Below are 144,179 nucleotides of genomic sequence, written 5' to 3' on the forward strand. Positions count from 1 at the left end.
AAGATCGCCCCCAGCGCCAAATTCACGCCGGGGAAGGGCCAAAAAAGCGCCGGGGGTGCCTTGGGGGGCCGAACGAGTAGAGATGCTCTAACTGGACTCTACTGCTAGACTAAACTACTAAATCTAGCATGGCACGACACAGCTGTATACACATGTAATAGGACTACAACTCAGACTTGCACCAAGCTGTCACCACGCCTTGGCACGCATCCAAGTTAACCATGACACGTGCACCTTGCTAACACTGATTGAACTTAAGATTATCCTAAGAATCTCTCCCTAATCTTGAAACATTTGATTTTCCATGCTTCTCCCATATAGGCTCATTGACGATTCATCCTTTGTCGACTCATTCGCTCGCACCATAACAAGTTAAATTGTTGGCTTGGTTGTTCGCCACAATCTCCCCTCCAATTTTGACTCGACGAATTTACGAACCACCTCAAATATACCTTAGACTACCTAGCCTCGCTAGTAACATGTGGAATACACCATCCGGTGGACTTCACCATCCACCCTAGCAAGATACATGCCGACTCCTTATGGATCACACCACCATGTGCACTACACCATGCACTCCAGCCTCATGTAGAGACATGGCCTCATTGAAGAGACTCACCTTCACTAGTTTACCGCCCCCACATACTTGAACTTGATCCTCTCGTCGAGACACATACATGACCTGGACTTCATCTTCAACGCCTCCTTACAGAGACGAGCAATTGGACATGACGACGACGACCAAACGTGCAAACTAGCACGCACTTGACTCCTCTGTCTTTCCCGGAACACGATCTTGATAAGCTCCTGCACCGCACCTCGGCACCACCGCATCCATCAACGATCACCTTCTACCACCTTGCCGACAACAACCTGTCGTCTTCCTCCATGTTGCTCTGTCGAACGGTGATTGCCCGAGCCTCCTTGCCGCTGCATCACACAACGACTCCATCGCCCGCTCTTCCTCGTCACGGCACCACCCAGCGACCATATCACCCGCCCCGATGCGCTAGTCGGGTCGCCACCCCGGGGCAAGTGCAACTTCAAATCGACCTAGCTCTAATACCAATTGTTCAAAATTCGTCCTCAGAATCAATCACATCAAATCACGATGAACGCACACGCACAAAAAACTGATAGCCGAGGATATGTCTCGTACCCTTAATTTTCCTCTTTACTGATTTTCTGTTTTCTCTCACGGTGTTACTTGATACAATCTCACGACCAGGGCTGACATATATACACGCCCAGACGCTAAGCTTTCCTAGCCGGACACAACGCCAACTCCTAACCGGACTCTACTGCTAGACTAAACTACTCAATGTAGCATGACACGACACAGCCGTATACACATGTAATAGTACTACAACTCAGACTTGCACCAAGCTGTCACCACGCCTTGGCATGCATCCGAGTTAACCACGACACAAGCAACTTGCTAACACTGATTGAACTCACGATTATCCTAACAGACATAATAGACTGCCCAACGCACGAGAGCACACGGACCAATACCCGTTTTCGGTCCGCTTTCGACCTATTGCAGCCCCAAATTTCGGTGGCGCTTGCATCGAAACGGACAGCGCACGGACAGGCGGAACGCGCAACCTTGTCCTTCCCTGGACCGCCCGTCAGGGACACGCACGCCCACTTTCCCTCCATTTCGCCCAAAACCCTCCCGCGCCCTTCCTCCCCTCCCTCCACCATGGTTGGCGGCCCAACGAATCCCCGTGCCCTAGCCACGGTCGCGCGCCCCGCGGTGAAGAAGAAGCCTGCCAAGAAGCCGCGGTCGGAGCTCACGCCGGCAGAGGTCGCGAAGCTCGACGTCGAATCGGCCAAGAGGAGGAACTGGCAGATGAAGGTGGCGGAGAAGAAGGCCGCTGCCGACTACACTGCCGAGGCGGCCGCGCTGCGTGCCACACCGCACCAGGCCTACGTCGAGGACAACGAGTCCATAGTCGCCAAGGCGCACGCCCTCCTCATGCTAGGGTTGTGCCGACTCCCGCCGGTCAATCTCTTAGTGGTTGCCATGACCACGGCCAGCACAGGCTCGTCGGCCGTACGTCCTCCACAGCACCGGTCCCTGAGCTCGTCTGTCACACCAGAGAAGCGAGGGTATCGTGCGGCGCCGCTGCATAGCCATGGGCTCACACGGTTCTCTACGTCGCCGAACTGCAGCGTGGTCGCTCCGGCCACACCCACGGGCATCATCGATCAATGTCACGTTGGAGTACAGTGGCGTGGTCGGCCTCCGACGGGATGCAAAGGAAGCAGCACCGGTCGATCCCTTTGGCCAATATGGCCGGCGCCAATAGGTTGTTCAACGAAATTCCACTGCCGACGCCGACGATTGACGACCCTCACTACACGACATTCATGGAGAATGTCATCTTCGAGGGCCATGGTGAGGCCTTCCACGTCGACGGCCAAGGCCAAGCTTTCGATCCCGACGTGACCCGAAGCCAGGACGGCCGCGGTCACTATGATGATACTCAATTCGCCGGGCATGATGAATTTGAGTACGACCATGGCAACTCATGGCATGAAGATGATGACCTGTATTGTGATGATGAGGAAGAAGAGGTCGACATTTCAGCGGAGCCATTGGTGTTTATCGATGAGCTCACCCAAAGGGCCGAAGCACAAAAAAAGAGGCAAAGCATTCGCACGGGACCATACACTCAAGAAGAGGACACTTTGATTTGCGAGAGTTGGATGAAGATAGGCTAAGATCCCATGAAAGGTGTCGAGCACAAAGGATCCATCTTTTGGACTAGAGTTCACAAGAACTTTCACGAGCGAAGGAAGTTTGCCCCCTACCAATTTGCGAGCACCCGCGGCATCAATTTAATCCAAAAGATATGGGGGTTCATTCAACAAGAGTGCAACATGTATTGTGCTGCGCTTGAGAGCGTTGAAGCCTGTCTGTGAGTGGCCTAGGCATTGGTTACTTGGTATGAACTTCTCGTTTTTTCATCTTTTGTGTCATTTCATGTTGGCATGCCATTTATGTTTGATGCATCTTGTGTCCTTCCATGTTACAATTACGGCCGCATCTTTGTTTGTGTAGGCATTCCAATCTTTGGAAGTCTTCAAGGCCCGACACAAGTACAAGCCATTTACTCGCACGCATTGTTGGTCGCTTATCAAAGATTGCCTCAAGTTTAAAGACCAATATGCCGCTCGTAATTAAGAAGAAAGGAGAGAAGGAGACCGTAGCTGATGAAGGAGACTTGCTCAAGAGGCCGAGGGGCCGACGAGAAGTGTGATGCGTCGTCCATAGCCTTGCAAGAAACTTTGGAAAACATGACGAGTCGAAAAGAAGTGAAGGAGGAGCAAATGAAGATATACCTATATCTTCAAACGAAGAAGCTTGACATGGAGGAGGCCGTGAAGAGGAGGAATCTTGACATCGAGGAGGCCGCTCAACTCATGAAACTCGAGATCGAGGCCACCAATGCCGCGACCAAAGCAAAAGAGGTGCACTCGTGAACATGAGCGTCGACAAGAAAAACATGTCATCGGAGAGGAAGGCTTGGTTCGCCAACCGGCAGAAGGAGATGTTTGCCCGCGATGGCTTGAACTAGGTGAGACCTCGTCCGTGGACTATGGTCGTTCATTTCGAAGGCTGGCTGGTGTGGTGGCTGCTGGCTTTGTTACTGTCCCTAAAAACTTGTTCATTTTAAAGACTGGCTCGTGTGCAGGCCGCTAACTTTGTTGCCAGCATAAAAAATATGTCCATTTTGAAGGCTAGCTAGTGTGTCGGTCACTGAATTTGTTGCCGGCGTGAATATGCTCTCCCTCATCTTTCCGTGGCCGAGCGGCAAATATGTGTAGACTTTGGCACCTTTCAACGGGACCAGTCTTTTCTTCTCGATTATAAACTGACGAGTAAGTACGTAATATGGACGACCGACTCCCTCACCCACCCGCCCGCGACGTCGTCGTCTCGTCTCTCTCCCGTCCGTCCGGCTTGGCGGCCTGCCTGCTGCTCTTCCGTCCGTCCGTGCGTGCTGGGATCGGTCGGCCAGGTACGTACGCGATTGACTCCCCGCAACTCAAAAATCAAGATAGGAACATTTCGTGTTTTAGGGCCCGTTGGAAAATCTCTTTGATTTGCCACTTTTGCCGAAGTCCAAATTAAATATCCATTTTGCCACCAGCAAGTAATTCTGTTCAGCACCGGTCCAGATGCTGCGGTGAAAACCTTCAAACTGATTGCTTGTAGAATACTTCATGCATGGTTATCAATGTTTATTGCCACATGAAAACCTTCAAACAGAATAATACTAGATGATACCCCGAGTGTTGCTACAGGAATTTTGTAGCAATGCGGACATATCGTAGGATAATTCATACTCGCTAACAGCGTAACGAATACCAAAGGACAGATCAGTGATTACCCTATAGATAGGATAACATATTAGGGATTTGGTATGCCACACTTGCAAGTAGAAACTAACCAAATAGTACTCCCTCTGTCCCGAAAAACATGTCGCGGGCGTAGTACACTGGCAATTTTGCAAAAAAAAAAAACCTCGCGGTTTCAAAAGCGTTTCAAATAAGTCCCTCCGCTCCGTCTTCATCCTCCGCCTGTCGCCTGCGCGTCGCCAGGGGCCGGCGCCGCCCAGCTGCGTGATTTGCCAGGGGCCGGCGAGCCCAGCTGAGCTCCTCTGCCGTCGCCAAGTACATGCTCTCGCCGCCATCGGCAGTTACCTCCTCCACCGCCACAGCCTAGACCTGCGCCGCCGCGGTCCCCTTCCGCTGCGATTACCTGCGGGCGTCGCCGGAATCTCCACTGGATCTCTTCCCGGGAGTACCCCTTCATTTCAGGTTAAGAAGATGGGAAAGCGCCTTTCTACATACCCAGTACAACACTTTGATGCGGGCCATGTGGCACTTACTCACAAACCCGACAATACCGCAAAAAGGTTCTCTCATATAGTGTTGGTGCTGCACGTAGCGCCAGCGGTGGGGAATATTGAGAAGGTATGTGCTCAAACTTGGTCTAGCATGTCACCATGGACTACCGTAACACAAACCAATAGGATATCACCCCGATCAAACCCCTATTGAGTTGTGTCAAAGGTATAGATGCACGAGCACTACAGATCGGCTCATCTCCGAAAACAAGGTGAAGGAGTATCGAAAGAGCACACCCTTATGCATGTGGCCCAAATATATGTATGAAAGGTTGGTGTGATGTCTACATACCCAACACAACACTTTGATGTGACACTGGCCTCACAAACAGGACTGTACAACAAACGGATCTTGTCGTGCCAGAAAGTATATATTGGGTGTAAAATAGCACTCTCACCGTTCGAAAATACTTGTCATTTAAACGATGTATCTAGCACTGAACTACATTTAGATACATCTGTTTGAGCAACAAGTATTTTCGTACGGTGAGAGTATGAGTGGATGCGATGGATATGCTAAAACAGTACTCCTTCTGTCCCATAATATAAGAACGTTCCCGCGACGCTCCCTCCCGCGACCACCATCTGTTTGAGCAGCACTTCAACCTTTTTCCCCTCTCCCTCCCACGACGCTCCCGCGGGCGTCCGGGGGGCAACCCTAGCCTGCGCCGCCGCCGGTCCCCCCCTCCCCCTCTCCCCCTTCCCTCGCCGCCGCCGGAGGGCGCGAGCGGGCGAAGTCCGCTTGTCGCTGGCGGTGGCGGGGCCTTCTCGTCTCCGCCCGTGGGTGTTTCGGTGCGGGCCGGACTCCTCCGGCCGGATGCGGCGCTCGGCGCTGGGTGCGGCAGCTCGGCGGCGCGCCGGCGTAGGCCGGCGACGGCGCGTGACGGCGATGCGACGGGCGGCGCGGTGGCGGTGCGGGCTCGAGGTTGGTGGCGGCGGCTGCGTCTGTACGGCTCGTCTAGATCTGCCTCTGGCGCCGCGGGTCGTGGGCGACCTGGGCCGCGGTCGGCCCTCCTTTCCATGGCTCGGGGGCGGGGAGGCGGCGCGGCAGCGGGTGGATATGTGCGCCGCGGCCAGGCCAGGCCCTTGCGGCTGGTCGTCGACGCACGGCGCGGGAGACTTCCCTGGTGGCCATCGTTGGACGCGGTGGCAGGCTCTGTTCCCTCCTCTCCGGTGACGGGCTTCTGCCGTGGCCGTGCTCGGGACCGGGCCTATGGCAGGGTGGGGCGAAACGGTCGTTTCGGGGGGGAAGCCAGTTGGAGGGACGGGAGCTCCGCCGAGCTGCCCGTCGCCGGCACTGTGTTGTCGCCGGTCGTGGCTGCGGGCCACCCCTCCCCCTTCCCCCTTCCCCATCTCTATCTGTTATCGGTTCCGGCATTGTTCGGTGGGTTTGCTAGCGGTCTCGGATGTGGTTGTGGTGCAGATTGCTCAAAGCTTCGACCTTTGGTGTTCTCGGGGCGGTCTGGATGCATGGCGGCGGCTCTGGCGGTGGGAGGCGTGTTGGTCGTGGGCGGACCGCACGCCTCGGGTGCAGGCGGGCAGCCATGGTCGCTTGGGCGGCTTGGATGCGGGTGGTTGGCGGAGTGAGGTTGCGACGGAGGGGTAGGAGCACCGGGGTTCATCACTCGCCCAGTCCCAGTACTGGCCGACGGAGGCGGCGTCCGTGGATGTCGTTCTCCTTCTTGCAGGCTCCGTCGTGGTGCTCCCATGGTCTTCGTGTCGCTCCGGGTGAAAACCTGATCTTCGGGATCAGACGGTGACGGCTTCCGCAGTCGTTTCCCTCTTGAGGGCATCGTCTTGGAGTCCTCGCTCCGGCCTTGTCCGTCTCAATGCCCCTCGGTGGATTGCTCGTCTTCATGGTGGTCTTCGGCTTATCATTAGGGTGCTTAGTCTTCGTTGGGGTGGTGTTTTCGGTGCTTGGCTTGGGTGTGCGTTGAGTGTGGTGCTGGCGTGCGTTTGTATCTTCTTCTCGTTGTTGTGGTGATGGTGCTTTATCTATAAAGCGGGGGAAAACCCTTTTTCTCATAATATAAGAACGTTTTTGGCACTAGTGTAATGCCAAAAACGCGGAAGGAGTATGTGTGATGTGCAAGCAAAGCACAAGTTCAGTGTATAGTGGGGTAGCTCTATTTATGATTTCCGTTAAGATTGATGATAATTTAGCATGCCTCTTTATATATGCATCATTTTTTCTTTGTTTCACTGATTCACTCTGATATACTCTGCTTCAGTTCTGAAACTCTCAATCTTAATAGTGTGACGATCCATTCGTTCCAGGTTAAAGACGCACAACCTTACAGCCGCACAGATCTTGAGCCAAGGATAGAGGCGATTAATCTAACCAAATCTCAAGACTCAGCTTTGCTGTCAAAGCCGATAATGCACATCATCAGTGACTTTTTTTCGAAAAGGGGCGCTTTATTACTTAAAAGGTTTAAGCATTACACCCGGCCTCTGCATAACTAAAATGCACACAGCCAACAAAGTCGTCATGACAAGCCAAAATAAAAGAAGAAGGCGAAATACAAAGATTAATATTTGTATGACACCTAAACGGTAGGAGGCCCAATCCTAAGATCATGCTGCCACCCATGTTGGGTAAAAGTATCCCTCGCCGCAACCTCCAATCGTGTACACACCTCCGTAAACAGGTCTCGATTCTCCACTCGCTGTAGAGAGGACCATAAACAAAGTGTCCCGGTACATCTGTAGATAACCTGCATAAGGGAAGTATTTTTATCATTAAAAACCTTATCATTTCTACATAGCCAAAGTGACCAAATCACGGCAAGCGCTCCCACCCTGAGAAGAATTCTAAACTTGTGATCAATCCCATGTAACCAGTTGCCAAATATATTAGCAACACTACACGGAGGATACAAACCAGAAGCTATCTGGATGACTGACCATATAGAATGAGCCAATTTACAATGAAAGAACAAATGTTTTATTGTCTCATCATGCGGACAAAATACACATTGCGTACTTCCATGCCAATTCCTCTTAATAAGGTTATCTTTAGTAAGAATGACTCCGCGACGAAGATACCACGCAAAGATTTTATTCTTAAGAGGTATCTTCATCTTCCAGATCTTCTTATTATTATCAACTGGCACATCTGACTGGATCAGACCTCTATACATAGACTCCACTGAGAACTGCCCATTCCCATGTAGGTTCCAACGAAAGATATCGGACCCTTGTGACAACTATACCGTGGTTAACTGTTGGAGCAGTATGTTTCACGATTGGAGTCTAGGTCCAATTAAATCCCTTCTGAACGTCACATTTGGCGGAAATGATTCCAAAACCTTGGCAATAGTATCGCCCTTGTGACGCACAATATTGTACAAAGCTGGATATTGTTCCCAGAGAGTAGCACTACCTAGCCACTTATCCTCCCAGAATCTAATTTCCGAGCCATCCTTAATTGAGAAGGAACCATAGCGGAAGAAATATTTCTTCGTTGCCATTAGTCCGGCCCAAAAATTAGAGTCCCCAGGCTTCCAGTATACTTGGGATACCGCCTTAGAACCCACATATTTTCTCCTTAGAAGGGTTTGCCATACACCATCTTCCGTCAACAACTTAAACAACCATTTGCCGAGGAGGGCCCTGTTCTTAACCTCAAGGTCATGAATGCCCAACCCGCCTTGGTCCTTGGGACGGCAAACCGCACTCCACTTAGCCAGTCGATATTTTTTTCTCTCGCTATCTCCTTGCCAAAAGAATCTCGATCGGAAGTAATCCAACCTATGTAATACTCCTTTCGGCAATTGGAAGAAGGAAATCATATATAGTACCATGTTACTTAGTACTGAATTTATGAGGACCAACCTTTCACCCAGAGATAGCAATTTACCTTTCCAACTACTAAGTCTTTTTTGTAGTCTCTCCTCGATGTGTTTCCATTCAGCATTTGTGAGTCTCCGATAATGTATCGGTATCCCCAAATAAGTGATCAGAAACTGGCCCAATCCGCATCCGAATAGCTCAGCATACAGATTGGCCTCGTCTTGAGCCTCACCAAAGGAAAATAGTTCACTTTTATGGAAATTGATCTTAAGCCTTGAGAGTTGCTCGAATGCTGATAAAATTAATTTTAGATTTCTTGCTTTCTCGAGGTCATGATCCATAAAGAGAATCGTATCATCGGCATATTGGAGGATAGATAGGCCACCATCCACTAGATGATTCACTACCCCATCAATTTTGCCATCAACCTTGGCACGCTCAATCATGACCGTTAACATATTAGCCACTATATTGAATAGCATGGGCGATATTGAGTCACCTTGTCGCAATCCTTTCTTCGTTTGGAAATAGTTGCCAACGTCATCATTGACTTTAATGGCAACACTACCTACAGAAACGAAACTATGGATCATAGCGCGCCACTCAGCAGTTCTTTCGAAGCTCTTCTTCTCACGACTGGAGCTCCTACTCCATTTCCACTTGATTAGCTCCTCTACCCACACCGAAGAATAACTTGGTCCTTCATGGCCTTAACATACAGCAGCTGACTGTCACGGCTCGCGATCTGCATTTGGCTGAGAAATTTAAGACAACTCAACTACTATTAAACTGGTCCTCTAAGCCTTGGTTCTGTAAATGAAATATCATACCATCGATCTCTCGCCCAAGCATTGCCAACTCATCGAATTTGCTTATGAGGTGGAGTTCAGTTAAGTCCATTGGTTAGTCATGTAATATGTCCTCTGTTTTCAGATATGTTTCTCTTCCCAGTTTGTTTTTTGTGCTTGGCTATATCGTCCTTGACTCGTCAGTTGTCATCATCTTTAAGATAACAACTCTAAGCTAAACCATGGATTCTTGGTTGAACTCCATGTACGTGCTTACTGATTGTGTTCTATGTTCCTTCCATGCGTTATTATTTCCAGCCAGCAGCAAGGAGAAAACTGCTATCACCAATGAAACACAAACTCAGAATATGCATACTACCCCTCCAAAATCCGAATTACTGATGACCAATGTGCTTACTGATTTGGTCTATTGTTCAAATCATTATAAATTTCTTCCATAACTTAACTAGAAGATAAATATGCTGACGTGGGCTGCGAATGTGCTGCTTCTCTCTATCTTACTGTCTGTACTTTTCTCTGCTTTGACTGTTCAAGTCGTTATAATCATTTTTCCCATAACTCCAGTATTAGAACAGTCAGCATGACAAGACCAAGACATGGACTAGCTTTTCTTGTACACCATACAATGGGAGTGGTCGGTAACTGGCCAATGGCTAGCATGTCAAATCCTGATGATTTTTTTTCTGAAACTATCCTTTAGATTTGTCTTGCAGATTGCTGAGCCCTGAGAGCCAGTTCTCACCGAATCATTTATTGCCAAAGAGAAGGTTGGGAAGGTCCCAACCCTGAGAATTACACAAATCCAAAAAAACAAAACAAAACAAGTGACAGGTTTTCTCTTGATGTCCTGGTGAGCATAAAATAGATCTACAGTATGGGTGGGCTAAAACCAAATATTAGAATGAATACTCTATATGTTCAGGTAGTACATAATGTTTATCTTTTGTCCGAGAGATCCAGTGTTCCTCCAAAGGAGTTCCCACCGGTTGCGTCCAATATCGATAAAGGCTTTTGCCCCGCTTATTTCCAAAACAAAGACACTGTTTCATCATGGTACCCTGCCTTCCAGATTATTATCAAACAGATACTGATTGGTGAGGCGTTGCAATCCACCCAACTCTTATGGGATGAAGCCTGACAAATTGTTTGCTTGAAGGTCTAGGTGTTGTAACAGCCCAAGATTACCAAAAGAACTTGGAACTTGACCAACGAAATTGTTGAATGACAAATCTAACCACTCTAGCCCAGAAATATTGCCTAGTGAAGCAGGGAGATGGCCTTCAAAATTATTTTCGTACAATGTGAGTTCTTCAAGATTCAGGAGGGTATCACCAAAGTTAGATGGCAGTGTCTTCCCAAGCATATTGGAACCTATGAATAAAAGTTGGAGAGAAGACTGATTGTATTTGTATAGGGTTTCCGGGATTTCACTTGATAGCCTATTTGAAGCAAGGATTAACGTACGAAGATTTCGGAGTTTTCCCAACTCATCAGGAATAGTTCCGGTGAGCTTATTATCAACAAGCGAGATGTATTCAAGGTGACTGATGTGTTCTTAGGCTTGGTGGGATTTCTCCGGTCAGATCATTGAAGGCAAGATTTAACCACACTAGATTGGATGGGAGGTCTATAGCGTTGGGAACTTCTCCTATTAGTAAGTTGCTAGACAGGGATAGGTACCATAGACTGGAGCAGTTTCTAAGAGTATCCGGAATGATCCCTCACAGTGAGTTGTACCGCAAGTCAAGGACCTCCAATCTTTGGAGACGGTTGAGAGTGTTGGAAGTCTACTACACGCACACCAGCAGAGGGTCAACGGCCTTTGTCGTGGAATTGTCACGGCAGATGTCCTAGTGTGAGGACTTAGTCGCGAGGCCAACGCATCTATGTGGTAGCTTGAGAGGGGTTGAGCAGAATTGAGAGACGCAGCACAAGACAAGGATTTAGACAGCTTCGGGCCCCGGGAAACATCATCCGGTAATAACCCTACATGTTGTTTGTGGCTAGATCTCATTATGCTCCTCATGAGAGAATCGCCGCATAAGTTGGATCCCCCCTTGTGTCTAGCCCTAGATATTGTTTCTTGTTGCTTGTCCCCTCTTGGGGTGCCCTGCCCCTCCTTATATAAGTTGAAGGGGCGGGTTACATGACTAGTCGTAGTAGGATTACGATTACTCAATTACAAGTGGAGTCCTAGTCTTGCTTCCTTTGTAAGGGAATATTCCTTACGCTTTCCTCTTAAGCCGGCCCACCATAACATGAGCCGGCCTTCTGGGCCTTGGGCCTAATCTTCTATCTGACCCGCCGTCGGGGTCATCCGTGAGTCGTCAGGCTCATGAGTCGTTTGACCAGTGAGCCGCCAGACCCGTGAGTCGCCAGTCCTCTGGCGGGTCATCAGTGAAGCGCCAAGTTCGGCCGGGTCATACCGCGGGGTATATCCCCGACATTAGCCCCCAGTTTAATTTGGATTTATCCATGTTAAACTGATCCTGTAAAACAAACACAAGAACAAATTTGATAGATTGTGTTCCGGGTTAAAAATTCTTGTAAGCCGGCACCTGATCATCCTTAATTCCTTGTGCTCCGGGTTAAATATTCTCCTGAGCCGGGACCTGATTATCCTTAAGTCCAATTGTCATTTCCTTCATCTAGAAAATCCGGGTCAATAAGCTAGCTTCATACTCAATTTGCTGATGTTGGTTTCTCATAGATAAATATTGTGAAGAATAATCCACTTGAGTCGGCTTCCAAGGCGCCAGCTTAATAAACATATTGGACTCAAGATTCATCTGGTGATCCGCCAGTTTAAAGATGTAGAGGCTGGCGAGCAAAATTGCCGGCTTGTAAATATTGATAACACCGGGTCATAACTGTTGCTGATGCCGGGTTAATCTTATGATGACACCGGGTCATAAACTTTGCAGATTTCTTCGATAATAATATAATACCTGATTTGCTCAAACTGATAATTTGAAGTTATTCCTCCCTTATATGCATATCATCTGTAGCCCCCAAGTGTCGGGTTGTCATGCTTGCAGCAACCTGGGACTTGTAATTGCCTTATGCTCATAAAAATTTCAACCAGTGTAGCCCCCAAGTGCCGGGTCATTATGCAATAATGAGCAGGGACTTTGTAAATATGATCATGTAAACTTGAGCAACAACGTGTAGCCCCCAAGGGCCGGCTCAATAAGATATTACTAAGCTGGGACTTTGTATATGATTCATTGATAATACCATCAAATGATGTAATCTCCACCATGGGGCTTGAACCCACATCCACAAGGTTAAGAGCTTTGTACTCTACCAACTGAATAATGGATTAAGGCTTGTGTACCCTGAATTTCTGACAGGAGCAATTGGTAGCCCCCAAGGGCCGGCTCATTTAAAATGTGATGAGTCGGGTCTTCAATAAGTTGAGCAAAAAATGACTTTGCATTAGCCCCCAAGTGCCATGGTGCATGCTGGCAGTGACATGGGACTTGTATATTCGATGTAATCTCAATTTGAACAATGTAACCCCCAAGTGCCGGGTCGTAAGCCTGCAGCGACTCGGGACTATTTCCTCCATTGTAAAATAAATCATGCCCATTGATAAAAATAATAGCCGTTGCGCTAAAGCGACTTTGAAAACCTCAATCATAACACTGGTTATTGATAATCACAATAGAAATCCAGCCATGTTGGCTATTCAAGATTTGAATAATATAATCCGGTATGAAAACCTCAATCATTCAATATCATCATGAAAATCCAGCCAGTTTTGGCTATTAAAGATTTGAATACCTCATCGGTTGACAAGTAAATCCGGAGTTTAAATACCGGGCGGCTCTTGGCCGATGACGACTTAATGTGCATTCATTGTAAGCCGGAATTTTTGTAACCCGGTGGCCTATAGCCCTTGAGAAAATCAATAATTGATAACCCTTTTGAGACACCAATTTCAGTGATGAGCTTGGACTGAAGCATTTATATAAGTCATAGTTCTGCAAATCCTGAACAGAGTTTAAACAACATAAGCCCTGGCGACTTAACGTCAAGAGCCAGGGCGGGTAACCACCCAAATGTAGTCTTACCCTGCACACAAGTAGGTCACAAGAACCCTTGGCGGTTTGCCGCAGGGTGGGTCATAATACCTCACATATAGCCACTGTGATATTGAATTTGTACTGCCGGTTTACATGACCTGTACAGCAAGGGTGATAACCCAATCCTTAGAAGCCAATGCTTCCACATAGATGATGATTGTCATAGGCTGGCGTCTTATAGTCAAAAGTCAAGCCGGGTTAAGCATAAAACACTTATATACATTTGGGATATAATCCAAAAAAGGTCTCAAGTCAAACCCAAAAGTGTTCGCAAAAAAGACTTAAAAAATTTAAGGCTTCTGATTCGTATACGATCAGAAAACCGTTCCAAAGGGGTTGAGCTAAGATTCGAATACGATCATATAGCCCCCAGTGGCTTTGGCGTTGCCGATCAAGAGGGTACCGACAGCTTTGTTCTCTTTGGTTCGAATACGACCTATGTTTGAACAGGAAGCCCCCAAATGACATTGAGAGTTGTTTAACGATGCTGATTCGAATACGATCCACGTCGGACCCAAAAGAGGTTAAGCTATGATTCGGATACCATCAAGAAGCCCCCTAGTGAGTTTGGCAGTGTGCAGATCAAAAGGGTTTCGACAGCTATGTTCTCTTTGGTTCGAATACGACCTATGTTTGAACAGGAAGCCCCCAAGTGACCATATATTAGCATTGCACCGATCAGGAGGGTACCGACAGCTATGCTCGATGAGCAGGAAGCCCCCAAGTGACCATAATAAGATAAGCCGTAAGGCAGGATACCTATGTTTGAACCGCGCATCATGGCAGCAAGTTCTTTTTGGAAACCTTTAATTTTTCTTAGAACTCGAACTTGCGAGAGATTAATTTTTGAAGCGGAAATTTTAAACCGGATATTGAGAGTTTCAAAGCTTTGTAAGAGATAAATTTACCTTGAACAGGATTTTAATCCGGAATTCTTCTTTTTAAGCCGGACATCTTTCTGACGGTCTTTAAAATTTCATTGATAGAGCAGTAATCTACGGGGCCGGGTTATTTTTCTCTCCAACGACCCGGAGTTCTTGAATGCATTGAAACCGGCCAACTCTGTCGAGTCATACCATTGTAGCCCCCGAGTCTCAAGACGACTCGAGGTGTTGGCTTGAGATTCTCCATATTTGACCATAGCAGAAGGTGTATATCATTGGCGTTGATAACGCGATGTGAATCCACAGAAGGTTGAGGTGACTGCGGCGGGTTTATAAATGATCCCGTATGAGCCGTGCCAGCAACTCGGCCAATGGTTCCTTCCAACTGGCTATTTGAAGTTTAACCAAACTGTAGTGGCGGCGACTTGTGCGCCTGCCCATTGAGCCATCCAGTGCAGACGGCGGCTGATAATACATGATAATTTGCCTCCAATTTGTTGGAAGAAAACCGGGCTTCCCAAACAGTGACTTGCTCATACTCAATAAACAGCAAATGCAGACAGGTGCGGCCCGGTGTGTTGATGTAGACCAGGTCGCGAGAGACGGACGGTATAGACGATCGCAACATCTGAGGCGGCACAGACAGATGAACCGGCCGTGGCGTTGTAAGCAGGTGCGGATGGGCAAGTTGTCCTCCTTGTTATAAGCTGGCGTGGTCGCGAGAGATGGCCACGGCATTGTAAACCGGTGCGGGAGTCTGTTGAGTAACCATGGCCACCTACGCCCAAAGATGTTGGCATGCCTCCATCTCCATGGTATAATATGTCATAAATAATTGCCCTGCATAAACAATATTGCAGACCAAGGCAAAGACAAACTTGTTCTTTGATAAAAAACAACATGTGCTAATAAAACAAATTCGGATGGATATGACCTGATTTATTTGGGCGACGGATGATCCGTTTATCGCGACAGAGGTGGCTCAGGCAGACCAGCGACTTAATATAACCCCGGCGGCTCAAAGCGGCAAGAGCGGCTCAACGCGGCTCCGGCGGGTTGACGTAGATTAAGCTGCACGGGCGGCGACTTGCGCACACCTGTTCCATCAGTAAGCGGGCGCAGGCGCCGGTGGGTGATGGTGCTGACGTACACTTCATAGGAACAACATGGCACCACCTTTACTGCACATAAAAATATACAGACCAAAGTAATTGTTCTTTGATGAAAACAATATGTTTAATAAAATAGACTTGGATGGATGTCACCTGATGATCTGGACAGTAGATGATCTGTGCGTCATGTCCATTCTACAGATGATCCATACGCAGACTGAAAAGGTCCGGAGGAGTACGAATACTAGTGACGATGGACTAGTATAGCCTCACGTCATTTGGAATGGCAACCTGTGGTAGCACTTTTCACGTGATATGCTTCGGAAAGTCCATGGTTGTTGGGGGACGCGCCGCTAGTGGATGTTTCCTGTGTGCGAGTACATGGCTGTTATTCTGTCTCTCTCTTTTCCTCTTTCTTTCCAACGATGGACAAGGCAGCTGCCCCTTCTTTTTTATGCTTGTTCCTCTGGTGACTTGACGTGGCATTACGCCGTGGCATAACAGCCTCACTAAGTCGGGCTATTGCCCCTGCAACTTCCTTGTTGCTCCGTTTGTTGCAGCAGCGGTGGATTCAGACGACTTGGTAAGACCGACTTAAAGCGGCGTTTTAAAAACAGGCCAGCGGACGCAAACTTTGGAAGGCATCAGCGTCTTGGCGGATCCGGGGTGCTCGAAGGCCGCAGAAAACCGGAGGACTTGGGCGCGCAGAGGCTTGTAGAAAGAATAACCCGCCACGGAGGATGGCGCGAGCGGATCCGGTGGCTTGGCGGAGGTGTTTAACCATATCAGAGGCAGCGATTTGGTTGTGGAGTAGGGCAAGTTGCGCGGATAGGGCGCGCAGTGGTGCGAGCCGGCAGAGGGCGCACCAGCAATCGGCCGCGCGACGAGCCGGCAGGAGACACGGCAACAACCGGCAGCGCGGCAGGAGACGGAGTTGGGCGGCAGCTGACTTCGTGGAAACTGGTATGTGTACGCGACGGCAGCTGACTCCATGGTTGATCAGGGTGAATTACGGCAGTGGCCACTTGGCATGTGTCCGCGACGGCAGCTGACTCCACGGTTGATCAGGATGAATTACGGCAGTGGCCACTTGGCATGTGTCCGCGACGGCAGCTGACTCCACGGTTGATCAGGGTGAATTACGGCAGTGACCACTTGGCATGTGTCCACGACGGCGGCTCTGGGCGCGGTGAAGCAGGACCGGCTTGGTTGTTTGAGGACCGTCGGTCAGCTGTGGCAAGAGACGGCAACAAACTTTGAGACGTCGGCTCGGGCCCGGCCCGACAGAAACCGGTGAAGCGTGGCTGGCTCGACGGCGGGTCTCAACAGAGACAGGCCACGACGGCTCAACTGAGGCCTGGCCGGTCTGAAAGCGGCTGGTCAGAGCGATGGCTCGCTTGGCATCCGTGTGGCCATTTGATTCTTTGGTTGATCTTTTGACTAGTACTAGAATTGCTATCTGTCAATCCGGATTGGATCCTTCATCACGTGATCCCATTTTTTTTATTCTTCCTTAACTTCACGTGGGAGTGGATGCCAAGTCTCCTCTAGCGTTGTCTTATCCTAACGCAGCGTGGCCAAATTTCATGTTTTGACCCTTTTCTGAAACAAAATCAAGATCTGACCCCAGTCTGATAAAAATTCGAAATCTGACCCTTTTGCTACCGCCAAACCCTCAGGCGGTAGGGTTGCACAGCCTACCGCCGCAGGTTCCGGCGGTAGGCGTGCCTGACGGCTGTCAATCCGTTAACGGCAGCTGACATACCTACCGCCAACGACCACGGCGGTAGCCCACACAAACCTACCGCCGAATTCCCTGGCGGTTGGTTGGCACTAAACTTAACTACTTTGATTTTGTCTTCAATTTATTTTCACCATAAGACATAACATAAGAAACATAACATAGACATAAGAAACATAACATAAGCACAATTTTATAGACATAACATAGTTTGATCACATCCACAAAATTTTGCCATTACGGACTAAGAAACAAGTACCAAATAACATAGTTTTATCACATAACATAGTACGAAGGCAACATAAGAAGTTTAACAAGTTCAACGGTCATCGACCACATAAAAGGTTTCATCCATAGGTAGAAATCAAACATGACGATCATCAGCAGCCACACACATATATAGTTTAGATGATATCGATGACGATCATCATCTTCAAGCCTTGACGGGTGGTCTTCCTGATAGTAATAAGGAAGGCCTGTCCAACATGAAGATTCTTGTCGACGAGGAAGCTCTTCCACCCATGTGTGCTTAAATTTGTGCGGCCGTCGTGTCCACGCTGTACGCGCAAGTAGTGACGGGGCCCGTTGCGATAAGGCGTATTCCAGCATAGCCTTCTTCATCAGCCTCGATGCCACAACTCTCAGATAGGCTCTTTGGCAATTTCTGAATAAGAAAAACATATCAATTAATAAGTATGGATTATCTAAACTATTAACAATTACTTGGATTCTACACTAAAAACATACCATCTCATGTCGATCGATCATGGTAGTTGTCAGACGGGTCACGAATGGCGCCCCAATCAACTCAGCACGTGGCAGAAAGTTGTCCCATAGGTTGCACACCTCTTGTTCGCTCAGCCTCACTCTTTGAGCACAGATGGCTTCCTCAAGTGGGTCTTCATCTTCATAGTCCTCATCAAGTGGTGGTGGTGACGCCATGTTCCTTATATAAGCATTGATTGGATAAAGTTAATTAAACATGAATATTTGTTCTAATGCAAGCAAAACAAATATCTACAATATTCACACAATAAATCATCACATATGGTCACTACTAGGGAAAAGCCTATACACAGAATCTTACCAGTAGCGCTGTACAAAATCAAGCGCTACTGCTACTTAGTAGCAGCGCGCTTAAATAAACAGCGCTACTGCTATGACTTTAGCAGTAGCGCGTACTAGCGAAAAGCGCAGCTGCTATGTTTGAACTGGGCGCACATGGCTAGCCCAAGATAGCAGCAGCACGTATACAGGCCAGCGCTACTACTAATATCCATAGCTGTAGCGCGCTTACGTGTAAGGCGCTGCTGCTAACGGAAATAAAATAAAGTGAAAAACAAGTAAAAACAGAATGGAATAGCAGTAGCACGTTTTTTCGAAACGCGCTGTAGCTATCTTAGCTATAGCGCGTTTCGGAAAAACGCGCTACTGCTAGTTTGACTCAAATCCCGGCAGCCCGGGCTCAAAATTTCGCTAAGTCCTTTCCCCCTCTCTCTACTCCCGGCCCCCTGTCCCCCAACTGCTCCATCGCCGCCGTCGCCCTGCCGCCTTCGACCACATCGCCACCGCCCGAGGCCGCCTTCGACCACACCGCCGCCGCCCGCCACCTTCGACCACACCGCCGCCGCCCGAGGCCATCGTCGACCTCACCGTCGCCTCCCTCGAGCTCACCACCGCCGCCCTCGACCTCACAGCCGCCGCCCGAGCCAGAGCCTGCCCTTGCCGCCGACCGTAAGGCTCTGCCTCTACTGTCCCCTACCCTCCTCTCTCTCTCTGCTAGGGCAATTTCATATATATGTTGATACTGTGTTGATGTTCATATGAACCCTAGGTGTTCATATGAACCCTAGATTTTTTTAGGGCAGTAGGCATTTTATAGCATTTAGGAAAAATGATTAGCAATTTTTTTACGACCTGAATTTGTTCCAAATTTCATTCAAATGAAATTTGAATTATTTCGACTATGGACCTGAATATTTTTAGCTAAATACTTTTAGCTTTAGATAAAAAACATAAGTATTTAGCTATAAATAAAAAACAGTAGCTATGGCATTTAGCTATAAACAAAAAACAGAATTGTTTTTTCTTTTCAAAAACTTGGTCAAAACTATATGTGACTTGTGCTGGAATGATGCTGAGTGGCCTATGTTTTGCCGGAATGTTGATTCATTTCTGTTTCGGCAAATTTCAGGTTCTCGATTTGTCCACTTTTTAGCAAAGGTCATGCCGAAATTTTCCGTGAATTTCGGCATGACTTGTGCTATAAACTAGGACATATCGAGTGCCCGGGATTTGCCGCACCAGGAAGGAGTCAACATTCCTGCAAAACAATAGGCCTTTTTTATGTCATTATTCATTTTATTAGGTCTAGAATTAATTGACTAGATTTAACCATAGGAAACATGGCTAGCAACGATGAAGGGCAGGGTTCTGGTGATTGCTACGACGCCTACCGGGCGCCAGACGAATTTTTTAGCCTCACCGACGATCAACCGATGTTATTGTTGGGCCCACCTGTGGCATCGGGTACTGAGACCGACACGCAGACCGGTGCTGAGACTGAGACCGGCGCTCAGACTCAGACCGGCATCGAGACCGGCGCCGAGACTGAGACCGGCGCTGCCTCGGGGAGCGGAGCCGGTGTAGAACCGAAAGCAAAGAGGCAACGGGTTCCTAACAAACTCAAGACTACTAGAGTGGTGGTCACGGAGGTGGACGACGGCAAATTTGAGCCAACGGCGCCCGAGGAAGCGCGTTGATGCTACGACATTCAAATAGGCTGCATCGTACGGACAACCGCCACCATCAACGATGAGAAACTACAGAAGATAGAAAATATGAGGAGCTCCCTCCTAAAGAAGTTTCACCAGATATTCTTGTTCCCGGGCCGGAATGAGAAGGATTATAAAGATCCAGATGAGGACCCGGCAATGAAGAAGATAAACAAACACGCCATGACCAAGTTTAGCGACGCGTTGGCCGCCTGGAAAAATCGAGTGAAAGCAAGGATCATCGATAAGAAGGAACCCTACTCCGAGATTGTGAAGGATAATTCGACAATCACGGAAGAGCGGTTTCAAATATTCAAGGAGGCTTGCGAGGCCGAAGATGCCAAAAAAAGTCTAAGTACATGAAGGGGCTTCAAGAGAGGAACTTTGGGAGCCACCACCTCGGAAGCCGTGGTTACGGCGGAAAGAGGTCCAAATGGGCCAAGGAGGACGCGGAAGCAGCGAGTCTGGGCATCCCAGACCCCTTGGCGGAGTTCACCGTCCCGTAGGAGCATGACGTCCTCAGGGCCCGGCACCGTTGGGACCCAGTGAACAAGGTTTACGAGACAACACTGGTCACTAAGGAGTTCATGAGACTGCTGGTAATTTTAGTTTCTAATCAATTCGACTGCACACGTTAGTCATATTTGTAAACGATCGTTGTGCCTTTTGCAGAGAGAGCAGCACAGGATTGCGGCCAAAAGCGACTCGCCGTCCGAGGCATTGGCGAGGCCCAAGTGGGACACTCCATTCAACCGGGCGTTGAACATATTGAAATGACAACCGGTGGATACTCGACCGTCGTATGGACGCGTGCACGGTGTCGGAGACGGCGCCACGTGGAAGTTGTACTACCGTGAGACCACGGAGGAGAGAAAGGAAAGACGGAGGTTAAATGAAGAAAACATCGACAAGAGGGTTGAGATTGCGGTTGAGAAAAGATCAACTGAGACAGTCGCAACAGCGGTAGCTGCCGCAAAACAGGTGGCTGTAGATATTTCTACTACCTTGGTTCTGGCCGTTTTCAATTGGAGCAGGCAAAATCTAGAAAAAGATGCAGCGGACTTTCCCCTTGCTGACTTCTTGGCGGGGAGTAGCTCGACTAGCATTGCACCAGCACCTGCAGCTGCACCTGCTCCCGCACCGGCTCCCGCACCAGACGTGCTAGGCGGCGCTTCGTCTTTGGCTGAACTCGACGCCCTCACGGTATCTGTCACACTGGCCCCCTTCAATATAAATGTATAATCTCCCTTTTCGTTGCCTTTCGGATGTCTCACGTCGCAGACTTTTCTTTGCAGGCCGATGAAACCCCGTGCACCATATTATACACCATCGGCGACCAGAAGGTGGACGTGGGGAAGGCGACGATAATGGAGCCGAAGGAACCATTGTTCCACAGCCGGCCGATCCCCCCGAACGTCTTCAAGGTTTCCGTGGCCAGTGTCAAACCGGGCCACGAGAATTTACCTCCTCCAGTACTACTGGGGGATGACGACGAGACACCGCGGCGGCTTGGTGATTGTTGCAATGCTGGGTGGGTCCTGTTGTGGCCAAAGAGTCTGCTTCGTCTGGAGGCGACCGAGAGCACACCAACGAGCACGCAGCCTCAGCAAGGTATGAACATCAACACCCCACCTACCAAATTAGCGTCGGGTGTCGGGTTGGGTGATAGCGGTCGGGGTAAGGAGGAGGCTCCATTAGTCGCTGATGACGTCGCCATGGATGAGGATGAGGACGACGATGGCACTGCTGAACAGTATGTCTATACTGGCGCCTCCTCAGGGTTTGAGCGTAATCAGTCGGTGCCTGAATTGCCGTCTCAACATATTATGGACGACCTTCCGGTAGTAAAGAAGTTTAGGAAGAGAGCGAGGAAAGGCAAAAAAGCTGTTTCTATGATCCAGCCGCCTCAGCAGCCTCGGCTTCAGGACCGTATAGATATCCCCGATGCGGATAAATGGCATATCCCCAGTCAACAAATCCTACCTGCAACAGCGCTACAGGCTAGATTCGGCGATCTAAAGAGACTTCATGACGATGTGCTGCGGGTAGAGAAAGACCTCATCTCCTCGAAAGATCCAGGATACCCACTCTACGTGGTTAACGTTCCGCGGCAAATGTCGTACGTCGACAGCTTCCCCGCAGATAAGTTCTTCCTCCGATTCGATTACATATTCGACATGTTTCACGTGAAGAAGCTGGATTTTACATTTGTCCGCCTTTATGCCTTGCACATGAACGGGGTTGAGCAGATACCTCATATCTGTGTCGCTGACCCGTACTACATGCACGAGAGCTTCTTGGGAGTTTGCGCAAATCACCGTGAATACGCAAGGGATTACATCGTCAGTTTCATGCTCACCAATAAGGACAAGGGGGCGATTCTCGTGCCTTATCATCCCGTGTAAGTCATCTGCGCTGCTATCCTTCCTTCGATTTCACAAAAAGGATGTGTTGGGGAACGTAGTAATTTCAAAAAAATTCCTACGCACACGCAAGATCATGGTGATGCATAGCAACGAGAGAGGAGAGTGTTGTCTACGTACCCACGCAGACCGACTGCGGAAGCGTTGACGCAACGTAGAGGAAGTAGTCGTACGTCTTCCCGATCCGACCGATCCAAGCACCGTTACTCCGGCACCTCCGAGTTCTTAGCACACGTACAGCTCGATGACGATCCCCGGGCTCCGATCCAGCAAAGCGTCGGGGAGGAGTTCCGTCAGCACGACGGCGTGGTGACGATCTTGATGTTCTATCGTCGCAGGGCTTCGCCTAAGCACCGCTACAATATGATCGAGGTGGAATATGGTGGCAGGGGGCACCGCACACGGCTAAGGAACGATCTCAAGGATCAACTTGTGTGTCTGGAGGTGCCCCCCTTCCCCCGTATATAAAGGAGCCAAGGGGGAGGGTGCGGCCGGCCAGGAGGAGGGCGCAGGAGAAGTCCTACTCCTACCGGGAGTAGGACTCCCCCCCCCAATCCTAGTTGGAATAGGATTCCTTGAGGGGGGAAAGAGAGAGAGGGGGCCGGCCACCTCTCCTTGTCCTAATAGGACTAGGGGAGGGGGGAGGCGCGCGGCCCACCTTGGGCTGCCCCTTTCTCCTTTCCACTAAAGCCCACTAAGGCCCATATAGCTCCCCGGGGGTTCCGGTAACCTCCCGGTACTCCGGTAAAATCCCGATTTCACCCGGAACACTTCCGATATCCAAACATAGGCTTCCAATATATCAATCTTTATGTCTAGACCATTTCGAGACTCCTCGTCATGTCCATGATCACATCCGGGACTCCGAACTAACTTCGGTACATCAAAATGCATAAACTCATAATAACTGTCGTCGTAACGTTAAGCGTGCGGACCCTATGGTTCGAGAAAAATGTAGACATGACCGAGACACATCTCCGGTTAATAACCAATAGCGGGACCTGGATGCCCATATTGGCTCCTACAAATTCTACGAAGATCTTTATCGGTCAGACCGCATAACAACATATGCTGTTCCCTTTGTCATCGGTATGTTACTTGCCCGAGATTCGATCGTTAGTATCCAATACCTAGTTCAATCTCGTTACCGGCAAGTCTCTTTACTCGTTCTGTAATACATCATCCCGCAACTAACTCATTAGTTGCAATGCTTGCAAGGCTTATGTGATATGCATTACCGAGAGGGCCCAGAGATACCTCTCCGACAACCGGAGTGACAAATCTTAATCTCGAAATACGCCAACCCAACATCTACCTTTGGAGACACCTGTAGAGCTCCTTTATAATCACCCAGTTACGTTGTGACGTTTGGTAGCACACAAAGTGTTCCTCCGGTAAACGGGAGTTGCATAATCTCATAGTCATAGGAACATGTATAAGTCATGAAGAAAGCAATAGCAACATACTAAACGATCGGGTGCTAAGCTAGTGGAATGGGTCATGTCAATCAGATCATTCAACTAATGATGTGATCCCGTTAATCAAATGACAACTCTTTGTCCATGGTTACGAAACATAACCATCTTTGATTAACGAGCTAGTCAAGTAGAGGCATACTAGTGACACTTTGTTTGTCTATGTATTCACACATGTATTATGTTTCTGGTTAATACAATTCTAGCATGAATAATAAACATTTATCATGATATAAGGAAATAAATAATAACTTTATTATTGCCTCTAGGGCATATTTCCTTCAGTCTCCCACTTGCACTAGAGTCAATAATCTAGATTACACAGTAATGATTCTAACACCCATGGAGCCTTGGTGCTGATCATGTTTTGCTCGTGGAAGAGGCTTAGTCAACGGGTCTGCAACATTCAGATCCGTATGTATCTTGCAAATCTCTATGTCTCCCACCTGGACTAGATCTCGGATGGAATTGAAGCGTCTCTTGATGTGTTTGGTTCTCTTGTGAAATCTGGATTCCTTTGCCAAGGCAATTGCACCAGTATTGTCACAAAAGATTTTCATTGGACCCGATGCACTAGGTATGACACCTAGATCGGATATGAACTCCTTCATCCAAACTCCTTCATTTGCTGCTTCCAAAGCAGCTATGTACTCTGCTTCACATGTAGACCCCGCTACGACGCTTTGTTTAGAACTGCACCAACTAACAGCTCCACCGTTTAATGTAAACACGTATCCGGTTTGCGATTTAGAATCGTCCGGATCAGTGTCAAAGCTTGCATCAACGTAACCTTTTACGGTGAGCTCTTTGTCACCTCCATATACGAGAAACATATCCTTAGTCCTTTTCAGGTATTTCAGGATGTTCTTGACCGCTGTCCAGTGATCCACTCCTGGATTACTTTGGTACCTCCCTGCTAAACTTATAGCAAGGCACACATCAGGTCTGGTACACAACATTGCATACATGATAGAGCCTATGGCTGAAGCATAGGGAACATCTTTCATTTTCCCTCTATCTTCTGCAGTGGTCGGGCATTGAGTCTGACTCAACTTCACACCTTGTAACACAGGCAAGAACCCTTTCTTTGCTTGATCCATTTTGAACTTCTTCAAAATCTTGTCAAGGTATGTGCTTTGTGAAAGTCCAATTAAGCGCCTTGATCTATCTCTATAGATCTTTATGCCTAATATGTAAGCAGCTTCACCGAGGTATTTCATTGAAAAACTCTTATTCAAGTATCCCTTTATGCTATCCAGAAATTCTATATCATTTCCAATCAGTAATATGTCATCCACATATAATATCAGAAATGCTACAGAGCTCCCACTCACTTTCTTGTAAATACAGGCTTCTCCGAAAGTCTGTATAAAACCAAATGCTTTGATCACACTATCAAAACGTTTATTCCAACTCCGAGAGGCTTGCACCAGTCCATAAATGGATCGCTGGAGCTTGCACACTTTGTTAGCTCCCTTTGGATCGACAAAACCTTCCGGTTGCATCATATACAACTCTTCTTCCAAAAATCCATTCAGGAATGCAGTTTTGACATCCATCTGCCAAATTTCATAATCATAAAATGCGGCAATTGCTAACATGATTCGGACAGACTTAAGCATAGCTACGGGTGAGAAGGTCTCATCGTAGTCAACCCCTTGACCTTGTCGAAAACCTTTTGCGACAAGTCGAGCTTTTGTAGACTGTAACATTACCATCAGCGTCAGTCTTCTTCTTGAAGATCCATTTATTCTCAATTGCTTGCCGATCATCGGGCAAGTCAACCAAAGTCCATACTTTGTTCTCATACATGGATCCCATCTCAGATTTCATGGCTTCAAGCCATTTTGCGGAATCTGGGCTCACCATCGCTTCTTCATAGTTCGTAGGTTCATCATGATCTAGCAGCATGATTTCCAGAACAGGATTACCGTACCACTCTGGTGCGGATCTCGCTCTGGTTGATCTACGAGGTTCAGTAGTATCTTGTCCTGAAGTTTCATGATCATCATCATTAGCTTCCTCACTAATTGGTATAGGTGTCGCAGAAACAGTTTTCTGTGATGCACTACTTTCCAATAAGGGAGCAGGTACAGTTACCTCATCAAGTTCTACTTTCCTCCCACTCACTTCTTTCGAGAGAAACTCCTTCTCTAGAAAGGATCCATTCTTAGCAATGAATGTCTTGCCTTCGGATCTGTGATAGAAGGTGTACCCAACAGTCTCCTTTGGGTATCCTATGAAGACATATTTCTCCGATTTGGGTTCGAGCTTATCAGGTTGAAGCTTTTTCACAGAAGCATCGCAGCCCCAAACTTTAAGAAACAACAACTTTGGTTTCTTGCCAAACCATAGTTCATAAGGCATCGTCTCAACGGATTTTGATGGTGCCCTATTTAACGTGAATGCGGCCGTCTCTAAAGCATAACCCCAAAACGATAGCGGTAAATCAGTAAGAGACATCATAGATCGCATCATATCAAGTAAAGTACGATTACGACGTTCGGACACACCATTACGCTGTGGTGTTCCGGGTGGCGTGAGTTACGAAACTATTCCACAATTTTTCAAATGTACACCAAACTCGTAACTCAAATATTCTCCTCCACGATCAGATCGTAGAAACTTTATTTTCTTGTTACGTTGATTTTCAACTTCACTATGAAATTCTTTGAACTTTTCAAATGTTTCAGACTTATGTTTCATTAAGTAGATATACCCATATCTGCTTAAGTCATCTGTGAAGGTGAGAAAATAACGATATCCGCCACGAGCCTCAATATTCATTGGACCACATACATCGGTATGTATGATTTCCAACAGATCTGTTGCTCTCTCCATAGTACCGGAGAACGGCGTTTTAGTCATCTTGCCCATGAGGCACGGTTCGCAAGTACCAAGTGATTCATAATCAAGTGGTTCCAAAAGTCCATCAGTATTGAGTTTCTTCATGCGCTTTATACCGATATGACCTAAACGGCAGTGCCACAAATAAGTTGCACTATCATTATCAACTCTGCATCTTTTGGCTTCAAAATTATGAATATGTGTGTTACTACTATCGAGATTCATCAAAAATAGACCACTCTTCAAAGGTGCATGACCATAAAAGATATTACTCATATAAATAGAACAACCATTATTCTCTGATTTAAATGAATAACCGTCTCGCATCAAACAAGATCCAGATATAATGTTCATGCTCAACGCTGGCACCAAATAACAATTATTTAGGTCTAATATTAATCCCGAAGGTAGATGTAGAGGTAGCGTGCCGACCACGATCACATTGACTTTGGAACCGTTTCCCACGCGCATCGTCACCTCGTCCTTCGCTAGTGTTCGCTTAATCCGTAGTCCCTGTTTCGAGTTGCAAATATTAGCAACAGAACCAGTATCAAATACCCAGGTGCTACTGCGAGCTCTAATAAGGTACACATCAATAACATATATATCACATATACCTTTGTTCACCTTGCCATCCTTCTTATCCGCCAAATACTTGGGGCAGTTCCGCTGCAAGTGACCAGTCTGCTTGCAGTAGAAGCACTCAGTTTCAGGCTTAGGTCCAGACTTGGGTTTCTTCTCTTGAGCAGCAACTTGCTTGCTGTTCTTCTTGAAATTCCCCTTCTTCTTCCCTTTGCCCTTTTTCTTGAAACTAGTGGTCTTGTTAACCATCAACACTTGATGCTCCTTCTTGATTTCTACCTCCGCAGCTTTCAGCATTGCGAAGAGCTCGGGAATAGTCTTGTTCATCCCTTGAATATTATAGTTCATCACAAAGCTCTTGTAGCTTGGTGGCAGTGATTGGAGAATTTTGTCAATGACGCAATCATCTGGAAGATTAACTCCCATCTGAATCAAGTGATTATTATACCCAGACATTTTGAGTATATGCTCACTGACAGAACTGTTCTCCTCCATCTTGTAGCTATAGAACTTATTGGAGACTTCATATCTCTCAATCCGGGCATTTGCTTGAAATATTAACTTCAACTCGTGGAACATCTCATATGCTCCATGACGTTCAAAACGTCGTTGAAGTCCCGATTCTAAGCCGTAAAGCATGGCACACTGAACTATCGACTAGTCATCAGCTTTGCTCTGCCAGACGTTCATAACATCTGGTGTTGCTCCAGCAGCAGGCCTGGCACCCAGCGGTGCTTCCAGGACGTAATTCTTCTGAGGAGCAATGAGGATAGTCCTCAAGTTACGGACCCAGTCCGTGTAATTGCTACCATCATCTTTCAACTTTGCTTTCTCAAGGAACGCATTAAAATTCAACGGAACAATAGCACGAGCCATCTATCAACATAAACAAGCAAGATACTATCAGGTACTAAGTTCATGATAAGTTTAAGTTCAATTAATCAAATTACTTAAGAACTCCCACTTAGATAGACATCCCTCTAATCCTCTAAGTGATCACGTGATCCAAATCAACTAAACCATAACTGATCATCACGTGAGATGGAGTAGTTTTCAATGGTGAACATCGTTATGTTCATCATATCTACTATATGATTCACGCTCGACCTTTCGGTCTCCGTGTTCCGAGGCCATATCTGCATATGCTAGGCTCGTCAAGTTTAACCTGAGTATTCTGCGTGTGCAAAAACTGGCTTGCACCCGTTGTAGATGGACGTAGAGCTTATCACACCCGATCATCACGTGGTGTCTGGGCACGACGAACTTTGGCAACGGTGCATACTCAGGGAGAACACTTCTTGATAATTTAGTGAGAGATCATCTTATAATGCTACCGTCAATCAAAGCAAGATAAGATGCATAAAAAGATAAACATCACATGCAATCAATATTAGTGATATGATATGGCCATCATCATCTTGTGCTTGTGTTCTCCATCTCCGAAGCACCGTCATGATCACCATCGTCACCGGCGCGACACCTTGATCTCCATCGTAGCATCGTTGTCGTCTCGCCAATCTTATGCTTCCATGACTATCGCTACCGCTTAGTGATAAAGTAAAGCATTACATCGCGATTGCATTGCATACAATAAAGCGACAACCATATGGCTCCTGCCAGTTGCCGATAACTCGGTTACAAAACATGATCATCTCATACAATAAAACTTAGCATCATGTCTTGACCATATCACATCACAACATGACCTGCAAAAACAAGTTAGACGTCCTCTACTTTGTTGTTGCAAGTTTTACGTGGCTGCTACGGGCTTAAGTAAGAACCAATCTCACCTACGCATCAAAATCACAACGATAGTTTGTCAAATAGACTCCGTTTTAACCTTCGCAAGGACCGGGCGTAGCCACACTCGGTTCAACTAAAGTTGGAGAGACAGTCGTCGCCCGCAAGCCACCTATGTGCAAAGCACGTCGGGGGAACCGGTCTCGCGTAAGCGTACACGTAATGTTGGTCCGGCTCGTCTCGTCCAACAATACCGCCGAACCAAAATATGACATGCTGGTAGGCAGTATGACTTATATGGCCCACAACTCACTTGTGTTCTACTCGTGCATATAACATCAAACCATAAAACCTAGGCTCGGATGCCACTGTTGGGGAACGTAGTAATTTCAAAAAATTTCCTACGCACACGCAAGATCATGGTGATGCATAGCAACGAGAGGGGAGAGTGTTGTCTATGTACCCACGCAGATCGACTGCGGAAGCGTTGACGCAACGTAGAGGAAGTAGTCGTACGTCTTCCCAATCCGACCGATCCAAGCACCGTTACTCTGGCACCTCCGAGTTCTTAGCACACATACAGCTCGATGACGATCCCGGGGCTCCGATCCAGCAATGCGTCGGGGAGGAGTTCCGTTAGCACGACGGCATGGTGACGATCTTGATGTTCTATCATCGCAGGGCTTCGCCTAAGCACCGCTACAATATGATCGAGGTGGAATATGGTGGCAGGGGGCACCGCACACGGCTAAGGAACGATCTCAAGGATCAACTTGTGTGTCTAGAGGTGCCCCCTGCCCCCGTATATAAAGGAGCCAAGGGGGAGGGTGCGGCCGGCCAGGAGGAGGGCGCAGGAGGAGTCCTACTCCTACCGGGAGTAGGACTCCCCCCCCCCAATCCTAGTTGGAATAGGATTCCTTGAGGGGGGAAAGAGAGAGAGGGGGCCGGCCACCTCTCCTTGTCCTAATAGGACTAGGGGAGGGGGAAGGCGCGCGGCCCACCTTGGGCTGCCCCTTTCTCCTTTCCACTAAAGCCCACTAAGGCCCATATAGCTCCCCGGGGGTTCCGGTAACCTCCCGGTACTCCGGTAAAATCCCGATTTCACCCAGAACACTTCCGATATCCAAACATAGGCTTCCAATATATCAATCTCTATGTCTAGACCATTTCGAGACTCCTCGTCATGTCCATGATCACATCCGGGACTCCGAACTAACTTCGGTACATCAAAATGCATAAACTCATAATAACTGTCATCGTAACGATAAGCGTGCGGACCCTACGGTTCGAGAACAATGTAGACATGACCGAGACACATCTCCGGTTAATAACCAATAGCGGGACCTGGATGCCCATATTGGCTCCTACATATTCTACGAAGATCTTTATCGGTCAGACCGCATAACAACATAAGTTGTTCCCTTTGTCATCGGTATGTTACTTGCCCGAGATTCGATCATCGGTATCCAATACCTAGTTCAATCTCGTTACCGGCAAGTCTCTTTACTCGTTCTGTAATACATCATCCCGCAACTAACTCATTAGTTGCAATGCTTGCAAGGCTTATGTGATCTGCATTACCGAGAGGGCCCAGAGATACCTCTCCGACAATCGGAGTGACAAATCCTAATCTCGAAATACGCCAACCCAACATCTACCTTTGGAGACACCTGTAGAGCTCCTTTATAATCACCCAGTTATGTTGTGAGGTTTGGTAGCACACAAAGTGTTCCTCCGGTAAACGGGAGTTGCATAATCTCATAGTCATAGGAACATGTATAAGTCATGAAGAAAGCAATAGCAACATACTAAACGATCGGGTGCTAAGATAATGGAATGGGTCATGTCAATCAGATCATTCAACTAATGATGTGACCTCGTTAATCAAATAACAACACTTTGTTCATGGTTAGGAAACATAACCATCTTTGATTAACGAGCTAGTCAAGTAGAGGCATACTAGTGACACTAAGTTTGTCTATGTATTCACACATGTATTATGTTTCCGGTTAATACAATTCTAGCATGAATAATAAACATTTATCATGATATAAGGAAATAAATAATAACTTTATTATTGCCTCTAGGGCATATTTCCTTCAGGATGTTCTCGATGGTGCTATGTTTTACTACCAAGCAAGGGGTGCAGAGGTAAGGGACAAGAAGAGAAGGGGCGGCAGGGTCGCCTTCTGCCATAAGACCGACTTCTGGTGCATCCAGCAACCGAAAAATTCTCTTAATGATGGATTCTATGTCCTACACCACATGCTGGAGTACAGACGGGATCACCAGAACCTTCGCATGGCACCTTCTTCCGGCGATGCCCATATTCTGCAATGGGCAAAGGACATAGGAGATATCGAGGATCATCGACTTCGAGCTGAGTGCTATAACATCCAGCGGGAACTTGCCCAAATCATCATGAAGGAGGTCATCGGAAAAACAGGGATGTTCTACGGAGAAGGACAAATGTCGCGGGAAGACGTCGGAACATAGATATCCTCTCAGCGTCTCGACCTAAAGCCTTTCACTAGGCTCGGGGACTATCTCCCTGACTTGGATGGATGGAACGACATGTTGGAGTGATTGTCGATATATGACAATGTGTCCGTTTAGTCCATACTTTCTGTATGACAAAACATTGAGTTATGCACAGTGAAACTTTATTTGTGATGTAATTAAACCGTCCTCCTCCTCGACTAGCGAAAATCACTCTAGTTAGGCCATTTTGGGGTACGATGAACTTTGTTATTTATGCTTATGATATGTTGTTTTTATTTTTGCCAAGTCTGTCTCTTTCTGTTGCTCAACTATATATGTTGCATATCATCGACTCATGTGATGATGCAGGTGCATAGATCATAGATGGCGAAGAAGTGCTATGCCAGGAGTATATATATATATATATATATATATATATATATATATATATATATATATATATATATATATATATACGACAAGTGGCCGGAGTGTCAGGCCCTTCCGGTTTTTGAGCGACAGGCAGTAGTTAGTTTAGAGGTTCACGCTAATGCGAAAGAGGGATACGAACTCATGTTCTCAAAGTGATAGCTCTTCTCGCGTATATCATTTTTTAGATGGATGACGATGTATTTGCATATCATTCGAGACGTGTATCGCTATTTTCAAGATGATGACGAGAGACCACTTTGTGTTGGATGATGATTATGATGATGACATGATTTGATGAGACTAATTGTATGTATATGCTATGATTACATTTGTACGTGTATGATATGCTAAACATTATTGTATAAAGCCTATTCAAATACAAAACAAATACAAAACAAATATGAAGGAAAAAAATAATAAATAAACTAGTAGTAGCGAGGGGGAAATTTAGCAGTAGCGCCGCATTGTCAGTAGCGCGTCCCAGAAAACAGCGCTGGAGATAATATCAGCAGCGCCCTTTCCCAAAGAGTGCTACAGCTATTCATGTATAGCAGTAGCGTGGGACAACTGGCGCTACTGCTATACGTTAGCTGTAGCGCCTTATTAGTAGCGCCGGTGCCCGCGCTACTGAGAGGCCCAAAACCCTCGCTGCTGCTAGGCTTTTCCCTAGTAGCGGGTGGTGGTGGTGGCTATAAGAAAGACTAAACCTAGGGTTGGTTCTAGGGTTCATCTAGTTTCTAGGATTCATCTAGGCTCTAGGGTTCATCTAGGTTGTAGGGTTCATCTAGGTTCTAGGGTTCTAGCGTTCATCTAGGTTCTAGGGTTTATCATATGAACTAGATAGGGTTCCTCGTATTGCTATAAGAAAGACTAAACCTAGGGTTCATCAACTAGGTTTATCACATTGCAATCATCTAGGTTTAGGGTTCATCATAACAACTAGATAGGGTCCTCATATGGCTACAAGAAAGCGGAATGATTGACTCAAAGTAATTGGGGGATTGGAGGAGCTTACCTTCCTCTTTCCGTAGCCATCTCGGTACGCAAAATCCGTGAATCAACGAAAAAGATCGGAGTGGGGAAGTGGAGGAGATGAGAAAATGGGCGAGAGGAAGAAGAAGGCGGCTGGGTGGGTGGGGATTAGGGGTTGTGGTGGGGTGGGCGCGGGCGGCTGGCTTTATAAATGCCCAAACCTTACCGCCATAGTATGCGGCGGTAGCCTGCCACGACCTACCGCCATCCGGCCCGGCGGTAGGATGCCTCCCCCCACGCCAATCTTTTGTGACCAAAAAATCGAGCAATGCAGCGGTAGGGTTGCGCTGCCTACCGCCAAGGACCTTGGCGGTAGGGTGCTACCACCGAGCCCCCTGGCGGTAAGCTGCGCAACCCTACCGCTGCATAGCTGGATTTTTTGGTCACAGTAGATCTGCGTGGGGGGGAGGCACCCTACCGCCGGGAAGGATGGCGGTAGGTCGTGGCAGGCTACCGCCACATACTATGGCGGTAGAGTGCCTTTGTGTGCAATTTTTTGCACCTAGTAACTTCTTTTGGCTTCAATTTTTGGCATACAACATTTAAACAGCATATGTATGACATATAAAGCAAACAATGTATGATATATGATGCACGCACCACAGAACTATAAATAAGGTAGGTTCGATACACCACAAATCTAAAAATAAGGTAGGTTCGGTACATAGCAAGTTAACGAAACAGTTTCACGAGCAAATTCATATGGTTCACGAAGCAAATATGCAAGTTTTTAGTTCAACGACACGGCAGCAACTTCAGTTCTTCCTTCCCCTCTTCGACGTTCGGTCCTCGTTATCCTTGGATCGCTTCTCGGCCGCCGTCTTCTTGTGGGCTATAGGACGTGCTTTCTGAAAGGGGGATGGACTCTTCCAGTCCTTCTTCGGCACATTCCTCTTCTCACGCTGGGTTGGCTGAGTTGGTGGAGGTCCATCGTCATCGTCATACTCCTCCTCCTCCTCCTCCTCATCCTCATTGTGCTCTTCCTCTTCGTCATCATGTTCTTCTCCTGCGCCCTCTTCTTCCTCTTCCTCTACATCATCATCATCGTCGTCGCTCTCCTCCTCGTCATCTTGAACCGCCCTAGACGACGAGGGTGCATGGCTTGATGAAGCGAGGCTACGTGTCGGTGCAGGAGGAAAAACATCCTCGGTGTTTGTAGCGCACCCAAGCAGGCCCACAAGCCGGCGTGCTTTGTTGACGTATTTCTGCAATGATAACAGAAGAATATGTTAACTTCTCGAATGTCCAATGATAACAAAAATGAACTCCGTATTACCTTCACCGTTTCCCTCAACTTGTTCTCGCTAGCTCGAGTCCCAGGGACACCACTAAGCGCATCAGAGGCATGAAAAATGCTTTTGTTCAGCTCTGAAGACTGCAAAGTAATAAAATGAGTCAATAGCACGAAAAGCTAATTTCATCCAACCGTCGGTTCTAAAGAGGTAAAAACAACGTACCACTCTGTTCATGAGGGGTCCGTACTCCCTAAACCCCCCTTGAAGCTGTCTTATGCTCTCGTTGTAGGTTTCATTATCCGAGTCGTCATCGAATAGGTCTTCGGCATCTGCTGTCGTCCAGTGGGGCCTCAGACGCAGTCGATGCTTGATGCCATCATCGTACCACAGCATGTGATCCTCGTACTCGTCCCAGTCAATCACTCTCCTCTCCGTGTCTTTGCGTCCTTTCCACTCGTTCCATTCCTTCACGTATCTCGCATGTTCGGCTTCCCAATCCGTGATTAATTGATTGTTCTTCCTACTCATCCTGCAATGCGTAAGAAAGATTGTAAAACACCCTTCTTTGATGAATGTAAAACATCAAAACAAGAACTTAGAATCAATGAGGACGGCTTGTGGTACTCACTTGTGTAGGTCGTAGCCACCGGTATCGTTGCCGGCTGGTGGTGTGTGTTGCGCCTTACCAAATTGTGCGGCAACGCGCTGTGGCAAGTGGTACTCCACGGCATAGACAGAAATCATGGGCACGATGCACCGGAAGAGCAGCCGGTCCTGCTTGCACATGTTGTTCAGCTCGAACCCCCACTGTCGATCATCACTATACGGCCGCCAAGTAACCTATAACCAAACAATGGTAAGCTCAAGTGAAAATGGTCTCGAAACAATGGTAAGCTCAAGTGAAAATGTAGTTCTTATACCTGGAAAGGCGTGAGAGCATCAAGCTCGTTGCTGAAGACCTTGTACAAGGCCTTCGATTCGCCCGTGTAAACACGCACCACGTCCCAAGCGTATGCGACGGTCGGGTTCCGATCATCTTCGTCATCTCCTCCATAGTCCGTCCATGCACGCGAGCGCATCTTCTCTGGACGGCCCACCGGGATTCGCTCCCACATCCAAATGGAGAGGCCCCACACACATCCACACATATCGGACGAGACTTCCGCTCTCTGGGTCGCGTCGTCAAGCTACCAACCAAGTATAGATGATAAGATGTCAAAATATAAAGCAACACACGTCTGATATTTGAAATAAAGTGATATTCACTTACCGAACGGTATAGGTAGGCAAGTCCGGCGGCCCCCCGGCTGTACCCCGCATCCCAGTCCTTCAGGAAGTCGAGATACATCCATAGGGCAGAGTTCCTGGAGCAGTCCGGAAACACTACCTCCGTTAGAATGTACCACAAGTAGGCCCTGGCGTACTGCTCCACCACCGGGGTCTCGGCATCTTCCGGGCACTTCCTCCGGTGCTCGAGGAGCCATGGCAGCGGTATGCCAGAAGTCCGGTTGCTCTTAGCGGGGGGGGGGGGGGGGCAGTCGCCGATGAGGCTGACAACCCTCTCGGGCAAGTTCGCCCTCTCCACTCTTCCTGTGAGAGGACGACCCTCCAGCGGTAGTGCCGTAATCATCGCCCAATCCTCGAGGGTCACGGTCATCTCGCCGCATGGAAGATGAAAGATGTGCGTCTCTGGCCGCCACCGGTCGATCAAAGCCGTGAGAGCTGAGTGAACGAGCGTCGGCGGCTTACGCTTGAACTGCAGGACGAAACCCAATAGTCGGGCTCTCCTGAAGAACGGTGCGTACCGATCGTCGTACTCCTTGTTAACCGTCGTCTTGTGAGCCCTCATCCGCAGTGGCGGCAGCATCTATGAAAATCAATAACCAAAGCATAATTAGCATGGACATAATAGTTAGCAACTTGTTTTCATCAATTCGAAAGATTTGGTTTAAAATGCTAATTACCACTCCATTCTCAATGAAACGGGCACGGTGATGCTTGTCGAACCTAGGGTCAAGCATTGTGTACTTTGTGCCGATGTCGTCCGCAAGAGGTGGCCTCCTAAAAGAATTGCATAAGCACATCAAAAGATTTTTCAACATGAACTAGAGTTCAACATTAACTACGAAACACATCGATGCATAACAAAAATTGAACATATGAGTTCAATCTTTGAATAATCATATATCAAGATTATTATGAACTAAATACAATACATATATCAAAAACTAAATAAAATACTTTTATGAAGATGCAATCACCATTGTTTCAATGCATCATAACACATATACTACATATAACAAATACTTGCATCTTGAGGATTCATATACTACATATAACAAATACTTGCAATCACCATGTTAAAAAAATGAACTAGGCTTCATCTTGAGGATTCATATACTACATATAACTAATATATCAAATATTTGCATCATCCAATACTTGCATCATAGCATCCAATACTTGCATCATAGCATAGGAACATGCATCATCCATCATATAAAAAAACCATTCAAATCAATTATGAACTAGGATTCATCTTAACACAACCATAGCATAGGAACACGCATCATCCATCATACAGTTCAAATCTAACACAATATAGCATCTAGAATCAACCTAAATGAATCCTAGGGTTAATTTTTTTTTCAAATAGGAGTGATTTCAAACGAATAATGCGACGAATCGGAAGGTGTTTGATTAAAACTAGTTGGAGGGATTGGAAGAGCTTACTTTTCTTTCTTCGGGGCCATCTCAATCTGCAAAATCCGTCAAGAAACGAGGAAGATCGGAGGGGGGAGTGGAGGGGATGAGAGAGGCGACTATGAGCAAAACTGCTCTGTTCTTCGTGGTGGGGGCGGCTGGGTGGGGGTGAACGAGGTGGGGGCGGCCGGCCCGCGGTTTATATATGCCCACACCCTACCGCCGGAGTCTCCGCGGTAGGTTCAGACAACCTACCGTCAGGCAGGGCGGCGGTAGGGTGTGACGGAGGGGGAACGGCGGCAGTTATCGTTGCTGACGTGGAAAAGTTTGCTACCGCCGCAGGGCTCGGCGGTAGGCTATACGATCCTACCGCCGGGCCTCTCGGCGGTAGGAAAAAGGGTCAAATACAGAAAAAATTTCAGACTGGGGTCAGATCTCGATTTGGTTTCCCAAAAGGGTCAAAGCACGAAATTTTGCCATGCAGCATACGGCGGCTCAGGGCGAGGTTGGCGTTGCAGAATCATCCGAGTTCGTGTTTACGCCTGGGTCCTTCTCCAGGTCGTGGCTGATTTGAACAAACCTGTTCGAGTCGTGTTGAGTTTTGACGTTTGCGTTTTGGCAGCGCGCGTGTGGATCCGAACGCCAGCGTTGCTTCCCGATGAATAATAGTACTACTCGATTGATTCTTGACGGGAGTAGTTGGCTTGTCTTTGATCTCCTCCTGGAGTAAACAGTACCTTCTATTGATGGCCTCTAGACTTGCAGGGTATCCAAACGGTCTTGGTGATGACTAGTTTACGCAAAGGAAAATCAATCTGTTTCAGGTCGATGGCTCTTGTTGACTTGGCGACTTGGGACAGCAAACATCTCGCAACCTCGATTTTCTTGAACCTTAAATCTCACAAGCTATGAATCAGAACCGATGAACTCGAAGCTGATGTAGATCCTCTCCAACCGGTTCTTCCTCATCTGGAAAATTATGAACTCCTCGATCCCTGGAAAAATCCATCTAAGAACTCAACACCACCATGCGCGAGCCCCACGGTGGGCGCCAACTGTCGTGGAATTCTCACGGCAGATGTCCTAGTGTGAGGACTTAGTCGCGAGGCCAACACATCTATGTGGTAGCTTGAGAGGGGTTGAGCGGAATTGAGAGACGCAACACAAGACAAGGATTTAGACAGCTTCGGGCCCCGGGAAACATCATCCGATAATAACCCTACATGTTGTTTGTGGCTAGATCTCATTATGCTCCTCATGAGAGAGTCGCCACATAAGCCGGATCCCCCTTGTGTCTAGCCCTAGATATTGTTTCTTGTTGCTTGTCCCCTCTTGGGGTGCCCTGCCCCTCCTTATATAAGTTGAAGGGGCGGGTTACATGACTAGTCGTAGTAGGATTACGATTACTCAATTACAAGTGGAGTCCTAGTCTTGCTTCCTTTGTAAGGGAATATTCCTTACGCTTTCCTCTTAAGCCGGCCCACCATAACATGAGCCGGCCTTCTGGGCCTTGGGCCTAGTCTTCTATCTGACCCGCCGTCGGGGTCATCCGTGAGTCGTCAGGCTCATGAGTCGTCTGACCAGTGAGCCGCCAGACCCGTGAGTCGCCAGTCCTCCGACGGGTCATCGGTGGAGTGCCAAGTCCGCCCGGGTCATACTTCCGGCCGGGTCATACCGCGGGGTATATCCCCGACAGCCTTGACCTGTTCTCTCCGTCAGTTCAGTAGGGGCGTGCACATCGTGGGCACGCCCACCTCGCATGCACGACATGCTCGGCCACGGCCATTGTACACGTTCTCTCCCTCGCCCCCTTGTACCTCTGCATGTATAAATACCCCTGCGATATGTGAATACAAGGGAGCGATGAGTTCAGTCATTCAACTTGGTACCTGAGTAGTTCCGATCCCAACCCCACGCTTCCGCCATGAATCGCCTGCTCCGCCGCTCCCGCTCAGCTGACCTCGACGCGGCGACCAACCTCCCTCCTTTAGCTCCTCTTGCTGCCGTCCCACCCGCCCATGCAGCTCCCGGCGCGGGCCTCCATCCTCGGGCTCCGGCGCCCGCTCCGGTGCGCCTCGGCAATGTTGCACCCGCTGCGCCTGCGGCCTTTCTGGCAGCACCTCCTGTGGCTCCCCTTCACCACGGCGCCGGCCGTGAGCTCATCCCCTGCCTCGACATCGCGGGTGCGCCGGCGCCGGCGCAGGTGCCAGCCGACGGTCTCCCTCCCACAATCACTCACTTCCTGCGGTTCAAGCTCGACCTCGCCGCGGGTAACTACTCCAAATGGCGCCACCTCTTCTATTGTATTCTCTGCAAGTACAATGCGCAGCAGCATGTAGATGAAGGCCGGAACCCAGCCCACGAGGATGCAGTGTGGTGCAACGACGATATAACCATCATCTTGTGGATATCCTCCACGATTTCTGATGAGTTATACGACATCGTGGTGTCCCCTCCGAACATTCCCACGGCGCACCAAATCTGGCACACCCTCCGGCTGTTCTTCCTCGACAACCAGGCCGGTCGAGCGATTCATCTCTCGGTTGAGTTCCGCAGCACGGTGCAGGGGGACCTGCCTGTGGCCGAGTATGCCCACCGTCTATAGACGCTGGCGGCCGCGCTCGCCGACGTCGAGGAGCCCGTCACCAACCGCACCTTGACGCTCCAGTTCATCCACGGCCTCAGTCGTCGGTTCCACATGCTCGCGACGGTCCTGCCGTTGCAGGTGCCGTTCCCCAACTTCGCACAGGCCCGGTCGCGCCTCCTCCTTGAGGAGATCACACAGAACGAGCGCACTCGGGCTGACGGGCGCTCAGACGGCGCCACCTCGCTCACCATCGGCAACACCTCCGGCGGCTCCTCCGGGGGCGCCCGTGGCGACCGCAATGTCTCCGGCAACTAGGTGGACAAGGGGAAGGCCCCCGCCGAGGCCTCCTCCGGCGGCGATCGTAGTCGTGGCCGTGGGCGCGGGCACCCCGGCGCTGGTAGCAGCTCCACGGCTACGGCAGGGCGCGACTCTCCTCAGCAGCCGTTGGGAGCCCATCCATGGATGGGGTACTTTGCCCCGTACGGGAGCCCCTTCCCACCTCCTCACCAGCCGCGCGCGCCTTGGACCGCGCCCAACTCCGCCGGCGTGCTAGGGCCACGTCCTGGCCAGCAGCATCAGGTCTACAACGCCGACGCCTCGAGCTCCTCCAACCCCGCCCCATGGGACAACTACGCCGCCCTCCATGCTGCACTCAACAACATCGCGCACCAGCAGCAGCACGGCTCCGGTGAGTGGTTCCTCGACACTGGCGCAACTTCCCACGTCACCGGTGAGACGGGTAATCTCTCCCAACTGTCTTCTGCACTTGCTTGTTCTTCCAATAGCATTGTCATCGGTGACGGTTCCCGGATTCCTGTAGTTTCCGTCGGCTCCACCCGCCTAGGCTCTTTCTCCCTCAACGATGTTCTTGTCTCCCCGACGATCATTAAGAATATTATTTCCGTCCGTCGTTTTACTCGCGACAATTCTTGTACAATTGAGTTCAACCCATTCCGTTTTGTTGTGAAGGACCTCAAAACCCGGCGCATCCTAATGACGTCAAGTAGCCATGGAGATTTATATCCGTTCTTCAGCTCCAATGTAGTCCAGCAGATCCTCTCCGCCGATGGCAGCTTGTGGCATCAACGCCTTGGGCATCTTAGCAGTAGTTCCCTTTCAGTCTTAGCTAAAACTTTTCTTCAATCACCATGTAATAGCGACAGTTTGAATTCCCATATTTGTGAGTCCTGTCAATTAGGCAAGCAATCAAGATTACCTTTTTCATCCTCTCGCTCGTGTACTACTGCTCCCTTCGATTTGATACACTGCGACCTCTGGACCTCCCCCGTTTCCAGCGTATCCGGTTACCAATTTTACCTTGTCATACTTGATGACTTCTCTCATTTTTCATGGACTTTCCCACTACGAACTAAATCTGACACGTCCATTACCTTACTCCGTTTCTTTGCATACGTAGTCACACAATTCAATGTACCCATCAAATGCATACAGTGCGACAACGGTGGCGAGTTCCTCACCACCCCGCTCCATGACTTCCTCTCCTGCCGCGGTTCCTCTCTCCGCCTCTCTTGCCCATATACTTCACCCCAAAACGGAAAAGCTGAACGGATGATCCGCACAACAAATGACGTGCTCCGCACCCTCCTTCTACATGCCCATCTTCCTCCCACTTTTTGGGTGAAGGCCCTTCACACGGCTACCCATCTCCTCAACCGGCGACCATCCTCCGCCATCCGCAACGACACACCCTTCTTTCGACTCTATGGCCAATATCCCACGTACGATCATCTACGGGTTTTCGGGTGTCTTTGTTTCCCCAACATCTACCCCACCACCGAGCATAAACTGTCGCCGCGTGCCGTTTGGTGTGTGTTCATTGGGTATCCCCTCGAGCATAAGGGGTACCGTTGTCTCGATATCAACACCCGCAAGGTCATCATCTCGCGTCATGTTGCTTTTGACGAGACCGTTTTTCCATTCGTCACCACATCCCAGCCTCGTTCCCCGGATCACGTGGCCGCACAAAATCCCAACGAACACATCCTCCCCGAGCGGCGCACTTCCGTACCACGTAACGGCCCCGCACAGGATCCTCCTGGGATCCCGCTGCACCCCCCACCCAACCGCGTCGCTCACGCACCCCACCTGCCCCCCCGCGGGATCAGCGCCCACCAGCCCGCCCACCAGCCCGCCCAACACCCCGCGCTCCCCAGCCAGCGCCATGCCCCCCGCGGGATCAGCGCCCACCAGCCCGCCCTCCACCCCGACGAATCAGCCCGCCACTCCCGCCTCCAGCAGCGCTGACCCCACACCTCCTGCCGCAGCTCCCCTGCGTGCCGCCTCGGCCAGTTCGCCAGCGCCACCTGTCCCAAAACTCCCGCCCAGGGCTGTTCCAACCAATCCGCCTGCTAACCTGCATGGTATGCGCACCCGTGCTAAATCGGGGTTTCTTCTTCCCAAAAATCAGCTCAGCCTGCATGCCTCTGCGTCATCCGCCATTAGTCCTATCCCCTCTTCCTACCGAGTGGCTTTGAAAGATCCCAACTGGCACCGTGCTATGCTGGAGGAGTTTAACGCGCTTTTGCAGAATAACACTTGGAATTTGGTTGCTCGTCCTGCAGGTTCTAACGTGGTTACAGGGAAGTTGATATACCGGCATAAATTTCATCCAGACGGCTCCCTGGCTCGCTATAAAGCTTGTTGGGTGCTGCGAGGGTTCACGCAGCAAGCCGGAATCGACTACGGCGAGACTTTCAGTCCCGTGGTCAAACCGGCGACGATCCGCACCGTGCTCAGCATCGCCGCCGGGCGTTCTTGGGCGATCCACCAGCTCGACGTCAAGAACGCCTTCTTGCACGGGCACCTCGCCGAGACGGTCTACGCGCAGCAACCCTCCGGCTTCGTCGACACCGCCAACCCCTCCTGTGTGTGCCGCTTGAACCGCTCGTTGTACGGGCTGAAACAAGCGCCGCGGGCATGGTTCTCCCGGTTCACCACGTACCTGCTCCAGCTCGGGTTTGTGGCATTTCGGTCCGACTCTTCTCTGTTTATCCTCTGTCGTGGCACACAGCTAGCTTACCTATTGGTGTATGTCGATGACATTATCCTCACCGCGAGCGCCACTTCTCTACTACAGTCCATCATCTCCTTCTTGGGGAACGTAATAATTTCAAAAAAATTCCTACGCACACGCAAGATCATGGTGATGCATAGCAATGAGAGGGGAGAGTGTTGTCCACGTACCCTCGTAGACCTAAAGCGGAAGCGTTAGCACAACGCGGTTGATGTAGTCGTACGTCTTCACGATGCGACCGATCAAGTACCGAACGCACGGCACCTCCGAGTTCAGCACACGTTCAGCCCAATGACGTCCCTCGAACTCCGATCCAGCCAAGTGTTGAGGGAGAGTTTCGTCAGCACGACGGCGTGGTGACGATGTTGATGTTCTACTGACGCAGGGCTTCGCCTAAGCACCGCTACAGTATTATCGAGGTGGACTATGGTGGAGGGGGGCACCGCACACGGCTAAAAGATCATCTTGATCAATTGTTGTGTCTTTGGGGTGCCCCCCTGCCCCCGTATATAAAGGAGCAAGGGAGGAGGAGGCCGGCCCTAGGAGGGGGCGCGCCAAGTGTGGAGTCCTACTAGGACTCCCTAGTCCTAGTAGGATTCCACCTCCCATATGGAATAGGAAAAGAGGAAGGGCAAAGGAGAAGGAAGGAAGGGGGCGCCCCCCTTCCCTAGTCCAATTCGGACCAGATCAAGGGGAGGGGTGCGGCCACCCTTGAGGCCCTTTTCCTTCTTTCCCGTATGGCCCAATAAGGCCCAATACATATTCCCGTAACTCTCCGGTACTCCGAAAAATACCCGAATCACTTGGAACCTTTCCGATGTCCGAATATAGTCGTCCAACATATCGATCTTTACGTCTCGACCATTTCGAGACTCGTCGTCATGTCCCCGATCTCATCCGGGACTCCGAACTCCTTCGGTACATCAAAACTCATAAACTCATAATATAACTGTCATCGAAACTTTAAGCCTGCGGACCCTACGGGTTCGAGAACTATGTAGACATGACCGAGACACGTCTTCGGTCAATAACCAATAGCGGAACCTGGATGCTCATATTGGCTCCTACATATTCTACGAAGATCTTTATCGATCAGACCGCATAACAACATACATTGTTCCCTTTGTCATCGGTATGTTACTTGCCCGAGATTCGATCGTCGGTATCCAATACCTAGTTCAATCTCGTCACCGGCAAGTCTCTTTACTCGTTCCGTAATACATCATCTCACAACTAACACATTAGTTGCAATGCTTGCAAGGCTTATGTGATGTGCATTACCGAGAGGGCCCAGAGATACCTCTCCAACAATCGGAGTGACAAATCCTAATCTCGAAATACGCCAACCCAACATGTACCTTTGGAGACACCTGTAGAGCTCCTTTATAATCACCCAGTTACGTTGTGACGTTTGGTAGCACACAAAGTGTTCCTCCGGCAAACGGGAGTTGCATAATCTCATAGTCATAGGAACATGTATAAGTCATGAAGAAAGCAATAGCAACATACTAAACGATCGGGTGCTAAGCTAACGGAATGGGTCAAGTCAATCACATCATTCTCCTAATGATGTGATCCCATTAATCAAATAACAACTCTTTGTCCATGGTTAGGAAACATAACCATCTTTGATCAACGAGCTAGTCAAGTAGAGGCATACTAGTGACACTCTGTTTGTCTATGTATTCACACATGTATTATGTTTCCGGTTAATACAATTCTAGCATGAATAATAAACATTTATCATGATATAAGGAAATAAATAATAACTTTATTATTGCCTCTAGGGCATATTTCCTTCAGTCTCCCACTTGCACTAGAGTCAATAATCTAGTTCACATCACCATGTGATTTAACACCAATAGTTCACATCTTTATGTGATTGGTTCACATCTCCATGTGACTAACACCCAAAGGGTTTACTAGATTCAATAATCTAGTTCACATCGCTATGTGATTAACACCCAAAGAGTGATCATGTTTTGCTTGTGAGAGAAATTTAGTCAACGGGTCTGGCAAATTCAGATCCGTACGTATTTTGCAAAATTCTATGTCTACAATGCTCTGCACGGAGCTACTCTAGCTAATTGCTCCCACTTTCAATATGTATCCAGATTGAGACTTAGAATCATCTGGATTAGTGTCAAAACTTGTATCGACGTAACCCTTTTTTGACGAACCTTTTGTCACCTCCATAATCGAGAAACATATCCTTATTCCACTAAGGATAATTTTGACCGTTGTCCAGTGATCTACTCCTAGATCACTATTGTACTCCCTTGTCAAAATCAGTGTAGGGTATACAATAGGTCTGGTACATAGCATGGCATACTTTATAGAACCTATGGCTGAGGCATAGGGAATGACTTTCATTCTCTTTCTATCTTCTGCCATGGTCGGGCTTTGAGTCTTACTCAATTTCACACCTTGTAACACAGGCAAGAACTCTTTCTTTAACTGTTCCAGTTTGAACTTACTTCAAAATCTTGTCAAGGTATGTACTCATTGAAAAAACTTATCAAGCATCTTGATCTATCTCTATAGATCTTGATGCTCAATATGTAAGCAGCTTCACCGAGGTCTTTCTTTGAAAAAACTCCTTTCAAACACTCCTTTGTGCTTTACAGAATAATTCTACATTATTTCTGATCAACAATATGTCATACATATTCTTATCAGAAATGTTGTATTGCTCCCACTCACTTTTTGTAAATTCAGGCTTCACCGCAAGTCTGTATAAAACTATATGCTTTGATCAACTCATCAAAGCGTATATTCCAACTCCGAGATGCTTGCACCAGTCCATAGATGGATCGCTGGAGCTTTACATATTTTGTTAGCACCTTTAGGATTGACAAAACCTTCTGGTTGCATCATATACAACTCTTCTTCAAGAAATCCATTAAGGATTGCAGTTTTGTTATCCATTTGCCAGATTTCATAAAATGCGGCAATTGCTAACATGATTCGGACAGATTTTAAGCATCGATACGAGTGAGAAAATCTCATCCTAGTCAACACCTTGAAATTGTCGAAAACCTTTTGCGACAATTCTAGCTTTGTAGATAGTAACACTACTATTAGCGTCCGTCTTCCTCTTGAAGATCCATTTAATCTCAATGGCTCGCCGATCATTGGGCAAGTCAATCAAAGTCCATACTTTCTTCTCATACATGGATCTCATCTCAGATTTCATGGCTTCAAGCCATTTTGCGGAATCTGGCCTCATCATCGCTTCCTCATAGTTCGTAGGTTCGTCAAGTAACATGACCTCCAGAACAGGATTACCATACCACTCTGGTGCAGATCTCACTCTTGTTTACCTACGAGGTTCGGTAGTAACTTGATCTCATCAAGTTCTACTTTCCTCCCACTCACTTCTTTCGAGAGAAACTCTTTCTCTAGAAAGGATCCATTCTTGGCAACGAATGTCTTGCATTCGGATCTGTCATAGAAGGTGCACCCAATATTTTAGGTATCCTATGAAGACGCACTTCTCTGATTTGGGTTCAAGCTTATCATGTTGAAACTTTTCACATAAGCATCGTAACCCAAACTTTAAGAAATGACAACTTTGGTTTCTTGCTAAACCACAGTTCATACGGTGTCGTCTCAAACGAATTTAGATGGTGCCCTTTTTACGTGAATGCAGCTGTCCCTAATGCATAACCCCAAAACTATAGTGGTAAATCGGTAAGAAACATCATATATCGCACAATATCTAATAAAGTACGGTTACGCCGTTCGGTCACACCATTACACTGTGGTGTTCCAGGTGGCGTGAGTAGTGAAACTATTTCACATTATTTTAACCGAAGGCCAGACTCGTAACTCAAATATTTTACCTCTGCGATCATATCGTAGAAACTTTTATTTTCTTATTACGATGATTCTCCACTTCACTCTGAAATTCTTTGAACTTTTCAAATGTTTCAGACTTGTGTTTCATCAAGTAGATATACCCATATCTGCTCAAATCATCTGTGAAGGTCAGAAAATAACGATACTTGCCGCGAGCCTTAACACTCATCGGACCGCATACATCAGTATGTATTATTTCCAATAAGTCCGTTGCTCGCTCCATTGTTCAGGAGAACGGGGTCTTAGTCATCTTTCCCATGAGGCATGGTTCGCAAGTATCAAGTGATTCCAAAAGTCCATCAGCATGGAGTTTCTTCATGCGCTTTACACCAATATTACCTAAACGGTAGTGCCACAAATAAGTTGCACTATCATTATTAACTTTGCATCTTTTGGTTTCAATATTATGAATATGTGTATCACTATGATCGAGATCCAACGAACCATTTTCATTGGGTGTGTAACCATATAAGGTTTTATTCATGTAAACAGAACAACAATTTGTTCTCTTACTTAAATGAATAACCGTATTGCAATAAACATGATCAAATCATATTTATGCTCAACGCAAACACCAAATAAAATTTATTTAGGTTCAACACTAATCCCGAAAGTATAGGGAGTGTGCGATGATGATCATATCAATCTTGGAACTACTTCCAACACACATCGTCACCTCACCCTTAACTAGTCTCTGTTCATTCTGCAACTCCCGATTCAAGCTACTAATCTTAGCAACTGAACTAGTACCAAATACTGAGGGGTTGCTATGAACACTAGTAAAGTACACATCAATAACATGTATATCAAATATACCTTTGTTTACTTTGGCATCCTTTCTTATCCGCCAAATACTTGGGTAGTTCCGCTTCCAGTGACTAGTCCCTTTGCAGTAGAAGCACTTAGTCTCAGGCTTAGGACCAGACTTGAGCTTCTTCACTTGAGCAGCAACTTGCTTGCCGTTCTTCTTGAAGTTCCTCTTCTTCCTTTTGCCCTTTTCTTGAAACTAGTGGTCTCGTCAACCATCAACACTTGATGTTTTTCTTGATTTCTACCTTCGTCGATTTCAGCATCACGAAGAGCTTGGGAATTGTTTTCGTTATCCCTTGCATATTATAGTTCATCACGAAGTATTACTAACTTGGTGATGGTGACTCACTACACCATGACAAAAATTAAGGGGTCACCTTATCTGCTGGGAAAACCAGCCAGTGGAGGCAAAAGAACTGCCGGGAATGCCTTTTGCCGGCATATACAAACTGCCCTTGAAAGTCCTGTCGGGAAATACCATTCCCGGCAGTTACAAGGAACATCAGCGGTTCCACTGACCTACATTGCTAAAACTTTTGCCGGCAATTAGAACTATTCCTGGCACATAGATTTTTCCTGGCAGATTGACAATACACGACGGTTAGAACAATTCCCAACAGTGAATGTGCCCTTAATTAAGTACACTGCCAACGCACAAATTACCTATGAATTCAACCTGTCATTTCACTCCACTAGATTTTGTACCATAATATAGAATACAATGTAAACACGGAACAACACACATGTCATGTAACTAAAGTTGCATCATAATATATATCTCAAAAATACATCATGTCTGCATACATATGTATAAATTTGTAGGTTCGCGAGTCTAGTACTGCATCACAGCATACATACAGGTTCACAAGTCCAGTACTACATCACAGCCAAAAGGACAACAAACCAACATGTATACATATATACATTTCTAGGTTCATGTCTCCAGTATAATATCACTAAATATAACATCTAGTTTCAGTTAGAAACTGATTCCATCCTAGAGTGCTACTTCATGAGAAGATATTAAAATCCAAAACCGAGTTAGATTCTACAAATAGGTCCTTTTAGCTCGCAAAACACACATCTAAAAACTTGTGGGTGCAAGAGCAGACCTGAAAAAAGAAGCAAACCAATTACGACATCTCACAAGTATTTAATAAAAGCACAACCTACTCACTAGACTCCATCGCTTCAACCAGATAAAAGATTGCAGAACAAATACCAGGTTATAAGGCCTAGTTATCTCAAATGTGGCTTTTACATTAACATGCATTTAATTGTTTGAGATATAAGGCCTAGTTATCTCAAATGTAATTGCTTAATATTTATTTACAGGAATGAAAACACATACACCCATTACTAAAAGATGGTCCACTTAGATGCACTAATGTAAAGGAATGAGCATTACGCAATGGAGATGGAGAAAAGTGACACAGATTACCTTCTGTGCATCTGAGAAAATGGAAAATGTGGCGAGAAAGTGGATTCTACGCAGGCAAAGCAATGCAAGAAAACTCTGCACTACAGAAGATCTCAAACCATGCCACAGAACTACTCAAATGATTCCTCTATTGTCTATGCACTGATTTACCAAATAAAGAAGCTTTGCATTGTTCACGGTCCAAACCATAGTTCACGCAAATGCTATGATACGAATGCTCAACCTAGATGATAATAGAATTTTAATAAAACAACAGAGTTGAAGCAATTAGCTAAGCTCCGCGAAATCTTAGCTAATAGATTTGTCTGCATGCAGTAATAGAAATTTAAGAACAACAGAGTTGAAGCGATTAGCTAAGCTCTCGCTGAAGATTTTGTCACATGGATGGAACTCTCAAGTTCAGTTTGACTTGTGATATATATACTGGTGAAATTTCAACATCCCAAGAGACAAAAGGAAGGTTCAGGTCACAGTACAGTATGCAAGGTTAACTTTTCCACATGGCATTCATTCTCATACCTACAAAGGGTAGTGGTTTATATATAAACTTAACAGAAAAGGTTAAAAGTTTGAAACACTTGCTCATATATCATATCTCCAAGAAGGTCAAAAAAGCATCCAACATGTAGCAAAATTACCAATTAGCCATGGCATGTTTACATATGGAAATATTTTCGTCCCGCACATAATACATATAAACTACATATTCTCTGAATATCAAATAAATATATTGAAAATCCCCAGTGACGGCAACAAGACTAATAAATGTACAACAACACTAGTAGAATTTTAAAGACACACCCTTTAAGGACTTATTCTTTAAAGCAATACAGTGGGAAAAAAGAACCTTTACTCTGCAGTAATTTAAGAAACAATATCTTTTATATCTAAATAGCTAGCCCCCACTAACATATTTCTCTCAACATGCAAGCATGCCACATCATCAACCAACATGCATGGCAACAGGCCCACCACAACATGCATTCATGCACATGAAAATGTCCACCTCAACATGCAAGCATATATTAGATATTTTACAATACATTAATCAAACACAATAAAGCATATGAATTTGCAATTTTAGTTTTCGTAGTATTACTATTCAAGTTCCATAGAAATCACATATCATCGAAATGTATTGCAAATATTCCCGCAACAACGTGCGGGGTATCGTCTAGTTTAACAACATAGCTTATAGATGTTGCAGAAAGCAACACATCCTAATTTAAGTTTCCAAACTATTCTTAAAGACCAAAACAGGAAAGAGTAGAAACTAGCCACTCTGAAATAAAAATTACCAAGGAGCAATGGAGCATACAGAACGCAGAAGCTTTCTGACCCAAAAGGATTTGCCAGGAGCATGAGCAAAACATGCGCTAACTACCTGGGGTGTTCCATACTGACAAACAACATAAAGTTTCGGTATGTTACACATCAAAGCATGAAGTTCCATTTTTTTTGCATCTTGTATATGGAACTATAAATGAACGACTGCCAGCATCGTTGTTACTTTCAGTTTGGCATTTTTCAACCATTTTTTAGAGAGAGAAAGTACTATAATATGTATTGATTAGAGCACCAATAGATGTATGTCTTAATCCTAACGAGGTGCCAAGATACTAGATAGTATCTACTCATTAAAGAGCCAATAAAAATTAAGAACAAAGATGATAGTTTTACTCAACAAACTCACTATTTTCCTTTCATAGCGAGCCAAGGAAGCACTCTCTTGATGGTGAACCCCGATCACATCCGCTTCTGCTCCCTGCAAGCACAAGTTTCTTTCCATTCCTTTTTGCACCACATCCCAACCATAATTCACGATGCATCTGGACAACTTTGGACCCATCAAGGTTTTCTCTACAAAGATCATAGTGCTAAGTATAAGTTTGTTAGGAGAAAAGGTGAATTTATGGCACATAGTATTCTGGTTAATTTGTTCACCCGCAGGTAAATTTTAGGAGAAAAGGCTAGCTATGCAATGAAAGAAGCAAGACTTCTCAGTATCTCACAAACACGCCAGGGCACAAAATGTGTTATTAAGTATAACTAAAGAACAACATTTGAGAGCAAAATCTTTATGCTAGCTGACTCAAACTCAATTGATACGATGTCATCTAGCCACATCGGCATTTGCCAGTAGCTGCTTCTAGTCAGAGCAAATTACTTGAGCGATCCATTATTGCACAACCAAGAAAAGTAGACCCACAAAAGCACATGTTCTGTCACTTCTATTGGCTCCCTGTATATGCAGAATTGCAAACAAAATATCTGAAGAACAACTAGAATGATTATTTGTTTTAAGGCAATGACGCCAGAATAAAAAGGGCTTTTTGCACTGCAGAAATTGTAAACAGGACATTTAATTTGATTGATTAAGATATGGCTGCGGTGGGGATTTGGTTTTAAAGGGAATGGGAGGCTAAAACAGAGCATATTTAGTATATAGTTATAATGCAGATAAACTCCCACAATAAACTTTATCTGGACCATACATACAGTTACTATTCGCAAGAAGCAGAACAGAGGAACGAAAAGGAGTAAAGGGATCCAGCAGCGTACAGAGTACAGATGCCATGGTGTAGTGTTTTTCAAGTGCTCAAGTATGCTTACCCAATGTCCATACTCCAATGATACTTGGCTCCCAGATGCCATGCTCCCCAACAGCAAGCAACCAATCAACACAACACCTCAACAGCAGCACAAGGAGAAGCAACTCAACAATCCTGGTGGTGTCCTACGACGACGAGGCAGGCAGGTGGGCGGTGGATGCAGGTTGCGAGGACGGGGTGGCTGGATCTGACTCATGTAGGAGGAGGAGGGCACGCCACGACGGCTCGTCGGAGACGAGTGGTCGTCGCTGGCTGTGGAGGGAAAGGGGCGTCGCCGGCTGGGGAGAGGCCGGAGCTCATGGAGGCAGGCACAGTGGGAGGGAGGAGAGGTGGGGAGCGACGGGTAGAGAAGGTAGGGCAGCGACCAGGCGCTCTCCCTCCAGATCCAGATCGGAGGAGAGGAGGAGCGACGAGAGAGACGGGGCGGCGCGGTACTGGACGAAGGGGATGGGGGCGACAGCACTGGGCGGTCGCGTGGGTGGGGGATCCAAGGCGACGGCACTGGGCGGCGGTGGTGCGCGGCGATGGGGATCGATGTTGACTTGGTGAGTGCGGCGCTGAGGGAAGAGGTGGGGACTGGATGTGGGGAAACAAATCAGGGCTGCGTCCGGCCGTGCGCTTCCAGTGACTTCTATCTTTTCGCTTCTCCGCGGCTGCCTCGCGCGCTTTTTTGGTCCGAATTTTTTATTCCCCACCACCGTGCATACCGGCAGTGCATCCGCCCTCGTTTACTTTTCAGGGCAGATGGACTGACCCTAAAGACGCCGGCAGATGGACTGACCCTTGTGAGTTCATTATTGGCGGCACATAGCACGCCCTATAAATTTTTTCCCGGCAGCTAAAGCTTTGCCGGCAGTATAGGTGACCCAAATTCTTAACTTTTCCCGACAGTTGATTGCCCTTAAAGTTTTTTGTGGTGTAGTGACTGGAGAATTCTGTCAATCACTATCTTATCTGGAAGATTAACTCCCACTTGATTCAAGCGATTGTAGTACCCAGACAATCTGAGCACATGCTCACTGCTTGAGCTATTCTCCTCAATCTTTTAGCTATAGAACTTGTTGGAGACTTCATATCTCTCAACTCGGGTATTTGCTTGAAATATTAACTTCAACTCCTGGAACATCTCATATGGTCCATGACGTTCAAAACGTCTTTGAAGTCCCGAATCTCAGCCGTTAAGCATGGTGAACTAAACTATCAAGTAGTCATCATACTGAGCTTTTGTCAAAACGTTCATAACGTCTGCATCTGCTCCTTTAATAGTTCTGTCACCTAGCGGTGCATCAAGGACATAATTCTTCCGTGCAGCAATGAGGATAATCCTCAGATCACGGATACAATCCGCATCATTGCTACTAACATCTTTCAACATAGTTTTTCTCTAGGAACATATCAAAATAAACATAGGGAAGCAACAACGCGAGCTATTGATCTACAACATAGATATGATAATACTACCAGGACTAAGTTCATGATAAATTTAACTTCAATTTAATCATATTACTTAAGAACTCCCACTTAGATAGACATCCCTCTAATCCTCTAAGTGATCACGTGATCCATATCAACTAAACCATGTCCGATCATCACGTGAGAGGGAGTAGTTTCAATGGTGAACATCACTATGTTGATCCTATCTACTATATGATTCACGCTCGACCTTTCGGTCTCCGTGTTCCGAGGCCATATCTGTTATATGCTAGGCTCGTCAAGTTTAACCTGAGTATTCCGCGTGTGCAACTGTTTTGCACCCGTTGTATTTGAACGTAGAGCCTATCACACCCGATCATCACGTGTTGTCTCAGCACGAAGAACTTTCGCAACGGTGCATACTCAGGGAGAACACTTGTACCTTGATAATTTAGTGAGAGATCATCTTATAATGCTACCGTCAATCAAAGTAGGATAAGATGCATAAAAGATAAACATCACATGCAATCAATATATGTGACATGATATGGCCATGATCATCTTGCGCCTTTGATCATCATCTCCAAAGTACCGTCATGATCTCTATCGTCACCGGCATGACACCATGATCTCCATCATCTTGATCTATATCAATGTGTCGTCACATGGTCGTCTCGCCAACTATTGCTCTTGCAACTATTGCTATGCATAGCAATAAAGTAAAGCAATTATTTGGCACTTACATCTTATGCAATAAAGAGACAACCATAAGGCTTATGTCAGTTGCCGATAACTTCAACAAAACATGATCATCTTATACAACAACTTATATCTCATCACGTCTTGACCATATCACATCACAACATGCCCTGCAAAAACATGTTAGACGTCTTCTACTTTGTTGTTGCAAGTTTTACGTGGCTGCTACAGGCTTAGCAAGAACCGTTCTTACCTACGCATCAAAACCACAACGATAGTTTGTCAAGTTGATGCTGTTTTAACCTTCGGAAGGACCGGGCGTAGCCACACTCGGTTCAACTAAAGTTGGAGAAACAGACACCCGCCAGCCACCTGTGTGCAAAGCATGTCGGTAGAACCAGTCTCGCGTAAGCGTACGCGTAATGTCGGCCCGGGCCGCTTCATCCAACAATACCGCCGAACCAAAGTATGACATGCTGGTAAGCAGTATGACTTATATCGCCCACAAATCACTTGTGTTCTACTCGTGCATATAACATCAACGCATAAAACCAGGCTCGGATGCCACTGTTGGGGAACGTAATAATTTCAAAAAAATTCCTACGCACACGCAAGATCATGGTGATGCATAGCAACGAGAGGGGAGAGTGTTGTCCATGTACCCTCGTAGACCGAAAGCGGAAGCGTTAGCACAACGCGGTTGATGTAGTCGTACGTCTTCACGATGCGACCGATCAAGTACCGAACGCACAGAACCTCCGAGTTCAGCACACGTTCAGCCCGATGACGTCCCTCGAACTCCGATCCAGCCGAGTGTTGAGGGAGAGTTTCGTCAGCACGACGACGTGGTGATGATGTTGATGTTCTACCGACGCAGGGCTTCGCCTAAGCACCGCTACAGTATTATCGAGGTGGACTATGGTGGAGGGGGGGCACCGCACACGGCTAAAAGATCAACTTGATCAATTGTTGTGTCTTTGGGGTGCCCCCCTGCCCCCGTATATAAAGGAGCAAGGGAGGAGGAGGCCGGCCTTAGGAGGGGGCGCGCCAAGTGTGGAGTCCTACTAGGACTCCCTAGTCCTAGTAGGATTCCACCTCCCATATGGAATAGGAAAAGAGGAAGGGCAAAGGAGAAGGAAGGAAGGGGGCGCCCCCCTTCCCTAGTCCAATTCGGACCAGATCAAGGGGAGGGGTGCGGCCACCCTTGAGGCCCTTTTCCTTCTTTCCCGTATGGCCCAATAAGGCCCAATACGTATTCCCGTAACTCTCCGGTACTCCGAAAAATACCCGAATCACTCGAAACCTTTCCGATATCCGAATGTAGTCGTCCAATATATCGATCTTTACGTCTCGACCATTTCGAGACTCGTCGTCATGTCCCCGATCTCATCCAGGACTCCGAACTCCTTCGGTACATCAAAACTCATAAACTCATAATATAGCTGTCATCGAAACTTTAAGCGTGCGGACCCTACGGGTTCGAGAACTATGTAGACATGACCGAGACACGTCTTCGGTCAATAACCAATAGCGGAACCTGGATGCTCATATTGGCTCCTACATATTCTATGAAGATCTTTATCGATCAGACCGCATAACAACATACGTTGTTCCCTTTGTCATCGGTATATTACTTGCCCGAGATTCGATCGTCGGTATCCAATACCTAGTTCAATCTCGTCACCGGCAAGTCTCTTTACTCGTTCCGTAATACATCATCTCACAACTAACACATTAGTTGCAATGCTTGCAAGGCTTATGTGATGTGCATTACCGAGAGGGCCCAGAGATACCTCTCCGACAATCGGAGTGACAAATCCTAATCTCGAAATACGCCAACCCAACATGTACCTTTGGAGACACCTGTAGAGCTCCTTTATAATCACCCAGTTACGTTGTGATGTTTGGTAGCACACAAAGTGTTCCTCCGGCAAACGGGAGTTGCATAATCTCATAGTCATAGGAACATGTATAAGTCATGAAGAAAGCAATAGCAACATACTAAACGATCGGGTGCTAAGCTAACGGAATGGGTCAAGTCAATCACATCATTCTCCTAATGATGTGATCCCATTAATCAAATAACAACTCTTTGTCCATGGTTAGGAAACATAACCATCTTTGATCAACGAGCTAGTCAAGTAGAGGCATACTAGTGACACTCTGTTTGTCTATGTATTCACACATGTATTATGTTTCCGGTTAATACATTTCTAGGATGAATAATAAACATTTATCATGATATAAGGAAATAAATAATAACTTTATTATTGCCTCTAGGGCATATTTCCTTCACTCCTCGCTCCACCAGGAGTTCGCCATGTCCGACCTCGGGCCACTGCATCATTTTCTTGGCATTAATGTCACCTCCACCACCACTGGCCTCTTTTTGTCACAGGAACAGTATGCCTTGGAGATACTCGATAGAGCAGGGATGCTAAACTGCAAACCCATACCCACTCCAGTGGACACACATGCAAAACTTCCACCAGATGCCGGCCCACTATTCCATGATCCTTCGCTGTATAGAAGTCTCGCCGGTGCACTACAGTACATCACTCTCACACGCCCTGACCTCTCCTACGGAGTTCAGCAGTGTTGTCTCTTCATGCACGCTCCACGCGACTCGCACTTTCAGCTACTCAAACGCATCCTGCGCTACCTCCGTGGCACCACACATCTCGGTCTACAGTTCCACCGGTCTGCCTCCACCGAGCTCGTCGCGGACTCCGACGCCGACTGGGCAGGGTGCCCTGACACACGCCGCTCCACTTCGGGGTATTGCATGTTCCTCCGCGGCAACCTTGTGTCGTGGTCATCGAAGCGGCAACACACCATCTCACGTTCTAGCGCGGAGGCCGAGTACCGCGCCGTCGCACATGCCGTCGCCGAAGCCGTCTGGTTGCGACAACTCCTTGGCGAGCTTCATCAACCACTGGCGCGTGCCACTGTTGTCTATTGCGACAACGTGAGTGCGATGTACATGTCCACTAACCCTGTCCAGCACCAGCGTACGAAACACGTGGAGATCGACTTGCACTTCGTCCGGGAGCATGTGTCGCTCGGCGAGGTGCGCGTCCTCCATGTCCCCACGAGCTCTCAGTTCGCCGACGTCTTCACCAAAGGGCTGCCGACGACCATCTTCCTCGACTTCTGGTCCAACCTCAACGTTTGGGAGCCCCACGTTTCGGCTACGGGGGGCTGTTGGAAGTCTACTACACGCACAACAGCAGAGGGCCAACGGCCTTGACCTGTTCTCTCCGTCAGTTCAGCAGGGGCGTGCACATCGTGGGCACGCCCACCTCGCATGCACGACATGCTTGGCCACGGCCATTGTACACGTTCTCTCCCTCGCCCCCTTGTACCTCTGCATGTATAAATACCCCTGTGATATGTGAATACAAGGGAGCGATGAGTTCAGTCATTCAACTGAGAGGAGGTATCTCGCCGGTGAAGCCATTACTGGACAGGTCCAGTATCCTAAGGAACGTTAGATTCCCGAGGGACGGTGAAATCGGGCCCGACAATACTAGGTTGGCAAGGTTCAGCTCGGTGGGTCGCCCCAGGTGCTTCGGGTCAATGCAGACGATGCCCTCCGACTTGCAAACGGGGACGGTGCAGACGACGCCCTCTCAATTGCAAACGGGGATGCCGGTGTGCCAAGATCTCAAAGCTTGACTCGAGTCGTTGGTGATAGCCCGCTTGAAATCTAGTAGCGAGATCACGTCCGTGCTATTATCATGGACTGTCGTCATTGAAGAGGAACAGTGGATGCTGCCGACTCCACAAGAAACGAGCAGCAATGACAGTAACGTAAGGATATGGCCGAGCCTCGCCGGTTGACTGGCACATGTAAGAAGGCCTCCCTGATCTGCACGTGTTAAGAGTAAATGATCAGCAAGGACAGTAGCCATTAGAGGATGCCGCCGACTTCAAAAGTGGTGTGAGGAAAGAGTTTGCTGGCAGCAATGACAAAACCGACGGCAAGGCAAAAAATGGATGTTTGGAACTAAAACCACGACCCTTATTTTGGATCGGAAGAAGTACTGTACTCACTAGTAATGAGATCAATGAAAGATGGTAGCACGGATTATATTCAATCGGTTCCGATGGCGATCGCATAACAAGATAGAAGTCTAGGGAGCCTGTCCTTCACATTGTCATACCGGTTGTGACTTTGAGCATGTACTTTTATTTTTATTTTTCACTCCATTTACGAGCTGTAATACTTTATGACTCTATGGTACTTTGAATATTTTTAATAAGATGGTTGCATGCATTGTCATGATGCAGAAGCCGGAGGCACGCCTTCATTTTAAAAAAAACTAGTAATGAGGAGAACAGAATACGTATGGCACCGTTGCTCGGCCGGATCGCACGAAACGGCGGCCTGCTTCCTTCCATGGTTTTGCTGACGGCCGGGTGGTGAGGTGTGCCCGTATGAGTTGGAACGCTGGATGCTCATCTGGCTGAGGCCCCAGGTATTTAAAAACCCTCTTACAGCGTCATCACGTCCACACACTTGCGTCTGAATTTTCTGCAATTTTTCTGACGGCCTTATCTGAAGCCTGCCCACCACGGGAGCAAAGACCTCAAGTCCGCCAACCTTGTCAGTGACTGTTCCAGTCGTGAATAAATCTCTACTCCTAATGTCTGAGTTGATGAATAGCATCCACGGTTTATTTCGTCCCACCAATTTCGTCCGTTTTATTTCACTGTTTTTTTTCCGTCTCCCTTCCCACCACACCGTTTCCCATGCAGGCACCCAAAAAAACCCCACCCCCGCACAAAAAACGCTCCTCTCGATCCCATCTCCGATCTTCCTGCCGCCGACTCTTCGTAGCCACCGCCCAGGTACGAACTCGTTCATTGCCGACGCCGCCGTCCGAGGGGAGACGCCGCCGCCGTATCTCCAGGGTAGGGCGGCTTGAATCCCTGTCGCCGGGATTGCACCCGCCGAACTCCGGGCCATGGCGATATCCAGCAGGCCATGGCGGCGATCAGCGCCGGGACAGGACCAGGAGGCCGCTGGCGTCTCCCTGATCCGTGACCCCGACGCCATGGAGCTGCTCGTCAAGGTCCGACCCCTTCCCTTCCCGTCCCTAGCGTCAAGGTCTTCGATTCCCTTCCCTGATGCGATTTGATTTGATTCCATTCCTCTTCCTCACGCACGCACGCAGGCACGCGCGGGTCCAGCAGCAGGAAGGGCAGAAAGGAGGACCGAGGTCGTCGGTGCGCGTAAGGGACGTAGCTGCCCGGACCTACTTCGCCCTCGATGAAGAGGAGACTGCGGGCCAGAGCTCTTGGTCTCCCAGGGCCGCCGAGCGCAAGGAGCTATTGCCATGGCACCTCCTCGCTCGCCCTCGGTGCGGCAGCGTGTATATGGAATTGTGCCCTGGTGGGGGCTCCGAGGGAGGAAACCGACGAGCACAAGGCACTACTGCCATAGCGTCCGGAGGGAGGCATGACGCCCAGGGCTACAGGGAATCCGCCGACGACATATGTGGCTTCTCCTACGCCTGATGTTGCTGTCCTTGCAGCGGCGGCAACGGATCTGAGTCCCACCCGTTGGGATCGAACGACAGATGGCGTGAGGCAGCCGGATGCGAGTCCCACTCCCAATCCGAGGGCTCGATCTTCTCGATTCCTGGCTGCGGCGGGTGTGGAACTCCGAAGTGACGGTGAACTCGCCGGCGTCGCACTGCCCTCACAGAAGCGCCATCAGGTCTGCAAGCTCTGGTCGCTCGTCTTGATATCATCCATGTAATCATATCTCACTTCATTGTGCAATCTTGTTTCTGATTCCTGGAGCTTGGACATCCGAAATTCTTTGTTTTGGAAGCATATTTTTTCAGATTGTTTCATCTTAGTTTACTGACAACGAAATTGTTAACCCTTCTTAATCTTTGGTTGGACCAACTAATTCACAAGCTTTTAGGTCAGATTTTTCACGAGTACTCACTTAGGCTATAGTTTTTCCTTTTCTTTTCTTTAACTCCCAGAAAAACAACAGTGTGCATTGCATCATATTAACCACTTGATATTACAGTGATCAATATATAGGAATTTGAACGCAAGAAACAACTAATAAGGTTGCTGAAAGGGTTAGGATTTGTACTTAAGGTTTTTTTCTTGCTTAGCAGTTCAGTCTATTGAATTAAATAGTTGCCTATCTCTTCTATTATAATTGGATTTTTGCAAAGATCTTTTCAGACGAAGAGATCACGGGCTTATTGGCTTAAGCAAATGATCAAATCCTTGGGCACTGATAAAAATTACTGATGTGTGTGTGTGCGGTGGCAGCTGGCATGTGAGTTTGCACCGACACATCTAAACACATTTTTATTAACTATTACTCTCGAAATAGGCTTTCGCGCCGCTTTATAAATAAAGCAACGGTCCATACAATCCAAGTTCAACCGCACTCAACATACAACGGCTGGGGCCATAGCACAATCAAGCCCAAGAAAGCATAAAAGAAATAGAAAGAAAAGCCACCTAGTGGCGTCCGCATAACGGCACTACGAGGAGGATAGTCGACGCGCCGAAGCCAGAAGCGCATCCATCATCAATCCAAGTCGGTCACGATCACGCTGCCTCGAGAGCGGGTGCCAGTGCTGCAGGAAAGCAAGGAATTTGAAGAGGGGGTCAGACGCCTTCCCGGGGAAAACCTTCTCTATCACCATCTTATTCCTAGTTATTAATTATTACTGATCGGGGCAATACTGTTTTCTTAACAACTCGTTTGTTGTGCATGCACACTAAATATGTTTGACACAACTGATGTTAAATCGTTAGAGTATTCACGCTCCCGTTGCGACGCACGGGTGATTACCATATGAGTGTGATACAGTAGATTTCAAATTTTGTGCAGTTGCATCAGCTACGACTTGTAAGGTATAAACTTTGGGACTGTATAGAGAAAAAAAAGTGTTTTTCCGGCACCACACACTCAAATCATTATATTGCTAATGCAAGTGAACAATCAGCATTTCTTATTGAGCCATGCTAATGTTTCTCTTTGTTTAATTGCGTACTCCTTTTGTTTACTTCTTCAGAAAGCACTTCGCTCTGTTGCACACAATAGTTATTTCTGCACCAATTTGTCTGAAGATATAAAGTTTGAACCAGCCATTAGCTTACATTTGGCCAGTTCATCTTTCAGGAGAATATGCATCTTACTTAGTTCGAGGTGAAATTTTGTTTGTCACGTCAGGAATAAAAAAATATATGGTGCCTCCGTATCTTTATATAAAGTCCTTACTATATATGTTGCTCCCTTCCATTGAATTGGATGTAACATTGTGTACACTTAATGTCGAGACTAATGTCTATCGCCAATTTCAGTATAGTCGAAACATATTGATGGCACTAAAAATGTTTCTGCTTTTGCAGGTCTGACCTGACTCTTCTCTGTACTTATGTAATTGGTTTATTTCTTGATAGGGTGGTACTCTCTGAATTTCTTGATGAGCGTTCCCGTTGCTGCACCGCATTGTGGCCGAGTCCTCTTCTTGGCCATGCCAGTGACATGAGCATGATGGTGTATACCGGCTTCCCAGACATGTGTCTGTCGAGGCCGCACCGGGTATAGCTACTCTCCCTCTTTAACCAACAGCAAGAACATTCTGTTTATGATGCGTATATGAAATCAATCAATGTTGCAACTCACACAGGTTTGTGGAGGTGATGGCACGAGTACTTACCAGGATGCTTGGAGATGCGTTGGCATATGTCCAGGTAATGAAATTGTTGGGAGTGATTGCTCAGCACATATCTGGCTAGACTAAATAATTCAGATGGATTGAAATTTTTTGTTGGTAACGAGTTACACACATCTGTAATGCAGAACAACCTGGTCCATGCATGGGGTCTGACTTGAATATTTCAGGAGATGACTAGATGTAAATTTGACTTTCAGATTATACATCTGTGAATTGCGCAGAATCATATAGAGCAGATGGGCATCGTTGACACGTAGTGCATGAGTGCATGACACATTGCGCAATTAAGATGCTCTTAGGCCAGCTAAGTAACATAAGACAACTTTTGTATGAAGATCGACTGTTCGGTTTCATTCTGACAGTTTAGAAGCTTTTGTTTGGCGTTTCTCTCAGCCGAATAATAGAGAAAAGGAGACTTACGCAGGGTATACTTTCGCTCTCTAACAATAATTAAATTTTGTACTACCTAGAAAACTCGTTAGATGTTTTTACTGCTTGATCTCACATCATATTTACGTGCTAAGAAATAAGTTGTAACTGAAACATTTTTTTTTACAATCTGTAACATGAGTAATTTATTTGACATACATATATATATATATATATCGGAAAAGCTAAATTCCTGCCGGCAGGAATGTACGATTCGGGCCTCGTCCGATTAGCATTTGCGATTCATCCAGGCGCGCTCCACTCCGCGAGAAAAAGACACAGCGGCCAGGACGGGATTCGAACCCCCAACCTCCTGCATGTGCACCACCACAGTAACCAACTCACCTAGACTTTGTTGTTGTCAAATTTGCCCAGACTGTGAATGTGTAGCGTAGTGGCTCTTTGTTCAAGATTAAATGTGAACGACCTGCTAACTTGATGGCGAATTTAGTGAGAAGAATTCGGATACTATGGAATTGACTACCGTGAATTTTCTCTCTGGATTGGATCTGTCATTTATTTGGGTGCTAGATCTATTGGCACACCCTGGTTACATTTTTAGTCCAAAAAAAAATGACGCTGAATATGGGATTTGAACACACACCAAGCAGCTAATGTGAAACACACACTAACCACCTCAGCTAGACTATTTGTTGTGCAAAATAATGCACATCATACTTTTTGGCCATTCTCTGTTGATTCCTTTTTCTTTTTTCTTTGAGGAGTTGATCAAATATCCCGATAATTTTTCTGTGAATAGAATGATAACTCACACATTTAAAGACCCGATAACTTATTTACCCCTGTCCTGATAACTTTGGCGGCCGAAGGGGAGGGGGGAGTTGACGAGCTTTTATGTGAATAGCATGGTACTCACACATCGCAGACCTGATAACTTATGCACCCTATCCTGGTAACTTTGGCAGTAAGGAGGGGGGGGGGGGGGGGGGGTTGATGAAATATCCCCTCGATAGCTTTTGTGTCAATAGCATGGTAACTCACACATCGTAGTCCTGTTAGCTTATGTACAAATATCGTGGTAGCTTTTTTGATCCAAAAAAACTAGTGTAAACATACCTTCGATAACTTTTTTGTATGAATAGCATGGTAACTCCACATCGTAGACCTGATAGTTTATGTACAAATATCGTGGTAGCTTTTTTAACCCAAAAAAACTAATGTAAACATACCTTCGATAACTTTTTGTATGAATAGCATGGTAACTCACATATCGCAGACCTGATAACTTATGTACCCTATCCTTGTAACTTTGGCAACGAGGTGGGGGGTGGGGGGAGTTGATGAAGTATCCCCTCGATAGCTTTTGTGTCAATAGCATGGTAACTCACACATCGTAGCCTGATAATTTATGTACCCCGGTCCTAATAACTTTGGCGATGGGGGTGGTGGGGCCGGGGGGGGGGGGGGGTTGATAAAACATCACCTCGATAACTTTTGTGTGAATAACATGGTAACTCACACATCCCGGACCTGATAACTTATGTACCTGGCCCTGATAAAAATTCATAGAGGAGCCCCTCTATACATTCACACGTATAGTACATCATCATTTATGCAGTGGAAATTTTTTGAGGAAAATACATTTCTTTTTGTCATCTGACAATGGTGAGAAAGAGTTTTAAAAGATTTTGTTTTCAAGTATTGAACAATATTTGTAGGTTGGTGTAATGGTTGTTGGTATTGGCATTTGGTGTGTCCTTGCTACCCGACGCAGGTTTGAATCCCATATAGGACACTTTTTTTCTTCTCAATTTGTGTTTTTTATTATTTTCAAACTAATCGATCGGGGGAGAAAGGGGGAACCGGGAGCCATTGAAGTGGATCGCGCAGATCCGTCGCTAAAATCCTGCCATACGTTGATAAATTACGTACTGCATGCGTGATAACTTACGTAGTTCAGCGTGGTAACTTTTGACCTGAAAAAAAAAGTTGTCGAAACATACCAACATGGGATCTAGTTTCGAATCTCTCGTCGCGACGATTTTTTTATGTGAAAACAATTTTCGAATCCGCCCGACGGTTTAACCTACAAATCATTTTGAGGTTTGTTTTTTGAAGGAATATTTGCTGACATCATCAAATTTGTTGGTATATGCATGCATGTTCAAAAATGAGGTGCTCAGTGGCGCCTCATGCTGGGTCGCATGCATACCTCAGCCTCACTTTCCTCTTGCATTCACCAGATCAAAGCTAGTACGGGTCGTTCGCATCTCTTCTTAAAATCAGTACGTCTGGTAGTTAGTCGCGTCCTCTATATATACAATATATATATATATATATATATATATATATATATATTGTATACGCGGAATATATTACAAGATCCATCATATAACTGAAACAGCATCAAGGCTCTTTGAAGTCATAATATCCAGCTTCACCTTCAAATGTCGATGTTCTACCATAAATGTGAAATATATTTCAAGGCCCATAATAAAACTGAAAGATCATCAAGGGTTTTACAGGTCATGGTGGCCGGGTTTTGCTGGCGTTGTGGTCCATGCATACCAATTCTTTGACTCAGTGCCACCGTGCAGTGATGTAAGAAAAGGGTGTGTCGTTTGTCGACTGTGGGCAACGGAGTGATGTAGATGTACTGTAGAGTACATATTCAAGGTACAGAGTGAACTATCTTAGTTCTTTCTTGTGCTATATGCCAATCTCAGATTTTATGCTAGTTCTATTTTAGCTCAACGTTGGTGTTAGCAGTAAAAAACACTTGCAAATGTATGTGTCTTGAATACATAAATTTATGTTCTAGAAGATAAATGCAGAGAATGGTCACAATAATTTAATTTGATGTTTAGTACAACATCTGTATTCAGGATAAGAGTTTGATGCCTTGCTTTTTATAATTCAAATCATTTGTATTTGTTTTCTAATATTTAGACATAATGGTTTGCAGGGAACAGTGAGGTGACTTTAGATAGCTGTAGTGAGCTGATGGAGCCTTTGACCTGAAGTTATATTAGTATAGATTACATGATTTGTTGATGAGGATAAGAAAGAGGAGCTGATGGCAAACCAACCGAGGAAGGTCATCGAAGGTTGAGGTTGGGCGCGATGCCACATTAGAAGTTATTTAGGCTATGGGTGAGTTAGGGGCCATGGAGTGAGCCGATAGGAGGGTCGAGTATGGTGCATACATGTCAACGTTGGTAGTCAGAACTTGATGCTGAGTACGGATGGGAATGATGGGGTGAGGATGGGCATGCTTTAGTCCAGCAATTTGTCATTGCCAAATGATTGAATCCCGGTGATGTCATTGCTGGATATGCAAGGTCTCACTGGGCAAGGTATTCGAAGTTCTTAAGTGCTTAGGAACCTCGCTGTATTTTCGTATTGACGTGATTAGCAAGTGTATTTACCGAAGCATAGATGTAATGCAGGTTATGTGTAGCATAGAATCTGAGGTGGCTGCAATCTAGTCAGTTCTGGCATTGGAGAGTTAAGAGTGAATCAGACTTAATCAGATGGCATCAACGCCGTGTTAATCATTGGAAGGTCCGCCGAGCGTTTGGGAAGAGAAGCATGGTGCCAATACGTACTTTTGGTTCTTAACCCAGATGATCTCATTTAAAGTTCTTGGCGTTTGTTATAATCATTCTTGATGAGCTGCACAATGCTTCATGTATTGCACTACTAATGCCGTTTATTTGGTGGTCAAACTCTTGTTCCACTCGTATATAGATGCTATGCAAATAATTTGTTTTGTTTACTAAAATCTGAATATAAGTGAATCTATCTTAAATTAGTACAATGATTATAATTTGTCTTATGTTAACACGATGATTATAATTTTGAAGTGTGGGTGTGACAGGGTTGAGGGATTGTGAGTCGGATGTGCCATTAATGGCAGTATGCTTGGATTGGGGAGTGGAGATAGTAAGGAAAAAGTAGTACTCATGATATATGTTTGACATGATTAGTGTATTATGCATCGTTGCAACGCACGGACAAGGAGCACGTGAAAGTAGATGTTTTGCTGAAATGCATGGTTGGTGGAGAAACATATTTAGAGGAAAGCGAGAGATTCACAAGAACTATTTGTCACAACATAGTGCTAAGCATGTGATGTGCACATTGCATATAATTATTTTTTGATATATGTTCCCATAGATAAGTTTGTTGTTCCATAGCAATGGAAGGGCATTCAGCCAGATTTAGCTTTCTTGGATTAGGAATAGATCAAGAAGGTGACATGGTCGGGGTTTTTTTGTACCATTCTAGACAACAAAACAGTTGACAAGGTGATGGATTGAGAGGATGAATGATGTATAGACTGAGAAGGTGATGTATGATAATTTCAGAGGAAAAGAGCAGTTATAGGAGTGTGTGGTGTTTGTAAGAGAGAGAATATGCCTGCATTTGTGTTGTGATTGAACATTGCGTGTAATGGGGGGGAGGGGGGACATGATCTTTGTTTACTAATTTATTTGTTGGCCCGTGACAACGCACGGGCAGTCTACTAGTACTCCAGTAGGATCGATCCAGCTCTTCTGTATATATACTTCTCAGCCAGAATTGGACAGAGATATATCCAGCATTCGTATGGTTTTTCTTTGTGACGGCCGTGCTTCCAGGATGTCGTGGGCGAGGTTCAGGGACGGTTTGAGGTTCTTCCAATAGTGCTTGACATACGGGTGCAATGCTGCAATTCAGGGACTGTCCAAATCGTTAGAAAAGTATGCATACAACTACAGCATGACAAGACCAAAACGTGGACCGGCTTAATTTGCTTGTAGACCATACAATGGGAGTGATCAGTAACTGGCCAGTTGCCAGCATGACAAATCTTGATGATTTTTGTTGGAATTCCGCCCACGGGTCGATCACATTAAATCACACGGTGAACAAGCGCACGATTTTTTTGACCAAAGACACTAGTAGAAAACAGGGCTATGGTCCAGGCCGGCTCAGCCCATTAGTCCCGGTTCAGTCTAGAACCGGGACCAATGTGGGCATTGGTCCCGGTTCGTGAGCCCAGGGGGCCGGCCGGGCCACGTGGGCCATTGGTCCCGGTTCGTCTGGACCTTTTGGTCCCGGTTGGTGGGACGAACCGGGACCAATGGGCCTCGCTCCTGGCCCACCACCATTGGTCCCGGTTGGTGGCTTGAACCGGGACCAAAGGCTCCCTTTAGTCCCGGTTCATGCCACCAACCGGGACCAATGAGGTGCCTATATATACCCCCTCGCGCAAGAGCAGAGCACAGTGCTCTGTTTTTTCTGGCCGAGGGGGAGAGGGCTTTGTGGTGCTCTAGCTCACCTCCTATGCACATGAGGTGTTCGATGGAATGCCCGAGCCACACTACTTAAGCTTTCTCCTCTCGAAGCTCGACCTCCAAGCTCCATTTTCCTCGAGATTTGTCTAGATTTAGCGGTCCGTCACGCCCCGTCCCCGTCTTCACCGCCGTCGATCACCCGCGCCGATCTCATCACCGACACCACCGTGGTGAGCCTCTTGTTCTTATCTTCTTTCTGAAAGAAAAAATATTCTTACTTGTATGTTTAGATAGATACTTGTATCATTTTCTTACATTTATTATTGCATCTTATATAGTGCGATGGTTTTGGTATCCGCCCCCGTCGGCCCTCGTCCTGTCTATGATTCGGATTTGGTATGTATATTATCTTTATAACTATTGGTTCATTTATTGTTTATGAAAATTATGCCGACCAACGTGACATAGATTTTATTTATCTAGGATGTATGTGAATCGGAAATGCCAACCGACCCTATTGTCGAGAGGTTAAATTTAGTTGAAGAAGAAAACAATTTGTTGAAGGAAAAAATAAAAAAAATTGAGGAGGAGAAGATGATATTGGAGTTGCATGTTGCGGATGTCGTCGATGATCACAAGATCAAGATGGATGCAATGCGCTTGAAGATTAGAAAGATTAGAAAATATGCCATTCATACCGAGGCTTGGTATCATTATGCCGTTGGATCAATTGTTACCTTGGTTGCGATTATGATCGCATTTGTTTTCGCATTGAAATGTTTTACATAGTTTCAATGTATGGTTTAATTAATTAGATGCTCTGGAGAGCTATATGTTGTTAGATGAGAACTATGTATGCACTTTGGTTTTAATGTGATGATGAACTTCTATTAATTTGGACACTTAATTATATATAATGCACGCAGATGAACCGGCAATGGATGTACGGTGACAGGCACACCCGCGAGGACATTAAGGGCGAGCATGAGTTTCTCGATGCGGCTGAGGCAAACAAGCAGAATGGTTTTATGTGTTGTCCATGAAGGAAATATGCCCTAGAGGCAATAATAAAGTTATTATTTATTTCCTTATAATCATGATAAATGTTTATTATTCATGCTAGAATTGTATTAACCAGAAACATAATACATGTGTGAATACATAGACAAACAAAGTGTCACTAGTATGCCTCTACTTGACTAGCTCGTTAATCAAAGATGGTTATGTTTCCTGACCATGAACAATGAGTTGTTATTTGATTAACGAGGTCACATCATTAGTTGAATGATCTGATTGACATGACCCATTCCATTAGCTTAGCACCTGATCGTTTAGTATGTTGCTATTGCTTTCTTCATGACTTATACATGTTCCTATGACTATGAGATTATGCAACTCCCGTTTACCGGAGGAACACTTTGGGTGCTACCAAACGTCACAACGTAACTGGGTGATTATAAAGGAGCATTACAGGTGTCTCCAAAGGTAGATGTTGGGTTGGCGTATTTCGAGATTAGGATTTGTCACTCCGATTGTCGGAGAGGTATCTTTGGGCCCTCTCGATAATGCACATCACATAAGCCTTGCAAGCATTACAACTAATGAGTTAGTTGCGAGATGATGTATTACGGAACGAGTAAAGAGACTTGCCGGTAACGAGATTGAACTAGGTATTGGATACCGACGATCGAATCTCGGGCAAGTAACATACCGATGACAAAGGGAACAACGTATGTTGTTATGCGGTCTGACTGATAAAGATCTTCGTAGAATATGTAGGAGCCAATATGGGCATCCAGGTCCCGCTATTGGTTATTGACCGGAGACGTGTCTCGGTCATGTCTACATTGTTCTCGAACCCGTAGGGTCCGCACGCTTAAGGTTACGATGACAGTTATATTATGAGTTTATGCATTTTGATGTACCGAATGTTGTTCGGAGTCCCGGATGTGATCATGGACATGACGAGGAGTCTCGAAATGGTCGAGACATAAAGATTGATATATTGGAAGCCTATGTTTGGATATCGGAAGTGTTCCGGGTGAAATCGGGATTTTACCGGAATACCGGGAGGGTTACCGGAACCCCCCGGGAGCTATATGGGCCATAGTGGGCCTTAGTGGAAAATAGAAGGGGCTGCCCTAGATGGGCTGCGCGCCTCCCCCTTCCCCTAGTCCTATTAGGACTAGGAGAGGTGGCCGGCCCCCTCCTCCTCTTTTCCCCCTCCGCGAATCCTATTCCGACTAGTATTGGGGGGGGGGGGGGGGGGAATCCTACTCCCAGAGGGAGTAGGACTCTCCTGCGCCCTCCTCCTTGGCCGGCCAGCCTCCCCCCTCTACTCCTTTATATACGGAGGCAGGGGGCACCTCTAGACACAAGTTGATCCACGTAATCTATTCCTTAGCCGTGTGCGGTGCCCCCTGCCACCATATTCCTCGATAATACTGTAGCAGAGTTTAGGCGAAGCCCTGCTGCTGTAGTACATCAAGATCGCCACCACGCCGTCGTGCTGACGGAACTCTTCCCCGACACTTTGCTGGATCGGAGTCCGGGGATCGTCATCGAGCTGAACGTGTGCTCGAACTCGGAGGTGCCGTAGTTTCGGTGCTTGATCGGTTGGATCGTGAAGATGTACGACTACTTCCTCTACGTCGTGTCATCGCTTCCGCAGTCGGTCTGCGTTGGGTACGTATACAACACTCTCCCCCTCGTTGCTATGCATCACATGATCTTGCGTGTGCGTAGGAAATTTTTTGAAATTACTACGAAACCCAACAGTGGCATCCGAGCCTAGGTTATTTATGTTGATGTTATATGCACGAGTAGAACACAAGTGAGTTGTGGATGATACAAGTCATACTGCCTACCAGCATGTCATACTTTGGTTCGGCGGTATTGTTGGACGAGACGACCCGGACCAACCTTACGCGTACGCTTACGCGAGACCGGTTCCCTCGACGTGCTTTGCACATAGATGGCTTGCGGGCGACTGTCTCTCCAACTTTAGTTGAACCAAGTATGGCTACGCCCGGTCCTTGCGAAGGTTAAAACGGAGTCTATTTGACAAACTATCGTTGTGGTTTTGATGCGTAGGTGAGATTGGTTCTTACTTAAGCCCGTAGCAGCCACGTAAAACATGCAACGACAAAGTAGAGGACGTCTAACTTGTTTTTGCAGGGCATGTTGTGATGTGATATGGTCAAGGCATGATGCTGAATTCTATTGTATGAGATAATCATGTTTTGTAACCGAGTTATCGGCAACTGGCAGGAGCCATATGGTTGTCGCTTTATTGTATGCAATGCAATCGCGATGTAATGCTTTACTTTATTACTAAACGGTAGTGATAGTCGTGGAAGCATAAGATTGGCGAGACGACAACGATGCTACGATGGAGATCAAGGTGTCGCGCCGGCGACAATGGTGATCATGGCGGTGCTTCGGAGATGGAGATCACAAGCACAAGATGATGATGGCCATATCATATCACTTATATTGATTGCATGTGATGTTTATCTTTTTATGCATCTTATCTTGCTTTGATTGACGGTAGCATTATAAGATGATCTCTCACTAAATTATCAAGAAGTGTTCTCCCTAAGTATGCACCGTTGCCAAAGTTCGTCGTGCCCAGACACCACGTGATGATCGGGTGTGATAAGCTCTACGTCCATGTACAACGGGTGCAAGCCAGTTTTGCACACGCAGAATACTCAGGTTAAACTTGACGAGCCTAGCATATGCAGATATGGCCTCGGAACACGAAGACCGAAAGGTCGAGCGTGAATCATATAGTAGATATGATCAACATAAACGATGTTCACCATTGAAAACTACTCCATCTCACGTGATGATCGGTTATGGTTTAGTTGATTTGGATCACGTATTCACTTAGAAGATTAGAAGGATGTCTATCTAAGTGGGAGTTCTTAAGTAATATGATTAATTGAACTTAAATTTATCATGAACTTAGTACCTGATAGTATCTTGCTTGTTTATGTTGATTGTAGATAGATGGCTCGTGCTGTTGTTCCATTGAATTTTAATACGTTCCTTGAGAAAGCAAAGTTGAAAGATGATGGTAGCAATTACACGGACTGGGCCCGTAACTTGAGGATTATCCTCATTGCTGCATAGAAGAATTACGTCCTGGAAGCACCGCTGGGTGCCAGGCCTGCTGCGGGAGCAACACCAGATGTTATGAACGTCTGGCAGAGCAAAGCTGATGACTACTCGATAGTTCAGTGTGCCATGCTTTACGGCTTAGAATCGGGACTTCAACGACGTTTTGAACGTCATGGAGCATATGAGATGTTCCAGGAGTTGAAGTTAATATTTCAAGCAAATGCCCGAATTGAGAGATATGAAGTCTCCAATAAGTTCTATAGCTGCAAGATGGAGGAGAACAGTTCTGTTAGTGAGCATATACTCAAAATGTCTGGGTATAATAATCACTTGATTCAATTGGGAGTTAATCTTCCGGATGATTGCGTCATTGACAGAATTCTCCAATCACTGCCACCGAGCTACAAGAGCTTCGTGATGAACCATAATATGCAAGGGATGAACAAGACTATTCCCGAGCTCTTCGCAATGCTGAAAGCTGCGGAAGTAGAAATCAAGAAGGAGCATCAAGTGTTGATGGTTAACAAGACCACTAGTTTCAAGAAAAAGGGCAAAGGGAAGAAGAAGGGGAACTTCAAAAAGAACGGCAAGCAAGTTGCTACTCAAGAGAAGAAACCCAAGTCTGGACCTAAGCCTGAAACTGAGTGCTTCTACTGCAAGCAGACTGGTCACTGGAAGCGGAACTGCCCCAAGTATTTGGCGGATAAGAAGGATGGCAAGGTGAACAAAGGTATATGTGATATACATGTTATTGATGTGTACCTTACTAGAGCTCGCAGTAGCACCTGGGTATTTGATACTGGTTCTGTTGCTAATATTTGCAACTCGAAACAGGGACTACGGAATAAGCGGGCACTGGCAAAGGACGAGGTGACGATGCGCGTGGGAAACGGTTCCAAAGTCGATGTGATCGCGGTCGGCACGCTACCTCTACATCTACCTTTGGGATTAATATTAGACCTAAATAATTGTTATTTGGTGCCAGCGTTGAGCATGAACATTATATCTGGATCTTGTTTAATGCGAGACGGTTATTCATTTAAATCAGAGAATAATGGTTGTTCTATTTATATGAGTAATATCTTTTATGGTCATGCACCCTTGAAGAGCGGTCTATTCTTATTGAATCTCGATAGTAGTAATACACATATTAATAATGTTGAAGCCAAAAGATGCAGAGTTGATAATGAAAGTGCAACTTGTTTGTGGCACTGTCGGTTAGGTCATATCGGTATAAAGCGCATGAAGAAACTCCATACTGATGGACTTTTGGTACTTGCGAACCGTGCCTCATGGGCAAGATGACTAAAACACCGTTCTCCGGTACTATGGAGAGAGCAACAGATTTGTTGGAAATCATACATACCGATGTATGTGGTCCGATGAATATTGAGGCTCGTGGCGGATATCGTTATTTTCTCACCTTCACAGATGATTTAAGCAGATATGGGTATATCTACTTAATGAAACATAAATCTGAAACATTTGAAAAGTTCAAATAATTTCAGAGTGAAGTTGAAAATCATCGTAACAAGAAAATAAAGTTTCTACGATCTGATCGTGGAGGAGAATATTTGAGTTACGAGTTTGGTGTACATTTGAAAAACTGTGGAATAGTTTCGCAACTCACGCCACCCAGAACACCACAGCGTAATGGTGTGTCCGAACGTCGTAATCGTACTTTACTAGATATGGTGCGATCTATCATGTCTCTTACTGATTTACCGCTATCATTTTGGGGTTATGCTTTAGAGACGGCCGCATTCACGTTAAATAGGGCACCATCAAAATCCGTTGAGACGACGCCTTATGAACTGTGGTTTGGCAAGAAACCAAAGTTGTCGTTTCTTAAAGTTTGGGGCTGCGATGCTTATGTGAAAAAGCTTCAACCTGATAAGCTCGAACCCAAATCGGAGAAATGTGTCTTCATAGGATACCCAAAGGAGACTGTTGGGTACACCTTCTATCACAGATCCGAAGGCAAAACATTCATTGCTAAGAATGGATCCTTTCTAGAGAAGGAGTTTCTCTCGAAAGAAGTGAGTGGGAGGAAAGTAGAACTTGATGAGGTAACTGTACCTGCTACCTTACTGGAAAGTAGTACATCACAGAAAACTGTTTCAGTGACACCTACACCAGTTAGTGAGGAAGCCAATGATAATGATCATGAAACTTCAGATCAAGATACTACTGAACCTCGTAGATCAACCAGAGTAAGATCCGCACCAGAGTGGTACGGTAATCCTATTCTGCAAGTCATGCTACTAGATCATGATGAACCTACGAACTATGAAGAAGCGATGGTGAGCCCAGATTCCGCAAGGTGGCTTGAAGCCATGAAATCTGAGATGGGATCCATGTATGAGTACAAAGTATGGACTTTGGTTGACTTGCCCGATGATCGCCAAGCAATTGAAAATAAATGGATCTTTAAGAAGAAGACTGACGCTGATGGTCATGTTACTGTCTACAAAGCTTGACTTGTCGCAAAAGGTTTTCGGCAAGTTCAAGGGGTTGACTACGATGAGACCTTCTCACCCGTAGCGATGCTTAAGTCCGTCCGAATCATGTTAGCGATTGCCGCATTTTATGATTATGAAATTTGGCAGATGGATGTCAAAACTGCATTCCTGAATGGATTTCTGGAAGAAGAGTTATATATGATGCAACCGGAAGGTTTTGTCGATCCAAAGGGAGCTAACAAAGTGTGCAAGCTCCAGCGATCCATTTATGGACTGGTGCAAGCCTCTCGGAGTTGGAATAAACGTTTTGATAGTGTGATCAAAGCATTTGGTTTTATACAGACTTTCGGAGAAGCCTGTATTTACAAGAAAGTGAGTGGGAGCTCTGTAGCATTTTTGATATTATATGTGGATGACATATTGCTGATTGGAAATGATATAGAATTTCTGGATAGCATAAAGGGATACTTGAATAAAAGTTTTTCAATGAAAGACCTCGGTGAAGCTGCTTACATATTAGGCATTAAGATCTATAGAGATAGATCAAGACGCTTAGTTGGACTTTCACAAAGCACATACCTTGACAAAATTTTGAAGAAGTTCAAAATGGATCAAGCAAAGAAAGGGTTCTTGCCTGTGTTACAAGGTGTGAAGCTGAGTAAGACTCAATGCCCGACCACTTCAGAAGGTAGAGAGAATATGAAAGATGTTCCCTATGCATCAGCCATAGGATCTATCATGTATGCAATGCTGTGTACCAGACCTGATGTGTGCCTTGCTATAAGTTTAGCAGGGAGGTACCAAAGTAATCCAGGAGTGGATCACTAGACAGCGGTCAAGAACATCCTGAAATACCTGAAAAGGACTAAGGATATGTTTCTCGTATATGGAGGTGACAAAGAGCTCACCGTAAAAGGTTACGTTGATGCAAGCTTTTACACTGATCCGGACGATTCTAAATCGCAAACCAGATACGTGTTTACATTAAACGGTGGAGCTATCAGTTGGTGCAGTTCTAAACAAAGCGTCGTAGCGGGATCTACATGTGAAGCGGAGTACATAGCTGCTTCGGAAGCAGCGAACGAAGGAGTCTGGATGAAGGAGTTCATATCCGATCTAGGTGTTATACCTAATGCATCGGGTCCAATGAAAATCTTTTGTGACAATACTGGTGCAATTGCCTTGGCAAAGGAATCCAGATTTCACAAAAGGACCAAACACATCAAGAGACGCTTCAACTCCATCCGGGATCTAGTCCAGGTGGGAGACATAGAGATATGCAAGATACATACGGATCTGAATGTTGCAGACCCGTTGACTAAGCCTCTTCCACGAGCAAAACATGATCAACACCAAGGCTCCATGGGTGTTAGATTCATTACAGTGTAATCTAGATTATTGACTCTAGTGCAAGTGGGAGACTGAAGGAAATATGCCCTAGAGGCAATAATAGAGTTATTATTTATTTCCTTATAATCATGATAAATGTTTATTATTCATGCTAGAATTGTATTAACTGGAAACATAATACAATATGTGAATACATAGACAAACAAAGTGTCACTAGTATGCCTCTACTTGACTAGCTCGTTAATCAAAGATGGTTATGTTTCCTGACCATGAACAATGAGTTGTTATTTGATTAACGAGGTCACATCATTAGTTGAATGATCTGATTGACATGACCCATTCCATTAGCTTAGCACCCGATCATTTAGTATGTTGCTATTGCTTTGTTCATGACTTATACATGTTCCTATGACTATGAGATTATGCAACTCCCGTTTACCGGAGGAACACTTTGGGTGCTACCAAACGTCACAACATAACTGGGTGATTATAAAGGAGCATTACAGGTGTCTCCAAAGGTAGATGTTGTGTTGGCGTATTTCAAGATTAGGATTTGTCACTCCGATTGTCGGAGAGGTATCTCTGGGCCCTCTCGGTAATGCACATCACATAAGCCTTGCAAGCATTACAACTAATGAGTTAGTTGCGAGATGATGTATTACGGAACGAGTAAAGAGACTTGCCGGTAACGAGATTGAACTAGGTATTGGATACCGACGATCGAATCTCGGGCAAGTAACATACCGATGACAAAGGGAACAACGTATGTTGTTATGCGGTCTGACCGATAAAGATCTTCGTAGAATATGTAGGAGCCAATATGGGCATCTAGGTCCCGCTATTGGTTATTGACCGGAGATGTGTCTCGGTCATGTCTACATTGTTCTCGAACCCGTAGGGTCCGCACGCTTAAGGTTACGATGACAGTTATATTATGAGTTTAGGCATTTTGATGTACCGAATGTTTTTCGGTGTCCCGGATGTGATCATGGACATGACGAGGAGACTCGAAATGGTCGATACATAAAGATTGATATATTGGAAGCCTATGTTTGGATATCGGAAGTGTTCCGGGTGAAATCGGGATTTTACCGGAATACCGGGAGGGTTACCGGAACCCCCCGGGAGCTATATGGGCCATAGTGGGCCTTAGTGGAAAAGAGAAGGGGCTGCCCTAGATGGGCTGCACGCCTCCCCCTTCCCCTAGTCCTATTAGGACTAGGAGAGGTGGCCGGCCCCCTCCTCCTCTTTTCCCCCTCCGCGAATCCTATTCCGACTAGGATTGGGGGGGGGAATCCTACTCCCAGAGGGAGTAGGACTCTCCTGCGCCCTCCTCCTTGGCCGGCCAGCCTCCCCCCTCTACTCCTTTATATACGGAGGCAGGGGGCACCTCTAGATACAAGTTGATCCACGTGATCTATTCCTTAGCCGTGTGCGGTGCCCCCTGCCACCATATTCCTCGATAATACTGTAGCGGAGTTTAGGCGAAGCCCTGCTGCTGTAGTACATCAAGATCGTCACCACGCCGTCGTGCTGACGGAACTCTTCCCCGACACTTTGCTGGATCGGAGTCCGGGGATCGTCATCGAGCTGAACGTGTGCTCGAACTCGGAGGTGCCGTAGTTTCGGTGCTTGATCGGTTGGATCGTGAAGACGTACGACTACTTCCTCTACGTCGTGTCATCGCTTCCGCAATCGGTCTGCGTTGGGTACGTAGACAACACTCTCCCCCTCGTTGCTATGCATCACATGATCTTGCGTGTGCGTAGGAAATTTTTTGAAATTACTATGAAACCCAACAGTCCATGCACTGAATGTGGGAATACGAGGTCTTACTCTAACCGGAAAATCCTTCACTCCCACCTGCTTTACAAGGGTTTCATGCCACACTATAATGTTTGGACGAGGCACGGAGAAATAGGGGTTATGATGGAAGACGGCGAAGAAGAAGAGTACGATGACAACTATGTGCCCCCTGAATACGGTGATGCTGCAACGGGGGGAGCTGGTGAAGATCAAGAGGAACCAGACGATGTGCCCAATGATGCTGCCACGGGTGAAGCTGCTGAAGATCAAGAGGAACCAGACGATGTGCCCGATGATGATGATCTCCGCCGGGTCATTGTCGATGCAAGGACGCAATGCATTAGTCAAAAGGAGAAGCTCAAGTTCGATCGCTTGTTAGAGGATCACAAAAAAGGGTTATACCCCAATTGCGAAGATGGCAACACAAAGCTCGGTACAGTACTGGAATTGCTGCAGTGGAAGGCAGAGAATGCTGTGGCTGACAAAGGATTTGAGAAGCTACTGAAAATATTGAAGAAGAAGCTTCCAAAGGATAACGAATTGCCCGACAGTACATACGCAGCAAAGAAGGTCGTATGCCCTCTAGGATTGGAGGCGAAGAAGATACATGCATGCCCTAATGACTGCATCCTCTACCGCGGTGCATACAAGGATCTGAATGCATGCCCGGTATGCGGTGCGTTGCGGTATAAGATCAGACGAGATGACCCTGGTGATGTTGACGGCGAGCCCCTCAGGAAGAGGGTTCCTGCGAAGGTGATGTGGTATGCTCCTATAATACCACGGTTGAAACGTCTGTTCAGAAACGAAGAGCATGCCAAGTTGATGCGATGGCACAGTGAGAACCGAAAGAAAGATGGGAAGTTGAGAGCACCCGCTGACGGGTCGCAGTGGAGAAAAATCGAGAGAAAGTACTGGAGTGAGTTTGCAAAGGACCCAAGGAATGTATGGTTTGCTTTAAGCGCGGATGGCATTAATCCTTTCGGGGAGCAGAGCAGCAATCACAGCACCTGGCCGTGACTCTATGTATGTATAACCTTCCTCCTTGGATGTGCATGAAGCGGAAGTTCATTATGATGCCAGTTCTCATCCAAGGCCCTAAGCAACCCGGCAACGAAATTGATGTGTACCTAAGGCCATTAGTTGAAGAACTTTTACAGCTGTGGAATGGAAACGGTGTACTTACGTGGGATGAGCACAGACAGGAGGAATTTAACCTTAAGGCGTTGCTGTTCGTGACCATTAACGATTGGCCCGCTCTCAGTAACCTTTCAGGACAGACAAACAAAGGATACCATGCATGCACGCACTGTTTAGATGACACTGAAAGTATATACCTGGACAAATGCAGGAAGAATGTGTACCTGGGCCATCGTCGATTTCATCCGACCAACCATCAATGTCGAAAGAAAGGCAAGCATTTCAAAGGCGAGGCAGATCACCGGAAGAAGCCCGCCATGCGCACCGGTGATCACGTGCTTGCTATGGTCAATGATTTACACTACGTAATCTTTGGAAAGGGTCCCGGTGGACTAGCTGTTCCGAATAACGCTGAGGGACACACACCCATGTGGAAGAAGAAATCTATATTTTGGGACCTACCCTACTAGAAAGACCTAGAGGTCCGCTCCTCAATCGACGTGATGCACGTGACGAAGAACCTTTGCGTGAACCTGCTAGGCTTCTTGGGCGTGTATGGGAAGACAAAAGATACACCTGAGGCACGAGAGGACCTGCAACGTTTGCACGAAAAAGACGGCATGCCTCCGAAGCAGTATAAAGGTCCTGCCAGCTACGCTCTTATGAAAGAAGAGAAAGAAATCTTCTTTGAATGCCTGCTCAGTATGAAGGTCAGGACTGGCTTCTCATCGAATATAAAGGGAATAATAAATATGCCAGAGAAAAAGTTTCAGAACCTAAAGTCTGATGACTGCCACGTGATTATGACGCAACTGCTTCCGGTTGCATTGAGGGGGCTTCTACCGGAAAACGTCCGATTAGCCATTGTGAAGCTATGTGCATTCCTCAATGCAATCTCTCAGAAGGTGATCGATCCAGAAATCGTACCAAGGCTAAGGAGTGATGTGGCGCAATGTCTTGTCAGTTTCGAGCTGGTGTTCCCACCATCCTTCTTCAATATCATGACGCACGTCCTAGTTCATCTAGTCGACGAGATTGTCATCCTGGGGCCTGTATTTCTACACAATATGTTCCCCTTTGAGAGGTTCATGGGAGTCCTAAAGAAATATGTCTGTAACCGCGCTAGGCCAGAAGGAAGCATCTCCATGGGCCATCAAACAGAGGATGTTATCGGGTTTTGTGTTGACTTCATTCCTGGCCTTAACAAGATAGGTCTCCCTAAATCGCGGTATGAGGGGAGACTGACTGGAAAAGGCACTCTTGGAAGAGACTCAATAATATGCAGGGACGGATATTCTTGGTCTCAAGCACACTACACAGTTCTACAGAACTCTACCTTGGTGACCCCGTATGTCGATGAACACAAGAACAGTCTGCGCTCCAAACACCCGGAGCAGTGCGACGACTGGATTACATGTGAACACATCAGGACTTTCAGCAGTTGGTTGGAAACACATCTCAGAGGTGACAACACTGTTTGTGATGAGTTGTACTTGTTGTCAAGGGGACCATCTTTGACTGTATTGACTTACAAAGGATACGAGATAAATGGGAATACATTTTACACGATCGCCCAAGATCAAAAGAGCACCAACCAAAACAGCGGTGTCCGCTTTGATGCAGCAACCGAGAGCGGAAAGGACACATATTATGGTTACATAGTGGACATATGGGAACTTGACTACGGACCTGATTTTAAGGTCCCTTTGTTTAAGTGCAAATGGGTCAATCTGTTAGGCGGCGGGGTACAGGTAGACCCACAGTACGGAATGACAACAGTGGATCTGAAAAATCATGGGTACACTGACGAACCGTTCGTCCTAGCCAATGATGTGGCACAGGTTATCTATGTGAAGGACATGTCTACCAAACCGAGAAAAAGAAAAGATAAGGAAGCGAATACATCATACGATGAGCCAAAGCGACACATAGTTCTTTCAGGAAAAAGGGACATCCTGGGAGTGGACGGCAAGACAGACATGTCTGAAGATTATGAAAAGTTTCATGAAATTCCTCCCTTCTATGTCAAGGCTGACCCAAGCATCCTGATAAACAATGAAGATTATCCATGGTTACGGCGCAATAAGCAAATGACATAAGCGAAGAAAAAGTGAAGACTTTCTCCCGCAACTATTATGATGATACCATGCCAAATTTGTAACAGACGAACATGCTACCATTGTCCGCTTTGTACATGCACATGCTATGTGGGTGAAATTATGATACCATCCCAACTTTCAACTTTTTCAGAGTTCATTTGAAATGCTTTCATGTCTTATGGTTCGAAACTTTGATACTTCGAAAGTGATTGTCCATTTTGTACACGAAGTGCATCAAGTTTTTGTCGTAACCCTCTCTACTTTTTGGAACATGCTATGTGGGTGAAATGATGATACCATGCCAACCTTCAACCTTTTCGGAGTTCATTTTGAAATGCTTTCCAATTTCAGAGTCATTTAGCTCAAAGAATGAATTAATAGCAAACAGAATGAACTACAAAACTTTTATGAAAATAAAAACAATCAATTAAAATATTATGTTATGATCAACTAAAATAAAACTATACTATTCTTCAATAGCAAAAAGAATATAATTTTTGTGACCTAAAATCAAACTATAAGTATTTAATTGTAAGTATAAATAAAAAATAAATAGCAAAGAAGAAAAAAAAAATCTATTTTTATAGTAAAGTTATTCATAAACTAGTGATTAACACAAATTTTTAAAAATTCAAATTTAAACTATTCAAAATTTAAAACTAATGGAACTAATAGAAAGTTTATAATTTTTGTGACCTAAAATCAAAAAGAAATCACTAAAAAACTATAAGTATTTAGTTGTAAGTATAAATAAAAAATAAATAGAAAAAAAAATCTATTTTTATAGTAAAGTTATTCATAAACTAGTGATTCACACAAATTTTTAAAAATTCAAATTTAAACTATTCAAAATTTAAAACTAATGGCACTAACAGAAAGTTTATAATTTTTGTGACCTAAAAGCAAAAAGAAATCACTAAAAAACTGTAAGTATTTAGTTGTAAGTAGAAATAAAAAAAATAAAAAACCAAAAAAATGTAGAAATAAAAAAGAAAAAACCAAAAAAATGCCTCCTACTGGGCCTCCACGGCCTGAATACGACTAGAAACCCTACATGGGCCAGGATTCAGGCCCGCAGAAGGCCCAATAGGCCCACAGGCAGTAGCAAGTTTAGGCCCGAAAGCCTGCATTAGAGAGGAGCTCGAATGGGGAGGCACACCAGCGCTTATAAACCAGTGTCGGCGCCCTTCAGCTAGCAATGTGGGACTAAACTTTTGGGCGCGGGGCAGCACAAGGTCTTTGGTCCCGGTTGGTGGCACCAACCGGAACTAAAGGGGGCACTGGTCACGGTTCGTGGCACCAACCGTGACTATTGCCCCCCTTTAGTCCCGGTTGGTGCCACCAACCGGGACCAAAGGCCGCCGCTTCCCGCCCTTTGGGCTGCTGAAAATTGGCCTTTGGTCCCGGTTGGTGGCACCAACCGGGACTAAAGGGGGGCATTGGTCCCGGTTTGTGCCATGAACCGGGACCAAAGCCTTTTCTATATAAGCAAAGACTTAGCGTTTTTTCAGATTTCATCGCCAGTTCCCCGCCCCGACGACGCCGCCAGGCTGCCCGAGCTAGCCCCGACGACGCTGTCAGGCTGCCCGTGCTCGCCGTCGCCGTCGCCCCGCGTCCCTGCCCCGTGCTCGCCGTCGCTGTCGCCCCGCGCCCCTGCCCCGTGCTCGCCGTCGCCCTGCCCCTGCCCCGTCCCGCCCCGTGCGCCGGCGCCCTCGCCGCCCCCGCCGTCGCCTCGAGCTCCCCTGCTACGGGCTCGCCGTCGCCGCCCCGTGCTCGCCGTCACCCTGCCCCTGCCCCGTCCCGCCCCCGCGCGCCGGCGCCCTCGCCTGCCCCCGCGCTGTGAGCCGCCGCCCGGCTCTGTTTTTTTTATTTTTATTACTTTAATTTTTTTGTTCATATGTGATGTATATGTGTATGTGGCTATAATGTATATGTGTATGTGAACAATGCAAAAGATTGTTTTTTAGAAAAATTAGGATTTTTTTCTGTTCATAGATTTTTTTGGTGATATTAATTATTGTAAATATGCAAATGTTTGTATATTCATATGAACAATGAATTAGGCAATACTACTTCTTGTATTTTTAAGAAGGAAGAAGAAGAAAAAGAATGAGAGGAAAAAGGAAATAAGAAGAGGAAGAAAGGAGAAGAAGAGGGGAGAGGAAGAAGAGGAGAAATAAATAAGAAGAAGAAAAAAGAAGAAAAAGAAGAGGAGAAGAAGAAAGGAATAGAGGAGAAGAAGAAAAAATAGAAAAAAAATTCTATTTTTTCTTCTTCTCCTCTATTCTTTTCTTCTTCTCCTCTTTTTTTTCTTCTTTTTTTTCTTCTTCTTCTTCCTTCTTCCTTCTTCCTCTTTTCTTCCTTTTCCTTATTTTCCTTTCTCGAGGGATAAGAAGAAAAAGAAGAGGAGAAGAAGAAAGAAAGGAATAGAGGAGAAAGAAGAAACTTCGACACGAGGGGGGGTACCGATACCCCCTCCCCGGTAACATTATTTTCCCATGTATATGTATGTCGCGTTGTTGTCGATAAAACGAGGGTGTCGAGGGTCGGGAACTAGGGTAGAGGGTCGAGGGTCGTTAAGGGGTCAAGGGTCGAGGGTTTCAGGGTCGAGGGTTCGAGGGATCGAGGGTTTCAGTGTCAAAGTATTGAAGAAATCCATGCCTTCATCATTAGCCAGAAGTAACCAGGGCATGTTGGTACGAAGTTCTACAAAGTTGTTCTGGAATGGAGTCCCGGATAGAATAATCCGCCTTTTGGTACGAATTCAGCAAAGGCCTTCCAAATAGCGATATTCAGAAGGCTCTTGCTGAACTTTGTACCAAAAAGCGAATTATCCTATCTGGGACTCCGTTCCAGAACAACTTTGAAGAGCTTCTTACCATCATGCACATGTTACTTTCGCCTAATGATGAAGACATGGTTTTGTTGAATCCTTTGACACTAGGCAACCTCCCGACCCCTCGGCGATCCTCTCGAACATGAGAGGAAGAAGAGGGTCGTCTAGGGGTCGAGGGTTCCAGGGTCGTCGAGGGTTCGAGGGGTCAAGGATCGCCGAGGGGTCGAGAGAGGTTTCCTAGTGTCAAAGTATTGAAAAAAATCCATGCCTTCATCATTAGCCGGAAGTAACCAGGGCATGTTGGTACGAAGTTCTGCAAAGTTGTTCTGGAATGGAGTCCCGGATAGAATAATCCGCCTTTTGGTACGAATTCAGCAAAGGCCTTCCAAATAGCGATATTCGGAAGGCTCTTGCTGAACTTTGTACCAAAAAGCGAATTATCCTATCTGGGACTCTGTTCCAGAACAACTTTGAAGAGCTTCGTACCATCATGCACATGTTACTTTCGCCTAATGATGAAGACATGGTTTTGTTGAATCCTTTGACACTAGGAAACCTCCCGACCCCTCGGAGATCCTCTCGAACATGAGAGGAAGAAGAGGGTCGTCTAGGGGTCGAGGGTTCGAGGGTTCTTCTCCTCTATTCTTTCTTCTCCTCTTTTTTTTCTTCTTCTTCCTCTTTTTTTTATCGGGAACGAGGGTCGTCGAGGGACATAGATGTAGTGTCATCGTTGTCGATATATACCCCCTCCCGATAGCTTACTATGATTAGGTAGCTAGTTCTACGTTCGGCACTAATATATCCATCTGTCATGTTTGAATAATAATTGCCATGTTGTAAATATTTGTAGAAACTATGGACACCGCCCTAGACGAAGCAACAAAAGAAGCGTTGTTGAGGGACATAATCGCACAAGGAAGTGATGCCATCTTGTTGTTTCTCAACGAAACTGATGGTCTAGAAGGAGAGGGTGAACAAGCTGGCTACGGTGACCTAATGCCGGTGCAAGAAGAAGAACATGAGGACGGCTCCGGTGACCCAATGCCGGTGCAAGGAGACCGTGATGACGGCTCCGGTGACCGAACCGAGTCCGGCCAGGTATATACATTTGTTAAGCCTATGCTGACTAGCTGATTGATGCATTCATTGTTTTGGTATGTACACATATTAATTAAGTCTTTGTTCTTTTTTCTAGCCCTCCGGATCAAGCACAACTTCGGTAAAGAGACGAGGCCCGAAGAAAAAGTTGAGCTCGGATGAAAAGTTTGAGATCATAGCAATCGCGCCCGATGGCCAACCTATTGAACCCCTCCGGACAAAGAGCGCATTTGTTGCTCAGTGCGGGGTTCTAGTTAGGGACAAGATCCCGATAAGCATCCAGCAATGGTTTAAGCCGGCTACAGAAGACCCTGAGGTCTCTTATGTCAATGATATGCAGAAAAATGATCTTTGGACTGAGCTGAAGTCAAATTTCACCCTACCGCCTGAGGATAATCCAGAGAACCCAGTTAAAGAGAAATTAATCAAGTCTTTTGCTCTGAAGAGGATGGCAGAACTATTCAGGAGGTGGAAGAAAGAGCTGAATAAGTTTGTCGAAAATAATGAGACACCAGAATTCAAGGGCAGATATGAGAAGATCAGAGATCACTGGCCCGCATTTGTGGCCCACAAGACATCGGAAAAGAGTCAGAAGATGTCGGCGACAAACAAGCAAAATGCTGTGAAGAAGAAGCTTCACCATCGCACGGGGTCAGGTGGCTACCTCGTAGCCCGGCCTAAGTGGTCCAAGACTGAGAATGATCTGGTTCATAAAGGGATCGAACCAGAGACAATTAACTGGCCAGACCATTGCCGGACTTGGTTCTTCGGGGCTGGCGGAACCCTGGACCCTGTAACAGGGAAGTGCATTTGGACGAACGATCAAATGGACATACCAGTCAGTAAGCTTAAGCAGTATATCGAAGCAGCGCAGGAAGAGACGTTCCTTCCAGACAGAGAGAACGACGAGATCACAATGGCCCTCGGGAATCCTGAGCACCCTGGACGGACACGAGGCACGCCAGGCTCCATTCCGTGGAAGGTTGGGTTTCCGGACACAGGCGGTTACAAATCCCATGAGAGGAGGAAAAAAGTGCAGCTGACCCAAATGCAGGCGCTGCAAGCAAGGGTAGACGCGATAGAGGAACGAGAAGCAAATCACAGCAAACGTACTGTCGAAGCCTCCCCTGAAGCTACCCCGCCATCTCAGCGCAGAAGCAGCGTGGCTTCCACCGAGCTGCTTCAGCCGGAGCATTCCTTGATGGCTCCTGCGATCTATCCCGTGGATGCTATAACGGATTCTCAAAATTGCCACCTTATGACGCAATGGATGAATTTGAAGGTCAAGGCGGCTGTTGGCTCTGTTTATCCTACTGAACCCGGCGCAACTTTTCACTGCCTGCCGATTCCAGAAGGATATGCTAGGGTGATGGTGGATGAGATAACGGAGGGATTTGAGGACCTCCAGCTTGACCACCCTACCGGTGAAGGGGAGACTCGGCTGGGGTCTGCTCTGAAGACTCCATGCCTATGGCGGAAGGAGCTCATCAACCTTCCGAACTGGACGCCACCGCCTCCTCCTCCTCCGGTGAGTCAGGGCACTCCGCCTCCACCGCCTCCTCCTCCGGCGAGTGACGATCAGGGCCCTCGGCCGGCTCCTTCTCCGGCGCGTGGCGGCACTCCGCCTCCTTCTCTGCCTGCGCCGACGCGCCCGAGCAGCCAGCCTCCTCCTTCTCCGCCTCGTCAGCAAGGGCGGAAGAGACCTGCCGCCGCTCCAGCTGCTCCGGCGCGTCGTAGTCCTTCTCCTCCGCCTCTTAAGAAAGTAAAGAAGACAACCGCTACGTCTGCTCTGTCGGCGTCTAGCAGTACAACCAGAGGCGGGAGGACATACAGATTCGGTCCTTCTCTGAAGACTCCAGAGAAGATACCATATGAGAGGACCCTGGAGGAGAACGCCGAGATCGCGCGAGAAGAAGTGAGGAACTTCTTTGAAGGGGTGAAAGCAAAGAAACATCCACCTCCGGAGGAGAAGGTAGATCGGGTGAAAGTGAAGCGCACTCTGGCTGCCCTGACAAAACCACCAAAGTCTGATCCGCCGAAAGGAAATTATGACCGCATTATTGGAAAGGAATTTGCCGAAGCGGAGCGGTCGGGAAGTACTGTCAGTGATCAAAGGCTGAAAGAACGACGAGCTGGGAAACAAATTGCCCAGCTCGGCGAACAAGAGAAGCAATCATGCCCCCCGCTCAAGGTGCCTAGCCACAACGTCGCTAATGATCCGAGGATGGTGCCCGGTTATAGCAATCTTGCAGATTACCTGCCCGACGAAGTACATTATGAACCCATGGACGTGCAGATACAAAGATACGAGTACGGGAAGCCTCTCGTCAAAGATGAAAGATCTCTATCAACGATGATGCGAAGATTGCATGATTGGTACTTGAAAATCTGCAGAGACTCTGGGGGGAGGAGTACTTTGTATGTGAAAGTTAAAAAGGAGCATGACCTCGTTGGAATTGATCTGTTGCCTGTTCCATTTGAGGAGTTCTATCAGTTTTTCAATCAATTGGCCCTCGATAAAACAACGGTTGCCTGCTACTGTCTGTAAGTAGTACTACTTCTGTCATTAAGTTTCTCTATATAGCTTAGCTCTTTCATTGCATGTATTTATAATCATCCTCACTATATTATGCAGATTGAAGATCGCCGAATTGAAGAAAAGACAAGTCGGTGATATTGGGTTCATTAACACATATCTCATAGATGCAACTCAGGTTAAACTTCATGCCGCAGCTACCGAGGCCAACTTGCTACGATCGTTCGTAATAAATCAAAACAAAGATATAATACTCTTTCCTTACAACTTCAGGTGAGTGTTACTATCTTGTGCGTATTCAGTTTCCCTTATATATTAGTCAAGGTTATAGTAATGTAATTCATGAGTTATGCATGCGTGTGCAGTTTCCACTATATTCTCCTAGAGATTAAGCTTGAGCAGGGACTAGTAACCATCTTAGACTCAAAACGAAAAGATCCCCAGGACTATGCAGACATGACTCAAATACTCCAGAAGTAAGTTAAATCGATCATTATCCACCATATCAGCAACTTTGTTCATTTCCTGATATCAAGTAATTGTTTTCTTTGTCTGGCAGGGTTTGGAGAAAATTCACCAAAACAGTTCCGGGACTGCCGAAGGAGCTGGAATTTAGACACCCGAAAGTAAGTACTATAGTAGCATGTTCCGCGCATCTCCTAGTGATTCAAGCGCTAGTTTCATCAATACCATTTAGCATTCTTGCTTATCAGTTTGATTGACCTCTATTTCTTGTAAAGTGGTTGTGGCAGGAACAAGGGAATGATTTCTGTGGATACTACATCTGCGAGTCCATCCGCCACACGACCTGTGAGCGGGGCGGGTACTCTAACGAACAATATGAAGTACGTAAATAACAACATTCACAATTTTATTTTATTACCATCATTTGTGTTGAGTTTCATTCATTCATATATATATGTATTGACCCCCTTCTTCAAATTAGATGTTTCGGAAGCGGGATGAACTCCTAGCACCAGCTCGCATGCGAGCAATTCAAGAGGAATTGGCGGCATCCTTTCTTGACCACGTGATCCCTGAAGACGGAGAATTCTATGTGGACCCTGAGTCCGTATGATTATATTTGTAAGAGATAATTATTGTATATATGTAGCCGATAGTGTCAGATAGATATACGAGAACTTGTTGTTCGACCAATCTCTCAGAGAAGGAGAGGTGGTCGATATCACTTCTCTCTGTATGCATATATGTTCATGACGATCTTCTGTTTCCTTCGTTTGCTTACTAGCTAGCCAGCGTGTCTAGTCCTCTCTATACGTATGTATAGTACGTAGCGTCGACCAAGCACGGACATAAGAGAGGACACTTCTCTCTATTAATTATAGCTAGCTAACACAATATATGAAACACCTAAATTAACCCCCCAAAACCCCCAAACCCCCCCCCCCTTTCAAAAAAAAAACAAAAACCCCAGCCACAGAAATGCTGACGCGTGGATGCCTATTGGTCTCGGTTGGTGCCACCAACCGGGACCAAAGGGTCTCCTGACTGGGCTCTGCGCACTGCCCACGTGGAGGCCCATCAGTCCCGGTTCTGGATTGAACCAGGACTAAAGGGTCGGGGCATTAGTACCAACACTTTAGTCCCGGTTCAGGAACCGGGACTAAAGGCCCTTTAGAACCGGGACTATAGGCCCTTTTTCTACCAGTGAAGGCACGTGTCATGCCTCTTCCTTCTCGTTTACTTTCTTTTTTCAACTTTTTTTCATGTTGTTACAATCTTTTCACAACCTCACGTGTATATAATGCCTAAGCTTGCGCCTAGCACACCGACCTGAACACCAAGCCTAAACCTACGCGGACTCAAACTGGACCTATTGGTGTATGGCTCCTTATATTCCAATCAATCACACGTGAGCTAACTAGACTCCTACGACTTGGACTACTACTTCACGTGTACATAGCCAATAGCCAAGTACTAATCCTAGCCGGACCAGCTAACACCATGACGTGCAAAGACATGTAGTAGTACTTAAAGACATGTAGTAGTACTTAACTATACCACTTTACAAACATAATAATCAAGATTATTTCTAACATTAGGTATCAGAGCGATGTGCACAATGTTCAGCATGATCTCAACGGATCATTTATTGCCAAAGAGAAGGTTGGGAAGGTCACAACCCCGAGAATAACACATGGCCAAAAAACAAAACAAAACAAAATAGTAATGATAGGTTTGCTCTTGACATCTTCTTGGTGAGCATAAAATAGGCCAGGCAATTAAATATGAGTGCTCTAATCAAATATTACGTATTTTGTTTCTTTTCTCCGAGAGATAGATAGTAGGACATGAGTGCAGCTGATCCTTGGTTCCTCCAAAGAAGTCTCCACCCCACCGTTTGCTTCCAAGTGAGGGGGGACACTTATTTCCAACAAATACTCCGTTTCATGGCACTCCACGTTGCATACTATTATCAGACAGATCCAGACGGGTAAGATTTTTTAAGCCACCCAGCTCTTTTGGGATGAAGCCCGATAAATTGTTATGCTGAAGGCTTAGGTGTTGTAACAGTCCAAGATTACCAAAGGAACTTGGAACTTGACCAACGAAATTGTTGAATGACAAGTATAACCACTCTAGCCCTGAAATATTGCCTAGCGACGCTGGGAGATGACCTGCGAAACTGTTATCGTCCAATCCGAGGACTCCAAGATTCAGGAGGGTGTCACCGAAGTTAGATGGCAGTGTTTTCCCAAGCATATTGGAACTTAAGGTTAAATATTGGAGAGAAGACTGATTGTATTTGTACAGGGTTTCTGGGATTCCACTTGATAGCCTATTTTTAGGAAGGAGTAAATAAGAAAGATTTGGGAGTTTTCCCAACTCATCAGGAATGGTTCCGGTGAGCTTATTACCACGAAGCTAGATGTATTCAAGCTGACTGATGTTTTTTAGGCTTGGTGAGATTTCTCCGGTCAGATCATTGAAGGCAAGATTTAACCACACTAGATTGGATAGGAGGTCTATAGCGTTGGGAACTTCTCCTATTAGTAAGTTGCTAGACAGGGATATGTACCATAGACTGGAGCAGTTTGTAAGAGTATCCGGAATGATCCCTCGCAGTAAGTTGTTTCCCAAGTAAAGGTACTCCAATCTTTGGAGATGGTTGAAAGGAGGTAACTCGCCAGTGAAGCCATTTCCGGACAGGTCCAATTCCCTAAGGGATATTAGGTTCCCGAGGGACGGTGAAATCACTACTAGAAATCCCCATATTTCCGACGGTGAAATCTAATAGCCGACGGACTGTCAGGTATTACAGTAATAGCCGACGGTAGTTATAATGGCCGACGGTTAATGTCACCCCACGAGTATTACCACTAATACCCGATGGTATACTAGAATGCCCGACGGTAAAAATTCACCCCTCGGATATCCAACTTAATGACCGACGGTTCATCGTAAAGCCCGATGGTTTTTCCTACACTCACGGGGATTACATGTAATACCCGACGGGTTTCCCTACACCCACGGGGATTACATGTAATGCCCGACGGTTTTTGGTACACCCTCGGGGATTACATGTAATGCCCGATGGTTTTTGCGATACCCACGGGGATTACATGTAATGCCTGACGGTGAAATTTAATAGCCGAAGGTGAAAACTGAAAACAAAACTCTCACCTACGAGAGGAAATGACAGACGGTAGATATGTGCCTCTTGGTTATTTGAGAAAATACCCGACGGTGTATAGTGATAACCGGCGGTTGACATTCCCTCTTTATGATATGTTTCAATGGACAACATCGATGAATGTAGAATGACCGATGTTATATTCGAGATAATTTAGTAGAAGATTCCAAGAACTATAACATCTAACATTGCTATTGTAAGCGAGTGCATTATGTTCTTTTTCACAATTAATATATAGGATGCTTAAAAAATTTGGTATAGGACAATACAAATATGATGTTTAAAAAATTGCACTTACAAAAAGTACTAGTTTGCTAATTTCTTAGTCATGTACTTCTGTAACTTGCTTTATACATATCTTTAGTTTTTTTTAATAAATGCAACTTCATTGTGTAGAAGGACCCCGACCTTCATGTATATTATTAAATGCAAATATGTCTGTGAAGTATTAATTACATCTTGAATTATAAAGAGAATGAGTGTTGTATTCTAAAATTGAGAAAGTGGAATGCTATGCATACGATCCTATATATACACGTACATATGATCCTTTTTGTCCGAAGCAGTGTGACCATTCTTTTTCCTCCTAACCAAGAAAGTAAAAGGGAGGCATCACTCTTTCTACAAAGAGTCTGCCACATGGAGCCACAGAGGCCTTACCATTTCAAAGTGTTGCCGTCCCTGCATCGGTGAGGCTATGTTCATACAATATGAACCCGTTCATATTTTTCATCACCATTTTAGGTCCTTAGCAAACAACTACGGATGGTCATGAAGTACTAGTACTATCGTGATTTATAACAAGCCCGACTTTCGTATTTCAAAACTAAAAAAGAGTCATTATATACATATGATTCTTGGGTGACGAGGTGATCCGTCATTCTTTTCTTCGGCGGGTGGTGTGGTCGACAGAGCGTTGGTGCCTAGCTCAGAGATGTTCTGCTATCTTTTCAGTTTTGTCATGTCGATCCTTACATGGCTTGTACTTTGATCTTTATGATATAAACGAGGCACGTATTACCATGCAAAAGAAAAAAACGGTGCACGGTGGAACCAAATACAACACACCAATGGATCATCCAAGGTATTATGACCATTTTTCGCAAAAAAAATGTATTATGATCATACCAAAAATCCTGTATGTGGCATGTCAAAATAAAAAAGAATCGTGTATGTGCCAAACGAACTGTGGGAAATCTAAGAATACAAATAGGATTTAAAAAAACAAATGGCCCAAAAAATAAAAGTTAAAAATATAAAAGTTATTGTACTCCTATATGATTTCATACGTACTAATAATTAATTAATGACGCGTGCGCCAAAAAATAAGTGCACCGCATGGTTCGCACCGAACCAAGACCAAACTGGGTCTGGCTAGCTGAGCGTGCTATACCAGGTCGACATCAGACGCCTTGTGAAATATAGCTCCTCTCCCTCAACAAAAAAAAAAGACATATAGCTCCTCAGAAATTATCTATACTAGACGCCGTTGACCAGCCCCACCGCTTACATCCCCTCTGTCCTGCCGCTCACATTCACCTCTCTCTCAACGCCGGTCGCCGCCTAGATGTGTCACCTCTCACCTGACTTGCCTCCGTCCTCCTCCACTTTCGTCTCAGATTTGACCCCAAAGTCAAGCGGCAGGCAGCCGCAGCAGGTTCCCGTGTCGCCATGAGCTGGATGGGGAAGCGGGGGTTGGGTGGGGAGAGCCCGCACTGGCGGAGAAGACGAACGAGGACTGGCGGCCCCGGAGCTACCTCCACTACCTCGCCGCCGCATCCAGTCCGACCCTGCCTCCTGCAAGCATGGCGACTTCTTCGACACTGTCTGGGCGGGCCACGAGCTAACCACGCCCAATCTCTTCAGGTCAGTACAGTACAGTACAGTACAGTAGGCAATTTGGGATTTTTTTTTGAAACTGAAATTGAGGAAATTTTGACACAATTGAGTGTGGAGACCGAGTTGTTTGGTTAATTAGTTAATCAGCACGTACACCAGAGACAATTTGTTGCAACATTGACACGATTATGTGATGTAGAGATAATAAGATATGCTCATGTTTTATTGCTACTCGAACCCTGATATGTACTGTGGTTTTCGTGGGATAATATAATTGAGTCCGTTCAATCCGTTGAGGAGGCCTCGTGGTTATCTTTTTTTTTTCACGTTTCTCGCGTAGTGGTTAGTGCCCACCTCGCAGCCGTGGACTCCTGTTACCGAATTATTTGGCGATCTGGTGCTGATTTCTTGGCGCGGCCACCAAAAAATTATCGCGCGCCGGCGCACCACGCACCAAATCAGGTCCTAAACTAACCGCCATAGTCTCCTGGTCCTCTTTGAAAACAAACACATCCGCATTCACCAAACCAATCTAGCTCGAGGGGTGCCCGGCGTCCCTCTGCTTCCACTCCGACGGGTGGTCAGGAGTTCCTCTGCTTCCTCTGCGATGGCCGATCAATCGGCACGCAGCGATCACAGTGGGGCGCCACGGTATCATTCTCTTCTCCCGCCCCATTCCCCTCTCTCCTCGTCTCTGTCACACCCCCTTGAGTTCTTTTCTTCTTTTCTGTCTTGCGTGACTGTGCTGATTGTCCATTATTTGTACATTGCAATTTCTTTTCTGCACGATCCATCAGTATTGGTTTGTTGGCGGTTCATATTTTTAGTTTGGCAAGTTTTCTTGTTGTACGAGTTGATCTTGTTTTCTTTCTAAACCATGTTAGCCGGGAACTAATTATGTAAGAAACGGAGAGAATATTTGTAGAACCTTAAATCTAGGATTCAGCTGGTATGCTCGCAAAAAGGTTATGTTTTATGTGTTTACTACAGTAGCAACTTATGCCCAACTAGTATGTGCTTCTGATGGCCATGAATAACCTGAACAGTTCCCTCAGTTTCTGGTTCAGAAAGTTGAAATAGGTATTAATAAACTTGCACATTAGTTAGCTTATTTGGATAGAACTCCTAATGACCATCTTGTTAGTTATGGCCAATGTAGGCCAAATGTAGAATTGTTTGATTGATGTTCTCATTGTTACTATATAATTAGTATATATCACACTTTACTTTCATGATTAAATCCAATGCTTATACTATACCTCCTACTTCCATTCTACATTTTTGTAGCAATGTAGATGTCGACCGTAGTTGGATGTACAAAGAGAGACGAGGGAAGTTGATCAGTGATGCTTGGCAACGTGGAGTAGATAATTTTCTAGATCATGCATTCTCATTGCCCGATGGTGCTGTAGATGGAAAATCCCATTGTCCTTGCAGCAAGTGCTTTTGCGGTCATAAGTACACAAGGGATGTCATGACCACACACTTGTGCAGCAATGGGTTCATGTTAGGATATGAGAGATGGACTAGCCACGGGGAGTCTGATGCACCTGAAAATGTAGAGCATGATAACGCGGGGGATGGAGATAGAATGAATGACATGCTAGTTGATGCAATTGTTGCTGAAGGAGTTTCTAAAGGTGATGAGCCAACAAAAGCTGCCAAAAAATTCTATGAAATGTTGATGGTGTTGGAAATATGCCCTAGAGGCAATAATAAAAGCATTATTATTATATTTCCTTATTCATGATAATTGTTTTTATTCATGCTATAATTGTGTTATCCGGAAATCGTAATACATGTGTGAATAACAGACACCAACATGTCCCTAGTAAGCCTCTAGTTGACTAGCTCGTTGATCAACAGATAGTCATGGTTTCCTGACTATGGACATTGGATGTCATTGATAACGAGATCACATCATTAGGAGAATGATGTGATGGACAAGACCCAATCCTAAACATAGCACAAGATCGTATAGTTCGTTTGCTAGAGTTTTTCCAATGTCAAGTATCTTTTCCTTAGACCATGAGATCGTGTAACTCCCGGATACCGTAGGAGTGCTTTGGGTATACCAAACGTCACAACGTAACTGGGTGACTATAAAGGTAGACTACGGGTATCTCCGAAAGTGTCTGTTGGGTTGACATGGATCAAGACTGGGATTTGTCACTCCATATCACGGAGAGGTATCACTGGGCCCACTCGGTAATGCATCATCATAATGAGCTCAAAGTGACCAAGTGTCTGGTCACGGGATCATGCATTACGGTACGAGTAAAGTGACGTGCCGATAACGAGATTGAACGAGGTATTGGGATACCGACGATCGAATCTCAGGCAAGTAACATATCAATTGACAAAGGGAATTGCATGCGGGGTTGATTGAATCCTCGACATCGTGGTTCATCCGATGAGATCATCGTGGAGCATGTGGGAGCCAACATGGGTATCCAGATCCCGCTGTTGGTTATTGACCGGAGAGTCGTCTCCGTCATGTCTGCTTGTCTCCCGAACCCGTAGGGTCTACACACTTAAGGTTCGGTGACGCTAGGGTTGTGAAGATATGTATATGCAGTAACCCGAATGTTGTTCGGAGTCCCGGATGAGATCCCGGACGTCACGAGGAGTTCCGGAATGGTCCGGAGGTAAAGAATTATATATAGGAAGTGCTGTTTCGGCCATCGGGACAAGTTTCGGGGTCACCGGTATTGTACCGGGACCACCGGAAGGGTCCCGGGGGTCCACCGGGTGGGGCCACCTATCCCGGGGGGCCCCATGGGCTGAAGTGGGAGGGAACCTAGCCCAAAGTGGGCTGGGGCGCCACTCCCCTAGGGCCCATGTGGCTAGGGTTGAGGGGAAACCCTAAAGGGAGCGCCCCCTTGCTTGGGGGGCAAGCCCCCCCCCCACCCTTGGCCGCCGCCCCCCTTAGGAGATTCCATCTCCTAGGGCCGGCGCCCCCCCTAGCACCCCTATATATAGTGGGGGAGAGGAGGGACTTCACACACCAGCCCCTGGCGCCTCCCTCTCTCCCCGTTACGTCTCTCTCTCGTAGTATAGGCGAAGCCCTGCTACTGTGACGCCCTGCATCCACCACCACGCCGTCGTGCTGCTGGATCTTCATCAACCTCTCCTTTCCCCTTGCTAGATCAAGAAGGAGGAGACGTCTCCCGTCCCGTACATGTGTTGAACGCGGAGGCGCCGTCCGTTCGGCGCTTGGTCATCGGTGATTTGGATCACGTCGTGTTCTACTACATCATCACCGTTCTTTGAATGCTTCCGCACGCGATCTACAAAGGTATGTAGATGCATCCGATGACTCATTGCTAGATGAACTCCTAGATGGATCTTGGTGAAACGAGTAGGAAATTTTTTGTTTTCTGCAACGTTCCCCAAAAGTGGCATCATGAGCTAGGTCTATGCGTAGTTCTTCTTGCACGAGTAGAACACAATTTGTTGTGGGCGTAGATTAGTCAACTTCCTTGCCGCTACTAGTCTTTTCTTGCTTCAGCGGCATTGTGGGATGAAGCGGCCCGGACCAACCTTACACGTACGCTTACGTGAGACCGGTTCCACCGACTAACATGCACTAGTTGCATAAGGTGGCTGGCGGGTGTCTGTCTCTCCCACTTTAGTTGGAGCGGATTCGATGAACAGGGTCCTTATGAAGGGTAAATTGAAGTTGACAAATCACGTTGTGGCTTTAACGTAGGTAAGAAGTCGTTCTTGCTAGAACCCTAAATTCAGCCACGTAAAACTTGCAACATCAATTAGAGGACGTGTAACTTGTTTTTTGCAGCAAGTGGTTTGTGATATGATATGGCCAAAGTTGTGATGAATGATGAATGATCTATATGTGATGTATGAGATGTTCATGCTATTGTAATAGAAATCACGACTTGCATGTCGATGAGTATGACAACCGGCAGGAGCCATAGGAGTTGTCTTTATTCTTTTATATGACCTGCGTGTCATTGAGAAACGCCATGTAAATTACTTTACTTTATTGCTAAACGCGTTAGCCATAGTAGTAGAAGTAATAGTTGGCGAGCAACTTCATGGAGACACGATGATGGAGATCATGGTGTCAAGCCGGTGACAAGATGATCATGGAACCCCAAGATGGAGATCAAAGGAGCTATGTGATATTGGCCATATCATGTCACGTTTATTATTTGATTGCATGTGATGTTTATCATGTTTTGCATCTTGTTTACTTAGAATGACGGTAGTAAATAAGATGATCCCTCATAATAATTTCAAGAAGTGTTCCCCCTAACTGTGCACCGTTGCGACAGTTCGCTGTTTCAAAACACCACGTGATGATCGGGTGTTTTATTCAGACGTTCACATACAACGGGTGTAAGACAGATTTACACATGCAAACACTTAGGTTGACTTGACGAGCCTAGCATGTACAGACATGGCCTCGGAACACAGAAGACCGAAAGGTCGAGCATGAGTCGTATAGAAGATACGATCAACATGAAGATGTTCACCGATGTTGACTAGTCCGTCTCACGTGATGATCGGACACGGCCTAGTTAACTCGGATCATGTAATACTTAGATGACTAGAGGGATGTCTAATCTAAGTGGGAGTTCATTAATAATTTGATTAGATGAACTTAATTATCATGAACTTAGTCTAAAATATTTTACAATATGTCTTGTAGATCAAATGGCCCACGTAGTCCTCAACTTCAGCGCGTTCCTAGAGAAAACCAAGCTGAAAGACGATGGCAGCAACTATACGGACTGGGTCCGGAACCTGAGGATCATCCTCATAGCTGCCAAGAAAGATTATGTCCTACAAGCACCGCTAGGTGAAGCTCCCGTCCCACAGAACCAAGACGTTATGAACGCTTGGCAGACACGTGTTGACGACTACTCCCTCGTTCAGTGCGGCATGCTTTACAGCTTAGAGCCGGGGCTCCAAAAGCGTTTTGGGAGACATGGAGCATATGAGATGTTCGAAGAGCTGAAAATGGTTTTTCAAGCTCATGCCCGGATCGAGAGATATGAAGTCTCCGATAAGTTCTTCAGCTGTAAGATGGAGGAAAATAGTTCTGTCAGTGAGCACATACTCACTATGTCTGGGTTACATAACCGCTTGTCTCAGCTGGGAGTTAATCTCCCGGATGATGCGGTCATTGACAGAATCCTCCAGTCGCTTCCACCAAGCTACAAGAGCTTTGTGATGAACTTCAACATGCAGGGGATGCAAAAGACCATTCCTGAGTTGTTCTCAATGCTGAAATAGGCGGAGGTAGAAGTCAAGAAGGAACATCAAGTGTTGATGGTCAATAAAACCACTAAGTTCAAGAAAGGCAAGGGTAAAAATAACTTCAAGAAGGACGGCAAGGAGGTTGCCGCGCCCGGCAAGCAAGCTGCCGGGAAGAAGCCAAAGAATGGACCCAAGCCCGAGACTGAGTGCTTTTATTGCAAGGGAAGCGGTCACTGGAAGCGGAACTGCCCTAAATACTTAGCAGACAAGAAGGCCGGCAAAACAAAAGGTATAAGTGATATACATGTAATTGATGTGTACCTTACTGGTGTCCGTAATAGCTCCTGGGTATTTGATACCGGTGCAGTTGCTCACATTTGTAACTCAAAGCAGGGGCTGCGAAAGAAGCGGAAACTGGTAAAGGACGAGGTGACGATGCGCGTCGGGAATGGTTCCAAGGTCAATGTGATCGCCGTCGGCACGCTACCTCTATATCTACCTTCAGGATTAGTTTTAAACCTTAATAATTGTTTTTTAGTGCCAGCTTTGAGCATGAACATTGTATCGGGATCTCGTTTAATTCGAGATGGCTACTCATTTAAATCCGAGAATAATGGTTGTTCTATTTATATGAGAGATATGTTTTATGGTCATGCTCCTATGGTGAATGGTTTATTCTTTATGAATCTCGAACGTAATACTACACATGTTCATAATGTGAGTACCAAAAGATGTAAGGTTGATAATGATAGTCCCACATACTTGTGGCACTGCCGCCTTGGTCACATAGTTGTCAAACGCATGAAGAAGCTCCATGTAGATGGACTTTTAGAGTCTCTTGATTATGAATTATTTGACACGTGCGAACCATGCCTCATGGGTAAGATGACCAAGACTCCGTTCTCAGGAACAATTGAGCGAGCAACCAACTTATTGGAAATCATACATACTGATGTGTGCGGTCCAATGAGTGTTGAGGCTCGCGGTGGCTATCGTTATGTTCTCACGCTCACTGATGATTTAAGTAGATATGGGTATATCTACTTAATGAAACACAAGTCTGAAACCTTTGAAAAGTTCAAGGAATTTCAGAGTGAGGTTGAAAATCAACGTGACAGGAAAATCAAGTTTCTACGATCAGATCGTGGAGGAGAATACTTGAGTCACGAATTTGGCACACACTTAAGAAAATGTGGAATAGTTTCACAACTCACGCCGCCTGGAACACCTCAGCGTAACGGTGTGTCCGAACGTCGTAATCGCACTCTATTAGATATGGTGCGATCTATGATGTCTCTTACCGATTTACCGCTATCTTTTTGGGGCTATGCTTTAGAGACTGCCGCATTCACTTTAAACAGGGCTCCGTCGAAATCCGTTGAGACGACACCGTATGAATTATGGTTTGGGAAGAAGCCTAAGCTGTCGTTTCTAAAAGTTTGGGGATGCGATGCTTATGTCAAGAAACTTCAACCTGAAATGCTCGAACCCAAGTCAGAAAAATGCGTCTTCATAGGATACCCAAAAGAAACTATTGGGTACACCTTCTACCTCAGATCCGAAGGCAAGATCTTTGTTGCCAAGAATGGGTCCTTTCTAGAGAAAGAGTTTCTCTCGAAAGAAGTAAGTGGGAGGAAAGTAGAGCTTGATGAAGTATTACCTCTTGAACCGGAAAATGGCACAACTCAAGAAAATGTTCCTGAGGTGCCTGCACCGACTAGAGAGGAAGTTAATGATAATGATCAAGATACTTCTGATCAAGCTCCTACTGAAATTCGAAGGTCCACAAGGACACGTTCCGCACCAGAGTGGTATGGCAACCCTGTCTTGGAAATCATGTTGTTAGACAACGGTGAACCTTCGAACTATGAAGAAGCGATGGCGGCCCTGGATTCCGACAAATGGCTAGAAGCCATGAAATCCGAGATAGGATCCATGTATGAAAATGAAGTATGGACTTTGACTGACTTGCCCGTTGAACGGCGAGCCATAGAAAATAAATGGATCTTTAAGAAGAAGACAGACGCGGATGGTAATGTGACCATTTATAAAGCTCGACTTGTCGCTAAGGGTTATCGACAAGTTCAAGGGGTTGACTACAATGAGACTTTCTCACCGGTAGCGAAGCTAAAGTCCGTCCGAATCATGTTAGCAAGTGCCGCATTCTACGATTATGAGATATGGCAAATGGACGTCAAAACGGCATTCCTTAATGGTTTCCTTAAGGAAGAATTGTATATGATGCAGCTGGAAGGTTTTGTCGATCCTAAGAATGCTGACAAGGTGTGCAAGCTCCAACGCTCGATTTATGGGCTGGTGCAAGCATCTCGGAGTTGGAACATTCACTTTGATGAGATGATCAAAGCGTTTGGGTTTACGCAGACTTATGGAGAAGCCTGCGTTTACAAGAAAGTGAGTGGGAGCTCTGTAGCATTTCTCATATTATATGCGGATGACATACTATTGATGGGAAATGATATAGAACTCTTGGACAGCATCAAGGCCTACTTGAATAAGAGTTTTTCAATGAAGGACCTTGGAGAAGCTGCTTATATATTAGGCATCAAAATCTATAGAGATAGATCGAGACGCCTCATAGGTCTTTCACAAAGCACATACCTTTATAAGATATTGAAGAAGTTCAATATGGATCAATCTAAGAAGGGGTTCTTGCCTGTGTTACAAGGTATGAAATTGAGCTCAGCTCAATGTCCGACCACGGCAGAAGATATAGAAGAGATGAGCGTCATCCCCTATGCATCAGCCATAGGTTCTATTATGTATGCCATGCTGTGTACCAGACCTGATGTAAACCTTGCCGTAAGTTTGGTAGGAAGGTACCAAAGTAATCCCGGCAAGGAACACTGGACAGCGATCAAGAATATCCTGAAGTACCTGAAAAAGACTAAGGAAATGTTTCTCGTTTATGGAGGTGATGAAGAGCTCGTCGTAAAGGGTTACGTCGACGCTAGCTTCGACAAAGATCTGGATGACTCTAAGTCACAAACCGGATACGTGTATATTTTGAATGGTGGGGCAGTAAGCTGGTGCAGTTGCAAGCAAAGCGTCGTGGCGGGATCTACATGTGAAGCGGAGTACATGGCAGCCTCGGAGGCAGCACATGAAGCAATATGGGTGAAGGAGTTCATCACCGACCTAGGAGTCATACCCAATGCGTCGGGGCCAATCAAACTTTTCTGTGACAACACTGGAGCTATTGCACTTGCCAAGGAGCCCAGGTTTCACAAGAAGACAAGGCACATCAAGCGCCGCTTCAACTCCATTCGTGAAAATGTTCAAGATGGAGACATAGATATTTGTAAAGTACATACGGACCTGAATGTAGCAGATCCGTTGACTAAACCTCTCCCGAGAGCAAAACATGATCAACACCAGAATTCCATGGGTGTTCGATTCGTCACAATGTACCTAGATTATTGACTCTAGTGCAAGTGGGAGACTGTTGGAAATATGCCCTAGAGGCAATAATAAAAGCATTATTATTACATTTCCTTATTCATGATAATTGTCTTTATTCATGCTATAATTGTGTTATCCGGAAATCGTAATACATGTGTGAATAACAGACACCAACATGTCCCTAGTAAGCCTCTAGTTGACTAGCTCGTTGATCAACAGATAGTCATGGTTTCCTGACTATGGACATTGGATGTCATTGATAACGAGATCACATCATTAGGAGAATGATGTGATGGACAAGACCCAATCCTAAACATAGCACAAGATCGTATAGTTCGTTTGCTAGAGTTTTTCCAATGTCAAGTATCTTTTCCTTAGACCATGAGATCGTGTAACTCCCGGATACCGTAGGAGTGCTTTGGGTATACCAAACGTCACAACGTAACTGGGTGACTATAAAGGTAGACTACGGGTATCTCCGAAAGTGTCTGTTGGGTTGACATGGATCAAGACTGGGATTTGTCACTCCATATCACGGAGAGGTATCACTGGGCCCACTCGGTAATGCATCATCATAATGAGCTCAAAGTGACCAAGTGTCTGGTCACGGGATCATGCATTACGGTACGAGTAAAGTGACGTGCCGATAACGAGATTGAACGAGGTATTGGGATACCGACGATCGAATCTCAGGCAAGTAACATATCAATTGACAAAGGGAATTGCATGCGGGGTTGATTGAATCCTCGACATCGTGGTTCATCCGATGAGATCATCGTGGAGCATGTGGGAGCCAACATGGGTATCCAGATCCCGCTGTTGGTTATTGACCGGAGAGTCGTCTCGGTCATGTCTGCTTGTCTCCCGAACCCGTAGGGTCTACACACTTAAGGTTCGGTGACACTAGGGTTGTGAAGATATGTATATGCAGTAACCCGAATGTTGTTCGGAGTCCCGGATGAGATCCCGGACGTCACGAGGAGTTCCGGAATGGTCCGGAGGTAAAGAATTATATATAGGGAGTGCTGTTTCGGCCATCGGGACAAGTTTCGGGGTCACCGGTATTGTACCGGGACCACCGGAAGGGTCCCGGGGGTCCACAGGGTGGGGCCACCTATCCCGGGGGGCCCCATGGGCTGAAGTGGGAGGGAACCTAGCCCAAAGTGGGCTGGGGCGCCACTCCCCTAGGGCCCATGCGGCTAGGGTTGAGGGGAAACCCTAAAGGGGGCACCCCCTTGCTTGGGGGGCAAGCCCCCCCACCCTTGGCCGCCGCCCCCCCTAGGAGATTCCATCTCCTAGGGCCGGCGCCCCCCTAGCACCCCTATATATAGTGGGGGAGAGGAGGGACTTCATACACCAGCCCCTGGCGCCTCCCTCTCTCCCCGTTACGTCTCTCTCTCGTAGTATAGGCGAAGCCCTGCTACTGTGACGCCCTGCATCCACCACCACGCCGTCGTGTTGCTGGATCTTCATCAACCTCTCCTTTCCCCTTGCTGGATCAAGAAGGAGGAGACGTCTCCCGTCCCGTACGTGTGTTGAACGCGGAGGTGCCGTCCGTTCGGCGCTTGGTCATCGGTGATTTGGATCACCTCGTGTTCGACTACATCATCACCGTTCTTTGAACGCTTCCGCACGCGATCTACAAAGGTATGTAGATGCATCCGATGACTCGTTGCTAGATGAACTCCTAGATGGATCTTGGTGAAACGAGTAGGAAAATTTTTGTTTTCTGCAACGTTCCCCAACAGATGGAAGCCGACAAACGTTTGCATGAGAAGACCACACAATCACGTCTATCCATTGTAGGAAGGCTAATGACTATTAAAACACAACATAATCTGTCAGAAGCTTGTTACAATGAGATGATGACTCTTATACATGACATTGTTGGGGACGGTGTTGCAAAAGATCTCCCAGCAAACTTCCATAAGTCCAAGAAGCTTGTGCATAGTCTAGCAATGCCTTACGTCAAAATTCATGCATGCCCCAATAATTGTATGCTTTATCATAAAGAGGATGAAAATAAAGAAAAATGCACTATCTACAAAGAACCTAGATATGAGGAAACAACCGCAGGAAATAAATCTACGAAGATACCAAGAAAAGCTCTGCGCTATCTCCCAATTACTCCTAGGCTACAACGGTTGTACATGTCACAAAGCACTGCCAAGCACATGGACTATCACGCAAGGCCTCATAATAGTGATGAAGTAATGGTTCACCCTTCTCATGGTGAAGCTTGGAAGGAATTTAATAAGGAATTTAAAAAATTTGCTGAGGAAGTAAGGAATATAAGGCTATGTCTAGCGACTGACGGCTTCACACCTTTTGGTATTAAAGCAGCCTCCTACTCATGTTGGCCAGTATTTGTTGTGCCTTATAATCTTCCACGAGAAATGTGCATGAAGCAGAGTAACCTGATCCTTGCACTAGTTATTCCCGGTCCAGATCATCCAGGAAAGAACCTAAACGTTTTCATGCAGCCTCTAGTTGACGAACTTGATGATTTGTGGAGAAATGGTGTAGAAACTTATGATAGTTATCGAAAGCAAAATTTCACCTTAAAGGCAGGTTTGCTTTGGACTATTCATGACTTTCCAGCTTATGGATTAGTAGCATGCTGGAGCACTCATGGGAAGCTTGCTTGCCCTATATGTGGATCTGACATAAAGACATTCTCATTGAAGAACGGGAGAAAGCCATGCTGGTTTGACTGCCATAGGAGATTCCTTCCCACTGACCATGCATTTCGTAGGAGTGTGAAATGTTTTCGCAAGAAAAAAACAGTTTTAGATCCTCCACCAAAGCGCTTGTCCGGAGAAGAGGTGTATGAAGAACTCCATAGTCTTGTCCATGATGAAACTGGCAAGAGTAAATTTGAGGGGTTTAGGAAGGAGCACAATTGGATAGCTATAAGTGGTTTGTGGCAGCTAGAGTATTTTCGGAAGTTGCTGCTTCGCCATAACATTGATGTAATGCACAATGAGAAAAATGTATCTGAGGCTTTACTAAACACATGCCTTGATATTCCTGAGAAAACTAAGGATAACAACAAAGCACGCCTTGATGTTGCTTTGTATTGTGATCGACCAAAGCTACACCTGAACAAGAATTCAAGGGGTGTGTGGAAGAAACCTAGAGCGAAATATTGTGTCAGCAAGGAAGATAGAATGACCATCCTTAAGTGGTTTAAAGAAGTGAAGTGTTCTGATGGGTTTTCTGCTAATTTGAGTAAAACTGTCAACTTGAGTAAAAACAAATTCATTGGGCTGAAAAGCCATGACCACCACATCATCATGGAGCGCCTCCTGCCAGTTGCCCTATGAGGCTTCATCCCAGAACCTGAATGGAAGGTCATAGCAGAGTTAAGTTTTTTTTATCGGCAATTGTGTGCCAAAGAAATTGCTCCAAAACGGATGCGTGAACTTGAGGAGGAGGTTCCTGTTCTATTATGCAAGCTTGAGAAAATGCTCCCACCAGGCTTCTTCAATGTAATGCAACACCTGATAGTGCATCTTCCATATGAGGCAAGGGTTGGCGGCCCTGTGGCATATCGTTGGATGTATGTTTTTGAGAGGTATGTTAGACTATATAACATTGATCTGTACATTGTGTTTTGATATATTTATGTCATTTATTGCTGAAACTTCTAATATTTTGTTATAGGGCAATGCACTATCTTCGTTTAAAAGTGCGAAACAAGGCAAGAGTGGAGGGTTCAATCGTTGAAGCTTGTATTGTGCAGGAGATCACGAGTTGTGTTTCTCTTTACTTTAGTGATCATGTTCGCACTATATGGAAGAAGAATCCTCGATATAATAATGGAGGAACACGCGTGCAGAATGATGGTTGCACCTTAGATGTGTTTCAGCATGTAGGAAACCTACATGGGAGGCCTATTGCCCGAGAACTATCGCGTGAAGAGTTGAATGCCGCAAGGCTGTACATTTTGACTAACTGCTCTGCTGTTGATAGATTTCGTGAGTAAGTGATGAATAATTTGTAATTTTAGAATTGAAGTGTGCAAGATGTTTATAATCATACGCGGATTTGCAGAACATTTGAAGATGAAAAATATGCAAGTCATCCAAACTTGACATCGGAGGGCCTTGATGAAATGATGGCATCCGAATTTGTGGAATGGTTCGAGATTGCTGTAAGCACATTTTAATTAGCATTATATCCTCTCCATTCAACTACTACTATGTTTCATAATCCGAGTTTTTCTTTTCATTTCATTGTAGTGCAAAGAAGATCCCAATTCTGATGAGGACTTGTGGAATTTAGCTAATGGATGTAGCTCTAGAGCCTATTCCTATAGCTCCTATGATGTGAATGGCTTTCGCTTTAGATCAGAGATATTTGAGAAAAAACGTAGAAGGTTGAAAACGGTGAACACAGGGGTTTGTTTGACATCCTTCATCTCAGAGACTGAACAACTTGACTACTATGGTGTCATTGAGGAAATTATCAAAGTATCCTTCACAGCTGGTAGAAAAATTGAGATTGTACTCTTCAAATATCGTTGGTTTGACCCCATCAAGGGTGTGAAGCCAAATGCAGAATTAGGTTTGGTGGAGATAAAGTGGTCTTCAAGGCTAAGTAATTTTGAACCATTTGCCATGGCTCACCAAGCTATACAAGCTTATTACTTGCATTACGCATCCTCCAGGAGAGATCTTCGTGATTGGAGGGTTGTTTACACTATTTAGCCAAGTACCAACTTGAGTAACTTTGATGACTGCGCAAATGACCCATCTACTACAGATGAATATTTCCAGGAAGGTGGTCAGCTAGGTAGTTTTTCTGTAGATGGTGTCAAATTTGTTGATGAATCTACTGAGCCAAGAAAGGAGTCAGATGATGTGTAGCTTGATCCCTCTGAAATTTATGTAATAGAAAATCAAGGCAATAATTATGAGGGAGAAGAATCTTCAGAAGATGAATTGGACGAGAGTACTGATGAGGAAGAAGAAGATTTACCTGAAGAGGAAGGACAAGAAGAGACATATGAGACCGAAGATGAGGATGGTGCAATAGAGCATGACTCTGAATATGACGATGATGATTACTGAACATTTATAGCTTTTGCACTTGTCATTTTCTGTCTTGGTACCAATAAATATTATATAGTGGCACAACTAGTGAATAATATAGTATGTTTACTATTGGTAGTAATACATATTACATAGTGATTTAATGACACAACTATTGAACAATATATTATGGTTGATAGTATTTGTAGTTTAGTTGTTACATAATGTTTTCTGTTGTTTTCTTCTTCTACTGTCATGCCTTTGGCAATCATCTACTAATTATTTTTTTATGTAGCTAATAAGAATGTATTTGTCACTATGTAAATAGGATGACCCGCTTGCATCATAGGCGTGTCTCAATGGCTAGGTCGAACAAGTCTTCTTCTAGTGCCTCCGTAGGAAACAATGGATCAACTCAGCCAACTGCACAGGCTAAAAAGCCTAGAACACCAAGAACTAGGACTTTAGCCGGTCTCAGACTAGAGGAAATTGACCGACCGCTTATAGTTCCCGTTGGCATGTAAGTATTAAATATTTCAATTTCTTTACTTGTAGCAATGTTCATGTGCTAACTACATTTGATCTTTATTTATAACAGGGCATGGGAAAGGCACCCATACAGCGCTCGTGATCCATCAACGGTGCTAGGTGCCTTAGTGCGCCAGATGTATCCACCGCCAATTGGTCCAAAAAATGATCAGAAACCGGTATTGTGTTGGGAGGACTACAAGTGGTCCCCTGGTCCAGAAGTAAGAACAGCAGCTTCCAAAATAGTGGAAGAATTTTGGGTAAGTATCTGCACACACACACACACATTGTTTTGGGTAAGTATATACATTGTTTCTATAAATGCTTTGAGAATTTTGAATCAGTTTTTCTAGTACTTAGAATTCTGAAACAGAGGTGAACATATTATATTTAGACATAAGAAGTCTAAAACTGGTGGATGGGTGGTAGTTAAAATTCTTTATTTTGGTCACAACCAAGACAGAACTACTTGGTTTATCTATGAAGTGTTGGAAGCTTTGATGATTATGCATATACTCACTTCCACAAATGCACTAGTAACTAACAAAAAATATTTTGGGATGGTTTTTGGCAGTGGCATTTCAAGTGTGACCCATCGGAGCAAGAGAAGGCAGATGGTGTTTTGGAGGAGAACTTAACTAGGAAAGTGAAGCAGATGCTACATGAGGAAAAGGCCGCAGCCATCAAAAGATTAAAGAAGAAGGGACAATTGCCTACAGAACTAACAAAAGAGGATGAGGATGGTAACCGCTGGCCAACTAAGGAAGCTTTAATTTCTACAAAGAGAGTTGACTTTGGTACAGATGTTGGTTGGCGTCTACTATGTGAGCACTGGAGTAGTACTGAATTTAGAGGGTTATCTTTAACCAACAAGAGGAACAGACTTGCTAATGGGGACACGGTCTTCCATTGCAGTGGTGCTAGAAATGTTGTCGCCACACGTCAATTTCTGGTACAATTTTCGTCAAACATCTTTCTGCTTACTGTTTAATAAGGAAGTTTCATTTACATTGGATGATGTGTCACACTCTTGAAATGCAGAAACTCAAAACCGGGAAAGACCCTGGAATTTCTGGTGCTTGGCTTCACACGCACAAATTGCATCGAGGGACTGATGAAGAGAAGATATGCAGTCAAAGAACTGCTGATCATTGGGTCAGTAAAATATTGCAACTTTGTTCATTATAATCATCATGAGAACTATGTGCATAACACTGCAGTTTACCATTAAATTTGATAAGGCAATGAAAAATGCCCATAGAGAAAATTGGGAAGAGGAGCACCCGGATTTAGATGGACAAATCATCTACGAAGCAGCAGGCAGAGTGCCACATGGTAGGCTAGGAATTGCTAATGAGTTGTTTAGCAAAGCAGAGAAGGCGAAGTTTAAGTCTAAAAGGGCGATGGCCTCACAGCCGGTGCAGTCTGCTAAGGAGGAGCGTCTAGAAAGAGAAAACAAACATCATAGGTGCAAGTCAGGTGCAGGATTTTTGGTCATGGAAAGTAGCAGAAGATGTAGATCCTTCATATATTTCAATTACAGATTTAGAAAAGAAATGCATGGTTAACTATATTGGCGCATTCCTCTAAAGGATTATATCACCCAAGAGAAATGACTGATGCTTCATGTAAATACTTGATGGTTGAGAGAACAAGTTTATCTGCACATCTATGAGAAAAAATGCAGTGAAGACCACACTTGATAGCCTGCAGTTGTCATGCTTGTTTCTCTATACATATGCCTTGCTTGCTTGTTTCTCTATACATATGCCTTGTTTGCTTGCATATCTTAATTTGCTATCATTTCTTATGTGCAAAACTAGATAAACTGAACCATGTTAATTCAAAAATCATTAGTAGGAAAAATATGATAGTATGAACAATAATTTATTTGTACTTCATGTATAATTTATTCAGGTCGCAGGGAACAAATTAGTAGACATGAAAGAATTTAGGCTAACCATCCGGAATATTTTTCTTACGGATACTCTTCCTTTATCTAAGCATTGTGGAACCATGTTCGGTAAAGCCTCTGTACATATGCATTTCAATTTATAATACATATACATGCAAATATTTATTTCACCTTGGGGCACATGCTGCTAGTTTATGCTTTTTGTACATGCCATTCTTTATTAGTTTACTATATGCCCAAACTAGCCAATAGTGTTCTGTTAGTTTACTCGTTCGGCTTTGTCATGTGACTGCGAAATGTAAACACTATTGATAGTGGGGTCGCAGATAGATATGCATAGTACTTGGAAAATGTGTATGGAATATATGTTCCTGCTGATTCATGTTTCCTCTGAAAGTTTCATGTGAAGGATCGAAAGGTGAATAGGCATCATATTGTTGGATAATCATACTATTATATAGCATCTAGAAGATAACCTGTCAATTAGAACAGTTAAGTTTGATCCCTGTAGGTCACTTAAATTTCAGCTACATTATACTAACAACTAGTCTTGTCATTACTTAGGGAATAGGAAGCAGGACTGGAGACAGTACGAGTCATGGAAATGATGATGAGGATGACTACTATGGCAATGGGGGATATGATAACTATGGCGAGGGTGATCTGTATGGTGATGAGCACTATGATCACTATGGCGATGGGGAATATGATGACTATGGAGATGAGGATGACTATGGCTATGGCGGTGGCGATGGCGATGATGATGATTGGCTATAAAAGTCTAATGATCTTCAAGTCATGCCAAAATGTAGTTATGTTAGATATTTGAAACACTTTATTATCTTATGGACAAATTTGCCTTAGTGGACAATTTATCTTATGCAAAATGTGGCCTATCTCAATTACTATTTTTTTCTGCATTCGACATTTGATAATTATGGTTAATGCAATTTGGATGCAACTCAATACCTTGTGCTTGTGTATGAGACGCATTTGTTGGAATGCCAATATTATGAATGATTGCTATGGAATGAAACACCCCTTGGTGAAAGAAATATATGAGGGGTGAGTAATGACCTATGGTGGAAAATATGTCTCGGTTATACAGAATGCCAATGGGGACTTCAGACAGTTGGTGAATTTATAAAATGACGGTGTTTGCTCACCCTCAACTAACAGGTTTTGTGGCGGTGTTCGCTCACCCTCGGCTAACAGGTTTCCTGAAAGGTCGTATACACTGTCGACCATCTAATGAGCTGACGGTTTGGTTCTCCTCATGGTCATAACTAAGTCCAGCGGGACAAATGTACCATCGACTATTTTGAAAACCGACAGGAAGCAATAACCGTCGGAGAGTAAATGCCCGACGAGGAACCGTTGGCTATAAATGTCGTCGGGCTAAGATGAGCTAGCAGTCACAATAACATGCCCGACGGCTCACCGTCGGCTTACTACCGTAGGTGACAATATTACCCGACTATACCGTCGACCATTACTGTAATGGCCGACGAAGCAAGGCCGACGGGAGATGGCTGACGGTGTACCGTCGGTTTTAGTAATAGTTGACGGTGATAAAAAATATCCGACGGTAATTGGACCCTCGGTTATAATGAAATATCTAGTAGTGAATCGGGCCCGACAACGCTAGGTCATGAAGATTCAGTCTGGTGAGTCGCCCCGGGTGCTTCGGGTCGCTGCAGTCGACGCCCTTCCATCTGCAAAGCAGGGCGCTGACATGCCAAGATGTCAAGGCTTGCTTGGAGTCGTTGGTGATGGCCCTCTTGAAATCTAGCAGCGACATCATGTCCGTGCTATTATCATGGACTGTCGTCGTCGAGGAGGAGCGGACACTGCCAACTCCACAAGAAACGAGCAGCAATGACAATAACTTAAGGATGGTGGTGAGTCTCGCCGGTTGACTGCTACACATAAGGCCTCCCGTACCTGCAAGTGTGAAGAATTAATAAAACATTAGAACCCATGCATGTAAAAAAAGAGTTTGCTGGTAGCCGCTACGGCAATCATAGCACAGACCACAGAGGTTCGATTTTGTGAAATGCTTGATCGCAAACAGGAAACTGTCGGCAAGACGAAAGCTGGATGTTTGGACACCTTTGGTTGGCCGGATCGGACGAAACGGCAGCCATTCTTGCATGGTTTTGCTGCCGGGTTGTGAGATCAGGTGTGTGTGCCACTGCCAGGTATGGGTTGGAACGCTGGACTGGATGCTCAGCTGGTTGATGAGGCCCCGGCCGGGGTTTAAAAAGACCAACTCTTCCGGACTTGATTAGCCTTATTATTATGTGAAGCCTGGCCACCACCGGAGGGGAGGGAAGACCTCATGCAAGTCCGTCAACCTCAAGACCTCAAGTCCGTCCACCACCGGTCAAGTAAATACGTAGTAGAAGCTAGTACTTGGCGCTCGCGACGCGAGCCAGCCAGTCTCCGCACGGAGCGCTCCAAGGCAGGGTACGACATGAGGGAGGGAGGGGGCCTCACCACGTGGGCTGACTGGCTAGGGGAGGAATTAAAATCTGCTGCATGCGCATGCAGCAACCACAATACGGTTCCCACGGACGCCGCCGCCGGCTACTAAATCCTCACTTTCGGCTGCTCGGCAGGACTCGTGGCGTGTGATGCGGATACATGCGGAGGTTGGGAGAAGGTGCTCCCGCGGCGCGATGTGCAACGCCAGGCGTCCCAAGCCCTTGCTTTGGCTCCCCGTCCCATCCCCGCTTGGCTTCATGGTCGATGTTGCAGATGTCTCTTTCCTAGACACCGTGCAGCGGATTGTCGAGATCCTTTTAGATGTTATCGGTGTCTTGAGAACGGTCATCGAGCGCGTGAGTGCGCAATGCCCGGCGTCCCCTCGGCTCCTTGAGAAGAGCTATTGTGTCGCCATTGCCCCGTCTCCCGTCGAGCACCAACAAGCTCCATCTCCATACAAGGTCCAGAAAGAAGCCCCGCCCCTCTCGAAGACATTTTGTCGTGATTCTTGGCCATCAACCGTTTCTGCTCCTGCTGCCTCAATGGCCCCGGCGGATATCTCGATGCGGCCCAATTTGGAGAGGCAGGCAGAGATGCTGCGCTCTGAGCTCCTTGGTATGGCTTCCTTTCAGCTTGAGAAAACGGTCCAGCCTCTACGTGATGTCGTTTCCTCTATGAAAGGTTGGATGTTGCGGATGGAGAGCTTCATGGAGCTAGTTGAGGCTGCACTGGGCGGGCTCTCCCTGACGCCGCCTGTGTTGCAGACTGCTCATGTGTTGCGCCCTTTGGTTGTGCCCGATGGCAGCTTCGACGCTGAGAAGGGAGACGAGCTTCATAGACGTTTCTCCCCTCGTGCTAGGGCCAGCTCACCGCCATTAGCCTCTGAGGGACTTGACAATGATGTGGTTGTGACTCCGGTGTTACAAATCATGCCCGAGCTTCGGGAGTTGTGTGCGGGCTCGGTTTTGCCTTTGTGCGTCGAGCAACTGCAAGTAGACCCTCCCGAGATCTCGAGTGTGGCTTTGCCACCAACATCACCCCTGGAGTCGAGCCAGATAGTTGATGCTGAGGAGAGTAGTGATTTGGACGGTGCGGTCTCTTGCTCGCCCAAATCCATTAGGCGTCACCCGTTAGTCATCGAGCGCGGAGTTTCAGATGTTGCTGCCCTTCCCTCATATGCGACCAGCGAGGAGGTGATGCCTGTGAGTGGCGTGGCCATTGAGCCAAGTGTGTTGGCACCTACTTCAACTCCAAATCCAAATGCTCTCTTCGCGAAGGAACTTTGTGACTTGCTCGCTAGCGTGGAGGTTGCTAGACCTGGTTTGGGCAGGTCAATTGCTTGCCTCCTGACGGGAACGCCAATAAGGGGCAAACTAAAAAAGATGGGCAAAGGCAAGAGTGGCGTCATAGGAAAGACGTCTATGGTTGCTTGATGGATGATCTTCGGTCTCTCGGCTTGGGAGGTGCATGATGTGTTGCGTCATGGTGTTCGTGTTGAGATTCAGTTGGCGTAGTAGTAGTGGGTTTGTGGATGTTGTGCATTCAGAGAGTTTGGCAAGGGCCGACTATGCGATTGAGGGATTTCTTGCTATGTGAGTAGTTAGTCCGTGCTCTATTTGTGTAAGTTTTTGCCCGATTTTCCTTAAATTAACTGGGCAATTCTCTTCTTCTTAATTAATCGATGAGGCAAAACGCTTGCCTCCGTTTCAAAAAACAATACGGTTCCCTAAAGAAGTGTTTGTTTCGAGGGGAAACTCAGATGAACAGCAGCAGACATTTGTGGTCTTCGATCTCCTCCAAAAATGCACGACTGCAAAAGAAATGTGAAACAATGCTGAAAGTGGGCGCTCTCTTTCCCCGCAAAAACAAAAAAAGAAAATAAAGTGGGAGCTCTCTGTTTCACAAGCAACCAAGCAAAGCAGATACAATGCAATGGTCTCTGTTTCAGCTAAGCGGATATAAGGATCAACAGACTGCTCTGAGATTCAGTCATTCTGTATTTCTGTTGTCATTGACATGGCACATGAACAGAAATCAACAACCACCTAGCGAACAAACACCAGAACTCAAATCAGCTCCTCGGCTCAGTCCCAAACCAGCTCAGCAGAGAGATGCTCTGCTTTCACTAGTCATCTAGAAAGGCGATTCTGAAGCCAAACAGAAAAAGAACGGCAACGAAGAAAACAACGCGCCCCCACGTTGCTCACGCAGGGGCGACTCGGGCGACGTAACCCTAGCCCGCCGCCGGACCTCTCCCCCACCTCTCCTGTCCCTCGTCGCCACCAGAGGTGGCCGCCGGCTCGCCGCTTGGCCGCCGGTGAAGGTGGCGGCGAGGATCTGGCCGCCCCGTTCTTCCTCGGGGGGCTTTGAATCCGTGGCGGCGGCCTCGGCTGGTGGGTCGACGCCGGGTCTGCGGTGACCGGTGCTCGTGGTGCTGGCCGTTCTTCCTCTGCTGCGGGGGCGGCAAGGCGGCGGCAGGTGGCGGCTGTGGTGCGGGCGTCTCGGCGGCGCCCGATCCAGATCTGAAGGCCTCCGTCTACTTCAACCAGGGCTGCCTCCGATGGTCCTGCTTTGGGCGGCCTTTATCGCCGGAGTTGTACCTGTTTGGCGGCTGGAGGTGGAAGGTGGCTCCGGAGAAATCCGAGGCCAGCAGTGCTGGCCACGACGGCGGCGACGCCCGAGAGCGCCGTACCCTTTTTGTAGGCGCCGTCCAGGTTGCCTCCTTCCCCTCCTCCTTCCACCCAGCTCGTATGCCGGGCGAAAGCCCAAATCCTTGCCGGATCGAGCGACAGCGGCGCTCCGGGCGTCGTCACCCTCTTGGGGGTGTTGTTCGTGGTGAGCTTGGGGTGGATGTGATGCTTTGGTTGCTTGGCGGCGGTTGGTGGCGTGGTCGGAGTTCGTCTGGTGGCCGTGCGTTGGCGCTCTGCCGCCTATGTGCTCTGCCTCGGAGTCCTTATTCCACGGTGCTTGGTCTTCAGCAGCCCTGCCGGACTTGGCGGAGCGGTGCTTCATCTCACACATTGATGGCGGAGGTTATCGGCGGCATGCTGCTGTGGACGGTCGGCGTCCGATGCGCGGGATGGACTCGCGCAGGAGGAGGTAGCTGTCTGGCGTCATGGTGACTTCGATGGCTGATTGGCTAGACAAGGTAGATGCCTCAATATGATCTGAAGACGGACCTGTGGAAGATGGCGGCGACGACACACGAGTGCGCCTGACCGGATTGTGCCCCAGACCCGGTATGTGGCTCGGCTGGGGCTTCCGGCTTTTGATGTTAGGCTTAGGTGAGTGGTCTGAGTGGCCCAGCTATCACTTCATCGTATGGATAAGAGTAGCGGCATATGTTGCCAAGATGGTGGATTTAGGCATATTGTTGTAATACTTTGTAAGGTCCTCGAGAATAATCAATAAAGTGGCCGTATGCATCTCGCAGATGCAGAGGCCGGGGGTCATCCTCCTTTTCTAAAAAAAAATGTTAGCAGACACCTAGACATTTCAAAAAACAAAAAATGTAACAATAGACAAACTTCAATGGTTACCTGCTGATCCAAATATGCACGAGCTTGCAAAGGATCCGAACAGAAAAATGTGAGGGCAGCTTCATACGAAAGTAAAGCAATGCTGAATATAGGCGGTCTCTGTTTTCACAAACAAACAAGCAAAAGCAGAGGACCCTCCAGGATCAACAGACTGCTCGATTTTCGGTCATTCTGATGACAATGACATGGCACATGGCCAAATATCAGAACCACCTGGTGCTCCCAAAGTCTATAAATCAAACGAACACCAACACCTCAAGTCAGTTCCTAATCTCCTGCTTCCTTCTACAACCCCATTACCTTCCTCTTCCGCGAGTTCCTTCTCAAGCCTAGTTTGATCTACCCTATAACATGTGAACTGATACACTTGTTTGTAATAAGATATCTGAAGAGGCAAGAGGTAGGTAGCACGTTGTCATCATCACCAGTGATAAATTTTGGTGCACTGTTCCGACATTTCTAGTGTGCTTGAGGGATCCTATATCACACAGGATTTTCAGAACGTGAAGTGCAGAAAGTCGCTCGACACCCTAATAAACCTGGACGGCATAAACATCGTCAGCTGTGTCGCTGAAGTCATCCGCTTCATAGACGCCATCTTCATCGTTGTTACTTTCGTCATCAATGTCATCAGTTGTGTTGCTGAAGTCACCGGCTTCACAACCACCATGTTCATCGTTATCACTTTTCCCATCAACGTCATCACTAGTGCCATCAATATCATCAGGTGTGTCACTGAAGTCATCAGCGTCATGGACACCATCTTCACCGTATTTACTTTCGTCATCAACGTCATCAGTTGTGTTGCTGAAGTCATCAGCCTCACAACCACCATGTTCATCGTCATCACTTTTGCCATGAACGGAGTGAATTGCAAAAAATATCGACACTTCAAGCAATAAGCACTAATTTTTTTTCATAACTTTTGCAAAAAACACTGGTTGCTCATTTGGACCGTTTTAAGTACGTTTATGACATGGGGGTCCTGCTTTTGCTGACGTGGCGTAACGGTTCTCAGGCGACGCCGTTAGACAGACGGTTTTACACCAACACCCTTTTTGGAAAAATGAAAAAGCAATCGGCTCCTTGGCCCGGAAATAAAAGCAATCGGGTCCTTTTCCTGTCTCATCTCTCTCTCTGCCCATGAGCTCTATCCCGCCGCGCTATGGACGCCAAGGTCGAGCCGCCGTGTTCTTCGCCCGGATCCAGCGAACCAAGTCGTTGGCGAAGCCCTCCACATCGGATTTGGACCCAAGTGCCTCGCCGCGCCAAGTCCTTGCAGCGGCCGTGCCTCACGCCGGAGCTCTGCTTCCACCTGCACCACTGCTGCGTCCACTGCGTCGACCCCATGCCCGACCTCTGCATCGCGCGTGTTGACCCTGGTCCTCGCTTCGATCTGGAGGTAGCAGCCAACCGCATCCATCGACCCCTGCTGCTCGAGTTCGAGCACGCATCCTGCCAGCACAGGGCGGGGGCGGCGGAGCCCGATGTGGCCATGTGGGGCACGACACTGGGCGGCGACAAAGCTCGGCGGACGTGAGCAGCGGCGGCGGCGGCGGACGCGAGCAGCAGCAGCCGCACCGGACTCGCGTGGGCACAAGCTGCCGCGCCGGCTGCGAGTAGCAGTAGTCACGCCGACCGCTCGTGGTGGCGAGCAGCGGCACCGGCCACGAGCAGCAGCAGCCGCGCCGGCCGCACGTGGGCGCAAGCAGCGGCGCCGGCGGCCAGGCGGTGAAGCTCCAGGTGAGCTGTTCGGAATGGGGCATGGCGGAGCTCGTGGCCCGACTGGCGCAAGGGGGCTGCTGCTGGCTTGCACGCTGGCGAGCTCGAGCTCCATTGGCTGGCGCAGGGGAGGCCCAGCTGACATAGTCAACGGTGGGAGAGGAGATGGAAACTTACCGTTGGCTCTTTTCTAAAAAAGGGAGGGAGCTTTGGGTAAATGTATATATATCTTTAACGACGTCTAGTGTGAACAATTACACCACGTCATCATTTATGGGACCCCCATATCATAAACATACTTAAAACAGTCCAAACAAGCAATCGGTGTTTTTTGCAAAAAATTATGAAAAAAATAGTGTTTTTTGACATAATTCCGTAAATTTGTGGTTCCTGCAAACCTTGCCTGAAGTGTCAATGTTTTTTGCAATTCACTCCCATCACGTCATCACAGTTGCTATCAATGTCATCACGCATGTCACTGAAGTCATCAGCGTCACGGACGCCATCTTCATTGTTGTTACTTTCGTCATCAACGTCATCAGTTGTGTTGCTGAAGTCATCAGGCTCACAGCCACCATGTTCATCGTCATCACTTTTTCCATCAACGTCATCACCGTTGCCATCAATGTCATCAGATGTGTCACTGAAGTTATCAGTGTCATGGATGCGATCTTCATTGTCGTCATAGTTACTGTCAACATGATCAGATGTGTCGCTCTGGCTAGCCTTTTTCCATGTAAGAGTATTTGTCTATGATGCGAGCCTTTTTCCATGTAAGAGTATTTGTCTATGATGCGAGCATAAGGACCAAGGTTGGTCTCGTGCGCTAACATCCACCTCACCCGGCCGGCCATCGGCTGATTCTGCTATTATCCATATATGTAATTGCAATTCATCGATTGTCACATAGTGAACCCCTTTCTCGTAGTCTAGAATTGTATAATTAACTGACTCCGAGCCGGAGCCGTACGTACGTGTCAAATCAAAATAATCTTCTAGCTCGTTTTCATTCTGCAAGTACATGGAAGGTATAATATCCTAGTGCATGTGACCATGCACTTGAGCGGTTCCGTTACGTTCTACAACACCTTGAGAATTACTCCCTCTGTTCGGAATTATTTGTCGCAGAAATGGATGTAGCTAAACGTATTTTAGTTCTAAATACATTCATTTTCACGACATGTAATTCCGAACGGAGGGAGTATATGAGTTTCTTCCTCAGGGTTGAACCATTTGCTCATTGCTCCTACAAAGTGATTAGGCAATGTGCAGTTTGTACAATAAAGTTTTCATTAGTTTTATATGTAAACTCTGTTCAATATTTTTATGATCATTTTTATTAAAGAAATTATAAGTTTAGACTCACCGTGCACAAATATGTTAACTTGATTTTTTAGATTAAATAATATGTAAACTTGATGAAATTATAAGTTTTATTTGCGGACGATGAAATTATAAGTTTAAGCATGTTACTGGTGCAGTATTGAGATGCAACGTACTAGATGTAAGACAACCATTGTGGTTACATGCGCTTATGCAAGGTTTGGCCCTAGCTGCACAACATACGGATCGTCCAGCGATGGTCCAAGCAGATTCCTCAGAGGTTCTCTCAATACTTGTAGGTGATAATTGGTCTCGTTCAGCTTATGGACACTTGGTAGCTGAAATCAAGGCGACGATGATTGGCAGGGAGTTTATTCCTTAGAAAACCGGTAGAGCTCAAAAATAGGGTAGCAGATTGTATGGCAAACTATAGTCGTACTGAGTCATGTACTGCGGTATAGATGAACAGATGTCCTCCATGTTGTGAGGATATATTGCCACTAGATTGTAACCTTATGATCCATGAATAAAACTCTCTTAGTTTCGTAAAAAAATACAAATATGTTGGTGCAAGTCCACCTAAATTAGCGATGTGGGACTTATAATCTCTGGTTCAATTAGCCAGCAAAGCGGCTGGCAGGCGTCTCCTCTCGCTTGGTCGTAGTCCTGCTTCCGTCCGTCTTTGCTAGATTCATAGCCGGCTCATGGACCTTGAACCAATCCCGTGGGGGGCGGGGGGGGGGGGGGGGTTTGATGCAACACAATCGTTGGTGGAGACGAGAAGGCATGCACTGTACATGGGTATCCCCTGAGTCCATCTCCTCAGAGTGTTGTTTATCCCCTTCTGTGTGTTTTGATGGTGTGTGTGCTTTTTTTGAACTCTTCTCCCATACCCCATGTGATTCCGGTTCGTTTGAATCCATTTCTATTAGGGATCATTTGAACTCATCTTGTAGTAACAGGGTGCAATGCAAACCTTATATCTCTACTCCTAATGAACGAGTTGGTTGAATAGTCCCCCCACTTTTGTCTGGTTTTTTTTCGTCCGGTTTATTTTTGTCTCACGTTCCACCACCACTCCCACGTTAATTTCTTCTTCTTCACACTTAAAACCGAATCGTGTCTGATACTCCTTCCATTTATTCGTGCTTGTTTTGGCAGGTGTCGATTTAATTCAATCATGTAAATATTTGGTAATTAAGAATTCAGAAATAATACCATATACAGGAGATCACCTTCCAAAAAAATCACCTCCCTCTCTGATTTATTTCTCCCACCGATCTCCTTCCATACTTAGCTCCGATCGGAAAAGAACACAACCGTCGAAGCCACAGATCTCTTTCCATACTTAGCTCCACCTTCGCTCCCTCCCACACACTTTTACGTAGCCCAAGAAATCCTCTCGCACGATCCTCGCAATAACTACAGAATATATCCTTCCCCTCCTCCCTCCCACAGCTCGCTCAGGTTTTCTTCCGCTACACCTATCCTCTTCCGGCCTCTTCCTGGAGCCCTCGGCTTCGTGCTCGTAGGAATCGGAGGCGGTGACGCTCGACGTTGTCACGTCGAGGCTGGATCTAGGGGACAGGCAGGCGGCACTCGTCACGGGAAGAGGAGCATGTAATTCATGGAGTCAAAGCTTGTGTGGGGCCATTTGGCGACGCTTGACCGCGGCAGGGAGGCGAGGACGCGTGAACGCATATGTGCCTGCTCGCCGAGCGTCGTGACGTTGACGGGCTGGGGCTTGATGTCGAGGCCCTCCGCTTCCTGCACCTCTTCGTGTCGATGGACAGAGGCACACACCGGTACTAAAAACACGATGGCCAGAGGTATACCGTTACTGGAAACACAATCCTGAATCTCTTCCGTGTATGTTCCCAAGGGTGTATGTTTAGTTGTTTACCTCGTACCTTATCTTTGTCTATAGTCACCAATAGGATTAGACGTCTGACTGCGCAGAATCTGTATTAAACAGTACATGCCCTTATTATTTCTAACATAAAATCTTGTTTTGTTGACAGTAAGCAACCACCTAATTTTAGGAAGTACCGTGTGGTGGCAAAAAAAACTGATATTCAAGACTTCGTTTTCTACAGATGATGATCCAAAATGCATAGAAACGTGGGTAGAGATGGGAAATTGTGAAAGCGATGGGAACTATCTGGTACGAACAGTGTCATCATCTTATAATGCTTCATCTATGTACACCATAATGATGCATCTTACGTATCTATCTATTGTATCTGAAACCTTAATGCAATTAACTGTTGATTTTGCCCTACAACAGGAATACAGGATTGAGCGATCTAGCAGATACTTATGAACTTCTGAAGCTCGGTTGTTCAGATTATCATGGATGAGATGATAAGGAAGCGCCTGATATAGTAAGTGTCGATCTTCCGGTCTTGGCATTTTTAGATTCCTTGAGGTAGCTCAACAAATTTGCTGCAATGCTTTGTAGGATCATTTTGCAGAGTTTACTGAAATGGTACCTGGTTTGAATTTGGTTATTTGCTCTATTTGTTTATTTATTTTCCTAGGAACAATCTGCTGTTACAGGCTTTGCTCTGAATTTTGATGTAAATCTCATGTTACCAGGTCCGCCATGACATGAATGCACCGTTGTCCCACTATTTCGTTACACCGCAGTACTCATATTTTACCAGCAATCAGCTAATCAGTGACTGCAGTGACGTTCCCATCATCATGGCTCTGCAAATAGGTGTCCGTGTAATTAAATTAGACATGGTGCTAAATTCTTCTAAAGATGATACTGATATTCTCCATCGAAGTACTGAATATGACTTCCATGGATAGTACTCATATTTATGCCTACCAATCTTTGTAAGTGTGGAACCTATATAATTATCTTCGTATAAAATACTACTCCATCCATCTCAAAATACTAAAGTTGAACTCAACCAGCCATACTTATTTTGGGATGAACTGAGTACTATTTTGGGAAAGGCATCTAGCTGAGTTTTAATAAAAGTCTTCAGGTTTGTATGTTGAGATTGTCTTCAGCAAATAATATTTCTATGAGATGTAGATTAACGACAACTAACAAGGACTGCCATGATTAGAGCTACGATTTTGCCCCATGTTTTAGTATGCATTCTTGCAAGCAACAAAGGTAAGGACATTGGCATCATGTAGTTTCGGGTAGTGCATGGTTCTATTTAATTAGTTTTTTCACAAAATGGCTCATGGTGTTGTAACGCCCCGAGACCGATGTGCCAGGTGTCGTTCAGTTATTCGCTGTTGTTGCCTTGTCATTGCTTGCGTGTCATGCATTGCATATCATGTCATCATGCGCATTTCATTTGCATTCGTGTTCGTCTCATGCATCCAAGCATTTTCCCCATTGTCCGTTTTGCATTCCGGCGCTTCGTTCTCCTCCGGTGGTCATTTCTACCTTTCTTTTGTGCGTGGGGATTAAACATTTCCGGATTGGACCGAGACTTGCCAAGCGGCCTTGGTTTACCACCGGTAGACCGCCTGTCAAGTTTCGTATCATTTGGACTTCGTTTGATACTCCAACGGTTAACCGACGGGACCGAGAAGGCCTCGTGTGTGTTGCAGCCCAACACCCCTCCATTTTGGCCCAAAACGCACCTAACTCTGCTCCATCATCTCGGTCGTTCGATCACGATCGCGTGGCCGAAAACCGCTCCTCATTTGGACTCTCCTAGCTCCCTCTACCTATAAAAGAGCACCCCTCCCCGAAATTTCGGATCAATTCGCGGATGAAACCCTAATCCTCTTCCCCTCTCGCCGCCGGACATGTCCGTCCCGGACGGACGAGATCGCACCGCCGCCGCTGCCCAACCAGGAGCCGCCAAGTGGCATCCCAGCGCCCACCGCTGCCGTGGCCCGCGAGGCCCTCCCGGGCCCGAGGCTCCCCGCCGCCACTCAGATCCATACGCCGCCTCAGAGTCCCATCGCCGGCCGCTCGCCGGACTTCTCCGCCGCCTCGCTGGAGTGCCCCGCCTCCACCTCGCTGTGCCGGCGCCACCCCGTGGTCGCCCGGCCCCGGGTCTGGCTGGAATGGGTCCGGAGCGACCGGATCAGGCCGTCCCCACATCTCCCGCGCCGTCCCCTCGCCGGCTCGCCGCCCAGCCTCGCCGGCGACGCGCCGGAGCCGCTACGGCCTGCCTGCCTCTCCGATCCAGGCGGGATCAGGAGGAGAACGACGAGCGCCCGCGTGGGCCTCCTCCCCGCCTTGGCCTCGCAGGCCCAGTTCCAGCTGGCCCGCGTCCGACCTCCCCACCGGCCTGCCTTCTCCTCTTCGCTTGGGCCTGGCCCATGGGTGAGGCCACACCCCCAGCGCCCACCTTTTTTTTTCTTTCCTTCCTGCTGTTGGGCTTGCCCCAGATTCGGCCTGCATCATTTTTTTCCAGTTTTGGACGATTTGTCTATTATTCCAGAGATTGCCAGTTTTGCAGAAAAGTCCCCCTGGTTCATGCATTTAATAACTCACTAACCGTGCATCGGATTAAAATGTTTTATATATGAAACTTGCTCCGAATTTTGTGTAGATTAATAATATGCAACTTTCATCCATGTTAAAAATGTTTAAAATGCTGTTTGTTTAAATTTGCCCCTATGCCATGTTAAAATGATTTAATTCATAACTAAATAACCGTAGCTCGGTTTTAAATAATCTTTATATGTAAACGGGGTAGAAAAATGTCTAGTTTAACATGGTGCACTCATCTTGCATGTTTAACAACTCTAAAATAATGTTTAGGGCAGAACAGTACCAAACCTTAAATTATGCATATGAGGATTTTCCGGAATTGTTGTTCGTTGTTTTCGGCCTCATTTAAACTTGACTAGTTGGGTAGTTTTCATTTGCTTCACCCTCTTGCCATGTTTAATAACATTTAATATTGTTGGGTACATAACCGAGAGAGAACTAAATAAGTCATGTGGTGTTCCGTCAATATGCAACTCGTTGCATATTGAGATCCACTTAATTTGTAGTATTGTTTGTGCACTTTGCCATGCCATGCTTCATTAAACCGGACATGCATCATACTTGATTGTGCATCATGCCATATTTATGTGGTGGTTGTTTACTATGTTGTGTGCTTCTTTCCGGTGTGCTTCTTCGGGTTGTTTCCGGTAACGTCGTGTTGTGAGGATCCGTTCATCTACGTCCGTTTGTCTTCTTCATGGACTCGTTCTTCTTCCTTGCGGGATCTCAGGCAAGATGATCATACCCTCGAAATCACTACTATCTTTGCTATGCTAGTTTGCTCGCTCTCTTTGCTATGCTAATGCTACGATGCCTACCATTTGCTTGTCAGCCTCCCAAATTGCCATGTCAAACCTCTAACCCACCATGTCCTAGCAAACCGTTGATTGGCTATGTTTCCGCTTTGCTCAGCCCCTCTTATAGCGTTGCTAGTTGCAGGTGAAGATTGGAGGCCGTTCCTTGTTGGAATATTTATTTACTTGTTGGGATATCACTATATATCTTATTTAATTAATGCATCTATATACTTGGTAAAGGGTGGAAGGCTCGGCCTTATGCCTGGTGTTTTGTTCCACTCTTGCCGCCCTAGTTTCCGTCATATCAGTGTTATGTTCCCGGATTTTGCGTTCCTTACGCGGTTGGGCTATTATGGGAACCCCTTGACAGTTCGCCTTAAGTAAAGCTTTTCCAGCAATGCCCAACATTGGTTTTACCATTTGCCACCTAGCCTTTTCTTTTCCCTTAGGGGTCGCGCGCCCAAGGGTCATCATTATTTTTAACCCCCCCGGGCCAGTGCTCCTCTGAGTGTTGGTCCGAACTCAGCTGCCTGCGGGGCCACCTCGGGGAAACTTGAGGGTTGGTTTTACTCGTAGCTAGTCTCATCTGAGTGTGCCCTGAGAAAGAGATATGTGCAGCTCCTATCAGGATTTGTCGGCACATTCGGGCGGTGTTGCTGGTTTAGTTTTACCCTGTCGAAATGTCTTGTTGTACCGGGATACCGAGTCTGATCGGAATGTCTCGGGTGGAGGTCTATTCCTTCGTTGACCGTGAGAGCTTGTGATGGGCTAAGTTGGGACACCCCTGCAGGGATTTGAACTTTCGAAAGCCGTGCCCGCGGTTATTGGCAGATGGGAATTTGTTAACGTCCGGTTGTAGAAAACCTGAAGTCGACCTTAATTAAAATGAATCAACCGCGTGTGTAACTGTGATGGTCTCTTTCCGGCGGAGTCCGGGAAGTGAACACGGTTGTTGGAGTTATGCTTGACGTAGGTTGTTTTAGGATCACTTCTTGATCATACTTTTATGGACCGTGCTTTGCTTTCTCTTCTCGCTCTCATTTGCGTATGTTAGCCACCATATATGCTAGTCGCTTGCTGCAGCTCCACCTCTTACCTTTACCTTACCCATAAGCTTAAATAGTCTTGATCACGAGGGTGCGAGATTGCTGAGTCCCCGTGGCTCACAGATACTTCCAAAACCAGCTTGCAGGTGCCGATGAGTCCGTGCAGATGACGCAACCAAGCTCAGGAGGAGCTCGATGAAGATCTTGCCCTTTTTGTTGTTTTCGTTCTAGTTGATCAGTATTGGAGCCCAGTTGGGGTCGATCGGGGACCTTTGTCGCATTTGGGGTTATTCTTTTATTTTGGTTCCGTAGTCGGACCTTGAGTGTATTTGGATGTTGTAATGTTTTATTTATGTAATTGTGTGAAGTGGCGATTGTAAGCCAACTATGTATCCCTTTCCTTATTATATTACATGGGTTGTGTGAAGATTACCTCACTTGCGACATATGCCTTCAATGCGATTATGCCTCTAAGTCATGCCTCGACACGTGGGAGATATAGTCGCATCGAGGGTGTTACAAGTTGGTAATCAGAGCCTTCCCCGACCTTAGGAGCCCCCACTGATTGATCATTTTTAGCAGCCGAGTTGTGTCTAGAAAAATGTTTTGAGTCATTCAGGAATTATATATCGGAGAGTTTAGGAATTCTTTTTACTTCCCAGTCTCCTCATCGCTCTGGTAAGGCATCCTGACGTAGAGTTTTGACTCTTCTCTTCTCAAATTTCACTAAAAAAATTTTTAGGATCACGCGGGTATCTTGGAATCGTTCCGATGGTTTTATGATGAGAACATTGTCTTGGTGCCTCCTGTCAGGGGTTTAGTGGAAGTGTCCCGGGGAGTTGAGCTCTGAGGTGTTGTCGTCATAATTTTATCGTTGCAATTCTGGAATACCTGAGTTTAGTACGCCGACATCGAAAATCTCTTTTATGCAGTTCGTTGGTGAGATAACCTCGACGCCACCCAGTACTGGGGCGGGAGTTCGGGAGTATCGCCATAACTTGTATAACGGATGCTTTTCGAAGGTTGAGGTAGATGGTTTCCGAAGGTTTCTTGGTTATGTGTTGAAGGATGGATACAGCTGGATGTAGCATTTGCTAGTTTGGGTGAGATATTATGCTTCCCTGTATCCCCAACACCTGATTGCATAACCGAAAAGGTTCGGGAGTTTCATAGGTGGGAATTCAAGTAGCTCTTAGGATATCTTTCCGACAAATGTATGATATGAAATTGGGGTTCGACGTCTAGTGGTCCGCCTATTCACGGTCGGTTTTACAGTGGTCTCGTTGTGTCTTAAAGAGTCCTTGGCTATGCCGACTCGGGGACGCTTCGTATGTCATGTACACTGCCTTGTACATGATGGTGCTGTACGATCGAGCCCGTGTAGGCCCCACCACGAAAACTTCGTACGAAATCTCTATCATATGTTTGTTCTGGCTTATTTTGCAAGCCAATCCTTTGTTTTGTTTTTGAGTTGTGGTATTCGAGTTGCTTCGAAGTCAAATGTTGATCCCATACCTTCCTCCAAATGGTGTTCTCATATTCCGATGTGAATACTAATCCTCCTCGATCATCGAGTTTGTTCATTTCAATTTCTTTTCACCGGCGTGTTTCTCTTCAAGTGGATCCGATCATTTCAACATTCGCAAGATCAAGTATCAGTTCTTCTCAACGATGTTCGTTTCATCCATTTCAAATTGTCTTTGTTTTTCCCACCCTCCCTCCCTTTGTTTTTCTCCAAGGATTCAGATCTCTTAATCGAGTATCCATCTTATTGATGTGAAGCCTCTCCATTCTTTTCCTTCAATGTTCTTATCCGGTGATTCTCATGAAGATTCTAATGGAGCTTCAAGTTCATCATTCTTCATTCTTTTTCTTCTCCGGTGTTGCCAATTCAAGCTTTCGGTGTTGATCATATTCTTTTCCGTATTTCATTGCCTTCTCATACCGGTGCACCTCTTAATCATCTACTCCTCGCTATTCATTTGTTACAGAGTGCTGAAGATATCTTGAAGATTCTTGTTTCCACTCTGCATTCGTTCGAGCTCTTTCGGGGATGTTTTCTCATTCAAGCCATTTAATTCAACCGGTGCATTCTCCTTTTCAAGTAATCATTCAATGGTGTTTCTTTTGAGTGGGCCCTAACCCACAGGTTTTTCCCAGAATCTTACCTAACTCTTCTTATTTTCCCAGAGTTACTCTCAAATTCCTTTTAAAGTTTGACGTAAGAATGAATTATCATTAGTCAAATGTATTTCTCCAAGATCTTTCAAATTCTTTCCATCGTTGGCTCAACCTCTTCACTTTTGATTCTTCCGGAGTATCTCAACTATTCATGGTGGTGTTTCTCGTCGTCATTCTCGGATTCTGAAGACCGAAGAAGAGTTTTTCCTCCATATCTTGCTTCATTCTCTTCAAGATTCGTGGCTCTAGTTTGTTGCCATCCTCTCATAATTATTTTCGATTGTGAGAATTCTTTTCACCCATCCGGAGCATTTCATGAGTTGTTTTCCATTTCTTTACTCCGAAGCCCATCATTTTAGAAGATTTATTCATTCTCAGTTTTCAGCTATCATTCTCCAAATCTTACGGGTGCATTATTCAAATATCTCCTAGTCAGCTCGTGATATTTTCATTCACTTGCATCTAATTTCTCTCAAGTTTCCTCATTCATTTCATAATTCTTTCCGGTGTTTTCTTTATCTTTTCTTCAACCATTTTCAATTCTTACGGTGGTCCGTTCAAGAGTTCTCTTCCTTGGTCATCATATCAATTCATTCGTTCTTTCAACCCTACCGGTGGTTCGTTGAAGACCTTCTCAAGTTTATGTTATATCTCTCTTGATCTTTTACGAGAATAAGTAATATGTCGAATCCGTTGACTGTCATCAATTTAATTGGTGAAGGATAAGCATAATGTAATTCTTATTCTTATTTCATCGAGCGAATTCAATTCCTTATTTCGGAGGTCATCAAATTCACGGTTTCACTTGATTCATCTTTATTTTCCCGGAGTTCCAAGTTCTCTCATTTATTTCACCACGAAGATCCTTCTAAATCATTACAAGGTTTCACCTTGTGTTTTCAACTTCTTTTGCTTTTATCGTCATTTTGTTTACCGGAGTTCCTCATGGATGTCCTACATGGTGGTTCATCAAGGATTTAATTCCTTCTCGAAATATTCATTGAGATTCTTTTCAAAGGAGCTCAAGTTTTTCTTCATCTTGCATTCTGGAGTGCAATTCTCTCAACCGTATCATTCGAGGTGATATTATGTCATTCTTGATAATTTGAGTTCATGTTTTCATGTTTCACATGTTGTCATGAATGAGATATTTCAAATCCATCAATCTCGTCATTGGAGTTATCTTGGGTTATACTTCACCTAAAGCTTTCCCTAAGGATTGTTGCTATAATTGTGCTCATATGTGATCCAAGTTCTTCATATATCCTTCCGGTGATAAGCTTCTCGTCTCCTTGTTCATGCCAATCCAATTCTTCTTCCCATGAGTGGCAGGTGGTCACCTCATAATGTTTGAGATGTATTCCATAAGACCATATCAAGCTTATTCTTTTCATTGTTGGTTTTCCAACAACTCCGTTCTAGCATGTGTTGTAAGCATGCTCTCGTTTTCCCCTTGTTCCATTCATTCAATAGTTACGGAGGCAGTGTATTGTGATTTCATCAAGTATCTTCTCATCTTATCAAGTTCTTATTCAATTCCTCTCTTTTCAACCGGAGTGCTGCCCGAATTTTGGTCTACCTTGATCCCCTTCCTTAACCGGAGTGTTTTTCTATATATATCTTCCCTTCAACCTCAAGGTTTTCGCAATGCTCTTTGTCCCTCATTTCTAACGGAGTGTTTTCGACTTTGTTCACCTTCGTTGTTTTCTTTTCTCGTATTTGCCTAACCTCCTCAAGGTTTGTGGTTTCACTCGTTTGTCAAAGAAGCAACTTAGTTTTACCTCTTCTCTTTCTCTTCTGTTTTCCCTGCGGTGCCATTCTAGATCTCGGGACGAGATCCTCTCGTAGTGGTAGAGTGTTGTAACGCCCCGAGACCGATGTGCCAGGTGTCGTTCAGTTATTCGCTGTTGTTGCCTTGTCATTGCTTGCGTGTCATGCATTGCATATCATGTCATCATGCGCATTTCATTTGCATTCGTGTTCGTCTCATGCATCCGAGCATTTTCCCCGTTGTCCGTTTTGCATTCCGGCGCTTCATTCTCCTCCGGTGGTCATTTCTACCTTCTTTTGTGCGTGGGGATTGAACATTTCCGGATTGGACCGAGACTTGCCAAGCGGCCTTGGTTTACCACCCGTAGACCGCCTGTCAAGTTTCGTATCATTTGGACTTCGTTTGATACTCCAACGGTTAACCGAGGGGACCGAGAAGGCCTCATGTGTGTTGCAGCCCAACACCCTTCCATTTTGGCCCAAAACCCACCTAACTCTGCTCCATCATCTCGGTCATTCGATCACGATCGCGTGGCCGAAAACCGCTCCTCATTTGGACTCTCCTAGCTCCCTCTACCTATAAAAGAGCACCCCTCCCCGAAATTTCGGATAAATTCGCGGATGAAACCCTAATCCTCTTCCCCTCTCGCCGCCGGACATGTCCGTGCCGGACGGACGAGATCGCACCGCCGCCGCTGCCCAACCAGGAGCCGCCAAGTGGCATCCCAGCGCCCACCGCCGCCGCGGCCCGCGAGGCCCGCCGCAGGCCCTCCCGGGCCCGAGGCTCCCCGCCGCCGCTCAGATCCATACGCCGCCTCAGAGTCCCATCGCCAGCCGCTCGCCGGACTTCTCCGCCGCCTCGCCGGAGTGCCCCGCCTCCACCTCGCTGCACCGGCGCCACCCCATGGTCGCCCGGCCCTGGATCTGGCCGGAATGGGTCCGGAGCGACCGAATCAGGCCATCCCCACATCTCCCGGCGCCGTCCCCTCGCCGGCTCGCCGCCCAGCCTCGCCGGCGACGCGCCTGAGCCGCTACGGCCTGCCTGCCTCTCCGATCCAGGAGGGATCGGGAGGAGAACGACGAGCGCCCACGTGGGCCTCCTCCCCGCCTTGGCCTCCCAGGCCCAGTTCCAGCTGGCCCGCGTCCGACCTCCCCACCGGCCTGCCTTCTCCTCTTCGCTTGGGCCTGGCCCATGGGTGAGGCCACACCCCCAGCGCCCACCTTTTTTTTCTTTCCTTCCTGCTGTTGGGCTTGCCCCAGATTCGGCCTACATCGTTTTTTTCAAGCTCTGGACGATTTGTCTATTATTCCAGAGATTGCCAGTTTTGCAGAAAAGTCCCCCTCGTTCATGCATTTAATAACTCACTAACCGTGCATCGGATTAAAATGTTTTATATATGAAACTTGCTCAGAATTTTGTGTAGATTAATAATATGCAACTTTCATCCATGTTAAAAATGTTTAAAATGATGTTTGTTTAAATTTGCCCCTATGCCATGTTAAAATGATTTAATTCACAACTAAATAACCGTAGCTCGGTTTTAAATAATCTTTATATGTAAATGGGGTAGAAAAATGTCTAGTTTAACATGGTGCACTCATCTTGCATGTTTAACAACTCTAAAATAATGTTTAGGGCAGAACAGTACCAAACCTTAAATTATGCATATGAGGATTTTCCGGAATTGTTGTTCGTTGTTTCCGGCCTCATTTAAACTTGACTAGTTGGGCAGTTTTCATTTGCTTCACCCTCTTGCCATGTTTAATAACATTTAATATTGTTGGGTACATAACCGAGAGAGAACTAAATAAGTCATGTGGTGTTCCGTCAATATGCAACTTGTAGCATATTGAGATCCACTTAATTTGTAGTATTGTTTGTGCACTTTGCCATGCCATGCTTCATTAAACCGGACATGCATCATACTTGATTGTGCATCATGCCATATTTATGTGGTGGTTGTTTACTATGTTGTTTGCTTCTTTCCGGTGTGCTTCTTCGGGTTGTTTCCGGTAACGTCGTGTTGTGAGGATCCGTTCATCTATGTCCGTTTGTCTTCTTCATGGACTCGTTCTTCTTCCTTGCGGGATCTCAGACAAGATGATCATACCCTCGAAACCACTACTATCTTTGCTATGCTAGTTTGCTCGCTCTCTTTGCTATGCCAATGCTACGATGCCTACCATTTGCTTGTCAGCCTCCCAAATTGCCATGTCAAACCTCTAAACCACCATGTCCTAGCAAACCGTTGATTGGCTATGTTACCGCTTTGCTCAGCCCCTCTTATAGCGTTGCTAGTTGCAGGTGAAGATTGGAGGCCGTTCCTTGTTGGAATATTTATTTACTTGTTGGGATATCACTATATATCTTATTTAATTAATGCATCTATATACTTGGTAAAGGTTGGAAGGCTCCGCCTTATGCCTGGTGTTTTGTTCCACTCTTGCCGCCCTAGTTTCCGTCATATCGGTGTTATGTTCCCGGATTTTGCGTTCCTTACGCGGTTGGGCTATTATGGGAACCCCTTGACAGTTCGCCTTAAGTAAAGCTTTTCCAGCAATGCCCAACATTGGTTTTACCATTTGCCACCTAGCCTTTTCTTTTCCCTTAGGGGCCGCGCGCCCAAGGGTCATCATTATTTTGAACCCCCCCGGGCCAGTGCTCCTCTGAGTGTTGGTCCGAACTAAGCTGCATGCGGGGCCACCTCGGGGAAACTTGAGGGTTGGTTTTACTCGTAGCTAGTCTCATCCGAGTGTGCCCTGAGAAAGAGATATGTGCAGCTCCTATCAGGATTTTTCGGCACATTCGGGCGGTGTTGCTGGTTTAGTTTTACCCTGTCAAAATGTCTTGTTGTACCGGGATACCGAGTCTGATTGGAATGTCTCGGGTGGAGGTCTATTCCTTCGTTGACCATGAGAGCTTGTGATGGGCTAAGTTGGGACACCCCTGCAGGGATTTGAACTTTCGAAAGCCGTGCCCGCGGTTATGGGCAGATGGGAATTTGTTAACGTCCGGTTGTAGAAAACCTGAAGTCGACCTTAATTAAAATGAATCAACCGCGTGTGTAACTGTGATGGTCTCTTTCCGGCGGAGTCCGGGAAGTGAACACGGTTGTTGGAGTTATGCTTGACGTAGGTTGTTTTAGGATCACTTCTTGATCATACTTTTATGGACCGTGCTTTGCTTTCTCTTCTCGCTCTCATTTGCGTATGTTAGCCACCATATATGCTAGTCGCTTGCTGCAGCTCCACCTCTTACCTTTACCTTACCCATAAGCTTAAATAGTCTTGATCGCGAGGGTGCGAGATTGCTGAGTCCCCGTGGCTCACAGATACTTCCAAAACCAGCTTGCAGGTGCCGATGAGTCCGTGCAGATGACGCAACCAAGCTCAGGAGGAGCTCGATGAAGATCTTGCCCTTTGTGTTGTTTTCGTTCTAGTTGATCAGTATTGGAGCCCAGTTGGGGTCGATCGGGGACCTTTGTCGCATTTGGGGTTATTCTTTTATTTTGGTTCCGTAGTCGGACCTTGAGTGTATTTGGATGTTGTAATGTTTTATTTATGTAATTGTGTGAAGTGGCGATTGTAAGCCAACTATGTATCCCTTTCCTTATTATATTACATGGGTTGTGTGAAGATTACCTCACTTGCGACATATGCCTTCAACGTGATTATGCCTCTAAGTCGTGCCTCGACACGTGGGAGATATAGTCGCATCGAGAGTGTGACATGGTGATGGTTGATTAAATGTGTATGTGCATTGAACAAATTGGTCAAAACTGACAACATCATTAAATTCAGAAATTCTGATACAAATAAAGAAGGAGAACAAATGAGCTTCATATGAATGAGAAAAGTGAGAATGAGCTTCGTATGAATGATGCATGACAAAGTTATTGTATTTACATGCCTGAGTACAGTATATCCTATACACAATATTGTATAGTTCAATGTTAAGTGAGTAAATATACATTTGACACCAACATGTTTGGAAATCCCAAGTCAATCTATTATTTTATAACTAAAATTGGTGATTACATGAAGGCATATATAATAAATTCAAGTCATTTATCGAACATTTTCTGAACGGGATGTGGCTGCACCGAGATGGCCTAAGCAGGGGAGCATGACGACAATGCTAACACTCTCTCATTTGATTTCAGATTACTGTGCTCACTCCTATCTCTCGCTTGCTTGCAGGCTTTCAAAATTGAAGTTGGGTCGCCGAATTGAGGCCAAGGCCCATGTTGTTCTGCATTTTTACAGATGGTCTTCTGCGATCAAATTGGCGTCTCAATGTAAGGACTGAAGTGATATAGTTATCTTGTTTCAGTTGTTTGCTTTTGCTTATTGATAGAGATAATTATTCCCTATTCAGTAGAGATGCTGTCCAATGAGAGAGTGTCCATGGCGATTTTATCCCGTCCACCCAGCAGTATGAAACGAGCACACACATATGTGTTCTATTCCATCCACCTAAGTTTATGAATCGATCTTTCTTCAAGATATTTATGGAATTTCACCGGTTTCTATGATTTAGTGTTGTGTTGTCAATGTCATCAGGCTCTGGATGATTAGCATTCCACCAACTATATTCCATATATATATGTATTCTTTAGTTCAACAAGGATGCTGATATGATGATTGAGGAAATGAAGCTTAGAGTTGTCTACACATTGCCCAGTGGAAGCTCAGACAACAACGGAGTTACATCTTTGGCATACAGGAGCTTCAGGAACTTCAGGCAGGGCACTATGATTTCTCGGTGAGATTGGCTAGCTTTATGTTCTATTTAGGAAACATATGTTTTGCTAATAAATTTGTAGTGCAAAGGCTAACTGTATCTGCACAAGAGCCGAACCTGAAGAAGTTGAGGGCCCATGCAGCGATTTCAGAACCTAGGGAAAACTAGACTGACTGGTCTTCAAGAAATAAAGGGCAACAGTAAAAAATTATCCATTTATATTGAATTAGGAACAATCTTCTAGCACACACATCTGGTTTGACATTTTGACATTTATATGGATAGAAACATGAGCAGACGCCTACGACCAGACGCCATCGCTTCACACGGTCGCCTTTAGGCCATAAGATTCACCGGCGGGGTACTTGGAGCAGGGAGCCACGGATATAAACTGACACACCTTATATGCATTATGCGGAACAATCTGTACTACTTGTTTTAGGAGTATGGTTCAAAAATTTGGTACCAACAATGATTAGGTTCCAACGATTCAGTAACCCTTATTTATATGCAGGATAAATTCAGTAGGAAAAGTAACCAATAGAATCTGGGTACAATAAAATGGAAACAAATTACTTCTAGCCCGAACATTAAATTCCAGCATAATTCTTTTGTGTCATTATGTGTGTCTGGGTGTAACATATGCAACTTTGAAGGTGACGCTGGCGAGGCATTACTATATCTTTCTAAGCTTCCACTCTGTGTTATTTTGTTTGTTCTGGAGATTCATAAATATTTCTATTTTCCGCTTTAGTATTCACTGAAAGGCTGGACTACGTTTACCTTTTGTTCTTTAAAATGGTAGTGTTTGTAATTCGTTTCCCGACATTTTGTGCATCTTTTCGATTCTGGTGGATTGAAATCATGTAAGCTAGCTTTGTAACATTTGGCTGCACGTATAAACTGATCTTAACACATCCGTTTGGACTTTTGATTTTATTTTGTCCTCGTAATTTGCAGATTCACATTTTCCCACCTTTTTGTTTGTTAGTAAAATACTTTAGAACTTATATACTAGCAATAGAATATTAGGACAAACTTTGGGTGGCACTAGGTGCAGCAAAAAATGGTGCCATGGCAGCGGAATTGGACTGACGCTACAGTTCCCACTTTTAAAGGTTCGGTTGACCTTTTCCATGTCATTTATCTTGTGATTGTAGCCCATTTCTTTTGTAAGTGATCAACATTAATACTTGGTTTTGTTACTCAAGGATGTTGGACACTGGTTAAGTATTACAGGCGGATTATGTTGGCTTAGTTTGCTACAATTTATGCCCGTTAAGAGAATAGTGGATACAACTATAATATCTATGTAGTGCATTTTTTAGTAATGTAGAAGCTTCTAAATTATTGACTGTGAGTATCTCACACAAACTTATCTACTTTTTTTATGCTTTTGTGATTCTGTCGTGCCCTATCTTTAGAAGTCACTCTGATTCAGTTAATTCAATGCCCAGCAATATCATCAATTCAACAAGCAGCAATATCATCAATTCAACAAGCAGTTACTCGAAATTCCATCGCCCCAAATGGCATAGGATACCTAGGGCGTCCAACTTCTGGCATAAGTTTTTGTGCATTCAAAAATTTAGGAACCTGAACCACAAGGGCAAATGGAAGGCACCTTTGATCGGTAATCCAGGTAACCTCAGCTTCCCCACTACTATACATCCAGACTTCTGCCCGTTTATCTCTTCTGCTCAACTATAATATAGTGAAGCATCAAAGCTCATACGATTTTTCCCTTGTTTGTGCAGAGTACATGGATGATTCTTACACCTATGCTTTTGATAGGCTGATGCACATTGGCGTTGAGCCAAGGTAGGTTAGTGCTTCACAAGGACTAGCTCTAAGCATGACTTGTGCAGATATGGGAAAGAAGCCTAGGTAGGCCTCCTTTCTGAAGAAAAAATATATATGGGAAAGAAGACTAGATGAAAAATCTTGGGGAAGACTTTGGTGAAGAAGAACAAGGTGAATTTTATCTGTTCAACAAAATCAAGTTTGTTCCTGCACTTTGATGTTATGAATCACCGTGTAGTAAGCAGGAGTGCCTCTCAATCAATATTTTATATGTTTGCTAGAAATTGAAGAAACAAATATCTATCTGGCAGTCTATAATGGGTTTTGAGGCTGGTTCATAGCTACACATATAGTGGAGAGCTTCCTAAAAATTGGAGGGGACTTGTTGTAGCCTTATAATGTATTATATCGGGTATTACATTTCTCATTCCATTTGCCAACATTTTGAATGAGTTTAAATGTTAGCACTCTTAGAAAATTGACAATGTTTATTCAAAAGATTATACTGCAGTTCTACGTGAGTTTCTCATCATAATTCTTTAAATTTCAAATAAGATACAAGTGCAACAAAATATATACATGACAAGCTACTGAGCTCTCACATTTGAATGCTAATGTTCCTTTGTAGACATGGGTTTATTACCATGGTGCTAACATTAGGTTCAACCTTCTAAAATTTTTTTTGCTTTTCTTTGTTATTTCAATTTTTGGTGGATTTCTTGCCTTACATGCACCTTGTACCATGTGCAACAGTGTCTTCTTGCGGTCTATTTTCTATTATATAAAAAGTAGTATTTTTCCATTTAGCTTCTTCATGGTCAACAGGATTCACTAATAGCATGGGCTGGAATTCGTATTGGCTTTGTACAGAGGAATAGCAGTTTCATATTTCTCATACTTGCTTTCCATGTTATTCTGTTGCTGGCTCATAGTTTCACCAATTTACAGTAGCAGGCTTCCAGCTATCTTATGGTTCTATATTTTGTGCATTATTTATCTCTCATGCATAAGAAATTACGCTATACAGAAAGTTGACTTTCAAGAAACAATTATTCCACAACACTTTATGTGGATTCTAAAATGAACATTGAATGTCAAGAAACATTTATTCCAGAAAAGTTGCAGTTTGCTTAGGAAACATACAATTCTTGTTGTAAGTAATAGTACTACTGTAACAACTTTTTCGTATTTTTAATTTATATTGGGTGTTTTCATGGTAAGAGACACTTTTGTATTGTGCATCTTGCTATTTGTTTTCCATCTTGTTGAAGTTGGTAAAATATTTAGACCACCTACCCGAGTTTCTGAATGAATGTTGAAGTTTTGTTTGTTGATCTGATAATATGCTAGCCTAGCATCGAACATATTAAAAAATACCACTGAAATTAATGTATTGTGTAATCATGTACATATGTTTGCCTATTCTCTTGTTAGGTGGCATCAACTAAAGCAAGGCTTGGTTTATAAAATGGATGCAAAGCAATTAACATGTTGAATTTTACATGGGAGGAGGGGGTGCACTATATCCTCCATATGACTTTATTCACCAGTTGCTATGTATATTCCTATTTCCTTTGGCAAGAAATGTATATTCACAGAACTCCTTAATTTGAAAACCATCATGTTGTTATATCTTGACACTTGTGCTTGTGATATAATTCTTGTGTATTCTGAAGTTAAAACACACACAGTATAAATGCCGATGTTTACAAACACGTACACACACTCATCCTTATGAACGCATGCATGCACACTCTACCCATATGAGCACCTCCAAGATACTGAGAGAATATTAACGTGAGGTGTTTATTGAATTCATGCTCCAGCCAAATCATCCAAAAATCTGAACTGATGAAGCGAGATGGACAATATATTTTAACACCCCCTCACGTTTAGCTTATTTAGTGCTTAGATGTGTGATCGATGTAGACCGTAGGATCTTTTATTTTAATACTGCGTTGGCGGGGTCTTGAACTCAAAAGACCTCTTGGCTTGGATACCATATTGATTCATGCTTCAGCCAACTTTCAAAAGTTTGAACTAATGAAGAGAGATGGGCAATATATTTCAACTAAATGTAATGCACTATCATCCTTGATAGAAAGGATATGAACAATGAAAGAGAAGAGATATGACTATGTGATTGCAAGGTCGGAGGTGAGGTCCAAGGTTTGTCAGAAAATAGGAGGCAGCTAGGGAGAATGAACATTTTTTTACTTTTTTTGCGGGAGAATGAACATGATGTCACGTCTTGTTGCGATGGTGAATAAGGAGGAAATGGAAAGGAACGAGATATGAAATGTTACCTTATGTCTTCCCACAATATTGGTATATATCTAAAAGTATATATTACCTATATATGTAGAAAAGTTGAGGGACAACATCTTCGTGGAGCAGATAAAAGATGGCCACAACTTATGCTCTTGGACTCATCTATATTTCTCTTGTGCCCGTAGCAACGCACGGGCATTCTACTAGTAAGCAAAAAAGAAACAATTTTTAGGGGTAAAAAATAAACCGGGCAGGTGACCACGTGATGCCGGCCTGGCCCATCAGGCCATCTAAAATCCTGGCCCGGTTTGTGGATGACACGCACGCCGCCGTGGTCTGGCCGCCTCTCTCTTCCCCCACTCCCCACCTCTCCGCCACCGTCAAACTCGCCGCCTCGCCGCCGCGAACTGGGAAAGTTGGGGCGCGCAAGACAGGCGGTGTCGATCTGCAGGCAGGCGGTGTCGCGGTCGCGGGTGGTTGGGCGGATGGGGATGGGCGTGCACCTCCACGACGACCCCGACCGAAGACGCCTCCGTTGACTCCTGCTTCCACGCCGACAAGGTCCCCTCCTATCGTCTCCTTGCAGTTTCTGCTTCATACTACGTATTACAGTATGATTGACTGGTTCAAGAGAGAAATTACGGAGCAGTTTTTTGCATGCCTGCGTTCACCATTTTTCCAAGAAAATGAAGGTGCGAGTGCTCAAGAACTGGAAATTTTCTGAATTTTCTTTTAATTTTTTCGACATGACATAGGCTGGTGTCTGATTGCTTTTGCCCGAGTGTCCAAACTAGTCCACTCATTATTATCTCCAAAGGAGAATTGAGAAGTCTCTGGTCCAAGCTAATGACCGAATCTTGGGTAGAAATTCCAACCTCAGCCTGTCATTGTTGACTGTCTCAATCAACAAAATCTAGCTGCAACTTGACTACAGGAAAAGTTTGCCCTGATGACCAGACCATACTCGTATATATTGCAGCACAAGAGAGAAGCTGCTCTGTCTCATTTCCATCTGCCATTTCCGACCAACATGATTAAGCTTGCGCTCCTTATCCGAGGAACTGCGCTGCTCCTTTGCCTGTTGATCTTCCAAGCAGCATCCACTTCCCATGGTCAAGCGAGTGCATCAGGAGCCTGCATCGGCAGCGAGCGAGATGCGCTTCTGTCCTTCAAGGCAAGCCTCCTGGACCCTGCTGGTCGTCTGTCATCATGGCAGGGCGACGACTGTTGTCGATGGAAGGGAGTCCGTTGCAGCAACAGAACTGGCCATATCATCAAGGTCAGCCTCGGCAGCATCGACGCGCACGGCCACGTGAGCGGATGGTTGAGCTTGTCGGCAGGGGAGATGAGCTCTTCTTTGGCTACTTTACAACACCTGAGGTATCTTGACCTGAGCTGGAATTACTTCAACGGCACAAGCATCCCTGTGTTCTTGACTTCTCTCAAGAACCTAAGGTATCTCAACCTCTCGAATGTTGGATTCACTGGAAGAATACCTTCCCAACTTGGCAATCTCTCAAAGTTGCAATATCTAGATGTCAGTTGGAATTTTCTTGATTCAAATAGTTACTCAGTGAACCTTGCATGGTTGCCACGTCTCTCTTCTTTGCGCCATCTTGACATGAGCTGGGTGGATCTTAGTTCTGCCAAGGATTGGCTTCAGACGGTGAACATGCTTCCTTCTCTTAAAGTGCTTCGCCTGAGCTCCTGTGGACTCAATCTTCCCGTATCTGCTAGCATGTCACATTCCAACCTCACACATGTCGACATACTTGATTTGTCTCATAACAATTTTGATAGTAATTCCCTCAAGCACGCATGGTTTTGGAACCTCACAAGCCTTAAGGAGCTTTACCTCCAATGGTCCGGTTTGGAAGGTGCCATTCCTAGTAATTTGGCAAACATGACATCCCTTCAAGTCATAGACTTTAGTGGGAACAATCTTGTCGGTCTGATACCAAACAAATTAGATAATCTGTGCAATTTGACTAGAATGAGGTTCAGCTGTATCAACTCTAGTTCGAGCATAGCGGAGTTCATGGAGCGATTGCCAAAGTGCACATGGAATACATTGCAAGAATTGTCAGTGCAGGGTGCAAATATGACCGGGAATTTACCCATTTGGATTGGGAACATGACCAGTCTTGCTGTTCTTCAAGTATCTCAAAACATGTTAACTGGCCTTCTACCTGTAGGAGTTGGAGCACTCGGTAATTTAAAAATGCTGGACCTCAGCTATAATAAATTCAGCAGTGTGCTCACGGAGGAGCATTTCGCGGGTCTACTGAATTTAGAGTATCTGGACTTGTCGTACAACTCTTTGAGATTAGTTATCAAACAAAAATGGGTTCCTCCATTTAGATTGAAGGTCGCACGTTTCGCTTCATGCCAACTGGGCCTAAGTTTTCCAGAGTGGCTTAGATGGCAATCTGACATTGATGTTCTTGTTCTCAGTAATGCAAATCTGGATGATGTTATTCCTGATTGGTTTTGGGTGACATTTTCCCGAGCTTCATTCTTGCGAGCATCAGGAAACAAATTGCATGGCTCATTACCGGGAGATCTACAACACATGTCAGCTGACCACATATATCTTGGGTCCAATAAGTTTACCGGACAAGTTCCACGGTTACCTATAAATATATCAAAACTAAACCTATCTTCAAACTCTTTCTCTGGGTCATTGCCATCAGAGCTGAATGCTCCACTACTCGGAGAGTTGTTGCTTGCAAATAATCAACTTACAGGCACCATCCCGTCATCTATATGCCAGTTGACTAGACTATAGGTTGGACCTATCAGGAAACCATCTTACTGGAGATATTATGCAGTGCTGGAAGGAATCTGATGCAAACTCTACAAATCAATTTGGTTTTGACATGCTAGGCTTATCCGTGAATAACAACAGTCTCACTGGTGAATTCCCTAAATTTCTTCAAAGGTCGTCAAGGTTAATGTTCCTTGATCTTTCTTACAATAGGTTATTTGGAGGATTGCCAGAATGGTTGCCAGAAAAAATGCCACATCTGAAAATACTAAGACTGAGATCAAATATGTTCAGCGGTCATATTCCTAAGAATCTCACTTCCCTTGACAGTCTTCATTATTTGGACATAGCATACAACAACATATCAGGAAGCATACCATGGTCTTTGTCAAATCTGAAGGCAATGATGACAGTGGTGTCGGAGGACACAGAGGATTACATTTTTGAAGAGAGCATCCCAGTAAACACGAAGGACCAAAAGCGTGACTATACCTTTGCAATCTACAAGCTACTGGTGATTCTTGATTTGTCAAGTAATAGTTTGACAGGACATGTTCCGGAGGAGATAACTCTACTCATTGGGCTTACGAATCTGAACGTGTCAAATAATCAACTCACAGGGACAATCCCAAACCACATTGGTGATTTAAGGCAGTTGGACTCACTCGATCTATCCTTCAATGAGTTTTCTGGTGCAATACCATCAAGCTTGTCAGCTTTAACTTATCTGAGCTACATGAACTTGTCATACAACAATCTGTCTGGTGCAATACCATCCGGACAACAGCTACAAGCTCTTGATAACCAGATGTATATCTACATCGGTAACCCTGGTCTTTGTGGAGATCCTGTTGGCAGGAACTGCTCAACACATGATGAAGAGCAAAGTGGTCTCGAAGATATAGATCAGATGCCATCTGTTTATCTTGCCATGAGCATTGGATTTGTGGTGGGTCTGTGGACAGTTTTCTGCACCATGTTGATGAAGAGAACATGGAGGGCTGCCTTCTTCCAGTATGTTGATATGATGTACGACATGGTTTATGTGCAAGTGGCTGTAAGGTGGGCTCACATGATGGAGAAAACTCAAGACGGTGCACCATGAAGTGCCCAACTCCGCGGCAAGCAAATTGCGTGTATCTAAGTATTTGCACCATTTCCCTATTTGTAGCTCTAAATGAGCCTTGGCTGGACGCTTGTACTGTATTGTAGCACTTTAACAGATGAAGGGTATGTATATGTTTTGCTAGATTGTTTAAGCTCAAGAAAAGTAATACACATCCCTATAACTGCACTCTGTCTTTTCCATGTTGTTCGGTATGCTTTGTATCATCTATTCCCACAGAGTGATGATCTCATTTGCATAGCAAAAAAGAAAAGAAAAGAAAAGAAAAGAAGATAGCTCTATTCACCATCAGTGCTGATCAATATGTGATGATCTCATGTTGTTGCTCAATATGTGAACAAACTTGTTTGTAAGATGTGCCATGAGGCAAGACGTACAAAGCTCTGTGCACCATAGGTGATTGTAGACTTATTCATGTTAATCTGAAGTGTAATTTGAGCTGATATTCATTTACTTTGGTCAGCAGACAGTATGACTCGATCATGCCCACCGAGTCTGTGTTTGCAAGTGAAGTGGAGAAGCTCAAGGCTGACCAGCAGCCCTTTGAGTGTGATCACGCCTGCATCGTTTCGTTACAGAATGCCCAAAAACCAAAAGTGAAATTAAGAAAAGTTTTTTTTATGTGTACTGTTTGCTTCATGTCAGAAAAAATGGAGATTTTGGTGCCCAGGAACTGAAGCCAGTACAGGATAACTAGTACGAGTAGTATAAATTCGCTGGTGCTCACGATGGACATGTGGAACAAGGGAGAAAAGTTGTTTGCTGGGTCATATGACGGCAGATTTATTCTGTACCATCCCAGAGTCAACACTAACGTCTACAATATGAAGAACAACATTTAAACTTGTTTCCAGGGGAAAGGTTCATCTATTTACTATCAGAACCAGTATTTTCCCTGGGAAAATCGGATGAACTGCTGCAGCAGACTTTTTGGTCTTCAGCCTGCAAAAGAAAACGAACTGGAAAATGTGAGGGCAGCTTTGTATGGTACTAAAAAATTGCTGAAAGGAGGCACTCCCTATTTCACAAGCAAACAAGCAAAAGCAGTTATATGATAGAGGGGTCTCTGTTTCAGCAAAGAACACCCCAGGATCAGCAGAGCGCTCGAGGTTCGGTCAGTCAGGTGGCATTGACATGGCACATGGACAGAAATCAAGAACCACCAGGTGCCCGAGGATGGATCGAACACCAACACCTCGAATCAGCTCCTCCGGAATCAATCCCAAAGCAGCCCAGCAGAGATATGCTCTGCTTCAAGAATGCTAGATGCTCTGCTTTCACTCGTCCCAAACGAGCATCAAGACTTTGCCAGTGTATACAGCAACTCACTGGTCCCCAGATGCCATAAAAATTTGGACAAGGTGAATTGATGCTATTGTGCGAACCAGACTTGCCCGCATCAAAAACATTGTAAGTGTTGTTCTACCAAACTGTATTATCTGAATGCAGCCTACTAATTAAGGTTTCTTCACACTACACACAATGTACATGAGTTTGTTATTTTTCATACATTGGCCCAGAATTTCAAAAAAAAAGACGCGCTACCCAGGTGCTGAATCTATCTATTAAACAGGGAACTGCAGAAGCACACACACGCGCTTCTATGGGAAAGCAAAGCTATGTGGAGCGGTCCATAGATGAGGTCTTGCTCTGCACATTGAGGATACTTAAACTCTTCCAGTAATATTGGAGGGGAAAATATATAATTACCATTCGGGTCTTGTCCTGCCAGAAAATTTATATTAGGGGCGGAAATCCAGAAGAGTTTCGGATAATATTGGGGGCGAAGCACAAGTTCAGTGTACAGTTGGGTAGCTCTATCTGTGATTGGAGTTAAGATTGATGATAATTTAGCACGCCTCTTGATAGACATAATTTTTTCTCATTTACTCTGATATACTCTCCTTCAGTTCTGAAACAGTCTTAAGGCAAATCGTGTGATGATCCATTCATTGCATAGATCTTAAGCCAAGAACAGAGGCCATTCACCTAACCAAATCTCAAGACTCAGCTTCGCTGTCAAAGCCGATAATGCACATCATAGGTGACTAGTTATTTGAAGCTCTGCTTCTTCTCGTCTGCTTTGTCAGCTCTGCAACCCGGCAGGGCTCGGCTTTTGGAATTTGGACTACTTCATCGCTGAATTCTTGGGTGACAAAAACCCATTGCCTGCGAACTTGGGAGAATCTGTGTTGAACTCTTCGGAAGTGTTTTGTGTCGTGAGAAACTGAAGTTGGAGCCCTATTCTGTAAGTTGGGAGAATCTATGTTGATCTCTTCGTAAGTGTTTGTGTTAATTGCCATGAGGACATTAGTTATTTTTGTTCCTGATAGTAAGTTCGTCTTGCTCAGCAGTTCGTACATCTATCCTGTTTGTTGCCCATCTAAAGAAACTGCGATAACTTTGCGGTTTAGTTACTGGTCTGAATTTCTGTTGTTGTGATTACTTTCTGTCTGCATCCAAAAATTGAAAACTGAAGGAATGCTCAATCGTTTCTATCAACTTCTTATTGATCCATGTGTATTTACACCAAGATGCAAATTTGAAAGTTGAAATTTAGGTCAGGCTGGTGAAGAGGTAAAAACAAAGCTTTTCACGCTCAACTAAAAAGTAAACTAAGATAAACATGTCAGACCATCTGTCCATCTCTCTTCTGCTTCTGCTACACCAGACCACGTCAATTAGACCTATTGTCTCAAGCTCCTGCTACTGGTATGTTGTATCTTGGTGTGAATCTGAACCTGAAATTGTTGTTTCTTGATTTTTGCTTTCCGCATTGCCGTCAGGTGGTGATTTACTTCCTCAAATTGCATGCCCATCAGGATACATTCCACCTGCATATAAGTAAGTAAAAGTATCTGCTCAATTTTCGCAGATGGATTCCACTTTTACAGCGCGTCCCATTTCAAGGAGACGGGGCGATGCAGAATATATCTGTACCATTTAAGCGAGGCCTGGAGCTCCTACTCCATTTCCACTTGATTAGCTCCTCTACCCACACTGAAGAATAACTTGGTCCTTCATGGCCTTGACATGCAGCAGCTGACCGTCACAGCTCTGCGTCCGCCTGATAAATTTAAGGCAACTCAAGCGTACCATCAATCCCTCATCCAAGCGTTGCCAACTCATCGAATTCGTTTATGAGGTGAAGTTCAGTCAAGTCCTTTGGCTAGTCATGTAATATGTCCACTGTTTTCACATATGTTTCTCTTCCCGATTTGTTTGTTGTGCTTGGCTCTATCGTCATTGACTCGTCAGCCGTCATCATCGTTAAGACAACTCTAGGCTAAACCACGGATTCTTGGTCGAACTCTATGTACGTGCATACTGAATGTGTTCTATGTTCCTTCCATGGTTATTATTTTCAACCAGCAGCAAGGAGAAAACTGCTATCACTAATGAAACACAAACTCAGAATATGCATACTGCCCCTCCAAAATCTGAATTACTGATGACCAATGTGCTTACTGATTTGATCGATTGTCCAAGTCATTGTAAATTTCATCCATAACTTCACTAGAAGAAAAATAGGGTGTAATTGTGCTGCTTCTCTCTATTTTGTAAGAAGGGTAACTTGAGACTAATGACTGGGGTAGTGTAATCTTTACGGATGACAATGTGACCAAGACAAGGGATGTCTAGGAAAGGCGCCTGTTATGGCTTGCCAATTAGCAACCACATTACGGTTCGCTAAAGAAGATGCAAGTTAAGTTAATCCTAACACTCTCCACACTGTCTGTACTTTTCTCTGCTTTGATTGTCCAAGTCGTTATAAGCTTTTTTTGTCATAACTCCAGTATTAGAATAGTCAGCATGACAAGACCTAGACGTGGAGTAGCTTTTCTTGTACACCATACAACGGGAGTGGTCGGTAACTGGCCAGTGGCTAGCATGACAAATCCCGATGATTTTTTTTGAAACTACATTTTGATTTGTTTTGTAGATTGCCGAGCACTGAGAGCCACGATCTCACCGAATCATTTATTGCCAAAGAGAAGGTTGGGAAGGTCCCAACCCCGAGAATTACACACGGCCAAAAAACAAAACAAAACAAGAACGACAGGTTTGCTCTTGACGACAGGTTTGCTCTTGACGATCAGGTAGTACATAATGTTTATCTTTTG

General features: G+C 45.7%; 3 protein-coding genes, 1 long non-coding RNA gene and 4 pseudogenes across 4 annotated transcripts; 5 read left to right on the top strand and 3 right to left on the bottom strand.

Moving 5' to 3' along the window:
- Positions 1-10,646: 10,646 nt before the first annotated feature.
- On the bottom strand, positions 10,647-58,504 carry LOC147966847 (uncharacterized; annotated as a pseudogene).
- LOC147966848 (serine/threonine-protein phosphatase 7 long form homolog) lies at positions 33,893-36,239 on the bottom strand. The gene is made up of 6 exons (XM_087527399.1): positions 35,643-36,239; positions 35,293-35,559; positions 35,001-35,212; positions 34,595-34,901; positions 34,414-34,512; positions 33,893-34,342 (listed from the first exon to the last, which is right to left on the bottom strand). The coding sequence occupies exons 1-6, from the start codon at positions 36,237-36,239 to the stop codon at positions 33,893-33,895; spliced, it is 1,932 nt and encodes a 643-aa protein (XP_087383525.1).
- On the top strand, positions 39,000-42,697 carry LOC147966849 (uncharacterized; annotated as a pseudogene).
- Positions 58,505-58,724: 220 nt separating the features above from the next.
- Positions 58,725-61,759, top strand: LOC147966850 (uncharacterized). Its single transcript, XM_087527400.1, has 4 exons — positions 58,725-59,257; positions 60,979-61,120; positions 61,209-61,272; positions 61,382-61,759. Exons 1-4 carry the CDS (start codon positions 59,136-59,138, stop codon positions 61,432-61,434), a joined length of 381 nt encoding a protein of 126 aa, XP_087383526.1. The 5' UTR covers positions 58,725-59,135; the 3' UTR covers positions 61,435-61,759.
- A 4,461-nt stretch (positions 61,760-66,220) lies between these two features.
- On the bottom strand, positions 66,221-110,154 carry LOC147966851 (uncharacterized; annotated as a pseudogene).
- LOC147966852 (uncharacterized) lies at positions 102,695-105,016 on the top strand. The gene is made up of 4 exons (XM_087529121.1): positions 102,695-104,097; positions 104,187-104,504; positions 104,577-104,676; positions 104,765-105,016. The coding sequence occupies exon 1, from the start codon at positions 102,695-102,697 to the stop codon at positions 103,844-103,846; it is 1,152 nt and encodes a 383-aa protein (XP_087385247.1). The 3' UTR covers positions 103,847-104,097; positions 104,187-104,504; positions 104,577-104,676; positions 104,765-105,016.
- Positions 110,155-118,512: 8,358 nt separating the features above from the next.
- On the top strand, positions 118,513-130,999 carry LOC147966853 (uncharacterized). The gene is made up of 4 exons (XR_015609076.1): positions 118,513-118,899; positions 119,167-119,234; positions 119,358-119,454; positions 119,669-130,999. It is a non-coding gene; the product is annotated as an uncharacterized LOC147966853 (long non-coding RNA).
- A 6,193-nt stretch (positions 131,000-137,192) lies between these two features.
- Positions 137,193-140,034, top strand: LOC147966854 (receptor-like protein EIX2; annotated as a pseudogene).
- Positions 140,035-144,179: the final 4,145 nt, after the last annotated feature.

The sequence above is a fragment of the Triticum urartu genome, chromosome 6A (assembly GCF_056163025.1).
Source record: "Triticum urartu cultivar PI428250 chromosome 6A, HENAU_Tu73, whole genome shotgun sequence".
NCBI classification, from domain to species: Eukaryota; Viridiplantae; Streptophyta; class Magnoliopsida; order Poales; family Poaceae; genus Triticum; species Triticum urartu.

Bases quoted from the DNA above. Each gene is read 5' to 3' on its own strand.
- LOC147966848 (XM_087527399.1), bottom strand. From the start codon at position 36,239: ATGCTGCCGCCACTGCGGATGAGGGCTCACAAGACGACGGTTAACAAG. The intron at 35,213-35,292 runs GTATAAGAACTA...GTTTGGTTATAG, and splicing joins ATGCTCTCACGCCTTTCCAG to GTTACTTGGCGGCCGTATAG. The intron at 34,902-35,000 runs GTGAGTACCACA...TACGCATTGCAG, and splicing joins GGTGGCTACGACCTACACAA to GATGAGTAGGAAGAACAATC.
- LOC147966850 (XM_087527400.1), top strand. From the start codon at position 59,136: ATGCGAGTCCCACTCCCAATCCGAGGGCTCGATCTTCTCGATTCCTGG. The intron at 59,258-60,978 runs GTCTGCAAGCTC...ATTTCTTGATAG, and splicing joins CCTCACAGAAGCGCCATCAG to GGTGGTACTCTCTGAATTTC. The intron at 61,121-61,208 runs GTATAGCTACTC...CAACTCACACAG, and splicing joins GTCTGTCGAGGCCGCACCGG to GTTTGTGGAGGTGATGGCAC.
- LOC147966852 (XM_087529121.1), top strand. From the start codon at position 102,695: ATGGACTATCACGCAAGGCCTCATAATAGTGATGAAGTAATGGTTCAC.